The following is a 144179-nucleotide window of genomic DNA, read 5'->3' on the forward strand; positions in this document are numbered from 1 at the left end:
ACACACTGTGACGACCACGGTTTTTATTTGTTATTTTTTTGCTGATATTTCAAAATCTGTTTTTGTAGTCATTAGAAGAAATCGATATTAAAATTGAAATTGACTAGAGTATTTCAAAATTTCTTTGTTATTATATTCACAGAATAAACACGTCATGAAACGTGTCATTGCTGCTATTTGCATTATCATAATATTTGTTTATAAATACAACAAAATTAAATAGAACAAATATTTTTAATCTGTATTATACATTCACACGATCATGTCCCATTAAACATTAAAATGTACATTTACATTAAAATTAACATGTAATTTTTCATCGCGAACATTTTAAACAGTTTTGCGTCTTTAACCAAAACGTGTTTGTGATAACAGTTATTTTAAATCTGGCACAACACATACTAAATGTTGATGATTTGACTACATATTCCACGTACAGCACAATCAACTATCAAATTCTGGTAAATGCATCTAGAGTTCTCTATCTACTATCAACAACATTATATACCTCACTAGTTGGCTACTTTTTTTTTTCTTCATAAAGTCTACATTTTATATTCTGGTAACACATTATAATAAATGTCAACTGTCATTATTGCTATAGATAAAATTTGGAACGTTTTATAGTCGATTAAATTTTTTAACAACACTACAGAATTCTAGATAAAAACTTCATTTGCTACAATTCGTTAAAACCTCAAGTTTAAATATTATTAATGAATATTGAAGCGTTTAATACTCTTATTGACAAGGAGTTTTCGGAGCTTTATAAGCCAAACTGATGAATCGAAGTCATCAATGAAGTCAGAATGAATAACACTATAGCCGTATTTTTAATTAGACGAAGCCAACTGACAGCTAACGTCACTTTGTAAAATAATGATGCCATATTTAAATTAATAGTGATGCGTTCAGTTCTCGTTCAATCACATGAATGAACAATGAGTGTGAAGAGTTAATTATTTCAAACTATAAAAGAATATTATTTCTATTTTACAATAAAATTGTATTAAAGTGCTCTGATATAAGTTACTAGTAGTATGTAACTACAATCAGTTTTTTTTAATTTTCGTTACCTACCTATAATTGTCATATTTTATACATCTATAGTTCCAACTACATGATGTATTGAAAATAGGACAGTCTTACAAGTTTCCTCGCAATGTTTTTAATTAATGTTAATGTTTAAAATACTCGGTATTCAGTATAGGTACAGACACTATAAGAACATAATCGTCGAAAGCTCGTTGGTATGTACAAAGCACGACTGAAATTTTAACCCCGTACCTGATATCGGCAGTTCGGTACACTAACTATTCACTAGACAATCGAGGCAATTTCATTCATTCAGGAGTTTTTCAATCATTCACTTTGTCACAACACTATTTTTATTTCATCAAAAACTGACAACACAGGAAACGTCAGTTGACTTCATCTAATAAAAAATGCGACTATAGACAATATTTTTATAACGGACTTATAAAGCTATTTTATCTATTAAGTTACATTCATACATACAGAAAACACATTTTGGCTTTTACAAGACTCTACGTATTTATATTAATATCAAAATCAACTAGATGTGTCTGTCTGTTCCGAAACGATTCTTTTATGGGTTGGGCAGCCTAACTGACAGCTCTTCTGGTGTTAAGTGGTGTTGTCCGTACACAGAAGTGGATGGAGCCATCCACGCGTACCGCATCACTGTATGTTCAGCAGACACGTCATATGTGTGTATTCTGAGGACAATACGACATTGTGGTATTGAGCTGGTCTAGTGAGGAACCCACTGTAGGATACAGATACATTTCATTAGATATATAGACATCGACCTTAAGTATATTAGAATTGTTTAATGTTATTTTTATGTTAAGTCCCAACGGTGGTATGTGTCATTAACTATTTAAATTCATATCGAGGTGTGAAAGACTATTGGGTTTAAGCGACATTTCTCTTTTTTTTTCCCTCCTACCTATGCTGATAGCCTTGAGAGGCTATTTCAGCTTCGCCCTAACATGTAAGTGAGATCTCGGGGCTCAAACCGGAGTGTCGCTAACACTGGCCCTAGCAAGAGCAGTGCTTCGCAGAATCTACCACCGGATCGGAAACGCGACCCACTGAGAAGATCCGGCGAGAAACTCCGTGGATTAGTAATACGCGACACTTCTCTTTGTAATTAAAGGTGCATTTTATTTGGTATTAGTATCGAAACGCATCAACAGTGCGATATTTTTAATTGAACCTTAATTAAATTTACTCCATTCAAATAGCAAAAGACTTTATTTTGTTATGTTAATTTTTCTAAAATTTTAAACCACGAAATGACCCTAAATTTCAAAAATGTCGCTCAAACCAAATATCCTTTCACCCTTCGTTATAATATAAATTGCTTGCAGACATACGAATTGTACAGTTCAAGTTACGTTGGTTCCTTTTTATATATGAATAAATGATAGTCAATGACGTCATCTACAAGTAAGTATGTTTGAATTTAGTTGTTAAATGAGGCAACAGCGCCCCTAGCGGCATACGTACGCAAACGTTCCAACTCCATACACATTTGAGTTAACTTTTACGTTATCGAGAACGTTAAAAAATTCGCAGTGAGCACATTGAGGTATGCAGTGGGTATATCACGCTATCTCTGTCGTACTCTGGACATATACCATAGTTAGGTACCTAAGCTCATAGTTTTTTGAAATATATATATATACAATGTAATTAAATACATTTTTATTGCTGCGTTTTTGATAAATACGAGTCTGCCTGAGTAAATATATAGATATAGCAAAGTATACATATATTTACGGCTTAAAAGAAATCGAACTAAGTATGATAACGCACCTTTAGAATTTAAGTGGTTAAATCAAAAATTCTTTTTTTTTGGTATACGCCAAAAATGTAATTGAAGAATAGTATTTTTTCAGTTTCGGTTTTAATACTTTAAGCCTTAAAGCGTACATCGTAAAGTTTAAAGTGTGCGCTTGATTTAAAAAAGACGGATTGTCTTTTTGTAGGAAAAAATTTAAATTCAATTTTTTAAACAGATACTATACACGTTTGTCGTTTAAAATAAATAAAACTCATTAAAATTTTTAGTTAAGTCACTTCAATTCTAAAGGAGCTATATAATGATACAAAACAATATTTCAAAAAAAAAAAAGAAAACTTCAAACGATCGCATCCACATTCAGCATACATACATATAAAAATTACAATCACTCTGTCTCGCTCTCTCTCTCTCTGACTTCCTTACATCATTACATTATATTAATGAACATAAGTTTAATTTTTTACCAAAATAACCAGTTTTCCAAACACCTCGCATCGTATTCACACACATGAAAATAACTCGTAAGCAATACGAGATAATTGTATTGGCGCGAGGGTAGTTTAACAAAATTACTTAGAGCGCATTCATTATAAATCACTTCCGCGGTTTAGTCTTAGCGTCATTTACTGTCGTTAATTAGAACGAGATTGGACTTAAGACTTAAATGAAATCTGCGATTCACGTAAACCTATGGAGGGTAGAAGGAAAGAGAATCGTCTCAGTGTATTAAAAAGTGTCCGCTGACAGGTGGCGCCACAGTAACAAGTGGAAAGATTTTAAAAACAGCGCTGTAAATTATTACAGCAGGATAATAAATTAAGACGGAAATAAACACTTTCTACGTAAATTGTATTAAAGACCAGCTTTTGCCCGCGACTTCGTCCGCGTGGAATAGTTCACAAATAATGCTTTGTTTTAGAACAAATTTGGTTAGCATAAAAAACGTTATAGTGAGCCAACCTTAACATATAGACATAATAAAATGCTGTCGCGGACTTTTTTTTAGATCATTAAAGGGGAACAATTTTGTCAAACATTATTTTTACCGTTTCTGCAGCGCACGCAGCGGAAGCTCTCAAAAGGAAAAAAAAACCGATTTTGAAACATTTTTTATCGGTGTTCCGCTTGCATTGGTCTTAGCGTGATGTTATATAGCCTATAGCCTTCTTCGATAAATGGGCTATCTAACACTGAAATAATTATTCAAATTGGACCAGTAGTTCCTGAGATTAGCGCGTTCAAACAAACAAACTCTTTAGCTTTATAATATTAGTATAGAAGTATAGATAAATACTCGTAGTTCAGGTTTTAAGCACTGCATATTTTTTTAACAACTCAACTCATGAAGTATAGTAAGCTTTTCAAACCAGCACATTTCGCTCTGTTTAAAACTACTGTATTCATAATTCGTGGCGTGAAATGATATTCGGTTTAAACGACATTTCGCTTGATACGCGACATTTATCTTTGTAATTAAAAGAGCGTTTTATTTGGTACTAGTTGACCCGGCAGGCTTCGTAGTGCCTCAATCGAAAAATAAAATACCTAAGATTTGGTATAAAATAAACTTAAAACAAATAAAAGGAATCCGTCCGAAAAATTGTTTTTTTAAATTTAATTTCAATCATTTTCATATTTATCTATCTTTTAAACCTTCTCTGGACTTCCACAAATAATTCAAGACCAAAATTAGCCAGATCGGTCCAGCTGTTCTCGAGTTTTAGCGAGACTAACGAACAGCAATTCATTTTTATATATAAAGATTAGCAATAACAGTCCGATGTTTTTAATTCAACTTCGATAAAGTTTACACCATTCAAATAACTGAAGAAGTTTGTTTTGTTATGAATTTTTTTCTAAAGTTTAAACTTTAAATATATCTCCTGTAAAGTTGCAAACATTTCATTTAAGCCAAATAAACTTTCGCCACTCGATATAATTTCCACTTCCTACTCTAGCGCCATTTCGGTGTGAAACTTTTTCAACTTGTCCCATTCTAAGGAAAGAAGACCTTGGATGTGGGCGTGGCCTGCTGACGTAATACAGCAGCGACTTCGGACCGGTCGGAGTTGAAGAGGGGAGTTGGGGGGACCACTAACATATTGCCTCATTCACGGCTTCTTTCTGATCACCAGGGAGAGACGGACGTGGTACATTCGCGTGTCAACTTAGTTACCCTTTTTTTTTCTACCTAAGCTGATAGCCTTGAGAGGCTATATCAGCGGCGCCTTAACTAGTAGGTGAGCTCACGGGGCTCAAACCTGACGACGTTGCTAACACGAACCCTAGCAAGAGCCGTGCTTCGCAGAATCTACCACCGGATCGGAAACGCGACCCACTGAGAAGATCCGGCGAGAAACTCAGTCGGCTTTAGTTACCCACATTTTGTCATTGGTATTTAAAATTAATAATTGTTGAAAATTGTATTTTGTATTTTTTTTATTGCTTAGATGGGTGGACGAGCTCACAGCCCACCTGGTGTTGAGTGGTTACCGGAGCCCATAGACATCTATGACGTAAATGCGCCACCCACCAATCTACCGTTGTAATTATATTTTTTTAAATATTTTGAGTCGTGATTTCTAATTCCATATTATACAAGATGACCCGTCTTACATCTACCCTCCATACGAAAATCGAACCGAACCATACTTCAACAGCACATATTATTATGTTTTCGTCAAAATTAACACATTCTTTTCGCGTGGTACTGACAACAAAAACACGTAAAAAAAAAAACTTAAACTTACAAAGTTATAATTCAGGTATCGTAGTCTTCGTCGATCTGTAGATTCCCGGAATTCAAGTGATCTAAATCGACTGGATGCGCCTGCGTGGGGACCGATCGCGTTTCGAATCTCTTGACGTCTCTAGGTTTAGAATTCTGCCTGTGCAAGTATTTCCTTTCGTTCTTCGGCACCGCGATTATGTTCGCCGCGGCCGTATCTAGAACTTTAATTTCCGGATTCGCTATGTTTTTGGTAAAATCTATGTTTAGTATCGGCGTGACGGGCGTCCGCGGCGTCACCGGTGTCTTAGGCATAGACGGTAACACAGTAAACTTTTTTGGCACGACAACTTCGACCTTATGCGGGAGTTCTATTGGTTTTAATTTCGTGTAGCTCGTCGACGGCTGCGGACTGGAGTACGTCGGGTTCACGGTGATGACGCTCCGATGCTCCGTCTCGTCGGAGAGCGTCTCCTGGTAGAAGTTCGCCGTCCGCACTGGACGTTTCTCTTCCGCCGACTTCTTGGATAGATCTATCGCTACATCGTTGGAAGTTATCGTTGGGATCGCTGGCTTCGGCGGGATCTCGGTTTCCGAGGAGACGGCCCGCTTCAACGGATCTCGGATGAGATTTGTCGGGGTTATTGGAACTTTGACGTCGCAACTGCTCGAGCTGTTGGAGTCCTCCCTGCCTATCCTCCGCGGCGGTACAGAGACGTCTGAAAATCTATGAAAATAAAACCGCAATGAATTATAAAATGTCATATTCTTATATCTATACTAATATATAAATCTACAGTGGCTTTTACGGATGTTCCGTCATAACTACTGAACCTTGCATCCGATTGACTTGAAACTTGGTATCCGTGTAGAAAATACATGTATTTAATGGATAGGCTAATATTTATATGAGTGCTGGACTCCCTACACCACTTGAGGGGGCGTTAATGATGAGAATCTTTGTGGGGGTGAGAAATAATAATGTTAATTTTAAATGCCCAGGGAAGCGGACGGGTACAGCTAGTAATATTATAAACATAGCACGCATTGTAACACGACTACAAATCAATTGAAGCACGGGGTCAACAACCTTTTGTGACGTGGAACTACCCTCACTTTCCATTGTGGGCTCTCTGTATTTACACCATAACTGTTCCCTTACATCGATTTTTTATTGTAATGGATTATACGAGAATAGCAATTAATGAAGATTTACTACATATTTCAGCACGTGTGTGCATGTTTATATGCGTATATAAAAAAGGAAAGCTCCAAAACGAACAGACTTAGACCTACGCTAGTTTATTTTTGTCACCTTACAAAACAACTAACCTTGAAGAATTCGGCGAGCTTTCAGCACTCATCATCTCTTTCTCTTCCGCCGCTGATACATCTGGTATATTTTTAACCTATAAACATTAACAACAAACCATTTAATTGGTACTCCTGTAACATACTTTATTGACGTTTCAGCGGAAGGAAATTGCGGGGTTTATTTATAATCGATAAAGAGACTAAGGGTCCTTAATCACTAAGCATAGACTCAACGACTGTAAAGGTCTTCACCTGCCCTTGCAAGGGCTAATTTCACCTATAAAACGATGGTAAGCAGCGGCTTGGCTCTGCCCCTGCTCATTGCTGAAGTCCATGGGCGACGGTAACCACTCACCATCAGGTGGGCCGTATGCTCGTCTGCCTCCAAGGGCAATAAAAAAAAAGAATTCCCATTTACGGAGCCGAACTCATGAAAATCTTGCTTCAAATATCTTCTATAGAACGTCCACCGCCCTGCGTATTTTTGCCGTGAAGCAGTAATGCGTTTCGGTTTGAAGGGTGGGGCAGCCGCTTTAACTATACTGAGACCTTAGAACTTATATCTCAAGGTGGGTGGCGCATTTACGTTGTAGATGTCTATGGGCTCCGGTAACCACTTAACACCAGGTGGGCTGTGAGCTCGTCCACCCATCTAAGCAATAAAAAAAATATATAGAAGAAGAAGACCGAAGATTATCAGTTGTGTGGTCGCGCACGGGCAACTGAGCTTTTACCGACCTGGCTTCTTCGTTAACCAAAAATCATTCGCATCCCTTTACGTTTGCCGAAAAATTAAAACAACAATGAAACTCACCAGATCCTTCAGGAAGTCAAATCTGGATTCAGCCAGGATGCATTGCTTCACGTGCGATGGACTGAGGGTCTTAGCGTTTCTGTTCAAGGTCACGTGCATCGCTTTAGTCAGCAATGATTGCACGAACAACTCTAAGGTGCGCGGTGTTAGCCGACAAGAATACGGTTAAGGAATATTCTAGATTTTTTTTTTTTAGTTATTATTGTAACTATACTTTTTTTTTCCTACCTAAGCTGATAGCCTTGGGCGGCTATTACAGCGTAACCTTAGCTAGTAGGTGAGCTCACGGGGCTCAAACGTGATGATGTTGATAAGACGAACCCTAGGCAGAGCCGTGCTTCGCAGAATCTACCAACGGACCGGAACCGCGACCCACTGAGAAGATCCGGCGAGAAACTCAGTGGGCTGTGTCTACGGGTTAATTCGCTCGTCGAGCCTTTCGTCGCAAGCGACGGGTTCGACGAGGACGGTGACCGAATAACCATACTAGAGGAAAAGGTAGACCTAAGAAGGAATGGATGGATTGCGTAAAAGACGACATGTATTAGAGGGAAGTGAGCGAATGGTATAATAATATGATAGACGAGTATGGAAGGAGAAAACATATCGCACCGACCCCAAGTGACTGGGAGAAGGGCAGGAGAATGATTGTTGTAATTATACTGAGACCTTAGAATTCATATCTCAAGGTAGGTAGCGGAATTTACGTTGTAGATGTTTATGGGTTCCGGTAACCACTTAACACCAGGTGAGCGGTGAGCTCGTCCACCCACCTAAGCAATAAAAGCATGAAATAAATAAAAATGCCGATGTTTCCCAACCTTCTTCGTTCCCATACCCTATAATAAAACTTTTCTCTTACGAGTCACATTCCCCTGATAACTCTATACGAAATCTTAAAATGCGGCTAGTTATACTTAAGGTTTATAGATCGGTTTTTATTATTTAAGCTATAAGATTCATTTTAGTTGTTCGATACGGTTCAGTTTATTTTTGATTTAGCTTCTCATTCCGCCATTACCAATATTATATTCACGTACCCCCAATTGAATCCGTTGCTTTAGAACACAAAGACTTTAAAATGACAGGTCTCTTGCGAATAAGTGTTTTTTTTATGACATGCACAAGGTTTGAAATCGTGTCGTCTTAAGTACATTATTCCAACTAGTTTTTTATTTATTTATTGATAATCATAACGTATATCTGTATATACGTATTAATGGCTTTTTCCGAGAATAAACTCGCCTATTCTATTTTAAATTGTAGATGTATCGAAAGCGAAAACAGAAAAAAAAATTGTTTTAAATATTTATGTCTTATTAAAATTCTAAATGGTAACGCAATATACTGTTTTCTGTTACAGAATCACCTAGACATAAACAATACTCTTTCGTTTTCGTGAGAATAATATCTATGTTAAACTTGTTTTTATTCATATGTAAATTTCGCTGGTTCCGACTACAATGATAAGACGCTAGACTTGACAAATAAAAAAAAACAAAAAAAAAATGTTCTTGAGCATCCAAGATTAATGTTTCCTTAGTCAGGGTCAACGATTAAAAATAAAAAATAATATGATAAATTTAATTATTGTATTGTTAACACGCTTTTATTGGCTTAACTTATATCCACGTAAAGCAATGTTACAAAATAATTTTTGGCAGCTTCAATAGGGTTGATTTATTCGAACCGTTTTCACACGCGTGAGGGGGGGGGGGGTATTACGGTTCTGCCCATTTATGCCGCTAAGTCGTCCCGAGTTCCGCTGGAAGGGACGGCTGCTCCGCATGCTCCATAATTGAGCCTTCGACCTTGGATGTCTCAAGGTTGTTTTGGGGTTCCCTAAATTTATACACGAGGGGTTCTACCTATCTTCTATATACAAACTCAGCACGTTTGTCTTGCTTAGTCGTGCGCACATGTCTTATGTTGCAAGCCAGATTTTGTTCTTTTCTTACTTGTTGTTATTTTTGTGTATCTTTTTAGCTTGTATTGTGTATTGTGTGCCTGTTGTTGTTGTAGTCCTAGGGTACCCCGCTGGTACATAGGGACCTCACAAGTTGTCTCCACTTTAACCTGTCTTGCGCTTGCTCCTTGACATCACTCCAGGTCACGTTGGCAGTATCATCTCACTCTCTACGGTGCGTCGCCAAGTGTGTACAGGGCGACCAGGTCTTCTCCTGCCAAGCGGTTGCCACTCAAACGCGATTGATGCTGCGTTGACTCCGCTGCGCCGTAGTGTGTCCTATCCAACGCCATTTCCGATGAGCAATGTCTTGCGCGATGGGATTTTGGTCACATTTAGTCCAAAGGTCTTTATTAGAGATAGTGACTGGCAAGAATATGCGGAGTATCGACCTCAGGCACTTATTGTGTGCCTAATAAATAAATACTAGAGTTTTGACCCCCCGGGCGGAGATCGGGCGTCGGATTAGAGAGTGCAAGGTAGAGTCGTTTGGTGCGGTAGGACCCTAAAAGTATCCTCGGGGCTGCAGACGTCCCCCAACATCTGCAGACCGTCAATTCCCACATACCATGCGTTCCCCCTAAGCACTGATACCTCGTAGGGGGGCGGCCCCTGCCCGAAAAATACAAAAACTTCATCGGACCTGGCTCTCTATTTAACATTCTTTGTGCGTCATATTTTTTTAAAAATAGAAATGGTTCCCCAATAAAACGATGACGTCATAAATATATTACGCGATGGCCCGTCGCGTCGTGACGACTCTCAGTGCGTCATAATGCAGCCGTCGCGTCACTTGTTTATTTTCAGTTTATCAAAGTGATCGCAAGATCGCGTGTGATAATCAAAACTAAAGAAAGAGATATTTCGTAACAAACCGAAGTGGTTGTTGCTTGTTTTTTTTGTTTATTCAATGCTATTTCGGCTATTTCAGCTTCACCCTAGCGTGTAGGTGAGCTTTTTTTTTTTTTTTTTATTGCTTAGATGGGTGGACGAGCTCACAGCCCACCTGGTGTTAAGTGGTTACTGGAGCCCATAGACATCTACAACGTAAATGCGCCACCCACCTTGAGATATAAGTTCTAAGGTCTCAGTATAGTTACAACGGCTTCCCCACCCCTCGAACCGAAACGCATTACTGCTTCACGGCGAAAATAGGCGGGGTGGTGGTACCTACCCGTGCGGACTAAAACGTGCCGGAGCTCACGCGGCTCAAACCGGAAGTGTTGCTAACACTGACCTTATCAAGAGCAACGCTTCGCAAAATCTACCACCGGATCGGAAACGCGACCCACTGAGAAGATCCGACGAGAAATTCAGTGGGCTGGGTCTATGGGGCACGCGCTCTATATGAGATTACACGGTTCACCTGTTATTAAGCGGTTATCGGACCCCGTGGACAACAGAGAGTAGTGAATGTAGCTATTTCGACAAACCACTGGAAATAGCAATTTTGTAGAGCGTCGTTTTTTTCCCACCTAGCTGAGAGCCTTGAGAGGCTATTTCAGCGTAACCTTAACTAGTAGGTGAGCTCACGGGGCTCAAACCTGACGACGTTGCTAACACGAACCCTACGAAGAGCCGTGCTTCGCAGAATCTACCACCGGATCGGAAACGCGAGCCACTGAGAAGATCCGGCGAGAAATTCAGTGTGCTGTGTCTGAGGATTAATTTACTCGTCGAGCCCTTCGTCGCAAGCGACGGGTTCGACGAAAACAATGACCGGGAGCGTCTGTTCTCTCTCGTCGTCGTATGAAAACTACCCGCAAGTGTCACAGTAATTGCCACAATTTATAAATTTAATTAATAATAATAAATCTTTCCTTTTTCCATACAAAAATAATTAACACAAAATTACAAACAATTTTAACATACATTAATGGATTAAAAAGATAGTTTCTTATATTAATGTATTATTGACTATTATTTAAATTATTTCTGTACGAACCCTCTTTTATCCTTGGCGGTATTCAGCCAATCTTTACCAGCTACTGTTACAATTTCGTCTACCCACTTGAACTAACCTACCACCTACCCATAAATTTAATTACGAATTAATCAGTAATTAGTTCCTTACCAGTAATTAACGAACTAATAACTTACCAGTAATTAGTTTGTTAACGCCTGATATGTTTATAGACTTTTTTTTAGATCATATACCAGGAATCGTCCCACAACGTCGGTCCACGTGTACACCTATTGATCCAAAGACTTAAATAATAATTATAATTAAATATGTACAAACAAACTTGAATTCGGTAAATCTTAAAAGAAGCAAAAAAAGAGAGAGAGAGTGAGGGAGAGAGAGAGAGAGAAAGAGAGAGAGAGAAAGAGAGAGAGAAAGAGAGAGAGAGAGAAAGAGAGAGAGAGAAAGAGAGAGAGAGAGAAAGGGAGAGAGAGAGAGAGAGAGAGAGAGAGAGAAAGAGAGAGAAAGAGAGCATACTTTGCACACCAAAACACAATTAAAATTAGAAAACAGTCAACAAGCATATACGTTTGCACAATCGCGTTCTTATCACGATCAAAAGCGATCTCTTCCAGACATCTGTTTCATTTACAGTAATTCTGCTAGTGCAGAGCTTATTGTCTGAGTTTATTTTTATTAATTAACTGGTGGTAGGACCTCTTGTGAGTCCGCACGGGTAGGTACCACCACCCTGCCTATTTCTGCCGTGAAGCAGTAATGCGTTTCGGTTTGAAGGGCCGGGCAGCCGTTGTAACTGAGACCTTAGAACTTATATCTCAAGGTGTGTGGCGCATTTACGTTGTAGATGTTTATGGGCTCCGGTAACCGCTTAACACCAGGTGGGCTGTGAGCTCGTCCACACATCTAAGCAATAAAAAAAAACCCAGCTCAACAACAGATGCCCATGTCATCGACAGTGCCCAAAACAGGCTTGCCCACTCGACGACAAAGTCAAATTTCAACACACGAGGCGCAGACACATTTAGGTTAGCGAGAACGTGCTCAATCTCGAACTCGCTACCCCGTAATTACTAGACGCGCGATATCGCCATGCCGACAGTTAAATATTACGCGTGGTTTAAACGTAATGAAATAGTCCTAGTATAATATTGGGTATTCCGTACGCAGCCTTTGCCGAAAACGAAAACAATATATTTTAATAAATTTTATTTAAAAATATGTAGTGTAAGAAAAAATGATTTTATTGTAAAAAAAGCGTGGGGTGCTTGTCAGGATAATATTATCAAAATAACCCTTCTACTCATATCTGTTCATAAAATATTTATAACTACTGATACCATGCACCCCACGCTATTTTTTTACAATAAAATCATTTTTTATTACACTATTTTTAATTCAAATTTTCTATTTTTTAGTTGGATTTTCTATAAAAGCGTATGTTGTTAGTTTTTTAAACTATTATTTATTTTTCATTTTTTAGTTGAATTTAAAAATTTTCAATATTTTTTAAATATTGAATTGTCATCGGTCCTTAAGAAGTATACCAAATTTCGAGTTAATCCGATGTTTTGAAGAGGGTCAAAATCATGTTTAAAGACTCCGTTATAACTACTCCATACTACTACTCTGACTCCATACTAACATAATTAATTATATACGTCTGAAGCTAATAAAAGCGTATTAAAAACAGACGGTGTTGCAAGTAATTCATGACACACAAAAAAAAGCAATGGATATTTAACGACACGCAATGTAATACAATCAAGAATACGCTGACACGCGGGGTCTAAGATCTAGAGGGAACGGGTCGGTCATCAGAGAAAGGTTTTCAGTTTAAATGAAGTGTTCAGTTTCTGCAGGACAAATAAGTATCTACAGTCGGTATCGCTGCGCCATTTTGAGAAGGCGGCACGACATGAGAACCCTCGTGTCCGCTGGAAACTACATACCCGACCCAGTGGACCGAATGGTAAACCGTCGACGTCGCCCAAAGCACGTCATTCGGATCCTCCTGATCCATTAACGGTGCTTTTAGGCCACAAGCACCGGCCACCGTCCTCGTCGAACCCGTCGCTTGCGACGAAGGACTCGACGAGCGAATTAACCCACAGACACAGCCCACTGAGTTTCTCGCCGGATCTTCTCAGTGGGTTGCGTTTCCGATCCGGTGGTAGTTTCTGCGAAGCACTGCTCTTGCTAGGGTCAGTGATAGCAACTCTCCGGTTTGAGCCCCGTAAGCTCACCTACAAACGTTAGGGCGAAGCTGAAATAGACTCTCAAGGCTATCAGCATAGGTAGGGGAAAAAAAAGAGCAGGACAAATGTTTACGCACAGCTTAGTTAGGAATCGGTTCAAACTTTCGCGGCTGTCTACATCACAAACTATTATTTAACGGGTTCTTATTACATTTAAGGAGCTCCCTATATTTTTTCCTGTTAGTATATATTGTCAGGGAGAGTCGTAGAGTCGAGACTGGTAATACTAAAAAAAAGACGGTCGAGAAAGAGGGTAGAAAGATTTGTCTGCTTCTAACATCCTATCCCCAGTCTTCAGTCTACCCGTGATCATGGGCACTTGCAACACGTCGACATATCCAGAACTTATTAAATAAAAAAATCATGGTAAAAACCCGTTAAATAATAGTGTGTGATTAAATATCGTTTCAATAACTGGCTTCAGGAACACTCCGCTTACACCGTATATGTATATTTTATGATAAATTTATTTGAATGCGTTCAAGCGTTATCGACCTCTTAAACTAAATTCTGATTAAATTATCTGCTTAAGAATTAAAGATAATACACACATATTATGTTTTTTAAAAGAGTTCTTATTAGCCGTATCCGCGTAACGTAATCTTTCGACCTGAGTTTCATTAACATTAATAATTTGAAAATTTGCACACGTATAAAGGACCGTTGAATAAAATTATTATTTATGTCCGATCTCCTAACCAGCAGATAATACGTATAAAGAAGTCATTTAATATTTTAGTTACTGTTGTTATTAAAGCGATCTTTCATATTTTTTAAATGGAAAACAACGATTTCATTATCTTTTTAATTTAATAAACACCCTTTATGTTTAAAACGTTTGTTCGGTGTCCCGTTGCCTATTTAATCAGAAAACTCGAATTTATTCTTTGAATCTATGGAGGGTAGAGGTAAGCAATGGCGGATCCATGGGGAGGGTCACGGGGGTCATAACCACCCCCTGGGCTGGGTCCAGGACTTAGGTGGACCACTAATTGAATATAATGATTTTATTTATATATTTTGTCACCATACAGATTTTATGTAACTACATACCTTCAATATTTAATTAATTTAATATAATATAATAACTTTGTATAATGGCAAACGTTTGGGAACGAACGCATCTAAATTTGACTATGTGACCCCCTCCTGGCGCCAAAGCTGGATCCGCCCTTGGAGGTAAGGAGAACCGTCTCATATGGGAAAAGCTTGGAAAAGTGTCCCACTTTCAGTACTAAATAACAGTTCAAAAATCCTCCAGAATAGCGTTAGCATAGGCACAGGGTATGTTAGGAATTGAGCAGTTGTTAAGTGATTGAAGTATGCTGAGTTAGGAAAGGGGACGGCCCATTTCAGGCCCAAAGCGGACAATAGATTAGAGAAAAAATACTTAGTGCATTAATTTTGTCATAAATAAATATGCATTTACTTTCTTCCAAATAAGCGCCACTACAGTTTACAATAAGTAGTTTTAAAAAAGTAACTCAGTTGAAAAAAAACAAGAATTTTATTTTTGCGGGAAAAATATTGCCAGCTTCAAAACCTTTTACGTATTAAGTAAATATTTTGAGTATATAAATAAAACATATAAATAAATCATTTTAGGTATTATCATTAATCAATCGATTTTAATGAATTTTATGCACATAAAATAACATCGAAGACATACCCATTGGACTTTAACTTGTAACTATACTTGAGACCTTACAACTTATATCTCAAGGTGGGTGGCGCATTTACGTTGTAGATGTATGTAGGCTCGAGTAACCACTTAGCAACACCAGGGCGGCTGTGAGCTCGTCCACCCATCTAAGCAATAAAAAAAACTTTACTAGTATTGTTATATAAATATGTACAATTAAAACAAAAACATAAAAAATAATGTGTACTCGTAAAAAAAATTTAATATATAATTCAATTATCGGTTATTTAAAAAAATTATCGATATATGAATTTCATGTAATTATTTTTCTTTATACTGACAACACTGAATTTAATCTGACTGACTGACACTTCGCTTGCTGCTTGTGGTGTTGTGCTTGCGTACAAAATAGATGTGTTTTGATTTTTCTTCGATTTATTTTACTTTTATCAATAACGTTTCATACTACGACTAAAAACATTGTGTGAATTGTGGTTTTACCCTGACCGAGATTTAAAACCGTGTATATGCTCTCCTTTGCTATTTTTAGATGATACTAATTGTGTATGAAGATGAAGAAAATATAGATATTTAAAGAATTAAGTGTGTTTTTTATACCCTATTGGATAAAAATACATTAGGAACATCTTAAACATTAAGAAAAGAAAAGTTCTTGAAGTATCTCACAATCCGACACTTATTTATGTAGAAAATTAACCTCAAAACGAGTTTTTATTTTTATTATATTTTTTATAATAGTGGCGTCAATTTCAATATATTTTTTAGATATCCAATACATTTAAGAATTTGAATCAGTACATTTTTATAGTAATATTTGATGTCCACCTTGGGCCTAGCACACTATGGAGAGTGGGCATTCCCCTTTAATATATTTAATGACTAGAGTAATTAGTGAGTGTATTATACAAGACCTCACACGTTTACGTAGTCCAAACTAATATCGTCAATATAACCTAAAATTATTGCTGTGGTAAAACGTGGAGACATCGATTGCATTTTCTTATCAGCTTTAAATAAAATACTTTTTGTGATTTTGTAGTGCTTACAGTTCTTTCATCCTTTTTTTATTTCTCTATCTTATTCTAATAACTTTCAGCGCCTTTTTTTAAATTTAGCCAGTTGCTACTGTAGCGCCACCCTTATTTAGCAGATTTTAACGGACACTATTCACACACAGAGACGGTTCTCCTTACCTCTACCCTCCATGTTTGAATCGATCAAAATGCAATCATCAAACTGAGATAATTAAAATCCATTACATTTAGAATGACGCGTACAGAAACAAGTGTAGATTACGATTATCTATTTGTAAAGGACAACAGACTAATTGATAAGAGTGATTTTATTTTTTGATGAATTAAATAATCAATGTTGTTATAACAATGTATACATTAATATTATCGTACTTCGGAAATCTGAGTAGCGATTTTGATTACACTTGTGGACCAGCAAATAATATGTCACCGTCAGAATTAGATGCGAATTAGACGCGACATTCTCACGACGAGCTCACAGCCCACCTGGTGTTAAGTGGTTACTGGAGCCCATAGACATCTACAACGTAAATGCGCCACCCATCTTGAGATATAAGTTCTAAGGTCTCAAGTACACGGCTGCCCCACCCTTCAAACCGAAACGCATTACTGCTTCACGGCAGAAATAGGCAGGTGGTACCTACCCGTGCGGACTCTCAAGAGGTCCTACCACCATCGAGACAGATGATGTCTAAAGTCTCAGTGTTTATAGTACAAACGCTGCTCTACCCTACAAAACGCATTACTGCTTACGCCCGAAATAGGAAAACTTATAAAACGTTCTACCACCACCAGTAAAAATAACCATTCAGTCAATTTCTTTGAAGACCCGATATCTCAAATTGGCTGATGGCTATCACGTTATAATGTCTATTACATTCCACTAACCATGGGAAGGTGGACTCATTTACGCAACTAAACATAGAGTACCACACAGAGAGTATTCATTCTTAGTTAATGCCTGTTATGTCTAAGGTGAAGTGGAGGTGGAGACAACTTGCGAAGGCCCTATGTACCAGACGGATACCCATCAACAACAACTACAAAAACATGTCTAAGATTCAAGTCGTCCTAATGATCGCCAGATCGCTACATACGTTACATGATGGCTCTTGGAGATGAAGAAAACATACTGTTTTATGCCCGACAGCAGATCTTTCAATGTGATAAACTCAATCAAACTGACATAGTTATTCACAACCCCCCCTCGTTTAATGGATCCGATGGGACATAAGAATACCCTAAATACAACTTTTATATCTTTCTAACCAGAACATAAGATAATTTTGCAGAAGATATAGACAGCTGGGACCTACTTCAAGTTAGATACAAATGTAATCGGAAATCGAAATCGCAACGTCTGTACTCTTGTCAATAAATTTATAGCATACACATTCATATAACAGATATAAATTAGAATATGCGTAATTCAGACCAATAATAATGAATCTAGCACAAACTAATCAATCATAAACTATCACGTTATCTCGATTATTGGACTCAACCGGTACAAGAAGATTGTTTGTTATTTAGTATTTATCATGAAATAGTACTTGTTATGGCGAATATGCATTTAAATCCAAATTAGATTACTTTTTGACGAAGCATGATGCTGATAGCTCTCTTTCTATAATCTGACGAAGCGTGTTGCGGATAATAATATGTTTAAAAAAAGTGTTATTTCATTACTGCGAAAAATAAAAATTAGATTAGATGTTCATGAGTGACATTGACAAATCTCCAACAGTTGCTCATCCCTTTTCAAAGGGAATATAAATTGCATAATATAGCATTGACCTATATTAAATATGACTTTTGTTGCTGTGGACTGGACTGTATTATCACTTTTTTTTTTCCTACCCAAGCTGATAACCTTGAGAGGCTGTTTCAGCGTAACCTCCACTAGTAGGTAAGCTCACGGGGCTCAAACCTAACGACGTTGCTAACACGAATCCTAGCAAGAGCAGTGCTTCGCAGAATCTAGCACCGGATCGTAAACGCGACCCACTGAGAAGATCCGGCGAGAAACTCAGTGGGCTACGTGTTTTCACAGATCTAACATCAAACATCTGGTGGATTTTTCACTAATGACCTTTTCTTTAACTGATATATTTATTAATTCAATGTGTACGTAAAATAATAAATTAATAGGGAGACACCATCTGCAAATTTGATATTGAGAACCTGCCCGATGTAAGCTGCACTAATTATCTATTAGTTCAAAAACTAAATTGTAATGAAGAACTAATGGAATCTAATCGAAATGCTACATCACATTCGTTTCACAAACTTGAATACTATAGTGTATTCTTATAGAATTTTGTTGTTTTCAATATAAGAATGAATTAAACGGTGACAGTTTATGACGTTTGTTTTTAATAATTTTGAAAAAAAAAATAGGAGTAATGTTTCCTTAATATGGTAAAAATCGACAAGAACAGAAGTTTATAATCAGAATATCATTTAAACTGAAGATTGCTTTACATGGAGTGCTACGAGCCTGCATAAACATTCTTTAGAATTGTTCCTGCATTGCAATGAAGTCAGTAACTATATTTATATGTCTTGCTCAAAATAAATTTCCTTAGCTCCCTAAAGTGAGAAATCTTTGTAATGTAAGTAGTCACATTCTGAGGTAGATAACTTAGTGTCTTAAGAGTTCAGGGATCTTTTATTCACTTTCATAATAGAATAATTCAAGATGATTTATTAAGTAAATTTCACATCAAGCCCCTCAAAATCCAATGCAATTGCATTTAAGTGATTATCTTCCAACTGCAGGCTGCTTAATTTAAGCAGTAATACACACAATTTCCACATACATATACACAATAGTTATGTGTCATTAGAAAAAAAAAACTTTATCTTCCATGATATAATCTAAAGAGCACCCAGACTATAAAACATAATAAATAATCATTACATAAACATTTTCATGGCTTAGTCCCTATTTGTACTAATAGCACATTTGTTTGCTCATTAATTGGCCCAAAAGAATTGCATAGAACAAATACGTTTTGTTAAAATAGTAAAGAAAATGTTGTACAGTCTGTGTTGACTTAAAGACAGACTGCTATGAAATTATAGATATTTTATAAAATTATAATTGAAAAGGATATAAATTATGATGGGGACTGCCTGTGCTACTTTCCCCACCTCCTCATCCGTCTGCATTATCTTCTTGATACGTCCCTACAAACAAACAATGTCATGATTTCACTAATCTCAGACTTTTATACATGAAAACAACACATATTTTAAGGTTTTTGAACATTTTTTAAGAACTTTTGAACTTACTGGTGGAAATCTAGCATTGTATTTTCTCTTCTTCAACGGCATTTTGTATGTACGTTCACTATAACACCAATTAAACAGGAAAAATAGTTAAATTTGTCTATAGAACTATTACTTCTCGCGCATTTTTGAGGTTATAAAAGGGAGACGTTCGCAGCCTACTTCATTTATATACGAATTTGACAGTTCGTCTCCACCTCTTTTTGTGACCATTTTGAAACATTGAAATTTTGAACATTAAAATTCATTGCTATGGCGATAATGATAATATTTTTTTCATTTTAAACTCTAAAGACAGTCCGAAAACATATATTTCGAAAAGAATGATGACTTGTGATTGTGAATAATTTTGTTTCAGTCAAGTTAAAAAAATCGTTCAGAAATATCATTTTAAAAACAGCATCGAGAACTATGAATTTTTATTGCGAATTCCTTCAGGATTGATAACAAAAAAACCGTTCAATGATCAACAACAATGGTACTATTTAATGTATAGGCGAAATTAAATAACAAAAGTTGGTTCGGATGTCTACCTTGCTGACAGTGTACCTTGATTTACATAATACGTCTTGTGTTATTTGAAAAGACCCCCTCAGCATTAGTTTACAATCTCTGCGGAAGAAAAAATCAAACTCAAATTGTCTTTCATTCATTTTATCACAAAATTAGATTACATAAAAACAATTCCATTCCATTTTTCAGACATACGACTTTATAACAAAAGATCAGATTGAAGGATAGTTCTCTTTACTATCCATTGGACGAATCGTACAGAGAAATAAATCAAATGTCAAAATAAATGAACAATGTCAAATTAGTGAAATGTCTACGGTATTTCAGATTCAGACATAAAAATGGCGTCGTTGTCGAGGTGTGTTTTAAATGAAAACAATCAACTTAAATACTTGAAATTGAATATACAATAAACGCCGAAATTAAATAATAACTGATTAAAGCTACTAGTTAAATTAACTATTGTAAATAAATAATTTCATACGTTTACGTATTGACAAACTGACCGTGGTTCACGTTTCATTTTTAGCTTGTTGCCTGCCCCTAGTCAGCAAGTGTGGGATAGAGATGATGAGTTGAAGGCTAAACGTGTCGGGAGTGCTCTTGTAGTGTCCCAGACCAGTGTGCCACCTTACGGTGAGAGGAAAGGATGGGTACCTCGAAGAGACGAAGATTTTGCAGGTCTGTTAAATTTTGTAGATAAAAAAGTGAATAACCCCCGAAGTGAGAATCAAGTCAAAAAGTAGGTTTTTATTTGAAGTCGGAAAAAGAGTATCATCATCGATTCTATTCATACAATAGCATGTTTACTTCTGACGTGTGCTTATCCAGATATTAATCAGTAGTTGTGGCTTTCATATGAATTGAGAGACGGGAATAACCCCCGAAGTGAGAATCAAGTCAAAAACTAGGTTTTTTATTTGAAGTCAGAAAAAGAGTGTCATCATTGATTCTATGCATACAATAGCATGTTTACCTCTGACCTGTGCTTAACCAGATATTAATCAGTAGCTGTGGCTTTCATGTGAATTGAGAGACGGTATGCCGCAGGGTGTTGGAATCTGGATACCGAACTAGATCTTTCAGTAATTCTGAATGTCATTCTTACATAAAAAACCAGGTTATTATAATTAAAGTGGTTTTTGTGACATAAAACTACATAGCCTAATAATATAATCTTAATAATAAAATACATAGCTTAGTAACTATTGTGATGGCTTGGGATACAGGTGTATACAAGCTTGTGTAATGAAATAAATGTAAATTGTAATAATATATTTACAGTAAGAACTTGCTTAATGAGTGATAATATACATTCCATCAAAGTAGAGTTTAATATGAAACAGCATTAAACATAATCTCATAATGTAAATAATGGGGTTAGGTTAGATAGAAAATTGGTGAGGTATATAACATTAAATACCTCACCAATTTTCTGTCTATCTTTCTCCTATAAAACAATAATCTATTTCTTACAAATATAGAAACAATAAATGAATATAGTCTGTATGTTTATGTTGTATTTCAGTTCATACAGTTTCTTCTGTATTGCCAATTTTCTGCCTTTATTTTGCCAGGTGGTTGGATGTGCTAACAGCCCACGTGATGTTAAGTGGTTACTGGAGCCTATAGACATCTACATCGTAAATGCCACCACCCACCCTCAGATTTGTGTTCTAAGGTCTCATCTTTAACTACGGCTGCCCCACCTTTCAAACTGAAACTCATTAATGCTTTATAGTGTAAATAGGCAGGGTGGTGATACATCCCCGTGCAGACTCACAATACGTAATACCACCAGTAATTACGCATTATAATTTTGTGGATTTGATTATTATTATGTGATGTTATTCCTTCACAGTGGAAATCACTTGTGAACATTTGCTAAGTACGTTCATTGGAAAAATTGCCAGATTCCTTATTGTTGTCGTTGCCAAATTTAATGCAGCACCAATTTCAGATTGACATTCACCAGTATCTAATCTTCTATTAGCTTGCATCTAGTTTCTAGGGAAATAGTTTTTCTTGTTGCTTTATTTTTGTGTTTTTGTTAACACCCATGATAAAAACTTAAAATAAAAATATTTGTCACTTTATCAATCATTGTATCATATAAATTTGTACTTACAATAACACCAACAAATGTTTGAAATGATAAAAATATGTTGGATAACACTGCAGGATAGGAAAAACACAGAATAATTTATTCTGATATCGGGAAGCCTAGTGCCGTGTGCAATTTCAGGTCTTCTTCAGGCAAATCTTACAATTCAAATAAAAGAGAGTTAAACTGAAATCCCACTGAACGAGTCAGCATTATGTCAGGGTCTTACTGTACTTTCAAATTACACCTAAAATTAATTATATACGCAGTATTGCTTCAAAGCTTGTATGTTTTAGATGGCGGAGCATTCCCAGAGATCCATGTGGCACAGTACCCGCTTGGTATGGGAATGCGAGGCAAGGAGAGTACTTCAAACGCTCTTGCTGTCCAGCTGGATGAGTCTGGGAGAGTCAAATATTCTGCGATTGCCAGACAAGGACACAGCGCTGACAAGGTGATCAGTTAATTATTTGACATGGTGAATGAGAACACAATAGATATTATTGTTGAAGTCCTTGATTACTAAACACTTAGATATGTAAACACATAATAGGCTGATTAGAGAAATAATTTAAAACATCTAACAAGTTCTGTGAAGTCTGTTAAAAATCTCTGAATCTTTATTTATTTTAAAAGTTTTTGACTGTAAATAATATGTCTGTGTAGAATAATTTAAATGTGACCATTGATGTCATTGTTGGAAAAGGCGCCTGTTTAGTTGAATGAACAAATATTATGGTACCATAATTATTTCTGCACAGATTTCAATTTTGTATCATATAACCAGTCATCTAAATGGATCGATAACTTAACATTAAATAATATTAATTGAGAAATAAGCAGTAACATAGTTTGAGCATTTCCTGAAACCATCTCTAGGAAAGTATTATTGGAAATTTTTCCAACCAACAGGTGTTGTTATGCTTTTTAGATGGTTGGTTGCTTTATGGAATTTGTATGTATGCAAAAAGTTTGAAATCGCTGTTTGTTTAATGTTAGTTTTTCTTTTATTTGTTTCTCTTACTATTGTTTGTCGCCCAAAGCACGTCATTACGGATCCTCCCGATCCTTAACGGTGCTTTTAGGCACCACAAGCACCGGTCACCGCCCTCGTCGAACCCGTCGCTTGTGACTAAGGGCTCGAGGAGCGAATTAACCCACAGACACAGCCCACTGAGTTTCTTGCGGGATCTTCTCAGTGGGTCGCGTTTCCGATCCGGTGGTAGATTCTGCGAAGCACTGCTCTTGCTAGGGGTCAGTGTTAGCAACACTCCGGTTTGAGCCCCGTGAGCTCACCTACTAGTTAGGGTTACGCTGACATAGCCTCTCAAGGCTATCTATCAGCTTAGGTAGGAAAAAATAAAAACGTTTGTTTCTCTACATAATTTCATTCTATTAACTTCTTTTATACTACATTAATGAGTAAGATAGTTGTTATTTTGGACAGTTAAAATATTAAATATATTCTTGAAGCACAGTTATAAAAAAATAATTTATATTTCTTTCGCAGATAATATATTCAAAATTGACAGACTTATTACCGTCTGAAGTGCTAGCCGAAGATGACCCAACACTGCAGAAACCAGACGAGGACGACATTCAAGATATCACCGAGAAGACTAAACTCGCACTCGAGAAATTGACCAATGCCAAAATATCAGCGGCGATGCCAGTGAAAGCTGCACCCAAAGCTGTTAGTTAGTTTTTATACTATTTTTAAGGCTTCAAACTGTGAAGCAGCCTGCTTAGTGTTTTTGAGCTCTGATATGACCTTCTTAAACTAATAATGTGAATGCAAAAGCAGTCTTTTTTTTTTGACATTGGTAGGGTGAGAAGCACATAGTCAATCTTACTTATTGCTAGCTATGCCCCTGGTATTACTGATGTCCATGCACAATAGTGATGACTTCCAATCAGATAAGTGTGCATCTGCATATAGTAACAACAGCGAAAACCGGCTCACCACATCGCCAACCTCATAGTTGTAGATTCAATTGTGTTGTATAATAACTGACCTGTGTTTAAAATCATTGTGCTCCAAAATTTTTCATCAACTCCATCACATCCATTGTTTTTCTTTTCAATAGCCAAAATTTACACGTTTTATTAAAAATCTGATAGTCCACTATTGTTTTTTAGGCGCCTGCTCAATATATTCGGTACACTCCAGCGCAACAAGGTGGCTCTTATAACTCTGGAGCGAAACAGCGAGTTATCAGGTAAATTTTAGTTTATTTTAAATCATTTAAAGACCTTTGATAAATATAGTGGTAGTCTGAAAATGTCTCCAGTGCGATTCAGTTTATTTTAAGTAATACTTGTCGTATACTGTTATCTACCCAATATGGTAGAAATAGGTACCAGTAAATGTTGGTATGATTAGTGTTAAATACCCTGTGTTCTGATCCCCGGGTACATAAAACCCTTTGACCATAAAAATGGTTCTTAATAATTTCTTAACAAATTCAAAACAATGCTAAGAATACCGCGTTACATAAGCAACAAGATCATACAAATGGACCTAAATATTCCCTCAGTGGAAGAAGAAATAGTAGCTTACAGCAAAAAATACCAAGTAAGGTTATCACCACATGTAAATAAATTGATGTCAGACCTAGGGGCACAGGAGCAGTGCAGTTTACTAGATTAAGGAGGCACAGTATACCGACCTTACAGAATAGAAATTAAATCTCACAATAAAAGATGAAGATGTCACAGGACATCTGACTCTGTTAATATCACTATTAATATTAAAATCACCTAAAGGAATAGCTCATTGTTAACTAAAACAGATCGCTACGAGACAATAATACAAAAGAGAACGAAAAAAAAAAATTGTTCTTAATGTGTTTAAATAGTTTTTAACTGTTGTGCTTCAGGATGGTGGAAGCTCAGTCGGACCCCATGGAGCCGCCGCGCTTCCAGATCAACCGCAAGATCCCCCGCGCCGCGCCCTCGCCCCCCGCGCCCGTGCTGCACTCCCCCCCGCGCCGCGTGTCCGTGCGCCAGCAGAGGGACTGGAAGGTGCCGCCCTGCGTCTCGCACTGGAAGAACGCTAAAGGTACTTGTCATGGGGTGGATCCAGGAGTTCTTTTTAAAAAAGGAAACTGTGATTTCTTTTTTTTTTCTTCCTAAGCTGATAGTCTTCAGAGGCTATATCAGCGTCGCCTTAACTAGTAGGTGAGCTCACGGGGCTCAAACCTGATGAGGAAACTGTGACTGGTACTGAGTTTATTTTGTACTAGCTGCCCGCTCCGCCTCCGCTCGTGACGGCGACGTTGTTTTATTTCTTTAAATAAAAGAACACTTATTGCGGCATAACTATAATAGTTAGACATATGCTGTCGCGACACTTCTTGTAAATAATAATGTGTTATAAAAAGTCGTAGTACATTATTTTATTCTATCATCAATAGTTTTCGCAGGGCACGCGATGTAAAGAATATTTTAGGTAATTGTTATACACCTTGAGTTACATTATTGGAGTTTTAGTAAGGATCCCCAATTTTTTCAAAAAATATTATAAGCTATGTAATAGTGTAGCTTCCAAACAGTGAAAGATTTTTTCAAATCGGTTCAGTAGTTTCAGAGCCTATTCAATACAAACAAACAAACAAATCTTTCCTCTTTATAATATTAGTATAGATGCATGCTAAAGTTGACTATTTTTTATGAACATAATTTTTCAGTATTATCTCCCCTTCTCCTTCCACAGGATACACGATCCCGCTGGACAAGCGTCTCGCGGCCGACGGCCGTGGTCTGCAACAAGTCCACATCAACGAGAACTTCTCCAAGCTGGCTGAAGCACTGTACATAGCCGACAGGAAGGCAAGGGAGGCCGTGGAAGCCAGGGCTCAGCTTGAGAGGAGATTGGCGCAAAGGGAGAAAGAGAAGAAGGAAGAACATTTAAGGATGTTGGCGCAAAGAGCCAGGGACCACAGGGCTGGTGAGTAATTCCTCTTTTTTTTATTGCTTACTAGCGACCCACCCTTGCTTTACCTAGGGAACTGTAATTTATTATTGATTTCTCCACTATTTAATGGATGTTATTATACATATAAACCTTCCTCTTCAATCACTCTATCTATTAAAAAAAACCGCATCAAAATCCGTTGCGTAGTTTTAAAGATTCAAGCATACATATGGATATTGGGACAGAGAAAGCGACTTTGTTTTATACTATAGTGATGTGGATGGACGAGCTCACGGCCCACCTGGTGTGAAGTGGCTACCGGAGCCCATAGATATCTACAATGTAAATGCCGCCACCTACCTTGAGATATGAGTTGTAAGGTCTCTTCTACAGTACAACGGTTGTCCCACCCTTCAAACCGAAACGCATTACTGCTTCACAGCAGAAATAGGCAGCTTGGTGGTACCTACCCATGCGGACTCACAAGAGGTCCTACCACCAGTAATGAAGTGCCCGGACAAATGTGTTCTTAGATTATCTTTTTATATCACTTTTGTAAATATTAGTATTCTATAAGAGTAGACTAATTTTGACAGTGTTAATGCCATTTCATTAAATACTATTCAATCACATTTGACCCAGTACAATATATTCTTTTGATTAATTGCACTTTAAGTGACTTGTATGAGTGACTTAAATCATCACATAATATCTAGTGATGATGGTAAGACTATTTAAAAGTTGATAAGCAATTACAAGAATCCTTGGAACATAATATTACCTATATATTAATTAGGTATTCGGGCACCAGAAGAGGATGTGGAACAGCCCGAGATAGATGAGAGCGGTCTCAGTGTGGCGGAGAGGGACAAGCTGAGGGCTGAGAGGCACAAAGAGAGGCAACGCGAAAGAAACATGGCTCGAGCAGCACCGGACAAAAGGTGAGTGTGTTTTTCTTCATAGTTCTCGTATATGAGTAATTGAGATTGATTTAGTATTGTAGATCGGGACAGCTTGTCTCGTTATAGGAACTAGTGGTCCCGCAGTAGTCGAAATTCGACTATAATTAATTTAAGTTTGAATATTATTAAGGTTCTATTATCAAAGACTATTTATTATACTATAATCACAGATTTCGCCAAGACTACACTATAGACAAATATTAATAAATACAAACAATATTTAATCTGTTCTCAATTTGACCACAGATTATAAGCAATAAAAGTTTGACAATAAACAAATAGTATGCATGCCTGTGTGTGTCAAATACATGGTATGGTGGTGTCATATTTTTTTATTCATTTAATGTATATTTTATGCATAATTTAAAAAAATCTTAAGATTCTTTTTTTTTATAATAAAATATTTTTTTCTTACTCTATTTTTAATTGAAATTTATTAAAATTTATTTTCTATTTTTTTGGTTGGATTTTCTATAAACGCGTATTTTGTTAGTTTTTTTTTTAAACTATTATATATCGTTAATTCCAGGTCCAAATTCGCGAAAGAGCGGGAACGCGACATCTCGGAGCAGATCGCGCTGGGGCTGCCGGCCAAGACCAACCAGGGCGGCGAGGCCATGTTCGACCAGCGACTCTTCAACAACAGCAAGGGAATTGACAGCGGTAAGGCTAGAGGCCTCACAGTTTGTCTTCTTCTTTGTCTCCACCACATCCCCCCAGGTGGGGTCGGCGTAGCGAATGTTCGGTAGGCAGCGGCTTGGCTCTGCCCCTGGCATTGCTGACCTCCATGGGCGACGGTAACCACTCACCATCAGGTGGGCCGTATGCTCGTCTGCCTACAAGAGCAATAAAAAAATTTTTATTCTATTCCATTCTCCTCTATTAACCATCATCTCAACACAACCCTTTTTTTTTCTTCTTTTTATATTGCTTAGATGGGTGATCGTAACGTGGACGGTGGAATCAGTAAAGCAGTCATGCATGCCTGTTTAAAGGTTAGGACAGACGCAATGCTATTGAGACATCGACCTCATGTCTCAAGGTCGATGGTCGGCATCTAGTTGGACCACTCCTACTCATCTGGGACAAAAAAAGTCATATCAAATACGCATGTTTTTTTATTTATTACTTATGAACTAGTGAACGTTCTCACGGCTCACCTGGTGAACATGAAAAAAAAACATAGTAACGGGTATACTTTTTGCCACACGAAATTCAACCTTAAATTTATTTAAACAAGGTTACGGAGAGGACGACGCGTACAACGTGTACGACAAGCCGTGGCGGAACCAGGACAACGTCGGGGCGCACATCTACAGGCCCAGCCGGCACGCCGACCGGGACTCCTACGGGGACCTCGAGGCCGTCGCCAACACGCGCAGGTGACCCTGACCGCAGGGAAACTCTTAATTTAATATTCCCGAAAATTGTGTGCACTGAATATGTGTGGGTATATGTGCTTGGTTGGCATGCGCCACAAGCCTTTTTACGGATTTTGGGTCGGATTTAGAGTTCTGGAGGCCTCAGGGCTTAGGAGGAGCGGAGGCCTCCCTAGCCCCAAAATTTTAGTGTTAACGTCAAGTAAAACAACGAAAAAAGCAATGTCGAAGGAGAAGAAAAGATTTACTAGTGTTTACTTGTCGGAATTGGAAAGATTTTTTTTCCAAAGTCTATTGTGGGGGCCCCGGTTGCTCTCACCTAAATCCGGCCCTGAACGGATTCTAAAATGCGAAGTGTTATTTGTCTCAGTTGTGAGATTAAAATATAATAATAATCAAAAACGTAGGAAAAAAACTAATTTAAATGAAATATAAAATCAGACTGCGTTTAAAATATTTATTTAAAAAGCTAAAACAATCTTATCATTTCAGTTAGGATGGTTTTTTTATTACTCCTACTTTATTACTCTATATTTTTAGTACTCAGACAACCATGTATGTCTTGATAGCAGTGCCTTCTCCATTATTATTTTCAAATGATTCCTGCTCTCCCCGCGAATGGGACTGATTTTAGGATGCCTTGTCTATAGACAAGGCAGCTGCATACAATCTTACCCAGTTCTGCAGTGAAACATTGTGCATTCCAATGTCTATTGATATTTAACGGCCGTTTGGTGTAGTGGTAAGTGACATGGTCACTACACAAGGCGGTCGCGGGTTCGAATCCCGCCAAGGGAAGATATTTGTATGATAAATATAAATGTCTTTTCCAGGGTTATGGATGTATATTAAATATATGTACGTGTATAATAAAAATCTTACATTTATTTCCGTTATCTGGTACCTGTAGCACAAGCTCTTTACGAACTTAGCACGGGACCAGTTAACGTGGCGTGATTTTTATTAAATTTTTTTTATTGATATAACACCGGATAGACCGATAATCCAATAAAAAAATTAAAACTGGCAAATCTGTTGTATTACATAGATGTTTGAGATGGACATTGTGTAGTGTCAGTGGCATATGATATGAGATGTCATGTTTGTTGACAGATTCGTGGCGGACAAAGAGTTCGCCGGCACCAGCAGCTCCAACACCCGCTCTGGACCGGTGCAGTTTGAGAAGGATGCTCCAAGCAGAGACGAATCCGTGAGTTCCCATGGGCTTAATATGAACAGTTGTGATTGAATTAGGAAAAGGGTTTATAATGGTTACCGTGCCTGATGTTTTTATATGGGTGAAGAACAGTCTCAATATGTTGAAGTCGGGACATGTCTACTATTGTTTTTGATGATGAAGGCATTGGGACATTGGTTTGCTGTAATCTCCTATGAGTAGATAGCAATGTCCTGCCTATTTTTCCTGTGCAGTAGACCATGAGATCTCAGTAAGATAATCACTTAAATCCTAGATAAGCATTAGTGATCAACGATGATTTAATAAAAATATCAACAAACTTTATAATTACAGCAGTGGCTACCAAACTTTTTTTTGTCCACTGTCCTCTTTGAGAATAAATTATTTTATAGCGCCCCTATTTTTTCACCTACTTTAAAAACTACTAAAGCGAGAAAAACTACTACAGCGCCCACGAGGGGGCGTTATCGCACACTTTGGGAAACGATGAATTACAGTATTGCTTCAGTATAAATCCAATCCCTCTTACCAACGCTGACACACACAAACTACCAGAGTTGTTTTTAAATTAATTTTCTCAATGCTGTAGCTTATTTTTCATAGCTGTTTTTTTTAATTTTTTTTTTTATTGCTTAAATATGTGGACGAGCTCACAGCCCACCTGGCGTTAAGGTGACTGGAGCCCATAGACATCTACAACGTAAATGCGCGACCACCTTGAGATATAAGTTCTAAGGTCTCAAGTATAGTTACAACGGCTACCCCGCCCTTCAAACCGAAACGCATTACTGCTTCACTGCAGAAATGGGCAGGGTGATGGTACCTACCCGTGCGGACTCACAAGAGTTCCTACCACCATTATAAATGTATTTTGCAGTCTCGCAGCAACCAGTCGGAGGCTGACTTCGATCCGTTCGGTCTGGATCGGTTCTTGAGCGAGGCGAAGAGAGCCGACAAGTCGTCGAGGAAGCGCGACCACCACGACCGACACGACCACCACAACAAGAAGCGGCGCGACTGATCCGACGTGAGCTCTTTTTTTTTCCCTACCTAAACTGATAGATTGAGAGGATATTTCAGCGTAACCTTAACTAGTAGATGGGCTCACGGGGCTCAAATGGAGTGATGATAACACTGACCCTAGCAAGAGCAGTGCTTCGCAGAATCTACCATCGGATCGGAAACGCGACCCATTGAGAAGATCGGCCAGAAACTCAGTGGGCTGTGTCTGTGGGTTAATTTACTCGTCGAGTCCTTCGTCGCAAGCGACGGGTTCGACGAGGACGGTAACCAGTGCTTGTGGTACCTAAAAGCACGATTAATGGATCGGGAGAGCTGTTTTATTGACATTCTTTTATTGGTTAGCTGAGTGGACGAGCTCATGGTGCACTTAGTTTCCGAAGCCCATAGTCAACAATGGAAACCCTGCCACTTACGTTGAGACATTATACAGTACAGCGGCTGCCCCACCTTTCAAACCATAGTACCGCTTCACGTCAGAAATAATCATGATGGTGGTACCTACCCGGGCGGGCTCACCAAACGGTCTGGCATTAGTCAAAATATATTTTATCTTAGAGGGTGTAAGAAAGAACAGATATTGATTTATCAAATGTAATGATGTTTATATTTGTAAACCAGTGTAGTAAAGGTCGTTGACCCGCGTCAGCTGACTGGTTAAGTTTGACCCTACCTATTCACTAGTGGGCTAAGGAACCATTCCAGCTACACACTGGCTGATGATATATTACACTGAGTGCTGTTGGACACCTTAGTAACTTGTCATGTAATATCAATTTGTTAGCACCACATTACTGGGAGTGCTGATGGTAATGTGTAAGAAGTAAATGAATTTTCACGGGTAGGCACCACCGTTCTGACGGTAGATAGCGACTTGGCTGTGTTTCTGGGACGGTGATGAGCGACGGTAACCACTTACTGTCAAGTGGGCCGTATCCTCGTTTGCCTACAATGGCATTAAAAAAAATCCTGCCCAAGCATTACGGTTTGAACAATATATTGAGGTTTTTGAAGTTATACTTCTTTAGGCGCGTCAAAATAATTGTAGTAAAAGTAAAAATTTATGAGAGTGAAATATTACGATGCGCGCGCACCGTGACAAAAATTAACAGAATGAAGTTGCCCACTAAATCGCTCATTACAATACGACCGACGTAACTTGGCGATCTGAATATAGCCGCAGGTGAACTTTCGCGCATGTACACTCGTAAAAAAAAGTGTTATTAGCATTCATTTTTTAGTAATATAAATGACAAAATTATTATTTAATATAATTCATACTAAATATTATTAAATTATTAACGTTAAATATTTATTATTAATTATTTAATATTAAAAAAAAAAGAAATAAATTTAATAAAAATAAAGTATAACATCTTACGCGCGTACATAAGTACAAGCACCCTTTTTTATTTCATGTCTCAAGTTGTTCATTATTCTGGTAAAAAAGAACTTTAATTAAATCATCATGGTTGAGAATCAAATCAATCTTACATGCTCTTTGACTAAAATATTGTCTTTGTAAATATAATTATTGTTTTTTTCCACAGGTCCAGTGATGTTTAATAGTGAAGACTATTTTGTTAAGGATTATAATATAATATAATGTAAGATTATGTTTAGGTACTTGACATCATTGGCCTTTGACTGTAATCCTAAAGGTATATTCGAAGGATTTATCCGTGGAACTGTATGGAATGAATCCTCTAACGGTACAGAGGACAATGAGTGTGAATGTAATTAATAAATATATTCATTAAATTTTGTTTTTTTAATTTTTATTTATGTATGCTTTTTGTATTAACTAGTTTGATATTCATGATGCTAGATCGTTCACTCTGTTGTGAATATAGTTTGATGTAAATAAGATGCAGTCTGTAATGTCTGGATTGTGTTTTTATAGTTAAATCGTTTGAAAATATTTCCTAATCACAGTTATGTAGTAAAGGAGTGTGTGTAATATTTCTAAAGTTTACTCACTACTTATGGAAGTTTTGCTGACAATCTTGTGGAGAACCTCACAGGGTGCTGGGGTCTGATAGCATAGGTACTCTGAACTTGATATATTTGGATGTTGGCGACACAGGTGACAGTTGGAACTGCGACCTCATGTCTCAAGGTGGGTGAGGCATTCCCGTTATGATGTCTGGGCTCTAGTACCCACTTTACACCGTTTCGATCGTCAGCTCGTTCACCCATTTAAATAATTAAAAACTGTCCACTGCTGCGCCTTAGAAGATGCTCTAAGAGAATCTTCAATGAACACATTCGTTTTTTTATAAATATGTGTCCCAACGAAATTAAAACAGCTTAAGTCTCGGTCTGATCTGTCCATGAGGGTATTGCAGCATCTATCAAATTGTAATCGCATGTAACGAATGTACGATAATTTTTGGATCAGATTTAGCATAATAACGTATAATGTGATGTAATAATGATGACGTCATGATCAGCAAACTACGCGTGTGATCTTTAATGTATAGTTACTTAAGAGCAAAAACTGGTTTTTAACATTAAAGTAACTTTTTTTGGTTTATTGTCTCGGATAGTAGTTGAGCAAGCGGACCAGTCGTTGGGATGTGACCTATCTCGAACTCCTGAGCCTCGTTTGAAGACTTAGCTCGGTGGATACAGAGTCGGAATGCATATTCCACATTAGCCTCAACATAAATGTTGGGAACTGACCTAGCGATGCATAATGCCATTTAAAGGTCATATCTTGGTGTCACCCACAGAGTCCTCAGCAACAGGCAGGTAGACTTTGCTGATGTCCACGAGCGACGGTGCCCATCAAATGGCCGCATGCTCGTCTCTCTGCTAAGACATTAAACAAAAAGCAACCCGTGTCATCAGTGTTGTGGTAGCCCAAATTGTCTTCCTTGAGTAGTTGTAGAGGGCGTGCCGAGAGATCGGTCCTAATAGATAAATAAGGGATAAGCTTTGATTTCAGTACAAATAATATTTTAGTACAATGAGATTGAATACATTTATCTCCCGTGTCTGTTGGGAATGGTTGATGAACCGTGACCGCACTTGAAGTGATTTGTTGAATATCCATACGAAAAAGCTGTGTTCAGAGATGCGTTTGAATTTCATAATGAAACATAACACAATAACGTGAATTTTGTACAAAATTATTCACTTTCAATAAATTAAATGTTTATGTATTATTCAGTAGTTTTATTTTTTATTTTGTGCTTATCGTCGATAGGATATGTTCTAAATCAATATTTACAGCTAAAGAGAGTGGATCGATAAAAACGGCTTCTGTCGCGATACGCAGATGAAAGGCACAGAAATATCCTCTCTACCGATGAAAGGTTATTCACGATTGAAGAACACTAACAATAAGCAAAATAATAAAGTGTACGCTCAGAGCTCTAAAGAAGCTGCTTAAGTGGACAGAAAGGTACAACGTGGTCATCATCCTGTGTCAGTGGTGGTTTGGTGAAAAAGGAGTGAAAACTTCAGCCAAAGTGTATCTTGGATCATGTTGTGAAGCCGTTCAGCAATACACTTTTTAATAATATACCGTAACTTTCCAGCAGGACTATGCACTTGGTCACAAGGCACGAACTACCCAAGCCTGGCTTGAAACCAACGTTCCTTCTTTAAAAGAGCTGAAGACTGGCCCTCATCTAGCCCAGACCTCGACTCTTTAGACTTCAAATTATGGTCAGTTTTAGAGGACATGGCCTGCTCTAAGCGACACGCCGCCATTGAGTCTCTTAAAAAATCTTTGGAGAAAGCAGTGGCGAAATTTCCCTTGAAACAGAGCGAAAATCCCTGGATTCATGGCCAAACAGATAAAAGCCATAGTTGGCCATTTCGAATACAATTTTTTTTGCTGAGACTAATAAATATGTAGGTATAAAATTTAATAATATTATATTACTTCATTTAAAAAAATTCATTTTCATAATTTGTAATAGAACTTATGGCTGGAATAGGTACAGTACGTTATACAGTAATTAACATCAGTTTCCGACTTTGGAGCGTTGTTACTGAAGGGAAAACCGATTTTATTTTGGTGACTTTAAATTTGACGAAGCGAAAGAGCGATATAACAAACCACAAAACATCCACAGGATTTAGTTTGCGCGAGATAAAATATTTTAGGATTGACTTTGTGTGAGAATTGCATATCAGACGTTCTTTAGTTGTGTGTTAACTAAGTATGTATTGGGAGAGTGGTTAAATTTAATATTTTTGTATGTACGTATTGCAAAACTGTTGACTTATTAAAAATATTAAGTGTATTATCTATGATCACTATTCTGTACACAGATAATGTATTAAATTTACTAATATGTTTACGTCAATATTTAAGACATTTTACACATTTTGACATTGACATTGCAAACGGAATTTTGTTTATCTGTTCAGAAAATATATTTAAAAACGATATTGTCAAATAAAACACAAATAATTTTTTTCATAAATTTTATCAATGTAACAATACTCTGTAACATACATATTTTTATATATAATGCAAAATACACAGAAACCATATGGGTATGTACTAGTTGTACGCTGACCTTAAGCGCATAAGCACGGCGTTAAAAAAACATGCTTCTACTTGCATAACATAAAAAAAAAAAACATTGTGATACTTGTTACTTACAAAAGTTTTTAAAAGCACGATGGAAACTTATCTTACACATTGATTAGTATTGGTGAGATTATACATTTGAGTAAGCCGGACAAAAATAAAAATAAAAACATAACAATTCATACATTAAAGTTCCTTAGCAACCACTTGGTAAAAAAAACCAAAATAGAAATACAGTTTGGGTTGTAAATTATTAACTAATATCTAGTTTTATTTATTGAATTGTTTGATTACAACAGAACCAATATTTTTTGCATTCCAGAGGCTGCAAACACAAAAAATTAATATCTTCAAATTCATTACAGACGTTAAAAACATTTTTTATTCATTTATTAAAAACGTATACATGTTTTTTTTTTTTAATTCCATCTTAGTTTCCATCGGCGGCTGCGTACAACTTTAGTCTCTATTTACTTGTGTTTAAGGATAGTTGTTTTGAGTTTGTCGACGTTAGCGCCAGAGAATTCGTCCAGTTTCTTGCCATTCTTAACGAAGACGAACGTCGGCATCGAGTTAATGTTGTACTCGCTGGCGATGTCCTCGCACTCATCAACGTCCACCTGGAATAGATTAAATAGAAATACCGCGTTAAAAAAAAAGAAATCCTTTCAACCGAAGTCGTCGTGGCCTAAAGGATAAGACGTCCGGTGCATTCGTGTTGAGCGATGCACCGGTGTTCGAATCCCGCAGGCCGGGTACCAATTTTTCTAACGCAATACGTACTCGACAAATGTTCACGATTGACTTCCACGGTGAAGGAATAACATCGTGTAATAAAAATCGAACCCGCAAAAATTTGCGTAGTAACTGGTGGTAGGACCTCTTCTGAGTCCGCGCGGGTAGGTACCACCGCCCTGCCTATTTCTGCCGTGAAGCAGTAATGCGTTTCGGTTTGAAGAGTAGCTTTGAACTTATATCTCAGGGTGGGTGGCGCATTTACGTTGTAAATGTCTGTGGGCTCCAGTAACCACTTAACATTAGGTGGGCTGTGAGCTCGTCCAACCATCTAAGCAAAAAAAAAACCGACAGTTCTTGGATTTTCAAGTCACTAATATAAGAATCTTCGGCAGTATACTGACCACTCAGTATTAGAAGTCAGTCGACAGCGCCCTAAACACCATTACGGATCCTCCCGATCCAATAACGGTGCTTTTAAAGGTAACTCAAGCACAGGTCACCGTCCTCGTCGAACCCGTCGCTTGCGACGAAGGGCTCCACGAGTAAATTAGCCCACTGAGTTTTTCGCCCGATCTTCTCAGTTTCTAATTGTTTTTCAAATCAAAAACCAATAACCCGATAAATAGTCAGTATCCCCTTAGTTTCTGATACCCTGTGTGTTCTTTATAAAATTCGAGGTTTAGTTTCTTTCGCAAGCGGATATCTACTGCACGAAGCATCAGCGAAGATCGTAGCCAATTATAAAAATGACTACTAAAACAGGCGAAGGTACCTAAAAACTGGTTTAAACAAAAATCAGCAAAGAATACGCAGTCTCATTACGTTTACTTTGCGAGGCTTCGTCACTAAACGCTTTGTAATACAACAATGAATATATTGGCATTACGTATTCTGCATTGACAATTAGTTTTGAACTCTATCGTATTATTATGTAAATTATAATTTTAATATTCATTTAATCATGTCATGCAGCAAGTTATTCGTTCCGGTTTGAAGGTTGCTATATCACCGGTAAGGATGTCTCGATCTATTATGACATTAACGTTGTCATGCCAATAGACTCTTGCAACAAAACCAGACCGGCCGTGAACTTGTTCAATCTTTTGCTTAAATGTGTATAGTTCGCGCTGTATGTCACAAATAAGCAGACTTAGGTCTTCTGCGATATAAGCTTCACTTAGTGCATATTTATTTGTAACTATTTATTTGTAACAAATATGACTTATACGTTCTTCTAAAAATCTTATACCCATATAAAACTTTTTACTATAAAAATTTGAACTATTCTAAAATCAAACATACCTTTTTATATCTCAAATAACAAAATAGGAGAGTTTGAATTGAGAACTCTAATTTTTTTCATGAATTAAAAGATAAAAAACATACGCTGGTCTACTTATATAAGTCACGTCCAAAGCAAAAATAAACTTTAATATTTAATTCACTTATTTCATAAAATTTCATAATTCAGTTTTTCAATTATCAGCGCGAATGTCTGTTTGTTTATCATCGCTATAAATACTTGATGATTTCAATATAACACGTCTGTGTTTCATTGTCAAACTCAAGATAATATTTTTATTTTATCGAATAACAAATTGTTTAGTTTGAGGCTTTGCGGAATTGTCTCTTCGATGAGGTTTGGCCATGATTTGTCTTCGAGCAAGGATCAGGTAGGTGCAATAAGAAAGTTATACTTGCAAAGGCCTTGAAAAGAATCATTCAAATATGAATACCTTGGGCCGAAGAAGGTACTGTAACGAAGAGAGGTCAGGTAACTAACTACATCCTTGTACATATTTGACGGAATAGTTTCAAGTCCAAAATAATTACGGAGGCCTAGTTTCGTTTGAGCTATTCATCTAAATAAAGATCTCTGTATGAATCTAAGCTTAAAGCGGTTCATCAGATTGCAATTAAAACTTGGTACGCTTAATGTTGCCACTCTAGTTCAGATTTTTATACTTTTTCAATCCTACAGATAACAGGTTGCATGTTTATTATGCAAATTACGATATACACAGCGGAACGTCGCTACAGATAAATACAATCACATATTTAGTACATACCTATAAGATTCGAACTAAACAGAACAGAAAAAATGTTATCATTTATTACCTACATTGACCGTTTTTTGCAAACTTATTTTTTTCCTACCTATGCTGATAGCCTTGAGAGGTTATATCAGCATTACTTAGAGTGTAGGTGAGATCTCGGGACTCAAAACGGAGGTGTTGCTAAAACTGGCCCTAGCTAGAGCAATGCTTCGCAGAATCTACCGCCGGATCGGAAACGCGACCCACTGAGAAGATCCGGCGAGAAACTCAGCGGGCTGCGAACTTTATGTAACGCAAATGATTCAGAAACTATGAATACGTGTTCAACCTCGTATTTGTTGATATTAAGGTTTACGACGCGCTCTTAATATTAATGCTAGTCACACTAGCTCAAGAGCAGGTCTCGTACAAAGGTATGTTAGATTGCTTATCTTTGCTTAATTGATAACTCCTCAATGAGTTTTTAGATTACGATTATTCTATACGAATGTACACACGTATTTTAGGTAGCGTTAATACATTGATAAGTTTGTCATTTGGAGCTCATTTTCTTTGGTACATTCCGGTCACCGTCTTCGTCGAACCCGTCGCTTGCGACGAAGGGCTCGACGAGCGAATTCACCCATAGACACAGCCCACTTAGTTTCTCGCCTCGGATCTTTTCAGTCGGTCGCGTTTCCGATCCGGTGGTAGATTCTGCGAAGCACTGCTCTTGCTAGGCCCAGTGTTAGCATCATTCCGGTTTGAGCCCCGTGAGCCTAGTTAAGATTACGCTGAAATAGCCTCTCAAGGCTATCATCAGCTTAGGTAAAAAAAAGGTATATTCATGTTTTGATGCGGGGACTGTGGCAAAAGTTTAGCATTACAACCGTAGTCTGCTTCTTTGAGGCTTAGACAACGAATCAATCCAAAATCATCAAGTTTTGTATCGACAGTACAAAATGTACAAATAACCTACATACAAATAATACTTTGACATATTATCCTTATAAATACTTTTTTACTGGTGATAGGACCTCTTGTGAGTCCGCACGGGTAGGTACCACTACCCTGCCTATTTCTGCAGCAGTGAAGCAGTAATGCGTTTCGATTTGAAGGGTGGAGCTGCCGTTGTAACTATACTTGAGACCTTAGAACTTATATCTCAAGGTGGGTGGCGCATTTACGTTGTAGATGTCTATGGGCTCCAGTAACCGCTTAACACCAGGTGGGCTGTGAACTCGTCTACTCACCTAAGCAATAAAAAAAGAATGTTCTGACGCGAGAACTATGGCAAAAGTTCAGCATTACAACCGTAGGCTGCTTTTTTGAGGCTTAAGCAACGAATCAATTCAAAATCATCAAGTTTTGTATCGACAGTACAAAATGCGCAAATAACCTAATTAAAAATAATAATTTGGCATATTATCCTTATAAATAGAGGAAAAATAAGGCAAAAATACTTAGTATCAATCGTTAAAATAACATTTAATGTACGCAAGTGTACAAGCTTCAGTTAAAAGGTATTTTTTACAATCCACTTTCAACTGTACTCCTTTGTTTTTTTTTTAGACTTTTAGTGGAGACAAGAACTTAAGCAGTTCCATCAAGACATCTATCCCGTTCCACAAAAACAAATGCATGTTTAATTAGGCCTTTCTATCAAAAAATTCCATGCCATTGAAAACCAAAGCATGTTTTACAAACACGTTTATTCTTGCGCTAAGTTTCGCTTCGAACATTAGCGAGTTTTACCGGGAAAAGCGGTTACGACACGATCTCAAGTGTTGGTAGGCGCTATGAGTCACCACTTGGCAAGGGAATATAGTTAGTTATTGACCCGGAACGCAGCCAGGCTCGCCGGACTACTGGCGCCATTTGATTGATAGAGCGATAAAAGGCACAACTTTTGATGTCTCAAAAACCGATCCTACAATATCGCTGCCGATACAAATATCTATATATAAACTAGCTGACCCGGCAGACTTCGTACCTAGTGCCTCAATTGATAAATAAAAGACCTAAACTTTTGTATAAAATAAACTTAAAACAAACAAAAGGAATTCGGCCGACGGGGGACACATCAAAGGAAAAACAAAATTGTTATTTTTATTTAATTCCGAGCATTTTCATATTTATCTACCTTTTAAACCTTCTCTGGACTTCCACAAATAATTCAAGACCAAAATTAGCCAAATCGGTCCAGCCATTCTCGAGTTTTAGCGAGACTAACGAACAGCAATTCATTTTTATATATATAGATTAATGAGTGAAGCAAAAACTTTGTATACCTTTTTATGAAAATTGCGCGGACCTAGGAGTATGAAATTTCCCACACTTATAGAGAATATAGAGAAGAAATGCAGAATGCTAATATTCTTTCTTAAATTATGCATAGATAATATATTAAATCAATTTAAAAAAAAACATTACACAACACTACCATGTATTTGACACACACGCATGCATACTATTTGTTTATTGTCAAGCTTTTCTTATTGCTTATAGTCTGTGGTCAAATTGAGATTAGATTAAATATTTTTTGTCTTTATTAATATTTGTGTAAAGTGTAGTCTTGGCGAAATCTGTGATTATAGAAGTCTTTGACAATCATAATAGTGTACAAACTTATAATTTCAATTAATTATAGTCGAATTTCGACTACCGGGGGACCATTAGTTTTTTAAAGTGCTCATATTGTGTCACTAAGATATCATCCTACAAAATTATACTCCATACGAGCTTTTCTTTTATTGCCTAGAAGGGTGGACGAGCTCACAGCCCACCTGGTGTTAAGTGGTTACTGTAGCCCATAGACATCTACAACGTAAACGAGACTCACCTTGAGATATAAGTTCTAAGGTCTCAAGTAGTTACAGTGGCTGTCCTGCCCTTCAAACCGAAACGCGTTACCGCTTCACGGCAGAAATAAGCGGGGTTGTGGTCTACCCGTGCGGACTCACAAGAGGTCCTACCACCAGTAAAAAGTGAAATGAGAGCTTCCTTGGTCTGAAGTACGTTGAAAATGACCATTCTTTTTTTCAGACCATACCTAAGCGGCAGTGTGACGTAATCGATGCGAGGTGCAAACTTAGCTTGGTCGAGCTGTACACACGATTATGATTACATTTTTTTTATTTATTGGCGCAGACTGTCTGCTCTTTATTTTTAGATTAGATAATTAAGTTATTGTGTTCAGATTGTGCATAATCATCGACATGATATTCGTAACCATTCTCGTTCATATCTTCGGATTTGAGGAGCCCAAAAAACGAGTTACGCGGTTCCAATCTGACGGTAGATTCAGCGAAGCACTTGAATTCCCTGATCTCACCTTCCAAAGCGTGCGTAGGTGGAATAGCCCCCGCGGCTTCAGGCGATTAGGTAAGGGGAAAAAGGACACGATACGGCATCACTACATAGTATAAAACAAAGTCGCTTTCTCTGTCCCTATAGCCCTATGTATGCTTAAATCTTTAAAAGTACGCAACGGATTTTGATGCGGTTTTTTTTAATAGATAGAGTGATTAAAGAGGAAGGTTTATATGTATGATAACATCCATTAAATAGTGGAGAAATCAATAATAAATTACAGTTTCCGAAGTGAAGCGAGGGCGGGTCGCTAGTTAATTTTATATAACACATCGTAGCAACAGCCATATTTAGTTGATTTTCCGCAATTAGAAACTCATTACTTCCATGTTTATTGGGAGTGCGCGGTCCACGGTATTTCGTCAGAATTATGAGTCACCCTGTGACCTTAGGCAAGCAAACGGAATGGTTTTATTGATCGACCGAAGGAACGGTAAGCGGTCAAACGCACTTATGATGGCCAGACTAGTGTAGCAAGTTTATTATATCCGTATTCTTGATTTGTTTGGGCTGTGGACAAGCCATATTAAAACTAGTTAAGCCGAGATCTTTTTGAACTACATATACCTATTGAGGGGTGAAAAGCTTTTTTGGTATAAGCGCGTCCTTTTTGCAACTTTACAGAAGAGGCATTTAAAGTTTAAATTTTGGAAAAAAACTTCTACAGCAGGACAAAAAAATTTGTTAATCAAAACTGCCAGATAAAAAAAAATTAAGAGATTTTACGGGAAACTTTGGCATTATTATTATCATCATCATCAGCAAAACTTAAAACACAATTTTGATGTATAATTGAGCGAACAGTAAATACCTATTTTAAAAGTGTTTTTTTCTTTCCATCGTGTTTCTTATTATTGCGTAATATTTCATTACACCTTGATCTATCGTGATTGTCATTCAATTCGTCTTAATATTTTGCATATCACGGTGACGAGAGTTAAAACAGTGGCCTTAAGAGCGTTTTCTATGAAAATTAAAAATATCGTTCATTTGTAACAGGCAAACGGAACAACGGCTATAAATACATAACGAATCGAAATATAGGCTAAGACAATAAGTTTTTTTTTAAACATTTTGAACTGGCTACAAATCTTGACAGTTTAGAATTGATTTGTTGTCTAGGGCCACAAAAAAGTGGACTACAACTGTAAAGCTATACTTTTGCTGCAGGCAAATAGGCCCCTTACATTAGGAAGGAAATGTACCAAAAAAAAACCTCAAATCACCAAACTAACTAGTTTATTAGTAGTAGTAGTGTTAGTAGTTAGTTTGTTAATCATCATCATCATTCTTTCCTATTACCCTCTGCTGGGGTGTAGGGCTCGAATCAAATTTTTTCCATTTATATCGGTCTTGGGCAGTCTGTTCTAACTCCTCCCACACTTTGAGAAAGCCCGATACCCACCTATCAAAGAAAGCACTGACCTGGAAAGTGTCTGGCAAAAGGAAGAGAGGCCGCCCCAGAACAACTTGGCGTCGCTCGGTGGAGCAGGAGCTAGGGGTCTTGGGCATGACGTGGGAGGAGTTAGTTTGTTAATAGTTAATAAAAAACTAATTAGTTTAATAAACGCTATAGAACATACGTATGTCGCGTACATTCGCAAGACATATTTATTATGTAACCAGCTGTACCCGTCCGCTTCGCTGGGCATTTAATATTTATTTCTCTCCAACACAAAAATTCTCATCATTAACGCCCCCGCAACTGGTGCAGGGAGTCCAACACTAATATAAATATTAGCCTATCCATTAAGTACATGTATTTTCTACATGGATACCAAGTTTCAAGTCAATCGGATGCATGGTTCAGTAGTTATAACGGAACATCCGTAAAAACCACTGTAGAATTATATATATTAGTATACATTATGTATATAGGATCGAAGCCGTATGTTTTAGGGGAAAAGTCAAATGAAATTACTTGTTAGTTCAACGCTGAGAGAATTTGCTAGTATAGTCTTTTTAGAAGAACCCGAGAAACTTTTCTAAAGATTCTGATTAATTTCTACATACTTCTACATATTTTTTTTTATTGCTGAGATGGGTCGACGAGCTCACAGCCCACCTGGTGTTAGGTGGTTACTGGAGCCCATAGACATCTACAACGCAAATGCGCCACCCACCTTGAGATATAAGTTCTAAATCATTTCTATTGGATTCACAAAAACTAATTTAATTTATAGTATTTATAGGAACTAGTTTTATCCTTGCTTTTGAAAACCTCCTTTTATTAAAGTTATTTTTATTTATTTTTTATGTACAAGTGTAAATGTTGTGCTGCTTGTCAGTATTAGTAATAGTATTATCGTGCTTTATTTTATTTTATTTGTTGTTTCGTTGTGGGCTGCCTACGGGGTGTTGTTACTGTGTGCTTATTATGTTATATATGTATGTATTCGGGTTCAATATTTAATTTGATTTTTGTTTTGTTTTTTTCTTAAATTTTTATAATTTACTAGTTTTACTAATTTATACCATATTCTAAGTATGTACACACGTAATTAGCCTTCATTCCCGCAAAGAACCAAGGGGAAACGGGGGTGACTGAAAATCAGCGCTGTTCGATTTATCAACCTCGAACAGCAATAGCTGAGCCACCTCCTTTTGCCTTTTTCTCTTTTTTTTCTTTTCTTTTATTTGTATTTCATTTTATTTTCTGTGATGTGAAAGGCAATAAATGATTTTTATTATTTTTATTTTATTATTATTATTATAAGGTCTCAGTATAGTTACAACGGCTACCCCACCCTTCAAACCGAAGCGCATTACTGCTTCACGGCAGAAATAGGCGGGGCGGTGGTACCTACCCGTGCGGACTCACAAGAGGTCCTAACACCAGTGATTATGCAAATTATAATTTTGCGGGTTTGATTTTTATTACACGATGTTATTCCTTCACCGTGGAAGTCAATCGTGAACATTTGTTGAGTACGTATTTCATTAGAAAAATTGGTACCCGCCTGCGGGATTCGAACATCGGTGCATCGCTACATACGAATGCACCGGACGTCTTATCCTTTAGGCCACGACGACTTTCAAAGATACGAAACTGTTAATAATGTTAATTGAATGTACTTCGACAAATAAGTTTATTTCTTAAGTTACATATTGTAGTGATTCTCATGCGGTCGCGTGCAATCGACGTTTTCGTGATAACAACCAAACTATATTTACAATCTTACTAAATTATCGCGGCATTATTGATAACGTTTAAGTGAACATTACAATTCTGATAACATTTATTGCTGGGTTTTTTTTTAGAAACATTTTATTTTTATATATATATAAACTATGTAATATCAAAGCAAGCAGTTGCCGATTTAAAATATTTTGATTTAAATTATTGACAGCATCGCACACAAGTATTGTACGAAGATTTTTAAATTCGACAATCCAATTATTATTATTTTTATTGCTTAGTTGAGTGGACGAGCTCGCAGCCCATCTGATGTTAAGTGGTTACTGGAGCCCATAGACATCCACAACGTAAATGCGCCACCCACCTTGAGATATAAGTTCTAAGGTCTCAAGTATAGTTACAACGGCTGCCCCACCCTTCAAACCGAAACGCATTACTGCTTCACGGCAGAAATAGGCGGGGAGGTGGTACCTACCCGCGCGGACTCTCAAGAGGTCCTACCACCAGTGAGGTGAATTTGTAGGTAAATCCTTTTAGACTTGATTAAGTTAGAGGTCTTTCAAATTTCTCAGTTGTCGTCAGTTGTGTTCAAGATATTATTGAAATTATTGAAATAGAAATCATCTTAACTTTCGTATAATAATTGTTTTTGAGATTTGTTACCGAGTTAGATAGCGTGAATGCTATCACAATGACAACATATAAACTATTACGTAGGCTTTAGTATATTAAGAATGATATGTAGATATAAGACGCGTTGCTTTACATACAAGTGTTTTGAAGAAAAGGTTTATTTTTAATGAACACCCGTTTATTTCAATTTACGATTCGGGCATGGTTATAAAGATAACTAGAATATTTACAAGTCCTCGGTAAGAGCTCTAGAATGAAAAAGATACTATTATCTAGTCTAGCTTAGTCTGAGCCGCTGAGTTTCTCGCCGGATCTTCTCAATGGGTCGCGATTCCGATCCGGTGGTAGATTTAGCGAAGGACTGCTCTAATTAGGGCTTTTAGCAAAAAAAAATTTATTGCTTAGATTGGTGGACGAGCTCACAGCCCACCTGGTGTTCAGTGGTTACTGGAGCCCATAGACATCTACAACGTAAATGCGCCACCCACTTTGAGATATAAGTTCTAAGGTCTCAGTATAGTTACAACGGCTGCTCCACCCTTCAAACCGAAACGCATGACTGCTTCACGGCAGAAATAGACAGGGCGGTGGTACCTACCCGCGCGGACTCACAAGAGGTCCTACCACCAGTAATTACTCAAATTATAATTTTGCGGGTTTGATTTTTATTACACGATGTTATTCCTTCACCGTGGAAGTCAATCGTGAACATTTGTTGAGTACGTATTTCATTAGAACAATTGGTACGGACGTCTTATCCTTTAGGCCACGACTTCAAACGACGACTTATCAGTGGGTCGCGATTCCGATCCGGTGGTAGATTCAGCGAAGCACTGTTCTTATTAGGGCTGTTAGCAAATTCCTCAAGTTGTGCCCGTGAGGCTCACCTGCCCGTCCGCGCGTAGCTGAAATAAGATCCTTAGGCTACCAGCAAATAGATAGGTAGAAAAAAAAAGGACTCGCCTTCACAACGACGATGGAATCTGACATTTCGGCGGCGATCTCGTCCAGTTTAGGCCCGATCATCTTGCACGGTCCGCACCAGGTCGCCATGAAGTCGATCACGACGAGCTTGTCGCCTGCTTCCGCCAGCCTTGTCTTCAGGTCGTCGGAATCTTTGATGTGAATGGACATCTTGGGCTGTGGACAAGCGACGTTAAAACTATATAGTTAAGCCGAGATCTTTTTAAACTACATATAGAGATGTGAAGGGGTTATCTATACTAATATTATAAAGAGGAAAAATTTGTTTGTTTGTGTTGAATAGGCTCCGAAACTACTGAAGCGATTTGAAAAATTATTTCACTGTTTGGAAGCTACACTAATCCCGAGTTACATAAGCTATAATGTTTTTTGATTAGGGATCCTTACTAAAACTCCAATAATGTAACCCAAGGAGTAAAAAGATTACCTAAAATTTTCTTTACATCGCGTGCCCTGCGACAACTATTGATGATAGAAAAAAATAATATACTACGACTTTGTAGAACACATTATTATTTACAAAAAGTGTCGCGACAGCATATGTCTAACTATTATAGTTATGCCGTAATAAGTGTGCTTTTATTTAAAAAAATAAAACAACGTCAAATATCATCGAAATCTTTGTCAAAGACCCGAGCGGAGCCGGAACGGGCCGCTAGTTTGGTATAAGCGCGTCATTTTTGCAACTTTCGAGCCATTTAAAAATTTAACATTTCGAAAAAAAACTTCAGCAATTTGAATGGAGTAAGCTTAATTGAAGTTCAATTAAAAAACATCGAACTTTTTGATACTAATACCAAATAAAACGGATCTTTTGGTTACAACCACCCCCTCACCCGATACACCCCTCGATATTGTTTTTTAAGTTTCGAATACTTCAAACTTTTCATTTTCACTAACGTATATGGGAGCAATGACTGTAGTGGAAATGAGGCACGTTAGGACACGCGGAGAAAATATGTGAGTGGATAAAAGTACGTATTACAGGATAATCACTCAAAACTAGGTGGTCCGTGAACTCGTCCACTGAAGAAAACTAATAGGGATTCACTAAAGAGTACTAAGATATTAGGTTAATTGTAAAATTAACTATATGCTTTAAAAATTATACGTTTATTAATTTATTAAATCATTTTGTAGTCTGGTCGTTCGTTTGACTTGGCTTTTCGTCTTCACTATAAGAACTGCTCGCTCAGATGTTACGATAAAATAGCAGCCATATCTATATATTAATACGTGAAGCAAAAACTTTGTATTCCTTTTTATGAAAATTGCGCGGACGGAGGAGTATGAAATTCCCCACACTTATAGAGAATATAGAGAAGAAATGCACAATGCTAATATATTTTTAAAATAATGCATAAAAGATACATTTAATCAATAAAGAAAACATTACACACACTACATACCATGTATTTGACGCACACACGCATGCATACTATTTATTGTCAAACTTTTGTTCTTGGCGTCTGTTGTCAAATTGAGAATAGATTAAACATTGTCTTTGTTAATATTTTTTATAGTGTAGTCTTGGCGAAATTTGTGATTATAGAAGTATAAAATACAATCATAATAGTGTACAAACTTACAATTCCAATTAATTATAGTCGAATTTCGACTACTGCGGGACCTCTAGTATTTACTAATACACAATCACGACATTAACCAAAATTCCAATTCGACGTCTTAAACAATACGTTCTATTGCCAAAGTCATTATCCGTGTGAACGTAAACACAACAAAAAAACCGGTTATATTCTGAATAAATAATGTCCGTATCAAATAACCAGCTTTGTGTCGGTCCGATAGGTCTTAGTTACGTTTGACAAGGTCGTCGGCGATCGATAAGTACAAATGGAAAACCTTGCAGAGTGCAATACGCCATGTCAGATACGTGGGTATTAGTTAGCGGACGGGCCTCTTATAAACTATAGAAATATCTGGAACTTTTGGAACGATCAAAAGATTTGAAACCTTAAAGAGAGACAAATAAAGGCTTAGTTTACAGGCCTAGAGCCTGTGAGTTCACCCACTCCTTCCGATGAAGCTGGAAAGGCCTCCGAGCCACTAAAGTTGGGGGTTTATAAAAAAACCGGTCTTTTAGCGACCAGTTTACTTATATACACTTGCAACTTTAAAGCAACGCATTTAGACTAGAAAAATAAAAACATTTTTGGGCGGGGAAAACCTGAATCTTTTACAAAGTTCCTAAGGAGGCGCGTCATTTGTCTGGAGCTCTGTGGTCGAAGATGAAAAGGCCGGGAAGAAAAGAAAATAACTATAATGTTTTTATTTAATTATACTCGCAGGTCTTTGACGTTCGCTTTAGAGCCTAAAGTAGACCTAAGCGATAGCCCTAAAGTTTAGATTGCTAGAATTTGGATTCTTTGAATTATTTTATAGTTTTGCAAAAAAAACAAATCTCACGGTTCATCTAATCTGATGTACATTGTAGTTACCGAGACTACGTAATATATAACTAGCTTTGATATTAAATCAAGTTCTCAATTGCATAACAATAACACAGCTTTCACGTCACATAAATAGGTACCTAGTTTGGTGGTAACTCGAGCGAAACCATATCACGCCTCATAGGTCAAGACAGCAAATGAAAATCATCATGATTCTATTCTATATCATTAGCTGTTACCCACGGCTTCGTCTGCGTGGTCAAGGAAAAGGATCAGTGTAGTTTCCGGTGATATTGACATTTTTTTCGGTATAAAAGGTTACCCAATGTCATTCTCCTAAATACATGCGGTTATTTAAAAAAAAACTACAATCCATCAGTTTGTTTCGACGTCAAAAAAAAGGAGAAACACACATCCCATTTATAATATATAAGGAAGTATCGATAGTTCATAGTCTAAATTAGTTCATATCCTTGTAGTGTCCCCACTAAAAACCATCGTGATTTACATGCAATTAGCAATAGGCCGCGTCGAGATCAAATTTATAGTGAAAGACGCGAGAGAGAGAGAGAGAGCGTACTTATGTATTGTTTCTCGAGAATTTTCAATTTAAAACCTTTACGACCTTATAGTTTTGTAAACGGTTCAAAATCAAGGTACCTACATCCCAGATAAACTACACGTGGCGCGTATATTGCGGCTACGAATGGTAGGTACATTTTAATCAAAGGACAGAACCGGTCTAGTTCACATAAAATCTTCTGGAATCCCGTTTGCATACGGATCTAAGTTTTTTCCTACTCCTATACAATTTCTCAAACAGATTTCATGCTCCAAAGACATATTACATTACGAATTCGACATTGAAAATCAATTTTAAGCCGGAAAAATTCTATGTAGCTAGAAACACAATAAATTAGAGGTTGCTATGTACATACTCCAAAATGTGTGTGAATAATTGTTCGAATTTGGAAGCGAAGGTATAAAATAATTTTAAGACCAAAAGACGTAGACCTTATTTTTATTGACACCCGAGCTCCGATACAAACTTAATATAATATTGAACACTCACCAGATAAATTGAAACTAAAAATAATATCACAGTTTAAAATGCAAATAAGAAACACGCAAGTGACAACGTACAGTCGATTTGGCGCCAAACTTATTACTGAATCAGAATAGCTCGGCTCGAAGCGTTCTGAATTTGAATTTTCCTCAACAGAACGAGACAATGTTAATATCGCCGTCTCTTTTCAACTTTAATGCATTTGACAGGAGCGAAACAAAATATGTTAAATTCTTGTTTTAAATGACGCCATGCTCTTTTTTATTAATGAATCATACCCTTGGCTCGGTTGTCTTGTCACCGTGATAGATCTGAGAAAATAATAATTGTGTTTCTCAGTAAATGAAGATTAGCATATTGTTTTCGAAATGTTGGAATCGTATTTAAAAACATCTTCATAAATAAGCAGTCCGTCACCTAACATTTATGCTTGATGACAAATAATTCGGTCACAAGAAAACCTCACTGAGTATCTCGCCGGATCTTCCAGTGAGCCGCGGTTCCGATCCGGTGGAAGATTCAGCGAAGTTCTGCTTTTGCTAGGACAGATGTTAGCAAAGTCTTCCAGGCTGAGCCAAAGTATGCTCTCCTACGCGTTCGGTGAAGTTAGCATGACCCCTCAAAGTTACTGACAATAGGTAGGCAAACAAGTCACAAGGAACTTCGTGTCTGCCTCTCAAAGCTGGTAGCCACAATCATCGGATCCATATTACAATAAAATGGCATCATTCACTACCACAGCTTTCACAAATCATAAAGTAACATACCTGTTTTCAATAAAGACATTGAAAAAGGTTCAATATAGGTACTTTGATTTCAGTATCACAATTTACCATGAACATGTAGGTCTGATGTTTTTGCAGGGACTAAAGCAATTTCTCTAAAGGAAGAGCTCTTATCCGTTATAAACATGTACAGAGTTTTCTTCATACCAATACTTTGTCGAGCCTCCAGAAAACACTTTCGGTCCTTTTCAAGCTTTCAAGTAGAGGCCATGAAACTATGTTCCACAGGATGGGTTGTAAGGTAAGACACACCCAAACAATATCACAATGATATTATCTGGATATTATAGTCTTAGTATTATTTCAAAACTATGATGATTAAAAACGTGTAGATTTTTTCAAACTTTAATTTTATTTTATAATGAGCTGGATAGATACACTCTTTTCCCAACACAAAGATTTTTGTAACATAATAATATGTGTATTTTCATTACTTGTGTTTCATTAAATATTAAACCATAAAAATGTATTTATTGATGATGTTTGACATTCTTTGATTTAACATTATTCATTATTGTCCGAACCACCTACGAGGTCCCCGCGCCTAGGGGGCGTGCGGGGTATGTGGGACTTGACTATCTGCAAGGTGTTGGGAGCAGACCGCGGGCTCAAGGAATTTTAGGGCCCTACCGCACTAAGCGACTCCCCTGCACTCTTACACCCGACGTCCGATCTTCGTCCGGGGTCAGAACTCGGTCAGAGTAGGGAGGTTCCCGCGGTCAACACTACAACCAGATTCGCGGCGCCACCCAGAGGACGTCCGACCGACGGGTCGTCGAGGGGATAGTCGACGACCATGACGTTGGTCTCCGCGGTACGGCGGCCCTATCAGGCCGCCCGGGCGATGCCGCTGGTGTTCCAGGATACCCCGCTGGGCTAGAACCAGCCTGCTGGGTCGGAACGCGATATACCGCCGACCGGGTTGCTCTTCCACAGTCAGTTTGGCGACGACAGCGACGACGACAACGCAGGCCGTTTCGCAGGCCGCAGCCGCCAACGCGTCGTCCCGTCCTCCTGGTGCCAGCGCGCTAGAGTGAAGGTAGCGTGCGGCGCAGCCTCAACTCCCTCAGGTCGCCCTGTGACAATCACCGGGAGAAGACTGCCTCCTCACAGACGGGGAGTGCTCTAACGTATTTTTTGAGATTAGTCAATCTCTCTAATTTATCTAATCACATCGCGCAGAGTTTATCCATATCACCTGGAAACACTGTGTTCTGGAATGAAATCCCCACAGAGTCCTGTCTTTTTTAAACAAATTTTGAAACTGTAAGCAGTTGCTTAGTTGTGCAAAATTGAAGTTTCAGTTTTAGTGGGCATTATGTGAACCAACATCCCCATTAAGACAATAATATTAAAAAAAGGAGTCTATGGGTTTGTAACAATAAATTTAATTTTGTTTTCCAGCACACAAGAGGTACACAAAGTCATCTGTAATTATTTTTTTCCATCCTTCATGAAACAGAAAATATTTATAGCTTAATTTTAATAACATTTATAGTGTAGTCACCTTAGATTTGTACTGTTATTAATATATAATGACAAATACATTCCGAAATACATGTAACTAGCCGTTCTCCCCCCCTTCGCTGGGCATTTATAATTAACATTATTATTTCTCACCCCCACAAAGATTCTTATCATTAACGCCTCTGCAACTGGTGTAGGCAGTCCAACACTCATATAAATATTAGCCTATCCATTAAGTACATGTATTTTCTACACGGACACCAACTTTCAAGTCAATCGGATGCACGGTTCAGTAGTTATAACGGAACATCCATAAAAACCACTGTAGATTTATATATTAGTATAGATGATAATTATCACATTAAACGTTTGTAACATGTTTATGACGTATATTATTAAATGTAGTACAAACTGAAGAATCGCATGTTTTGCAATGCAGTTTGGTTGACTTTTTCCAACATTATTCTGTATAGTAGGTATTTTTTTTTATTAAAAATGTATTTTCCAATTAATTTACACAATAACCACAGAAAAATCAATCTCCAATTTCATATTCTTGAGAGAAAAGAAACCTACACTTCAAATACGGTTCTGTTGGCTTCATAGTACTTTTTATGAGTTACAGCATTAAGCCTTAATTACTGGTGGTAGGACCTCTTGAGAGTCCACACGGGTAGGTACCACCACCCTGCTTATTTCTGCCGTGAAGCAGTAATGCGTTTCGGTTTGAAGGGTGGGGCAGCCATTGTAACTATACTTGAGACCTTCGAACTTATATCTCAAGGTGGGTGGCGCATTTACGTTGTAGATGTCTATGGGCTCCAGTAAGCACTTAACACCAGGTGGGCTGTGAGCTCGTCCACCCATCTAAGCAATAAAAAAAAAGCCTCTTTCGGACTACACTATAATATAATAGCATATATTATATAGCTCATAGCACAACAATATCGCACACCATACATTGTTATGGACATGTTCACACTGTACTGTACTATTTATTATTGGCTAAGTATAGGCTGCTATACTATATGGCACTATAGTATAGCGTAGTCTGAAAACAGCTTTATAGATTGTCTGGCTCTATGACACACGCAAGAAAAACGAAAAATGTTCATGGACATTCATATCAAAGCATTCTTCAAACGCTGTAATAATTTCCGTATCTAAGTTGTTTTTTAGAAACCAACCTGTGACCTCGTAAATATTTATTGGTGTTAACATAGCCTAAAATGTAATCGACGATCTTCGTATTTCATATTATATTGAATATAGAACAGACCTGTTTTTAAAGCGTCATCGCGCACCGTCAGGTTTTGTAAATCTTATAAGAAGAAAACAACGCTAAGTACTTATTGTAGGTAATTAAAATTTAGAAGATGTTAAGACTTTGAACGCTCAAATCGCCTAGTTCGTTGTATCCTTAAACTTAGATATTTTGTTGATAAACATTAAAATAGTTTAATGGAAAATACGATTTACTCACTTTTTATACAAATGCACGAATTTCCAAACCGGCGGAACACGCGATGACAATGACAATGTACGTTAACCATAGATTATACACTTAATATATTTGAACGTTAACGTTAGACTAGACACGCTGTGCGCTCTTAACTATAAGGTTTATTGTCTATGGCTAACGACGTGTAGGACTTGCAAAATAAAGTTTAAGAACTACGTATATTATATAATAGGTTGGGAAAAAGGCTTTTCGTTCCTCCCGATCCACTAACGGTGCTCAAGCACCGATTACCGTCCTCTTCGAACCCGTCACCTGCGACGAAAGGCTCGACAAATAAATTAAACCTCAGACACAGCCCACTGAGTTTCTCGCCGGATCTTCTCAGCGGGTCGCGTTTCCGATCCGGTGGTAGATTCTGCGAAGCACGGCTCTTGCTTTAGCAACGTCGTCAGGTTTGAGCCCCGTGAGCTCACCTACTAGTTAAGGTTACGCTGATACAGCCTCTGAAGGCTATCAGCTTAGGTAGAAAAAAAAAGTATTTTCGCATTAAAGTACGTGTGAACTTGGCTCAGTAAATTTGGCCCCCTTTTTTTTTATTTGCGATTTTTTTTATTTTTGATTATTTGTTCGTCGTTTGTTCGTTAATGTCCGAATGTAAAAATTGTTTGTTAGTCATTTATTTATTTATAATTAATTAAACAAATGATCACCCTTAAGTGGGCCCCCCTCACAATATATCTTTATTTTTATCGCTGAGATTCATTCATTTTGATCAATTATCGTTTATTCGACGACTATTAGTGATTGCTGGATCATAAAAACAATTCCCAATTATTAGTTATTTTCTAATAAGCAAACCATCAGCTCACGCCATTGCGCATGCGCCGGTTTTGTCAGTCAGCTGGCAATGGCCGTATTTACTAGGGCTTTGTTAACAAAACTGTATGAACAAGACTGTCTAATTATTTCTTATGTAGATCAAAAAATATTGAATACTTCAACAAACTTGAACAATACTTCAACAAAAAAACGTCAGTGAAGACGGCCATTAGCCGTTAAAGTACGATTAGCACGGTTTTAATAAATTCAGTTATTTTTAATGATATTGAATATTAAGAAGCATATAGAAATTTCAGTGATTTCAGACAACGGAAAAAGGCGCTCACAAGTATCACATTCAATTATTATTATTCATAAAATAAGTAGATAAATAGTCATAGTTGCGCCGACACGGCTATACTGACAGGCGAGGCGCGGCGGTGCGCACTCTGCACCAACCGCCCATGTATGGTGTACTGCCAGAGAGTTCTTGGAGTCTATCTGAAACAATGGAATGTCTGTTTCTGAGATTGGTATCTGTGTACTTTTTTGTGTTACTTTGAAAGTAACTTATTTTGTGTAGTGTTATATTGTGGCGTACACTGTGGTACTTATGTAGTGGGTGTACACTGAGGTACTTATTTAGTGGGCGTACACGGAGGTACTTATGTAGTGGCGCGGCGTACACTGTGGTACTTATGTAGTAATCAAAAATAAAAACTTATCCTTTTAATCAGTTGATTGTTGATTTTGTTGCTCGACCATGCTGGTTTGCGAAGTAGATGGTATAGGTTCATCGGCTGATGCTGGAGGGTCGTCTTCTTCCGCCGATACGGTTATCTGGTCTCCAGGTTGTTGCTGAGCGGAGGCGGCATGTGATCATGGATGACCTTGCGGGGTCGTCCTCTACCGATAGCTTTCTTCACCAAATAATGGTTATTTTCCAGTATGCTACAGACTTCATATGGCATGTCCAGCGAGGTGTGGTTGCGGGGGTCATTCTTAACCAATACGTAATCTCCTCTTTGGAAATGATGGATTTTGGCTTTGTGTAGGTTGAAGCGTTATCTGTCTTGTTCACTAGAACGGGTAATTTTCTGTTGTACTTGTTGAGTAAGTGCTTCTATATCAACAGTTTCTTTGTCAATATCCACAAAGTTAAGAAGCTCAGGAGATACGCAGTGCTTCCGTTGCGTAATAAGTGTCAGTGGTACAACACCGGTGACTTGATGAGTTGTACAATTATTGCCAGTTGAAGTTCTTCCAGTACAGTATGCCACTGCGCTGATTCATAGTTTTTAATCATTACTAATGCATGTTTGAGGGTTGCAATGAACCTTTCAACTTGCTCATTCGCTCGGCTGACTCCTGGAGCGATAGCATGGATATTGATTCCAATAGTGTCATAGTACTCCTTGAATTCGCCAAGGAACTCTCTTCCTCCAGCGACTATTATTTGAACCGGTGCGCCAAATAGATGCACAGCACGTTTTAGAGCTGCCAATGTACTGTGTGGATTTTTGTTAGTACTGAAATACAGTAAAACATAATTCAAGAAAGCATCAATGGTAACTATGACGTACTGCTGATCAAAACTTCACGAGAATTTGGTGAACTGCGTATATTTCACGGGAAACGTAACACCGTTCCAGAGAGATCCTTACTGTGCAACGGCTCGGACATGAATGACCTAGCGGCTAGCGCCTTTTTTTTCCTACCTAAGCTGATAGCCTTGAGGCTATATCAGCGTAACCTTAACTAGTAGGTGAGCTCACGGGGCTCAAACCCTAGTAAGAGCCGTGCTTCGCAGAATCTACTACCGGATCGGAAACGCGACGCACTGAGAAGTTCCGGCGAGAACCTCAGTGGGCTGTGTCTGAGGTTTAATTTACTCGTCGAGCCCTTCGTCGTAAGCGACGGGTTCGACGAGAACGGTGACCGGTGCTTGAAGTACCTAAAGGCACCGTTAGTGGATCGGGAGGAAGCCTAGCGCTAGACAGTACGGCCGTATTTATAGGGCTTGGTACACGTGAGCGTGTTTACACATTTTTAAAGTATTGAAATTACAACAAAAGGGACTGTTTAACATCAATTTCTCATCGTAATAAACACAGAGTAATTAGTTGATGATGATGAGATGATCCGATTATCACATTCAATTATTATAATTTTTATAATAAGTAGGTAAATAGTCATATTTGCGCCGACATATATAATATAATAATAAGTATTAAAATAGATGAAATCAAAATAAATGCAAAGTTAACTGAGTATCGAATTATCGTAAAAATATGGTCCCTGATTCTGTACTGGTTGAAAAATTAAAGCGCGCGGTGCGCGTAATTTAAATTCCTAATAGGAAATAATTTTATGGTTTTTACCAAAACTGAAAAAATCGAATGTCGATTTTCAAGGGTGAAATATCAATTCACTGAATCGATTCAGAACTACATATCGATTCTTTGGCTCGAGAAATCGATTCTTAGATTAGCCGATCTCAAATCACCATCCCTATTGCAAACATAACATTTCTTTCGCCGTCGGCCGGTTGCTATTGTCGGTATTTGAACTAAAAACTTTTTGATAAATCACAAAAGCGAACTAAAACTTAAAATGTCTCCGGATATTAATCAGATCGGTACGCAAAAAGTGAGAAACGTTTCCAGTGGCGAAGTAAGTAATTATATTAAACTCTTTAGTTATAATATCGATGTTCAATTAAAGTTTTTAGAACTTTCCAGTTTGATATTTGTATGGAATTTTCCACTGATCAAATTCTAGACTGCAGAACGAAAGTATTTAATGTCAAAAGGCTATCGCCCAGTCCTTATAAATTCTTTCAAATAGAATACAAATATGTCTTGATATTTATTCTACAATATTTTTTAATTTCTAAAACTCGAGTTGCGTTGCTTTCGTTCTATTAATGAGTTTAAAAATAAATAGCCTGTCACATTATTGTGCAATATTCAAATTGCTTAACATTTGCTTGTAGCTATAGGAAAATATGGCAAAAATACAATATTTTTAGTTAGTGTAGTAAATCTGATTTATGTCTACCAAGTCTTCACGAAAGGGTCATCTTTTCCATTTTCTAGACAGGTATTCGTCACTTAGCTCTTATTTGTATATATATGTGTGTAAGGCAGTGGAGGCAAACCTTGCTACATTGTATATGCATATTGTTTTAACACCAACAGAATCCTCAATGCCCTTTCACTACCTTGTATATTTCCTTTTTCTTTAAGGACATACACTTATACATTTTAATGAATTATTTACAGGTTTTAGAATTGAAGAGCTTCTGGGAGCAACAGAATGTGGCTATTGTATTCTTTCGTCGCTGGGGTTGCATGTTTTGTAGGCTCTGGGCTAAAGAGGTATGTTATTTTATTTATTATTGTTGCAACTTTAATTTTTAATTTATATTAGCTAGAATTTATGCATTTAAGGATGACTAATTTAACAATGTGTTGTTACTCTAGTTAGTTTGTCAGTTCAGGCATTTGATAAAATGGGATTTGGTCCTATCACCAAATCCTTTGTCTCATAGATGGAAAGTAAATTAGTTCACTTTTTGAAAGCAGATTTAGAATGGGCCAATACGATTTGAAGGGTGCGGCTGCCATTGTAACTATACGGAGACCTTAGAACTTATATCTGAAGGTGGGTGGCGCATTTACATTGTAAATGTCTATGGGCTCCAGTAACCACTTAAAAAAAACAGGTGGGCTGTGAGCTCATCCACCCATCTAAGCAATAAAAAACAAATTAAAAAAAATGTCTTGTGGTCTTGTTTATCATAATGAACATCATTCATTTTAGCAAACAAAATTGATCGACGAGCATACAGCCTACCTGATGGTGAGTGGTTACCGTCGCCCATGGACTTCAGCAATGCCAGGGGCAGAGCCAAGCCGCTGCCTACCGCTTAAAATATGAATGAAAATAGTTTTAATACATTTTGGCTATCAAAGTTTGTTGACACGAGGATAAATATTCCGTGTGATGTTAACATCTATATATTTATCTAATCTCTATGTATGATAAGGTGTTATCCTAGTTTATAAAAAATGTTCGATTTCTATTACCAAGTTGATATTAAAAATAAAACTTTCTAGGAATTTTGATAATCTAGTACAATATGTGGCTCCATTTGTTGCTATGTATACGGATGCTACTGAATTAGTAGTTTATTAGTAGTAGATTAGTATAATAGTGCTTTGTCTGTAGACAATATGGCAATGTTTTTTTTGCTCTGTCTGTGGACACATCTTTTGTTGTCATTATAATCTGCTTAAAGTCACTTAAAGCATTAGTCTAGGAGAAATTAAGAGTCAGGGACATGATGAAAAAGCATCTACTAATGATACTATAAAACCATGTTTGGACACTTTACACAAATTGAAATAATATTGTTGTACACATACTGAAGGAAGTCTGAAAGTGGCACCTGTGACAGAGAAGCTGAGGAGTGCGCGTTTGGGATGGTATGGACATGTGATGAGACGAAATGAAAATGAGGTTGTTAAGAGAGTGTTAACTATGAATGTGGAAGGATATAGAGGAAGAGGTAGACCTAAGAAGAAATGGATGGATTGTATGAAAGACGATATGGGTGAGAGGGGAGTGAGTGAAGAAATGGTATATGATAGAAGAGTATGGAAGGAGAAAACATGTTGTGCCGACCCCAAGTGACTGGGAGAAGGGCAGGATTTTTTTTTTTTTTTTTTCCTACCTAAGCTGAGAGCCTTGGGAGGCTAACCCTAACTTTTGTAGGTGAGCTCACGGGGCTCAAACCTGATGACGTTGCTAACACGAACCCTAGCAAGAGCCGTGCTTCGCAGAATCTACCACCGGATCGGAAACGCGACCCACTGAGAAGATCCGGCGAGAAACTCAGTGGGCTGTGTCTGAGAGTTAATTTACTCGTCGAGCCCTTCGTCGTAAGCGACGGCTTCGACGAGAACGGTGACCGGAGGGCAGGATAATGATGATTGTTGTACACATACTAAAGTGTGAAAATGTGGTGTCAAAATTGTTTTACGATTACAAGTAGGCTACCAGAACAGTTTAAAATATCCGAAATGGGTTTAGTTTAAAGTATATATTAAATACAAGTATTTTTGTTTTCGTTTTGTTGTTTTCCCGGTGCAGTCATTGTGTTGTTAAGGAAAATGCTCTTAAACCAAAATTTCCTCAATATGTATTTTTATGTAATTAGTCAGAATAAATTTTGTACAAATGACTTTTAGATGATAAATAAGGAAGACTTGCGCCGCTGGTTCGCCTGCGTTAAATTTTATTGATCGCAGAGAATGTAGCATGTATGCATTTTCTCATTGAGTTGTTCGGGTTGATTTGATGAACTAATAGACCTATAGCAATAGTTACCATGGCGACTGTTGCTATGCATTTTTTCTGTTTTATGTACATTTAAGTGAAAAAAAACGAATATACAAACAAACAAACACTGTCACATAATATTAAATATGGGTACCTATTAGTATGGATTATACCATAATATAAACCAAATATCTATCTATATTCTAACTATCTATCTATCTATCTATCTATCTTCTTCTTTCATATATATAAAAATGAATTGCTATTCGTTAGTCGTTAGTAGTAGAATAAAATAAAAATAACAATTTTGTTTTTCCTATGATGTGTCCCTCGTCGGACGGATTCCTTTTGTTTGTTTTAAGTTTATTTTATACAAAAGTTTAGGTCTTTTATTTATCGATTGCGGCACTACGAAGTCTGCGGGTCAGCTAGTATTATATATTATACTCCACTATAGTCAGCCGGTTCAGCTAGTACTTTTACAAAAATAATTAGATTCAGTAAAAAATTATTGAGCCTACTACTTAAATAAATTGAAAGATTACATTTTTTTTGCACTGTTTATTTATTTTGGTTTTTCAGTTGAGCGAAATAGCGCCTATTCTCAAGCAGCACAACATCAAACTTGTCGGGGTTGGCGTCGAAGAGGCCGGATCCAAGGAGTTCAGCGAAGGAAAGTTTTTCGATGGAGGTAATTTCAAACCGGCAGTTTTTTTGTTTGTTTTTATTGCTTAGATTTGTGGACGAGCTCACAGCCCACCTGGTGTTAAGTGGTTACTGGAGCCCATGGACATCTACAACGTAAATGCCGACACCCACCTTGAGATATGAGTTCTAAGGTCTCAGTATAGTTACAACGGCTGCCCCGCCCTTCAAACCGAAACGCATTACTGCTTCACGGCAGAAATAAGCCGTGTGGTGGTACCTACCTGTGGGGACTCACAAGAGGTTCTACCTTTTATTTGAAAAAATAAAACAATGTCAAATATCATTGAAATGTTTGTCAAAGACCCGAGCTGAGCCGGAAATAGTGTTATATATATATATATATATATATTTAAATCGATGAAGACTTCTTGCGTCTTTTCATAGTCGAACCCTGTTGCATCCACCGTTTCCAATGGGTTTTAAACTATTATTCGTGCGAATATAGTTACATTGGTGTCATGTGAATTCTATTACCAACAATAAATTTTATTTAAATTCAAAAATAAGATATTCAATTTGAAATAATTTTCGCTGGTTCCTTGCATCCGTTCATGATGGAAATAATGTGTCACATTGTATATTTCTGTATTTGTTCCATACATTTAATCAGTTTTTCGACATCCATCCAAATGTATGGATATATCGGTTCCGTATACTGTCCTGTATTTATTCTATGCATTCCACTAATTACATGACTACTTGCTATATTTGAGATTATATAGGTACCGAATATTTTTTCTGTATGTACTCCATAAATTGTTTTGAGGTTGCTGCTTCCTCCTAAAGTTATAGTAATATTGATACCGTATACTTTTTGGAGTGCTGCCGTCTTCGATTAATGTAATAAATAATAGATCCCAATGAAGCAATCCCAAGAACCATCTCCTTTTATGAAGTCAATAAAAATAAAATTTATGTAGCTTTGGGTTTGGATGCCGGCTTTTTTTCCTATTCGCCGGTAGCCTAGGAGACTATTTCAGTTATGACCTTACGGGTAGGTGAGCTCATGGCTTCAAACCTGAGAAAATTTGCGAACACCAGCCCTAACAAGAGTTGTGCTTCGCTGAATCTATCACCGGAACGGAATTGCGACCCACCGAGATGACAATGGTTTATCGATAGCGAACACACTCTTCAAACAACGTCCACGCAGGCTTGCTGCTGCACTTGAACTTTACCAGCTGCTCAATACCGAAATCAAATTGACTATATACTTATAAAATCAAGGTGGAGTGGTGGAGCCGACTACGGATCTGATCCTTGTCTCTAAATTCCAACTTAAACTTCAGGTTGCAAGAAAAATTAATGAATGCGAAATAATTGCTCCTCATGACACCCACATCTTTTTTGTATCTTTCGAAAAGAGTTGGAAAGAAATGAAAATTGAACGGCATGATCAACTGACGGCTGAAGAATTTTGGAATAGAACAAAAGCAATGATTTGAGAAGCAGTGAAAACATTTAAACCTACCAAATCTGAAACCAAAAACATCAGCACTGGATGAGTGATGAAGCTTTACCATTGGTGGAAGAGAGATGACACAAAAAAGCACAGGAAGTTGAAGTGCAAATACTGAACAAACTGGTGCTAACATTCAAACAGCCTGTAGGACGGATAAAAATAACTTTCTGAGAGAGATCTGCTCGAAAGCTGAAGCGCATGTTGAAAAACACGAAACAAGAGATGTACCGGAAAATTAGTGTAATCCCCAAAACTTGTGTCAGACCTGGGCTGTTGAGAAATCGGATGGATGTGTAGTAACAGAGTTAGAAGACTTTCAGACCGATGGAAAGAATATTGCCAAGCTCTCTTCTTTGACCCCGACTGCAAAATTTTACCCCCAACGACATCAGATATCCAAGAATGCGAATCAGAAATACTGAAATAAGAAGTTCGTCATGCCATCAAACATCTTAAAACTGGAAAAGCAGTAGGAAGTGATAACATCCCAATCTAGACAGTTAAAGATTTTAGCCAGAGTGGTGTCGAAATCTTCCACGAAATTTGTACAAGATATAGAAATCTGGCACCTGGCTTACAGAATGGACGCACTCCCTTTTTATTCCTTTGCATAAGAAAGGTTCGACAAGGAAGTGTAGCAATTATCGTCTTATTGCCCTGATATCAATCACACTGCAGCAAAATTCTACATATTCTTAATGAACGTTTAAAAAGCTGTTTAGCAACACAAATAGTACCAGAACAAGCTGGCTTTGTAAAGGGGAAGGGAACCAGAGAACCGATCTTGATTGTGCGACAAATAATAGAGAAGCCGAGAGAGTTCAACATGCAAACGTTCATTTGCTTAGTTGACTTTCAAAAAGCATTTGACTCTGTTAAATGGCCGCATTTATGGAAAACCCTCGAAAATATGGGAGTGTCAAAACATCTTCAGTAAAGCTAGACAACGTTGCCTCACAACCTCTGCGTCCTAGCGCTGGATTCCGGCAAGGGTGTATCTTGTCACCTCTCTTGTTTAACATTTACACTAAGGCAATTATGAGAATCGCTCTAGATGACTGGACTGATGGTGTGTCCATTGGTGGCAAAAACATATGCAATCTTCGTGATGCTGACGATAATACTCTGCTGGCTTGTAACCACTTGGCAATCAGATCTTTGCTACAAGCAAAAGAATTGCTAAATCGCGTCGAAACAGTTGCCTTGGTCTCCGAATCAACAGGCACAAAACCAAAATGATTATAGTGGACAAGCAATAAAAATACCTCGGAGATTACAGAGATTGCAAGTTGTGAGGTCGTTTCATCTTATACCTACCTAGGTTCACTAGTGACTAACAGTGGTGGTTCGGAGGAAGAAATTAAGCGGCGCATAATCATAACGCGATCGGCCATAGATAAACTCGGCTTATAAGGACCGGAATATCACCAAGACCACCAAAGTCCGACTGGTAAGGGCACTGGTGTTCCCCATCTTTTTATATGAGGTTGAGACCTGGACTGTGAAAGAAAGAAGAAGGATCGATGCATTCGCTAGCGACCGGGTTTTATCGTTAATTGACACGCTAAAAAGTAGCGGGGAGAGAGCGGAGCCTTGCGGAACTCCGGCCGAGATATCGAGTTCCCTCGACTCGATACCGAAACGAAAGGCTTTTTTTTTTATTGCCCTTATATGCAGACGAGCATACGGCCCACCTGATGGTGAGTGGTTACCGTTGCCTATGGACTTCAGCAATGCCAGGGGCAGAGCCAAGCTGCTGCCTACCGCTTAATACTCTCCACAAGCCTCGTTTGAAGAAGGACATGTCATAGCGCTCGGGAAACACCGTGGAGGGGAGCTCATTCCATAGCCGGATGGTACGTGGCAAAAAAGATCTCTGGAAACGCACTGTGGATGACTGCAGTGGCTCCAGATAGTATGGATGAAATCTACTCCGGTGGCGGGCGGTGCGATGGTAAAAACGAGATGCCAGTATCATCTCGTACAATGTCTCAGAGCACTCCCCATGGAACATACGGTACAAAATACAGAGGGAACCGAAGTCCCTCCGCAGACCCAGAGGTTCCAAACGATCCGTGAGAATGGGATTATCGACAATCCGAACGGCCTTCCTCTGTATAGAGTCAAATGGAAGAAGCTAGTATTTGGGCTCCACAAGAAATCTCGTATGATGAGCACGAGACTGTCGGGCACGCCTATTTTATACAGTTTGTAAATTAAGCCGTTGCGCCAGACTTTTTCGAATCCTTCGCGATTTCGAAGAAGAGGGCCCTCGTGGAGAGGGGTCTACGCTATTTATCCCTACTAAGATGAGGTCTGTGAGGCAGTACGTTTGCTGAATACACGAGCACTTTGCGTGGAATCCGAACTGTTCGTCGATCAGGATGCCTTTCGAGGAGATGAAGTCCCAGAGGCGTTTGCGTAATATTCACTCTCATAATGTGCCTAACACTGGGAGGATGCTGATCGGGCTGTACCTCGCGGGTTCGTTTTTAGGTTTTCCAGGTTTGTGTATGCCGATAACGTTCTTCCTACACCGCGGGAAAGATGCAGTTCATTATAGCGGCATTTAAAATAGAAACTAACATGATTATTAGTTTAGGGGGTTACATTTTTAAAATGCGGCATTTGTTTCTGGCGGAGCCGGGGGCTTTCCTTTGTTTTAAGTTCGCGATTTTTTCTTTTACTCCGTTAATGGTAATGTGGGGTAACGCGTCTGAGGGTTTTTGGGAAGCTCTGGGCTCGACCTCTCTAGCAATTAACTCGGTGTGTTCGGGTCCACGGCTTGAGCACTGACGGTGCACTGCTCCTGCAGAGCATCGGCTAATAACACTACCTTTTCATCGTTATCAAAAGCCGAGGGTTGGCCTGGGAGGCTTACGAAGGAATGTATATTGGCGATAGTTTCCGATTTGAGGGTCCTAGCTAGTTGCCAGTACGCTTGGTGAAAGGGCGCGAATCCTTCTAAATAACTTATCCACCTTTGGGTTTCCTCTAGACGAGATTAAACATCTTTCTCTCATCTTTCTCAGCTTTCTTCCAATTAGGTTTATGTGTGAGTACATTATTTATATGAGTGTCATTTTTATAAATTTAGCTATGAACACGAAATAAAACAATTTTTTCGACAATACTATCAAGTTTTATTACACGCTTTATATTAGCTTCACTTGTATGTATGTTTGTAACTGACTACTATAGACGCGATTTTGACCCACTTTAAACGGCCAGATTTCATTCAAACTATAGATTTATCGAGGAACGATGACAATTCAAAATTGGAAAAAAAAATTGAAAAAATTGAAATTCAACTAAAAAATGAATGAATGAATGAAAAAAATATATTTTATTGTAAAAAAAGCGTGAGGTGCTTTTTAAGATATTATTGAAATAATAATTCTTCTACTCATATCTATCAGAAATATGTTTATAACTAATAACACCATGCACACCACGCTTTTTTTACAATAAAATATGTATTTTTTTACACTATTTTGAATTTAAATTTATTAAAATTTATTTTCTATTTTTTAGTTGAATTTTATATAAAGCGTGTTTTTTAGTTTTTTTTAACTATTATTTATTTTTATAAATTAAGTACAATTAAAACCATAATTATATAATTCAAAAAACAATACTCATAATTAAATAATAAGTGTCTACAAAACAAAAACAAAAAAATTGCGAAAATTGAACATGAAAGGAGACTGGCATATCAATTACGATTAAGAATAAGAATTATTTAAAAACGACTAATTAAAGTCTAGTTTATTTTATCATTGGCTATAACTGAATAAACTTCTGTAATGCGTATGTAAGTAACACTAGTTTTCATCCGCGGCTCCGCTCACGTGTTTCGTTGATAAAAAGTATTATTATACATTCTCTAATATGCTGATATTCACACTATAGTCGTCGTTGCGCCCGCGCCGGCCGGAACAGAATTGCAAACAAAATCACGGCGCTTGCATGACGCATGCTAACTCCGCCCCCTCACCCCTGTTGTTCCCGCGTTTCTCTTGGAACGGGGTCATTTTGTGTGACGTAATTAAACCACAAATTGGAATTGATAAAAACTTGAATTGAAATTTTTTTATATACAGAAGGCACATTATCGGTGAAATATACGTAAAAAAAATATCCAATATACGCTACCGATATACGCCGCGGAGAAGCGACCTCCAAAATTCGCGTGCCAAACAGCGGAACTAAGAAATACGCTGAGAATCAATCCGGTGACAAAATAACGTCCATGCCAATATTTTACCCACGCATTGTACGGATCTTTCGGCTACCTCTGGCTGAATTTGAGAAATGGACAATCTTGCGTCCATATACAGGACGCAATAAGTCGGTCGGATGCAATATCATCGGTAAAAACCGCCATATAGGACGTAACATGAACTCCCGGATGGAAATATATATATATATATATATATATATATAATCTTGTACATATGTTTTCCAGATCTGTATTACGTCGAGAACATTTCAACTTACCAACAGTTGGGTTTTAAAAGGTTCAATGTTTTAACTATTTTAACTTCGCTGCTATGGAAGCAATCACGTGACGCCATTTCGAAAGGAAAAGCCATGGGTGAGTTTTGTTTAATTATACAGGGTGTATCGGAATCGCCAGAATGCGCTGTCTGTATATAGGAGCAATGTATAACATACATATTTTTTGTTACTCGCTAGAGTTCAGGATAAATTAAACTTTCACCGAAGTACATATTAAAACTATTTAACAATTACATACTCTTCTACTTAATTGAAGTCGTCGTGGCCTAAAGGATAAGACGTCCGGTGCATTCGTATGTAGCGATGCACCGGTGTTCGAATCCCGCAGGCGGGTACCAATTTTTCTAATGTAATACGTACTCAACAAATGTTCACGATTGACTTCCACGGTGAAAGAATAACATAGTGTAATAAAAATGAAACCCGCAAAATTATGATTTGAGTAATTACTGGTGGTAGGACCTCTTGTGAGTCTGCACGGGTAGGTACTTTGGGAGGTATATACGACGAAAAGAAGATCTTCCACCGAGCGGGTGATATTTGCTCGGTAGACCGACGGTCCGAATGTTGTTGTTCGGAACTTGTATATATGCGATTTATCTTGAAAATGTCGTAAGCGAGATTCAGGCATCTGTCAATTACCTTGCGTTGTATGATGGTACCCGCCACAGGTACCATCACCTTGCCTATTTCTGCTGTAAAGCAGTAAGGGAACGTACCCATACTACGTAACCTATTTTTTTAGTTTTTTCGACCTCTCCCTCCCCTCTGTGATCACTCGTAGTATATGCAAAGACCCCCCTCTCCCCTTTAGTTTTCACGTAGTAATTCATAATTATGATTTTTAATCATTTCACAGGCTAAAATTGAAAAAAAAAAAATTGGTTCATACTCGTCTTTATTGCATAAGACTGCATGCACACTTAAATTACTAGTGAATTATGTAGTGTGTGTGAGTTTACAAAGCGCTAAACACTGCACGCTATATTCGAATATAGGTCGAAAAAATACGAGATTTCTCTCACTAAAATCGACTACGTGATAAAAACCTGAGCCACCCCCCCGCTCCTGTGACTGACCGTAGTATTTTAAAGACTCCGTTCCCCCCTAAACTGGTCACGTAGTATGGGTACGTTCCCTAATGCGTTTCGGATTGAAGAGTGGGGCAGCCGTTGTAACTATACTGAGATCTTAGAACTAATAATATATCTGAAGGTGGGTGGCGCATTAAGTGGTTACTGGAGCCCATAGACATCCACAACGTAAATGCGCCACCCACTTCGAGATATTAGTTCTAAGATCTCAGTTCTAAGACTCCCCTAGCATTTACTGTGTAGATGTCTATGGGCCCCAGTAACCATTTTTCATATAAAAAAGTTTTCATTAAAATTAAAATAAGACTTGACCATAAAAAAAATAACTTGCAAAAATCAATAACAGGTCTAAAGTCTGATTTAATCGGCGACGGCTTACAAAATGGCGGCTGCTTATTAATAAGAGAAGGCGGGAAAATGTTGTATCGCTTCGTTCAAGTAGGACCTGCGGACAGATGTGAGAATGTGGAAATTTCGGAGGTTACATTTTCGTGTTTTATTGATTTTAATTAGGCTTAAGTGGCGACATGAAGGGAGATTGGGTTCAAGTGGGTGGCGCCGCTCTGGTAGAAAAGGGCGGGAACTTGCTCCGCCATTTTGTGCAAACCGGACCGGCGGATCATCTGTCTAATTTGGAGATTTTGAAGGTATTTTGAAACTTTTGTTAACTTTTTTTTTTAATTTAGTAAGTGTACATACAAAAGTCATGACTTACGGTTCAGAGACGTGGTGCTTCACAAAAGATCTTTTTAGGATGCTTAGTGTCGTGCAGCGAGTTATGGAGAGGGCTATGCTTGGTATATCTCTAGGAGACCGTTTTACTGGTGGTAGGACCACTTGCGAGTCCGCGTGGGTAGGTACCACCACCCCGCCTATTTCTGCCGTGAAGCAGTAATGCGTTTGGGTTTGAAGGTTGGGGCGTTGTAACTATACTTGAGACCTTAGAGCTTATATCTCAAGGTGGGTGGCGCATTTACGTTGTAGATGTCTATGGGCTCCTAACACCAGGTGGGCTGTGAGCTCGTCCACTCATCTAAGCAATAAAAAAAAGACCGAATCAGAAATGAGGAGATCTGTTGAAGAACCAAAGTTGCTGATATAGCCCGTAGGGTCAGCAAGCTAAAGTGGGTAGGCATAGTGCGAAGTTCGGACGGCCAATCGGGCAGAACGATCCTCGGGACGCCTTCAGCTCTAACACTACGAGCAGCTTAATAAAAATATAAATTAAAATAAGACTTGACCTAAAGGTCTTAGTTATCAGGTCATAAAATCACTTTAAATAAAAGTTTAGTTTGTTGTCGTATTATTCTAATAAGTATTTTGTTTTTACAGCAATTCGGTTTGGAAAATGAGTACAAAAAAGATGCGGAGAACGAAAAGAATTCGAAGAAAAACGAAGACACCGTACGTATCTATAACATTATTAGTCCTCCGTAATTCATGTGAAATACTTTATTAGCCGTGTCTAACTGTAATAAGATCTGTATTTATCGTAATTTAGATGTATTTAGAGACTTTAGAGACTTTTTGGCGGGAACGCGAGCTATACTTGAGACCTTAGAACTTGTATCTCAAGGTGGGTGGCGCATTTACGTTGTGGATGTCTATGGGCTCCAGTAACCAATTAACACCAGGTGGGCTGTGAGCTCGTCCACCCATCTAAGCAATAAAAAAAAAGAGGAGCTGTGTGATTTGTTTTGTTTTGTCTATTTAGTGTTTCTTTAGGGTTAAATGTGTAATAACTATGGTGGTTTATTAACTGTTTAATATCTGTGAAAGTGCACAAATGTGGGAAAATGAAACAAAGCTTTTGGACGTAGCTTCTCGGGATCCTCGAAAAAGTCCACTGAAAAAATCTCTGTAAATGACTACCATTTTACTGAGATTAGATTTCATCCCATATCATCCCATCTCATTTCATTTGATTTCATCCCAGTTGATCTCAAATTATTCATCTTCATGTCATTTCATTTCACTCCATATTATCATTATTCAAAAATAAGAATACAAATTAAAATAAGATATGACTTAAAGGTCTTAGTTACCAGGTCATAAAATCACCTAAAAAAAAAAGATGTAGTTAAAACTAGTTAGAAGTAGTAACTAGATGTAGTTAGAAACAATAATGTATATAGGTACAAATTTCTCGATTTTCAGACAGAGACAGAAAAAGAGTAATGTATGGTATGGTGCGAATAACTCGTGCCTAGCGCCGATACACACTATATGGACAGAGCGAAGATGCAGAACTTGGGTATAATAATAGAGTCGCCACTATTTTTTAATTACGAAAAATGAAAAAAAAATTGTCCGACACTGACAATATCCATGACAAAAAAAAAGAAAAATATATTTTATAAAAACCTTTAGGCCGGATTCGAGAACAATTTTTTTTTTAAATCTGGAATTTGTTAAAAATGTGTTATGTCGCAAAGAGCCAATTTCGTTATTACTGATTTATTCTTTCATAATATTGAATTAAACTTGTGCTCTCTCATTTTTTGTTATCTACGGTAATAAACTTATCACGCTGAACGCCATATTATAAAAAAAATTGTATTTTTATTTAGGTCACGGTGCGCACCGATGAACCTTACTGAACCGTTCAGACCGTGAGGGCGCCACCCGTGAACTTTTTAAAATATCTAAACTAGATGGTGGAAGTCGCTAATTTTTATTTTCAGTGCAAATTACCACAATTTATGAATATTAGAATGAAATTTTCAAGTTGAGAAAAATTACTGATTCCCTGATTATGGCTTGACCCGAAAATGCCACCGGTGGGTCGCAAAGCATGCAACGTGTTAAAAGACGAAAAGCTAAAAACGAATAACAGAAATGGACGTAATAACTTCAGTGCGCCGCGTAGGGCACCGGTGACCTACAACGCATTTAAAAGCTTAAAAAACCCAAAGCTCTTTACTTCTCATAGATTCTGTTGATTTATTTTAAATAATTAATATTTAGTGGTGTCACATTTCGTATATAATCATCACCTGTATTTCTTCCATAATCACGATTTGATAAAACGGTATGCTTGGATATAAATATTATATTTTTATAATAATTCCTTTCAATGCGTGTCCAGTTTTCTTGTGTCGATCTTTTAATCCACGATAAGTTTTTAATAGACAAAACGACGCGTGGTCTTAAACAATATTGCTTATAAACGCTTAACAACAAAAGCGTTTTTCGTTCTAAATAAAGAAAAGAATATTACAAACTTTTTTGAAATGATAAATTTTACATTTTTGTTGATTCCAGTATATGGATGACATAATTAAAAAAAAAAAATCTGCTTTCATCAACGGTCCATAGATGGCGCTGTAATAAAATGTAATCTTTTTTTTAAATACATGATCATTTCAATTCTTCGTTCTTCCAAACCTGCAAGACTGTCCAAAAATTGAATGTAACATTTTCAGGGTTCGTGTTCGTATTAGAGTAGACTTTATGTAATTGAACTTTAAGCTTAAAATCCTTTAACAGATCAGGATTTCTTACATCGTTAGAATCCTTCCATTATCTCGAATAACACTGGCTGTAATTTCGTTTGACAGAGCTGCCGTGTTTTTTTTTAATTGTTATTTCTATTATATTAAGTTGGCTGTTTCAAAAGAGGCTTTCGCTTAAATAAATTTATAAGAATTTGCATTTATTTTGAGAAATACAATTAAGTGATAAACTTTAGACTGATTAAAAAAAGACTAATCGTTTTTATTGATTTCATGTAATGGGCATTGATAAAAAAAAATTGCGAATTTAATAAAATAAAATTGAAAATTATAGATCAATGTAAGAAATATTTAAATATATAAAAAAAAAACATCAATGTCCATTAAACATACAACTGAAGTTTTGTTTGAATGTAAAATGTTGGAGGATGGTGGAATATTGATTAGTTGTTACAAGTTTACAGCGGTAAGATTGGTACATTCATTTGCCATATATTAATTTGATACTATTTTATGATTTTATGTATTTAACCAAGCTCTGATATATGATAATTTGCAAAGCAAAATTATGGTTTGAATTGGATCAAAAATACATCATTTTTCACAATTAATAAATACCACTGAATGTTTAAAAAATTACGAGGGACCAAACGAATATGTCCACCTTTAAAATTAGTGATCACTAAAAAAAATACTTCCTATTTAAGTGAAGATTTAACTTTCTTGCGTTAGTTAAAACAGAAATTATTAATTTGAAACTCCAGTTGCATCTCAAAATATCACAAATAGGGTCTTCCATGAAAATTCAATTAATTTTGTTAAATGTCTAAAAAAATATAGTAATAATTTCAAAGATTAAGCTACCTATTGATATGTACAAGAAAAATTAACATAATATAATAATGAGTTGTTGATTTATTAAAATTTGCTCTTATGTGCTAAGAACAGTGAATGTTTGAGACGCAACATTATTAAATAAAATGCATGTAATCATTAGATAATGTATGTACCTTCCAACAAAAGTTTTCCTTGATATATGAAGTGTTTTGCATGTTTTGTTTTATATTATGTATATGCTGTATTGTAATAAAGGTATGTTTGTTGGAAATGTCTTGGTTTTATTTCTACAAATATTAATTGTGTATGTCATATCTGAATTAACCATAATATGTTAACACATTGCGCTAGATACATGTACCTCAACTCCAGAGATGATTCTCCCTTGCCACTTTGTTTGGTGTGTAAATTGGATGCGCTGTTTAAACTATTTAAGTTACTTTATTTGATAACAAGCAGCCCGCTCCGTCTCCGCTCAGGTCTTTAACAAAAAATTCAACAATATTTGACGTTTTATTTTTTTGAAATAAAATAACTATAATAGTTAGACATTTGCTGTGGCGACACTTTTGTGTAAATAATAATGTGTTCTACAAAGTCGTAGTATTTTATTCTATCATCAATAGTTTTCACAGGGCACGCGATGTAAAGAATATTTTAGGTAATTTTTTTACACCTTGGGCTACATTATCGAAGTTTTAGTAAGGATCCCTATTTTTTTTTCAAAAAAGAATATTCCCCTATTTCCTATTTCACTCGGGAATAGTGTAGCTTCCAAACAGTGAAAGAATTTTTTTAATTCGGTTCAGTAGTTTCGGAGCCTATTCAATACAAACAAACCAAGCTCTCCTCTTTATAATATTATAAGTATAAGTATAGAGTATAGACTGACGTCTTGTTTGTGTTTCTAATAACTGTTCTTATTGTCCTTTTTATCGTTTGCAATTAAATCATGTGGTGAGTGATACTCACCTGTCGAGTGCAAAGGGTTAAAATACAGCAGATCGTTTCAAATCGTTTTCAAAAATGATCATTTATTTATTTATTACTTAGATGGGTGGACGAGCTCACGGCCCACCTGGTGTTAAGTGGTTACCGGAGCCTTAGACATCTACAACGTAAATGCCGCCACCCACCTTGAGATATGAGTTCTAAGGTCTCAGTATAGTTACAACGGCTGCCCCACCCTTCGAACCGAAACGAATTACTGCTTCACGGCAGGAATAGGCAGAGTGGTGGTACCTACCCGTGCGGACTTACAAGAGGTCCTACTACCAGTAAAAACACTAAAAAATCTGATGGCAGTTCTCATGATTAATGGGTAATAAAAAAATCGCAGTACCTACCCAATCAGCAGTCCAACTGTAACGACTATTTTTTTGTAATTAAACAAAATCGTAGTTACGTAGTTAATTAAAACGCGGCTTGTTATTTATTGTTATCGTATGTTATTATTTTTGCTATGTGACCCTGATAATGAGATTTACCAATCAAAGCGGTCATATTGATAACGCGAGAAAATTCTATGTTAAATTATTACAGTTACATTTTACATATTAGAACGCGGTCATAGACGTGTTTTGTGTTTACATTTTTTAATGAATTTACATTAATTTATTTGGGAGTAAAATAAGGAAGACATTATTTTTAATTATTTATAGAGTTTGTTTTTCTTTTGTATGTGTTAGTGGCAGTGATTTTGATTACAACCGTGTTAATGTTAAAAGTTTTTGTTAGCTTTTTAATAAGGAACTGGAAATTTAAGGTAATTTGGAATTCAGTGTCAATTTAGATAGCTTGTTAGTCGTAGTTTTCTTTGTTGCTTAGAAGGCTGTACGAGCTCACGGCTTGGTTGATGTTAAGCGGTTATCGAAGTCCGTGGACATGACAATGTAAGTGACATAATCCAACTTGAGACACAAACTGAAAGTTTCAATTATTTACGCAATTTTTTATTTATTGCTTAGATGGGTGGACGAGCTCACAGCCCACCTGGTGTTAAGTAGTTACTGGAGCCAATAGACATCTACAACATAAATGCGCCACCCACCTTGAGATATAAGTTCTAAGATCTTAAGTATAGTTACAACGGCTGCCCCACCCTTCAAACCGAAACGTATTACTGCTTCACGGCAGAAACAGGCGGGGTGGTGGTACCTACCCGTGCGGACTCCCATAGGTCCTACCACCAGTTTAGGTCTCACTAATCTAACTCTAAACTAACTCTGACTAATGTCCTAATGGTCGAAATCTGAATTATATCATTTATATCTGCGCGACAGGCAGAAGGGAAGAAACTGGAGAAGGCCTTTACCTGTGAATGGGGTCCGTATACCAAAAAAAACTAACAAATAACCAACATTGTTTATCAACGATATACCCCGGTCTCCGGAGACCCATCTAGCGCTCTTCGCCGATGACACAGCTATCTACTACTCGTGTAGGAAGAAGTCGTTGTTGCATCGGCGACTCCAGACCGCAACCATCACGATGGGACAGTGGTTTCGGAAGTCCTAAATTTTTTAACCGATTTTTAACGAAGGAAGTTCTACTATATGTATTTTTTTATTATACGTTCCCCGTTTTCTTTGGTTTGGTTTCTTGGTTTTAAGTGGGTCAATTTTGAAAATTTTTTTTTTTATTCCAAGTAGGTCTGTTTTTGCCCCTACCTAACCGCTGGCGTGGGGCTATTATAGCTATGCTCGGGCTGGAAAGCGTCTCCACTGCAATTCATCTCAAATTTTAATTTTAATTGGCGTATTTTGTTCTTGAATAAGGTTTTTCATCAACGAATTTATAATATCAAAAATTGTGTTAAGGAATTGAAAATAGACGAGAACTGATCTCAAACGAATGAAGTTTTATTTATTTATTTATTTCAACTTTAATTTCAGTTTTTTTTTAAAACCATAACATTTTGTTAGTAAGAATTACTTATAATCTATGTTAGTAACTTAAAAAATCTAACACATAACTATCATTACGTACATTTTATATCATTACATTTGTTTTTTTTCCCTCCAAGTGCCTGCTGCAAAGGCTATTAATCAGCAGTCCCCTTTGAGCGTCGAAATTGAAGGTTGGTTTGGTAATCTAGCTAAAATATGTTTGCAGGTATAATGAGAATAGTTCCATTGGTACTCGCTCTCTTATCGCTGGTGTGCGGAAGGAAGGTTTGCGACACGTGTCTCGAAGGTTTCTGCTACGGAAGGGAAGTGATCTTGGAGAATCATCGATTATCCGGCCAATTAGCAATCGACACTGTGGATAACATACTCTATTTTCATTACAAAGATCTGTATTCTATCGATCACACAGTTGCCTACGACTTGGACGATGTCCGATTAAAATCGATACCCGGAATCGATTTTTCTTTCGCACGTGCAGTCGATTTAAATAGAAATGTTTACATCGGTGGCACACAAGGCATATTTAAATACGATCCACGTAAGAATTTGACTACCGAATATGGGTTATTTGATAAAACCATATGGCATATGCAGTTTAGAAACATGATTTATTACACCGTTTTCATGATGAACGGTTTGTATACATATCAAGACAAGAAGTCTGTGAGCATCACTAACCTAACAAAGTACAAACTCGATGATTTCATAATCGATAACCGTAACGATATATTTTTTGTTAGCGATACGAAACTTTATCGATATGAAGGTAAATCGAAACAGATTAATGTCGTATCGAATAACATGTACTCGTTGTTAGTAGATAAATATAATAATGGATATTTCATAGATATTTTGAATCGTGGTTTATACAGATTTAGCCATAGAATCAATAGGCTTTTTGAGGTTGGCGCTTTTGACAGCGGCGCGCCATTCAAAGCTGTTTTTGATTCGAACAACAATATAATATATTATGACAAAGGTAATGAGATACTGTATTATTTAAGACCCAACTACGGGCGATGCAAAATAAGTAGAGGTAAGAGGAGACAATATAAATCTATGGTTTCTATTCCTCGTAACAGTACTGGCTTCCTACAAATTAAAACGATTGACTGAACCAAAATAACCTCCGAAAACTAATGCGATTATTTAATTTTAGTTTTGATTAGTCAATTTTAGTTTGGTATTATAAATAATTTACACTATATTTCAAAGCTTGTATCTATTTTCTTTGGTTTCTACAAGGTGTAGATATAGCTAAAATTACTTTTATGTTTTCGCTCGTGATGACGAAAATGATATTATTATATACCTACCGCTAAAGTATATTAGTTTTAATTCGGTTTTGTTAAATTTTTTTATTGGACTAAGTAATTCGCGTCTATAGTGTGTGTAGTACATTGTATGTACTTAGGTATGGTGCGTCTGAGGTGGCATTATGTCATAGAATCTATATATTAATACGTGAAGCAAAAACTTTGTATCCCTTTTTACGAAAATTGTGCGGACGGAGGAGTATGAAATTTTCCACACTTATAGAGAATATAGAGAGGAAGTGCACAATGCTTTTTTTTTTTAAATAATGCATAAAATATACATTAAAGCAATAAAGAAAACATTACACACACTACATACCATGTATTTGACGCATACACGTATGCATACTATTTATTGTCAAACTTTTGTTCTTAACGTCTGTTGTCAAATTGAGAATAGATTAAATATTGTTTGTCTTTGTTAATATTTTTTATAGTGTAGTCTTGGCGAAATTTGTGATTATAGAAGTATAAAATACAATCATAATAGTGTACAAACTTACAATTCCAATTAATTATAGTCGAATTTCGACTACTGCGGGTCCTCTAGTTCATAGAAATTTACGAATCAATTCCAGCCTAACCTTCCACTATTAGTCTGTTTAATTTTTACGGAATTTGTCGTGGCATGTTTGACTTTGAGGTCGCCTTTTTTAAATTCTGTATGTAAGTATTATACGATTTTGATTCTAGAACAAGGTGCTTATAATTTCACCTATTTTTAATTATGTAAAAATATATATGTTTAAGTATATTGTTACGCACTGGGGCTCTGGATACATAAAAAAATATTCACCGGAGTATTATCCCGAGCCCTAATGCGTGAACAATATTTATTTTCGATTAGATGTCACGTGACTTATTAAATGTCAAAGTACCACAGATTCTAAAAAAAAAGCGTCAGTCTGTGAAAAATGACGAACCAAACTCAGCGGACTTGTTTGTGTTACGAAATTGGGTGTTTCAACAAATATGTTTTTCATTTAGCGCCACTCCTGGCGGTGCCGGTTTTCACAAGTTCATAATAAATATATTGGATTAGTACATATTTTTGTCTTTTATTTCGATTGTGTATTGTAGGAATTTCAGAATGCGTCCTAATTATTTAATTAGGTTTTAAATGTTAGCCGGGCCTGCTGCTAATAACGAAAACGCAATAATAATTACGGTTCTCCCATCCTTCAAATGGCAACACAGATCTGTTTTTTTAGGGGATTTTATGACCTGGTAACTAAGACCTTTAAGTGATGTCTTATTTTAATTTATATTCTTACTTTTATGAAAAATGATAAAATGGGGTGAAATGAAATGAAGATGATTAATTTGAGACATTAATCAACTAGGGTGAAATGAAATGAAATGAAATGAGATGAGATGATATGGGATGAAATATAACCTCAGTCAAATGGTGGTTATTTACTGTAATTTTTTCAGTTGACTTTTTGGAGGATCCCGAGAAGTTATTTTCAGCGGCTTTGTTTCATTTTCCTACATTTGTGCACTTTCACAGATACTAAACAGTTAATTAATAAACCACCGCTATTACACATTTAAACCTGAAGAAACACTAAATCGCCAAAATTAAACAAATCACACAACTTCACTTTTTGCGTTCCCGCCAAAAAGTCCCACAGATCTGTTCAGAAGTAAATACGAATCTACCCGCGCCGACTCGCAATACGTTTTACCATTAATTCTGATTATTATTATACGATTTTATTCCTTCATCGTCACTCATTCGTGATAGCTACACAGCTACACACGTATTCTCCAAGGTCATTGGCCTTATTATCGTTTTATCTATAACTTCCTACACAGATACACAGACCGACAATATAAGCTGTTGTCGCCAACGCGTTATTATTTACTGAATGCATTTTAAATTCATCTTGATTATGAGTCTGATGCGTCCCACATGATTCGTTTGATGTTGTACCGGTAATCCCAGTCACTATAAGATCGATTTCCGTGTCTCCCACTCTGAAACCATCAGCTTCTACCGAGAATTAGTAACTCCGCTTTGAATAGTGGGATTAGCATGAGCGGAAATAGTTCTAGAGGTATTTATGGGCTGTGGTTTTTTGTTAGAAGGATTACCAGGGGCGCGATGGTTTCTGCAGTTTGGTTAAGATAGGGGGGGCAGCTTATTCGCGAATCCTCTGCTAACTTAACGCAAAATGGGTTGCGAGCTCACCCACTCACATAGATCGATACTAATGTAGAATAGGGATTGTAGTGCATAAAATATAACTTCCACTGTTCCAAAATCTTCTGTTATAATAATAATAAAAAAATAATTAACACTTTTATTATGTACCCTTTGCTCATTTTTTAACCGTCTCCGCTGTCTGCCTTTTTGTCTGTCATTCTCTTTTTCCTTTCTTTCCGTTTTCTGCATAGACCTATATAGTAGGGACACGACATATTGTTCTATACGTACAATTGCTTATATAAATAGCACCCATTTTGAAGGCACATACATAAACATATTCTATCTCGTTCTTACTCAGCACTTTAACTCGCAGGAAAACAATATAACAGTATTTCAGTGCGTACATAAAATGAAACATGAATATACGTAAATGTCTCCGTCTCCGTCTAATGAGGCCGAAAATCCGCCATGTTTAGCGCGCCAAATGTCATTGTCACGTCAGTTCGGCCGTCTGTTTTGGGTTGTACATTATTTATTGACTTTGATATCGATTTAATATGATTGCTTATATAAAATTTCTTATTTTATCATGCTTAAAACATACAAAAATAATAATTAAAACATATTTTATAGGATCTCAAGAAAGTCGTCGGAACTATTTAAATAAAATAGTTTTATAACACTATTGTCAACTCGTTAAATATTTAATAATTAAGTGATTTTAGAGAGGAAGTCACAAGGAATGACGTTTGTAATTTTATTAACGAATAAATGTTCTGTAGGTGTTTTTTTTTTATCACGCGGTCCCTTGATAAGTTTAAAATTTGAATCACTCTCAAGTGAAAGTGATTCAAATGGTGCGGCGCACCTTCCTTGGGGTGGGCTGCGGTAGTGTGTTACGGACTTTAGAGTCAGCAAAACAATTAAAATAGATTGTAATAGTCTAAGAAAAACACGTACTCAAAATACGATAACATTCAGCATGCTAGAAATGGGCAGATGGCACTGTACTACGCCATATCTATAAGTTTTGCGACAAACAACAACTTTATAAAATCAGTGTAGCAACTTTTAAAAATCATCATATCATTTACTTGGGAAATTCGAAGGACGAACTTGTCTTAAATTTCACCCATCTAAATCATATCATATTTGCACATAACAATATACCTACTTACTTCCCATTAAAGTATAAATTCTACAAATAAAGAATACTCAACCATATTTAAAATAAAATGAGCCAAGAACGTTTATCGATAAAACCTGATAACATTGAAATCTTTTGTACAGCACTAAAACCGCCATGTTTTGTGGCCAGATGACGTCACAGTGGCACGAATTTTTGGTTGACGTTTCATTTCCATAAGTTTCCTACTTCAGTGGTTTTCTGTCACTCACATCTTAGCGCTTCGTTCCACACCCTTTTCATACGTTCCGTTCTTACCAATCCTACACTAATTAAAACACTTTTGCACTGTATACTTATAAAAGAAAAAGCACTGTAGTCAGCCGAGTGCTTTGTATTCCAAAAGAAAAATGGCGCGCGACGCAGCGCGGCGGTGTGACCTTGACTTGTTGATGTTGGCAGACACAGTGCGAATATTATTCAGTTATACAACAAATATAACGGAGCGTAACGGTCAGGATTTATTTCAGATAACGATTCAATTTTAAAAACATTCTTCTAACTGAATTGTATTTTCGTTGTACTTTCGTCACTCATGTACTATTATTAAAGCAATGTCAGGGTGTTATATCGGAACTTAGGAGCAATGAAACGACCGTACGTAATACGCTGATTTATTACTGTCGTGAGCGTAGAGGCGGCGCTGGGCCGCAGTATACGTAAGTACATAACAAACACTGAACTCCTCCCTCAGTATTTCGAAATACTAACAAACAAAACAACTAATTAGTTTACAGTTTAACTTAAAAATACCTCCTATAGTCAACCACCTTTCTTGGCCTCTTTGACACGTCGTCTCGGATCCTCCCGATCCACTAACGGTGCTTCTAGGTACTTCAAGCACCGGTCACCTCGTGGAACCCGCCGTCAGGTTTGAGCCCCGTGAGCTCACCTAATAGTTAAGGTTCCGCTGGAATAGCATCTCTAGGCTACCAGCTTAGGTAGGGAAAAAAAAAGGCCTCTGTTTGGTCGACCACGCTATCATCATCGTCTGCCCTGCTGCCGCCCGCGAAATGCATTGTACCTACGGAAACATTTATGTACTACGTTAACGAAATTGCGCGTATCGGAATTTATTAACGCGCGTTCATTACCAAATGTTTAGTAAACATTACGAATTGTACGTGAAGGCACTATGTTAAGAGGTCACCGTGGGACCGGTCATGGTTTTTTTTGTTACAGACGTTAGGACATTTTGTTATCCCTTCACTTTCTTTCCTATTTTTGGTTTGCTAGTGTTTGTTGCACTAATTTAAAACAATGAATTAGTCTTTTCATTTAATGACAACATTAAGTCAAGATTAGGCGTTGTAGTATTTCGATCATTAGGTTAATTAATATTTGTTTAGTTTCATTCATTAAATAATGGTTGGTTTAATTGGTTATTTATTACTATTATTGTTATATTATTTTTACATTTTTTTATTTTATTCTTCTTTTTTTAAGAATGGCAATTGGGACGCCTTTCTCACCAGTCTCGAGTTTACAAACATCTTCACAAAAACATAAATATATAATTTGTCATATGAAAAATGACATAAAAGTAAATGGAAGGAAGATGAATTCGATTAATTTGAAATTAATCAAATGAAATTAGATGGGACGAAATAAGGTTTCAGTAAAATTGTGGTTATTTACATGGACTTTTTTAGTGAAGTGTTTCGAAAAACCTATCTATATCCAGCGCCTTTATTTCAATTTTCTACATTTATACACTTTCGCAGATGCGTATCGGTCAATGAACCACTTTTAGTACATGTTTAAACCTAAAGAAACACTAAATTAACATAAAACAATTAACATAACTTCGGTCTTCGTGTTCCCGCCAAAATGTCCATTATTTGTTTTGTTAATGCTGTTTAACAAGCACTATGTTGTTTTTATTGTCTATGATGATGGAATATGCAGATCATAGAACCACGTTGAAGATCCGACTTTACACACATTTCGTAAAACAAACCAATGTAAAGCTCAGAGGTTCTTACCAATGCGGCGACAAATAATAACAAGTCTGCCCTTTTCTGTAATATGTCAATTCATAATTATCTATAAATATATACGTGAAGCAAAAAAATTGTACCCATTTTTACGAAAATTGCGCAGACGGAGGAGTATGGAATTTCCCACACTTATAGAAAATATGGAGAAGGAGGGCCGAATGTTAATATTTTTTTAATTATACATACCACCATGTATTTAACCCAACACACACATATATTTAAATAAATTCGCTTTATTTATTGTCAAACTTTTGTTATTGTTTAAAGTCTGTGGTCAAATTGAGAATAGATTAAATGATTTGTTTATAGTGTAGTCTTGGCGAAATCTGTGATTATAAAAGTATAACAATAGTCTGAGGGAGTTCATATAGAGTCCCTTCTTTATTTCGCCTGGTCGTGTTTTATGTAATTAACACCACAGTTGGAACAATATAAATTTTATTGTTGTAGCGGCATAAACAATTCTAAGTAATTACATTAAATTAGTTATTTAAAACATTATAAATTATTTTTACGTTTTATATATTTGGCGGTAAAAAGGTCACGTGTCACAGACTTTATTCCTTTTTCCCACCTTTCGTGCGTTCCGGCTTACGCATCATATAAAGGTGCGTTCTTAAACGCCACAAGTCTTTGACAATAGAACCATAATAATGTTCAAACTTATGATTTCACATAATTATCAGTGGTATTGGACTACTGAGGGACCACAATTCAATTTCAATTAGTATTTATTTGGCACCACAAAAAGTCATTTCGTAACGTTCATCTAAACTTAATATCAGTCATTGTGAATGAAGTCATCACACGTATCTTCTTGACCCTAACGGGTTTTGAATAATAATTCGGTGACCCCAAAATACGGCGATGTAACCTCATCGTTAACGTATCAAGGCATCAAGGAATTTTCCAGAAATTTAATCAATTAATTAATTTTAGTGGTCCAGCAGTAGTCGAAATTCGACTATAATTAATTGAAATTGTAAGTTTGTTCACTATTATCATTCTATTGTTAAGGACTATTATACTTCTTTAATCACAGATTTCGTCAAGACTATACTTTAGACAAATATTAATAAAGAGAAAATAGTATTTAATCTATTCTCAATTTGACAGACTATAACTGACAGACTGTAAAGAAAAGTTTGAGAATAAATAGTATGCATGCGTGTGTGTGTCAAATACATAATAGTGTGTGTAATGTTTTCTTTATTGATTTAATGTATATTTTATGCATTATTTTAAAAAATTTTTAGCATTGTGCACTTCTTCTCTATATATTTTATAAGTGTGGAAAATTTGATACTCCTCCGTCCGCGCAATTTTCGTAAAAAGGGATACAAAGTTTTTCCTTCACGTATTAATATATAGATAACTAGCTTTTACCCGCGACTTCGTCCGCATAAGTTTTTTTGTTTTCTCCCGGCTATAAGTCCCCCTGCAACAATGTCCCACTATCGTGTTCCAGTCCTCAACTTCACATCAAAATTTGTTCAAAAGCAACCTAAGCTACATAATGGATAGCTCCGAATGTTTCCTTAGTAAATATAAAAAGTAAATAATGTAAATCGGTTTAAAATACTACTAACTACCTACCTGCCAACCCCCGATGTTAGACAGTGTGACATCCGTAACATCGTCTGCGTAGGAAGTACTAACTTAATGTAAGTAGTATAATAATGTAGGAAGCTAAAAATAAGAGGCCTTATTACTGTAGTACATTTTTGTAAACTATATTCTTTGTTTTTCCCTCTCTGGCCAACACATGGAGATTCTGTGGACTTGAAACACGTGAGCAAGCCACGTATAATTGTCCGTGAGAAAAACAACTCTTTTCTAAATTAATGCCGGCTACTTTTAATGTTTGCCCCTGAGCTTTATTTATCGTCATAGCGAATGCGATTTTCAGCGGAAACTGTAATCTCTTAAACTGGAATGGCAAATCTGTCGGAATTATGGGTATACGGGGGATTAAAACGTTCTCTCCTTTTGCCATTCCAGTCATAATGATTGCTTTTCCAATATTGCGACCGAGGTGTGTCACTTGCAACCGTGTGCCATTACACAGTCTTGGTGCATCTAAATTCCGCATTAAAAGGACAGGAACGCCTACTTTCAGCCTCAGTTTGTGTGAAGGTACTCCCGACAGTTCTAAAGAATTAAGAAATTCTACAGGGTATGATGTTACTTGTTCAGTATCCATTACAGTGTCTACAGAGAGAAACTCAACAATATCACCTTCCACGCGTGACATAATTTGCTCGTTTATCTGTCCCACCATTTCATTCGTCAGCGCTAAAATTGCTCTTTCACATAACCAGTCTCTATTCCTCATATTAGTTAGCAGTTCGCTATAGACGAAGTTATTTAGATCATCTGGATTATGCACAACATTGCAGAATTCACGATCCAATGTAATCATGCCATTACCATCCTTTGCCATACGATCTTCTCCAATTTTAAGAAGAGCAGCAGCATATTGTCCAGATTGTACATCATTGTGTAGTTGCACTCTCATATTTGTAGACAGACTAAACGTTTTTACGTGCACCCATAACGTTGACGCTTTTAAACACGCATTTATTTCATCTGCAGGGGTGCCTTTAGTGATAACCGGCAAAGTCTGTCTAAAATCGCCCGCTAAAAGTACCACCATCCCCCCCATGATATTTGGATTCTTTATATTAACCAAGTCTTATAAAAATCCGTTCAGACGTTAAGGCGTGAATGAGGTAAACTTTTAAACCAAACTATTAAAAATCACTAACTTAATTAGTTTTCTGCCTACTGCCTACGCCTTAAGTACGATAGCATGAATATTAATAGCCCATATCCTTTTCTAGGTTACTATCTATCACCTAACTAAATTTCATCAAAATCCGTTCAGCCGTTTAGGCATGATAGAGCAAAACTTCCTCCAAAAACCATAAAAAAATCACTAACTCAATTCAGTTTTCTGCCTACTTCCTACCCCCTAAGTACTATGACGTGATCATTTTGATCTTATATCCGTTTTTAGGTAACCATCTATTACCTTACTAAATTTCATCAAGTCGGCCCAAAGACTTCGGCGCCTTCAGTGCCGAAACCCGCCTTCGTGCCGGCTGCAGTTCCCACGGTGTCGGCGTGGAAAAAACCGCTGCCGTATACGAAGGCGGGAACGGAAACCGCACCCCCGCCCCCGCTCGTGACACGCCCCGCGCCCCAGCCCCTGCTCGCACCTCGCCCCGCGCCCGCGTTCCGTCCCCCGCAACCCTCTGCCGTCAACGACTTCGCGCTCGTGCGCGACTTCGTTACCGCGGTCAACTTCGACCGTCTGCGATCGTTCGCAGACGCGATACGTAGGTCGGTAACCCCCGAACAGCGGCTCGCGGCCGCTTTCGATCATATGGACGTCTACGAGTCCGTGTCCCGCACGTTATAAAAATCTTTACCGGTAACCAATGGCGCAAAAAGGTAGAGAAAAACCGTATTCCCTTACGTTAGCATTCTATAATGCTAACGGACTCGCGCGGCAACGCGATCAAATTTTTGAATTCCTCCGCGACAATCTTGTAGATATTCTATTAGTGCAGGAAACCTGTCTGAAGCCCTCGCGTCGTGACCCGAAAGTCGCGAATTACGTCATGGTTAGGAATGACAGACTCACCGCCTCCAAAGGCGGGACTGCCATTTACTATAGGCGGGCCCTGCACGTTGTCCCTCTCGATACTCCCTCGCTCTCACATATCGAGGCGTCAGTGTGCCGTATCTCGCTGACGGGACACCAGCCGATCGTCATCGCATCCGTTTATCTCCCCCCGGACAAGCCCCTCCTGAGCAGTGACATCGAGTCACTGTTCGGCATGGGAGACTCTGTCATCCTGGCAGGCGATCTAAATTGCCACCACACTAGGTGGAACTGCCATCGTACAAACGTCAACGGTAGGCGTCTCGACGCGTTTATAGACGACCTCACCTTTGAAATAGTCGGTCCCCCAACTCCAACATGTTATCCGTATAACATCGCGCTCCGTCCGAGCACTATAGACCTGGCATTGCTTAGGAACGTAACTCTGCGCTTACGTTCCATCGAAGCAATGTCAGAGCTCGACTCAGACCACCGACCTGTCGTTATGCAGCTCGGTCGCCCTCACAACCCAGTCACTGTTACGAGGACCATGGTGGATTGGAATAAGCTGGGCACGTGCCTAGCCGACGCCGCTCCGCCAATCCTCCCTTACGGCCCGGATTCGAATCCATCCCCCGAGGACACCGTCGAATCCATAAACATCATTACCGATCACATCTCTTCCGCGATCATTAGATCTTCTAAAGAAGTCGATGTGGAGGACAGCTTCCACCGCATCAGACTGTCCCCCGATCTTAGGAATCTCTTAAGAGTTAGGAACGCGGCAATCCGGGCCTACGATCGTCTTCCCACGCATTCAAACCGGATTCAGATGCGTCGTCTACAACGCGAAGTCCACTCCCGCTTAAGCGACGCGCGTAACGATAATTGGCATAGTTATTTAGAACAACTCGCGCCCTCCCACCAAGCATACTGGCGACTAGCTAGGACTCTCAAATCCGAAACTACCGCTACTATGCCTCCCCTCTTACGCCCTTCAGGCCAACCACCGGCATTCGATGACGATGACAAGGCAGAGCTGCTGGCCGATGCACTGCAAGAGCAGTGCACCACCAGCACTCAACACGCGGACCCCGAACACACCGAGTTAGTCGACAGGGAGGTCGAGCGCAGAGCTTCCCTGCCGCCCTCGGACGCGTTACCCGCCATTACCGCTGACGAAGTTAGAGACGCGATCCACAACCTCCAACCTAGGAAGGCACCAGGCTCCGACGGCATCCACAACCGCGCGCTAAAATTTTTGCCAGTCCAACTGATAGCAATGTTGGCTACAATTTTAAATACCGCTATGACGCACTGCATCTTTCCCGCGGTGTGGAAAGAAGCGGACGTTATCGGTATACATAAGCCGGGCAAACCGAGAAACGAAACTTCTAGTTACCGTCCGATTAGTCTCCTCTCGACGATAGGAAAAATTTACGAACGTCTCCTTAGAAAACGCCTCTGGGATTTTGTTACCGCGAACAAAATTCTCATAGACGAACAGTTCGGATTCCGCTCAAAACACTCGTGCGTTCAACAAGTGCACCGCCTCACGGAGCACATTCTGATAGGACTAAATAGGCGTAAACAAATCCCGACCGGCGCCCTCTTCTTCGACATCGCGAAGGCGTTCGACAAAGTCTGGCACAACGGTTTAATTTATAAACTGTACAACATGGGAGTGCCAGACAGACTCGTGCTCATCATACGAGACTTCTTGTCGAACCGTTCGTTTCGATATCGAGTAGAGGGAACTCGTTCTCGTCCCCGTCAACTGACCGCCGGAGTCCCGCAAGGCTCCGCGCTCTCCCCGTTATTATTTAGTTTGTATATCAATGATATACCCCGGTCTCCGGAGACCCATCTAGCGCTCTTCGCCGATGACACGGCTATCTACTACTCGTGTAGGAAGATGTCGCTGCTTCATCGGCGACTCCAGCTCGCAGTAGCCACCATGGGACAGTGGTTCCGGAAGTGGCGAATAGACATTAACCCCACGAAAAGCGCAGCGGTGCTCTTCAAAAGGGGTCGCCCTCCGAACATCACTTCGAGCATCCCACTCCGTAGTAGGCGCGCAAACACCTCCGCCGTTAGTCCCATCACTTTCTTTGGCCAGCCCATTCCGTGGGTCTCGAAGGTCAAATATCTAGGCGTCACCCTCGACAGAGGGATGACATTCCGTCCCCATATAAAAACGGTACGCGACCGCGCCGCGTTTATTCTAGGACGACTCTATCCAATGCTTTGTAGTCGAAGCAAACTGTCCCTCCGTAATAAGGTAACTCTCTACAAAACTTGTATACGCCCCGTCATGACGTATGCAAGCGTAGTGTTCGCTCACGCAGCCCGCACCCACTTGAAATCCCTTCAGGTTATTCAATCACGATTCTGCAGGATAGCCGTCGGAGCGCCTTGGTTCCTTAGGAATGTGGATCTCCACGACGACCTGGAGCTCGACTCTTTTAGTAAGTATCTACAGTCGGCATCGCTGCGCCATTTTGAGAAGGCGGCACGACATGAGAACCCTCTCATCGTAGCCGCTGGAAATTACATACCCGACCCAGTAGACCGAATGGTAAACCGTCGACGTCGCCCAAAGCACGTCATTACGGATCCTCCTGATCCATTAACGGTGCTTTTAGGCACCACAAGCACCGGTCACCGTCCTCGTCGAACCCGTCGCTTGCGACGAAGGGCTCGACGAGCGAACTAACCCATAGACACAGCCCACTGAGTTTCTCGCCGGATCTTCTCAGTGGGTCGCGTTTCCGATCCGGTGGTAGATTCTGCGAAGCACTGCTCTTGCTAGGGTCAGTGTTAGCAACTCTCCGGTTGAGCCCCGCGAGCTCACCTACTAACGTTAGGGTGAAGCTGAAATAGCCTCTCAAGGCTATCAGCATAGGTAGGGATAAAAAAAAAAAAAAACCGGCAAACGTTGTTTTGCCACATAAATTATTTCTAGAAAAGATAAATAACCTAGATACCGACTGCAGCGCCATCTGCCGGGCTGATTTGTGAATCTAAACCATCCAGGGTGCCAATCAAACGCAAAAAAAAACATTCAAATCGGTCCAGCCGTTTAGGAGGAGTACAGTGACAAACACACGCACAGAAGAAATATATATATAAAGATTGGTATCGTGGCGCATAAAATAAAACTACCCGGCTTTTGCACTTTTATTGTTCTCTTCCAAAATCCTCTAGTTAACATAATTAAAAAGTAACTCATATCTTTTTTACACTTTTCTCATTCAATTCTCTTCGCCATCTTGTTTTTCTCTATTAATCTCTTTTCTCTTCCAAGCATCGTTCAACACTCTGTGGCGTTTAAGAACGCACCTTGTTATGATGCGTAAGCCGGAACGCACGAGAGATGGTAAAAAGAATATAGTCTGTGACACGGGACCTTTTTACCGCCGAAAATTAAAAACGAAAAATAAAATATAATGTGTTTAATAACTAATTTAATATAATAACTTAAAATTGTTTATGCCGCTTCAACAATAAAAAAAGTGTGTGTGTCCGCTCCGACGCACGACTGGAGTTTACTGGATATAAAAAATTAAACGAAACAATACGAGAAATAGTTCTATATTACGACAACACGATACACTACAGATTATTAACAAATTAACGAGACACAAAACAAACGACTAACAAATATATGAAAATACAATAATGAGAGAAACGCGCGATCAGTACGAGGCTTTGTGGCGGACTGCCGGCGCAGCAGCCCGGCGTCACCTGCGATAACGCGGCCGCGCGTTGGCTCCTGATTGGCGCGCGCACGCATCACGCAATCAGGAGCCAATCAGGCGCATAACGCATTTCGTGTGACATGCTAGTACGATTTTGATTGGCGCGCGCACGCATCACGCAATCAGGAGCCAATCAGGCGCATAACGCATTTCGTGTGACATGCTAGTACGATTTTGGTCCCCATAATTTTCATACCCCGGGCCTATATATGTAAATCGATTCTAAAGGAGTAAACTCCAAAAATTTCTATTGTTTCAACTGTGGTGTCAATTACATAAAGCACTTTACGGCGAAATAAAGAAGGGACTCTATACGGACTCCCTCAACTCTTTTAATTTGTTCCGTTCTTACTAATACTACATATATTCTTTGTTGGTTGTGTTGTGTTTTTCAAATGTCCCCAATAAAAGAGCGTATAGGGAGCCACTGGCACCGCAAGTAACACGTTTTGACCTATAAAACTGAAGTCTCAAATGCACTGGCTTTATCACTAGCATACACGCTTCAAGGCACAAAAAGGTCGCATACGCAACCCCGGCTCAAGCTTAGCAGCCGTTTAAATCTTGAAATACCTTACAAATAGTTGTGTATCAGATTTATACGAAACACGAAACGGTCTGCCCCGTACGATAACAAATCAGCGAGCGTGAAGATAGAACATTCTGGAATATAAAACAGTGTGGCTTTTCGTTACGAATGCAAACCTCTTGCCAAAAAGCGCACTACAATGGAGACGATTGGAACGAAGCCAGAATGTTTTTAATATTTTGTATTATATGCACTTCGTTTGATTCATTGAAGAATGTAAATCAGTTTGTTGATCGCGTTTTTGCGGCTGATTAAATTTGTGCAGAGCTTTTCGCAGCTGTCGAGGTTCTTGAACTTGAGGTCTTGAGTAGGGGATATTTGAAGAATCTCATATGGGTCTCAAAGTCTCAATATTAAACCTCTTTTATTATTCATTCTCTCTGCGACTTTTCCAGGGTCGTCGGCCGATTTTGAGCTGTACTGCTGAACTCCAAATCTGAAAATGATTTTAAAATCAGCAACAACATTTAATGTAAAAATTTGTTGGCTGATTAGTCAGTAAAAATGCGCTAAAAATCAGCGTGGAAAATCAGGTGGAATCAATCAGACAAGGTGGAGCAATGACATCGACTATAGGCCTAAAATTTTTAACGCCGAAATCTAATATCAGAGGCACCTTTATCTATGGTTTTGGGTTTGCGTTGCTCTCAAACACGGCGTTGGTAGGAGGCCCTTTCAAAGAACCTATTAAATTTGTAATTATTAAATTTTGATGAGCGCACTTACTAGAGGACCCTAAGGTAATAATTGCACACGGGTGCTACAATGGCTAAAAAGAACTATCCTATAGACACAGAGACACACCGTGTGCGGTGCAAGCTTTGCATGCTCGCTTACGGTGGCCCTGCAGACGGCCCAGCTGATGGTGAGTGGTTGCTGTTACTCGTGGACTTCAGTAATACCAGGGACACAGCTAAGCTTCTACCCACTGCTGAGTCCTCTGGAAGCCTCGTTTGAAGAAGTACATGTCTTAGCGCTCGGTAAAAGTCGTTGTATGTCTACCATTTTGTATTAGGGAACGAACCCAATAATGATCTCTAGACATTACTAAGACATTTTAAGGGGAATTATTTCGAGTCTCGATCGCCAAGGAGTCAAAAAAGTTTGTATATTGCTACGCGTTGGGTTCGGGATAAATAAAAATTCTATCTAAGCACAAATAAACACTGTATTAACACTTAAAACACTTAACTGGTGGTAGGACCTCTTGTGAGTTCGCACGGGTAGGTAGGCCCTGCCTATTTCTGCCGTGAAGCAGTAATGCGTTTCGGTTTGAAGGGTGGGGCAGCCGTTGTAACTATACTGAGACCTTAGAACTTATATCTCAAGGTGGGTGGCGGTATTTACGTTGTAGATGTCTATGTGCTCTGTCGGTAACCACTTAACACTAGGTGGGCCGTGAGCTCGTCCACCCACCTAAGCAATAAATAAATAAAAAAAGCTTCGTCAGTCATCTACGCAACGATATCGGTAATAATTAAAATATGTACACATGCATATTCTTACTACCGAAACATATCATTTTGCTTCCGCGCGAGTGACTCCAAAGCACTGAATCCACAAAACTAGCTTTTAAAGTTCGTGAACGCTTTTGGAATCCACATTAATGCGTTACCGCAATATCCATTACTTCCGGTTGTTATCGAAGCCGCGATCCGACAAACATGTCCGTCCGTTTCCGACTGAAATTATCTTTCAAGTTTCGCTTTTGAGTGACACAGTGTAAATATCTTTTAGATATGATACACGAAATTAGGTATGTATATACAAGGTTTAATGCGATTTGATATCAAAGCCGAAAAGAACATAATGTATATGTCGTAATGTATATATGTGAGCGCTATGACATGTCCTTCTTCAAACGAGGCTTGTGGAGAGTATTAAGCGGTAGGCAGCGGCTTGGCTCTGCCCCTGGCATTGCTGACGTCCATGAGCGACGGTAACCACTCACCATCAGGTGGGCCGTATGCTCGTCTGCCTGTACGGCAATAAAAAAAAATGTCGCAGAATATGTCCATATCTTCATTATTTCTTTGACACAGTGGGTGTTTGGTGGGTGATCGTTCAAAGAGATTGTGTAGCACGAAACCATAACAGTTCTAAGACGTCTTCATTCTTCCTAATTCAGGCAACGAATGTGCCTTAGATAAGACATACATATACAGGGATATATGAGTCGTCTATTATCAAAGGTGGCAATCTGTGCATTTGGACAAAAAAATGTTATTGATATGTCAATACAGATTGATTTGAATATAATCGTCTCCTTCAAAGAATACGGTTCAAAACCTAAGAAACCTAAGAAGAAAAATCTAAGATGTCGTTCAGAAGAGTTTTGTGACTGCCAATGGAATACAAAGTCAATAATTCGTTTTTCTGATTTACCAATAATTGTCCAAAAGTCACATTGCCGCCTTTAATAATAGTCGACTCATATATCGATATATTTAAAAAGGTTTTAACTTACTGAATATAAATAAACTGTGTCGTCGGTCGTGTAGATTCAATTCCGATAAAATTAGTGTTGTTGTTATACAGACTTCGGAGCTTTTTTCTCACTTCTAGTTAATGACGTCTCGCAAAATTTAATAAGAAAATTGTTTGTGTGTAGACAGACACTTTTAGATTACACATTACAATTTTTTTTTTGTGGGATTTTATGACCTGGTAACTAAGACCTTTAGGTCATGTCTTATTTTAATTTATATTGTTACTTTTTTGAAAAATGATAATATGGAGTGAAATGAAATGGAGATGATTAATTTGAGACATTAATAAATTGGGATGAAATGAGATGAGATGATATGGGATGAAATATAATCTCAGTAAAATGGTGGTCATTTACTGAGATTTTTTCAGTGGACTTTTTGGAGGATCCCGAGAAGTTATAACGTTCAATGGCTTTGTTTCATTTTCCCACATTTGTGCACTTTCACAGATATACTAAACAGTTAATAAACCACCGTTATTACACATTTAAACCTGAAGAAATACTGTATAGACAAAACAAATCACAAAACTTCACTCCTCGCGTTCCCGCCAAGAAGTCAAACAATTTTTTTTATCGAATTTCAATATGTTGTCAGATAAAAAAAATATGTTATGCATGTATACGTAATATAACAATACAATGTTTTATTCAAGACGTGCTTGTTTGTAATTTTCTCTCCCTAAGCTGAGATATGTCTAATATAGATAGGGTTAGCACTTTACTATATTTTTATTTATTTGATTATTTTCCAAATTAGGGCCTTTAAAGACCGAAACATTGGCTGGCTGTGTTGTCGGTCCACAACATTGCCCATATGTATATGTCCCACCAGAGATTGGACAGCAGCGTAACAGTGCCCACAATTTGAATTTGTCGTTAGTAGGGTCATTGTGTCCACTGTGGTCCGACATCCTTCGGGGTTTTCCCGGGGATGAAGTCCTATTGTAACATCAGGACGGGTACCACCGAAGGCGGACTTTTGGCGCGCACTATGCGGTATGGTAGGTTTCATCTAGCCGGCGTGGTGGAGCTCGATGGGGCTTAGTCGGTTCTGCGGGGCGCTCTTTTATTATTATTTATTATTTATATTTTATTGCTTAGATCGGTGGACGAGCCCACAGCCTACCTGGTGTTAAGCGGTTACTGGAGCCCATAGACATCTACAACGTAAATGCGCCACCCACCTTGAGATATGAGTTCTAAGGTCTCAGTATAGTTACAACGGCTGCCCCGCCCTTCAAACCGAAACGCATTACTGCTTCACGGCAGAAATAGGCCGGGTGGTGGTACCTACCTGTGGGGACTCACAAGAGGTTCTACCACCAGTAAAGACGTAGTCTCCTGTGAGGAATTGGGGGAGGTGGACAACCTCGGTCCTCCTCTTCCCCTCTTCCTCTCTGGAGGCGCTGGAGTCCGACGTAACCCCGTCCGCTTACCCCGCTCGATTGGGTATGAGTAAATGCATTCGCCAGCGTTAAAAAAAGGGTCATTGTGCCGTTGTCATATTTCTACTGTAAATATAAATGACTGTGAACAAATCAAGCACGGTCATCTGGTCCTAAATTAGGATTCTCTGTGCTATGGGTACCAGAGACTCACATACATACTATATACGTTTAAATATATACATGTAAAGAAAAAGCTTTTTTATGTAATCTATCTTCTATCTATCTATATATTAATACGTGAAGCAAAAACTTTGTATCCCTTTTTACGAAATTTGCGCGGACGGAGGAGTATGAAATTTTCCACACTTATAGAGAATATAGAGAAGTGCACAATACTAATATTTTTTTTAAATAATGCATAAAAGATACATTAAATTAATAAAGAAAACATTACACACACTACATACCATGTATTTGACGCACACACGCATGCATACTATTTATTGTCAAACTTTTGTTCTTGGCGTCTGTTGTCAAATTGAGAATAGATTAAATATTGTTTGTCTTTGTTAATATTTTTTATAAAGTAGTCTTGGCGAAATTTGTGATTATAGAAGTATAAAATACAATCATAATAGTGTCCAAATTCCAATTAATTATAGTCCAATTTCGACTACTGCGGGACCTCTAGTTTAAATAAAAATGAATTGCTGTTCGTTAGTCTCGCTAAAAGTCGAGAACGGCTGGACCGGTTTGGCTAATGTTGGTCATGAATTATTTGTAGAAGTCCAGAGAAGGTTTAAAAGGTAGATAAATATGAAAATACTCGGAATTACATAAAAATAACAATTTTGTTTTTCCTTTGATGTGTGCCCCGTCGGATGGATTCCTTTTGTTTGTTTTAAGTTTATTTTATACAAAATTTTAGGTCTTTTATTTATCGACTAGCGACCCGCCCTCGCTTCGCTTCGGAAACATTAAAACACACATGAAACAAAAAAAAAAAAATTAAAAAAAGTAGCCTATGTTCATCAGAGACAATATCGGCTTCTAATGGAAAAAGAATTTTTCAAATCGGTCCAGTAGTTTCGGAGCCTATTCGAAACAAACAAACAAACAAATCTTTCCTCTTTATAATATTAGTATAGATTGAGGCACTACGAAGTCTGCCGGGTCAGCTGGCTTTTACACAGAACCTTTGATACTTTTTAGTTTAAAAAAAATATGATTTTCCTTAATTAGATTGACTGAGCTCTCTGTCATTGAGAAAAAAGAGGAGTTCAGTTTTACTTAATACAATAATACTGTGGAAAATAAAGCCTTTAAATAAATGTTGTTTCCTTAATATTGTACAGAAAAAAAAACACAATGAGGTCTTTTATTATTGTTCAACCGTTTTAGAGAATATTCCATATCATTGTATAGATAATGAACACCCAGAAAACAAAATGTTCATCACACGAATGTTAGTTTGATGTGGGAATCGAACCCACGACCCTTGGCGCAACAGTCGGAGCCTCTAACTACTGTACCGCCGAGTCAGTCATGCATATATTCAGGACAGACGTGATGCTATTGAGACATCGACCTCATGTCTCAAGGTCGATGGGAAGCAGCCAGTTAGACCGCTTCTACCCATCTAGGACAAATAAGCCATATAAAATACGCATGTTTTTTTATTTATTGCTTATGAAATGGTGAACGTGCTCACGGCACACCTACTGTTAAGTGATTATCGGAGAACATGGATAATAGATTGCGAATGTCACACCCAATTTGGTACATGAGAATTGAGATTCAATTGCTGTTCCATCCTTGAAAACGTACAGCATGATTGCTCCGTATCAGAAATAGGCCTATGGTACCCGTGCTGGGTCACAAGCCCTCTGAGTTTTTCGCCGTATAAACATGTGAAGAATAAAAATACAATATAAGATAGATTTACATACGATTAAATACAAATAAATACTAAAAATATGCAAGTAAATACAAAATAAGTAGCAACTTGTACAATTATATCTTAGTATTATTCCTGGTTATTAAGCAGAAGCGTTTGTGCATGTATCGCTTAACAGCGGACCATGGGCCGCATGTATTGCTTCGAAATAATAATTATAATGCTTACGGATTTTCTTTAATAATAATTAAGTGATAAGACCTTATAAAGATTTTAACGTAATACTTACATACGTGTTGTCTAAATAAAAAGAAAGGGAAATATCAAAGTAATGCTGAATGTAGTTTAAAAACTAAAGTAAAATACGCTTGTATAGTAAATTGAGTCAACTGGAACTAACAAGACAACTGGTCAGGATATAAGACCGAAGTTAGAACTATTGTATTGTGATAGGTCTTTGATGTGTGTACAGATTTTCGAGTTAATTGGATGTCTTCAGTGTGCGTAGTGCGAGTTTTTTAACGTTCTCGATAGCGTAAAAGTTAACCCAGTTTTGTATGCAGTTGGAACAGCGCCCCTACCGGCAAACGCAGGCAAACTATCCCCTTCCATACAAATATGAGCTAACTTTTACGCTATCGACAACGTTAAAAAACTCGCACTAAGCACACAGGTCCTCAAATCAGTGACTTCAAAAGGCCGTTCAAAAATTCCGTTACATACAAGCAAACATACATATCAAACTAATAAAAGCGTGTTAAAACAAGCAACTTATTCAGTGTCATTGATTGGTTTTTTTAGCGCAGAAGTTATTACCCCTTATACCTCGCTTGAGTTTCGTGGATTCGATTCCCACATCGCGAATACATTCCCGTTTCTTATTTGAACAGATACGTATAGATGGGAGCCCAGGAAATCTTAGTTCCGGATGAGATGACCGTGTGTGATATGTCTTTTAAGGAAAAGTGCTCTAAAATCTCACTTCATTTAAATCAGATCTCAATAGTTATAACCAAGAAAAAAACGACAGTCGATAAAATTAGCATGCACCTCGCACATCCCTAATAGTAAGGTCGATAAGCACGCATCCCGAATAACAATGTCACATCACTATTGTCTATAAAAAGATGGTGTGAATCGCAACTTGAAGTAATACATCGGCATAATGAAGGTGATTGCACGTGTGTTTTTATGTATACTCGCTTTATTGACTAGTGTTTGATTACATTATCGATAGACACTTTTTCGTTTTTAACAAATAATCGATGTGTTCTGTTTTAAATCTGATTAATGATTATAAATTATTTTGTTCATTTTAAAATTTTGCACAATGTAAAATTGACGATATCGTATATGTGGTGACTAGACATCGCTCCTAAGCGATTAATGTATTTATTTTTATATTTAAAATTTTTTAAAGCTTTAATTTTTAAAGCTGTAATATGTTTTTACCTAGCATTTAAAAATACAAATCCTGAAATGAAGCATGATTGGTTTTTATTTGCGATTAATGTTAGACATCTTAGTTTGGTCTTAACTGATGTCAACTCCTCAGGAATTATTGGCTGTGATATTGGCGTTGGCCAGTGTGGTAGCAGAGGCTCCGGCGCCCTACGCTCCAAGCGGCTGGAAACCTGAAGGCCCAGCCTTCGTGTTGCCGCAACGAGGACAGTTGCAGGTAAGACAGTTTTTTACTGGTGGTAGGACCTCTTGTGAGTCCGCGCGGGTGGGTACCAACACCCTGCCTATTTCTGCAGTGAAGCAGTAATGCGTTTCGGTTTGAATGGTGGGGCAGCCGTTGTAACTAAATGAGACTTTAAAACTTTTATCTCAAGGTGGGTGGCGCATTTATGTTGTGGATGTCTATGGGCTCCAGTAACCACTTAACACCAGGTGGGCTCTGAGCTCGTCCACCCATCTAAGCAATAAAAAAAAGACGAATTTTGATAACTTAAAAAATTCTACCTTTATTATCCTTGAGTATTGTTTTTTTATTACCCTAGTTGGTTGAACGAGATCACGGCATACCTGGTATTGAGTTGTATTGGAGTCCATAGACATCAAACGTGACCGCCCTCCATCACATCACCACTCACTCCGAATGCATTTTAAGCGTCATATCAATAAGGCCATTTTTGTACACCATTATTTGCATAACTACCCACAAATTGGCATAATGTATCAAGACACACGAGATAGTCTTTTTAATACTCACCACGTAATTCTTGTTGCAGCCACAGCAAACCCAAAACTATCTGCCACCTTTTGACCCAAGGAATCCAGCCATTCCGGTAATACCTAGCAACGAGTATGGAATACCCAATGACGTGTCAGTCCAAGGTCTACCTACTCAGGAGCAGCAGCCAATATTCCAGACTTCTCCAATAAATGGCCAAGAGAATCAAGGACCATATTTTACTTCTGACATTAAGAACTTGGACGAAAACCTCAAGCAGAATCAGGTACCTCATAATGGCTCATAAATTTAGATCAATAGTGGTAATGATGGTAATGATATATGTGTCTTAGGATAAATTTCGGGACATTGAAAGTATTTTTTTTTTGTTATTCATAGATAGAAATTTATAAGTTACTAGCTTTTGCCCGCGACTCCGTCCGCGTGGAATAGTTACATAACGCTAAATTTTACCCCCCCCCCACTTCATTTACGTAGAAAATGAAAATATTTTGAAACATTCTTTATTGGTGCTCCACTTGTATGGGTCTCATGATGTTATATAGCCTATTAGCCTTCCTCAATAATACTGAAATCTTCCTAATACTGCAAGAATTTTTAAAATCGGACCAGTAGTTCCTGAGATTAGCGCGTTCAAACAAACAAACAAACTTTTCAGCTTTATAATATTAGTATCGTCATATCATATAATATTAGTATCGTCACTTGTTGGCTCTAGTAATGCCAGGAGAGCAACTAATTTGCTGCTGGTTGTAAATTATTTCTCTAATTTCATCTTACACATTCTTTTCAGTACCAGATCCAACAAGAGAACTACCGCACTTTCCAAAGGCAAAAGCAACTAGAGGCAGCTCAGGCTAAGAATCAAGCTAATAACCTTCCTGCACCACAAGCCCCAAGGCAATTCGCTTCAAGAACCACTGCGCGACCGACTTCGACCACGCCTGCTGAGAGGACCACAGAAGCTCCCGCCACTCAAGTCACCGAAGCCAATCTGAATGAACGAGAGATCTTAGAAGACGACAGCTCTCCAGCCAAGCTACAACAGAAGACATCTGTGGAAATCACGAGACAGAACATTCAGCAATACCCTGGGGAGTTGTACCTCGCTTCGTTGGCTCAGCTACGGCTGCAACCACAATTTGTTCCTTTACAACAAATTAGGGATAGCTACGTCCAGCCGCTGCAAGTTGAGCAGAAGCCAGCTGGGTTCGATGGACCTGCGCACTTCGCTGCCTTCCCTTCTGTACTCGCTCAGCAACAGGTTGAAGGTCAGCAAAATATAAACAGAAATCCGCCGCTTTTGATCGGAGAACAAGCCCCACCAAACTATCTGGTTCAACAGCCTGCAGCTCAGTTCCAACCTGCCTACCAACCTGATTACCAACAACCAATCGCTTTGCAGCCACAAGCACTCCAGCCAAACTATCTGGCTCCTAACAGCGAAGCTGTCGGTATTCAACAGCAAGTGCAGTATCAACCTGCCGCTACCTACCAACCTCAGCAGTTCCCTCAACTGCAGGCTCAACCGGTCCTTCTTCAACCGACGCAAATAAACCAGCCCACTCAATTCGCCGCGCAACCAGCCCAAGAATCAGAGAACAATAATCGGGAAGAGGTTGAAAATATCCAACCTCAAGTTTATCAACCTCAAACTCAACCGAACTACCAGCAACCTCAAGTATATCAGCCGCCTGTCTTCGTTCAGCAACCCGTCAACCAGTATCAGGCACCACTTTTCCCTGCCCAGCTGATCAGTCAAGATCAGCTCTATCAAGGGCAATTCCAGCCTCAATTTGTAGCTCAGCCTGCCCAACAAAACCAAGGAACCTTGCAAAGTGGGCTAGACGTAGATCAAGAAGGAAACGACCTTGAGCAGTCCGAGGAGGCCGAAGATGATGACGAGGGGTCGAAAGCGACTGCAGTGGCCACCGTATTTGGAGCAAGGTCGGTGTACATACAGAATTTTAATAATTAAATGTATTACTGAAAACATATTAGCCGTACGCGACACTAAGTAAAGTTTATGGCCAATATATTTAAATCGGGAGTTTTTTTTTGTTATTGCTTTCTTGGTTGGATGTACTCACGGCCCACCTGGTGCTAAGCAGTTACTGGAGCCCATAGACATCTATAACGTAATTGCCGCCGCCTACCTTGAGATATAAGTTCGAAGGTCCCAGTATAGTTACAACGGCTGTCCCACCCTTTAAATTACTGCTTCACGGCAGAATTAGGCGGGGTGGTGGTACCTACCCGTGCGGAATCACAAGAGGTCCTACCTATTTTGTTTACGATAAAAAAAAAAATCGAACCACTGTTCGTTTTTCTTTACTATTTATTTAATACTCAGCCCATTTGAGCGATCTCAAATACAGGACACATATTTAATTTTGATAATTGATTTAATGGGGTTTTAAGATTTTCTAAATTGTACTATGATGGATAGTGCAACTACAGAAGGCATGAATATACACAAAAGAAGAAAGAGAAGCGTCAGGAATTTTTTAAAGACATTTCTTTTTCCTCGAAGGCTATTATTATTATTTATTTTTTTGGAGTTTACTCCTTTAGAATCGATTTACATATATAGGCCCGGGGTATGAAAATTATGGGGACCAAAATCGTACTAGCATGTCACACGAAATGCGTTATGCGCCTGATTGCGCATGTCACACGAAATGCGTTATCGCAGGTGACGCCGGGCTGCTGCGCCGGCAGTCCGCCACAAAGCCTCGTACTGATCGCGCGTTTCTCTCATTATTGTATTTTCATATATTTGTTAGTCGTTTGTTTTGTGTCTCGTTAATTTGTTAATAATCTGTAGTGTATCGTGTTGTCGTAATATAGAACTATTTCTCGTATTGTTTCGTTTAATTTTTTATATCCAGTAAACTCCAGTCGTGCGTCGGAGCGGACACACACACTTTTTATAGCCTTTGTTGGCAGACGAGCGTACGGCCCACCTGATGGTAAGTGGTTACCGTCGCCCATGGACTTCAGCAATGCCAGGAGCGGAGCCAAGCCGCTGCCTACCGAAAAATCATTTTATATTCATACTAAGGACACTAGTTTCACTGAACGTGATAAGATTGTAACATAGTTGTCGTATATCGCCTATACAATATAAAGATTCGCTTCGTGTATCCACAGTATATTTCGATTTATGTAAATGAGACTCGTAACAATGGTGAACATTGCCCTAACTCGGCGTCGCATATTGATAACCTTTAATTGAACAAAACAGTAAATTATAAATGTGAGTTCGGATATTATTGCGTTACTTGTGTAACTTTGAACTTTCACTATTGAAACACTTTATAATTGGGCAACGAAATGGAAAACGGTGGAAGAATTGTGGATTTGATCATGTTAGAGATGATACTAGCTTAAAGTGTTTACGTGTTCGTGAATTGAAATACTTTATAATTGGGCAATGAAATGGGAAACGGTGGCAGAATTTTCGATTTGACCATCTTGGAGATGATACTAATTTGGAGTTTTTATGTGTACCGGAAGACGTAGTGTGGGTAGGCTTGCCACAAGATGGACTGACAACCTATTGAGGTTCGCGGGATCCGCTGGATGCAGGCAGTGCAGGACCGATCTTTGTGGTGAGGCTTGTGGGAGGCCTATGTCTAGCAGTGGACATCTGTGGGCTGATAGAATAGAATGTGTTCGTGAAAGGACTCGATAATCCTCCCATTAGTCTCCCGGGAATTAGGGCGGGAGAAGATTGAGCAGAAGATACTGCTGAAAGTTAATAGAATTATGTAGCTCAGGGTTCACCAGGGTCTCGTAACGGTATTGTCAGATAAATAACTGGACTGTTTTCGGTGTATGGTTCTCTAACCTTTATCACACAATGTTTTTGGAAAACAATATTTCGTTTTAAACAATTAGGCAATTAGTGTTTCTTATTATGAACGCCCATGGACAGCATCAAGCACACAGCGGCAATATAAAAAAGTATCACTTTCACTTCGCTTCGCGGTAAAATATTTAAGAAAGCGCCGCAAACCTTAGTTTGGAAAAATCTTAGTCTCAGCATTACTCTTATTCCAGGACCCAGCCAAGAGTTATCACCCAATACGGAGCTCCATATCCAGTGCCGAGGCAGCAGGCGAGCCCTGGATACCAGACCACTACTGAATCAGCGGTCGAAGTAAGTTAAATTGGAATCTGACTGAAATTCGTCGCAGTATTCATCCAATGTTTTATTTTTGAGTTAAGTTTGAATGGTACAGTAGTTATCGAGCCCGCCAACAAAAACAGGTCGTTAACACAAAAATTCGGAATTCCATGGACAAATAAATCTATTCTGGATCAGCTTCGCATCCGAGGTTCTCAACAATCTGCTATCAGAGGATCCTCAGCTACTTCGGTCACATTGCCCGCCAACAGTCAGATAACTTGGACAAAGTGATTGTGATAGGCAAAGTAGAAGGAAAGAGACCCCGCAGTCGATCACCTAGTCGCTGGTGTGACCAAATAACCACCCTAACTGGGCTGCCAGTCGCAACCGCCCTTCGAGAAGCTGAGGACCGGACGAGATGGAAACAGCTCACGAGACAGGCCACGGTCAAGTTACAGGGACACGACCTTCAGTAATGAAGAAAGCGACGAAGAAGAAGAATACAAATTACAATTGCCCTCCTAATGCCAAAATCATTTGGGATTCCCTAAAAGCTGAAATTCATTTAGTGTATTTGTGTCGCAAGTCAACTCACGGAATGCGTGAAAAGCGCGGGACACCTATCAATTCCTTTATTTACTTAACAAAATTACAAGTACTAGCTATTGTGAAATGAACTATAAGGTAGATTGGAATGGTAAACATTCTGTATAATGTGTGCAAGGAATTCGGCCTAAGATCCTGATCACGTAACCAACTAATGAAAAACAATTGAGTTATGATGTTTTCAACTTTTATTATATCGCATTTTTAGAAATGAAATGGCTTAATTAAAAATTTTAAGATAAATAATTTTATACTTTAAATAACTTATAAACATATTCATCTATCAGTTTACAAAATTAAAGCCTCTTTTAGTCTAGAAAAGAAAAAAGAACCCTTTCAGTCTCTTAAAAATAAAGCGCATACATTAAAGTATTAAAATCTAAAATATTAATATTAAAATTCTTCAATAATATTTTTGGAGTTTGCAAAAAAATAAGAATTTTTGATTAGGCCACTTAAATTCTAAAGGTGCGATATTATCTTCTGCCTTGACTGTACATTAAAATACCTTAAAACTGAATCGAAGGACACGACTTTCACTCGTGGCAAGCTAAATTAATTATTTGGTTGATTATTAGGAAGTAACGGAGGAAGGTCCTGCCATCGCCCAGGCCGTGGCGGTCTCCAACGGGGGTAGGAGGAAAAATGCTAAACTCAGGTAAATATCCCGAGATATATCTAAAAATCTCTCGAAATTATTGAAGTAATTCACAAGGACACCCCGTTTATTTGTGTCTGAGCATTTCTAGACTATAATCTTCTCAAAATACAAAATTAAACGTAAATGTTATCTCCCTCTTATCGTAAATAATAATGGAGATGCTAAATTTACTAATAGCGATGAAATTTTGGTCATCTACTGCAGATGTGATTGGAATTTGGTGGAAAGCGCCAAATAAAGTATTGAGTGATTCTCTTGTGCCGTACCTTTGACTATTGGACGCGAATTCCGGATTTGATTCCCACAACGGACAAACGATTCTTTGCCTAGGTGCTTATATATACATATTTGCATAAATTTAAACGTATACCTAGTATGTATATCAGCTCAGGCAATCGTAAGCCCAGATGACCGTTTGTCATTTATCTCTGATTACTTATATCTTATAAACGTTTTACAAGTTCTTGATATTGTATTTTGTTATCTGCATGTGGACACGTGAGTATCTTGACCCGCCATTTCTAATGCTATTGCTTTTTTAACAGGACTCGTCGTCTTCGTCCCGTGTTTACATTGGACAGATCCGGACATTTGGTTTTAGCTCAAGAACAGTAAACCAATGAAACATTACCAGTGAAAATAGCTTTCGCAGCCAGAATCCTTATCCAAAAATGCCACTAATTCCTTTCGCGATCTAATGGACGTTAACGTTTGGGGTAGAAGATAATTCTAATGTTATTTGTTAGCATGCAGATTTCGGAAGGAATTTTTTCGTCCCGTTGTATTAACCCAGAAAAGCAAAGACTAAATATTTATGAACATTTCGGTTCCAAAATCATTAAGTACTTAAAAACATTTTTCGGTGATGACATTCGGTTAAAGATATTGTCGGACTTTTCTGTTATAACTCGATGAAACAATTACTATCATTAGAATAAATTGGCTAGAGAATTTGGTGACTTGCTAACTTTGTTATGTGAAGAGGCAGCCTACATAAAGTCCAAAATTTAAATTGGTTGTTCCCAACTTCACTTTTCTATAATTATTAATTTGCTCGCTTGTGGTACAATATAGAATTTTCGAAAATAGGTTCTATTGTTTTTTAGCATGTTGTTATTGTTCATGATTTTATTCATGGAGAAAATATAAGACTTGGCTTAAAAGTCTCTATATCAGGCCATAAAATCTATAAAAAAAAAGATTTTGTTCATGATAAAATCTTCATTTTCCTATATCCTCTTTTGTAATTATAAGTCTTCAGTCTATGGTCTAGTCTTTTATTAAGTGCATAGTAATTTTCCTTCTATTTATTTTTCTTTAATTGTTCTATATTTATTTATGTGATTATGAAATTAATAAACATGTTAGGATCCTTGGAAATTGTTTTTCTTTTTAATTTTTAAATTTCAGCCTACATTTGTGGTTAATTAGTAATTGTATAATAATTGGCAATCGTAGTCGCCAGCGCAGACTGTTTATACGTGCCCAAATAATATTAACATCTGATTCAGCATTATTAGAAATACTTTTAGATAAAACCAGTGGCGGTGACCAATAGATCTGAGTGGCTTGAAGAATATACTTGAATTCTGTGAATATATCCCGTGATGTGGCCACGAATGTATTGTACATCTTCCTGTGTATTTCTGGCTGTCTTTATAAAATCAGAGCGCACGACTGCGCATCGGCAGAAAGAATATATTGGAAATTTCATTCACCTCTTGCGGGTAATGTTACCAGTCATATTTCGACAATGAAGGTTAATCCAAAGTAATTTAAAAATAGTACGAAAAAAAGTGTTGCAAATACGAAATCGAATTTTCATTTTTTTATGTTACACAATGATTAGAATTAAGACCTTCCAACAAACCAAGTGATGAGTGATATCGTGATTATTGTGATATCTATGTTCCGGTAATCACTTAACACACAATAAGGCAAAATCAATGCATTAAAAAAAAGCTTAAAGAATCTCGTACGAAAACCGAAATATAATAAGTCAAGGGTTCAAAACCAAAACAATAAGACCATAGAGACATAGCATGCTAAGGAAAAACATAGGAACACTGGCCAACACAAATGCGTTCTCTTTGAGATACTGTAACGGAACTTCGAAAACGGCTTTGATGCGATTCCACTGTTTCACGTTTTCGAACATGTAGTCTTGTCTAGATAAAGTTTCATTGTCATCGTTGATGTGTAGATCGTTTGGAGGTTTTATGACTTCAAAATAGTCTCTGAAAAATTTCGTTCTCAACCTTTTGAAGGAATCCTTGGACTTAATACTTTGTGAAGCGCCAAGTTTCAATGCTAGTTTATCTATTATACTATTTTCTATCAAATTGCATTGGATCGATTCGTTTACGTCTACTTTATTTTGATAAACATCTAAATTTTCATCGATACTTGAAACGACTTCGATTCCAGGCTCAATAATTTTGGATACTTCCTGCTCAGCTCCATGGCTCTTATGAATTTCAAATGAGTTTAAATATTCCTTCCATTCTTCAATTTTTTTGGAAATTGTATCCTCTATGCGTTTTATAGCTATATCAATCATTATAACAATTCTATCCCATAGATCAGTCAAACTTTCAGGTGTGTATCTCTTTAACTCGTCCGAAAAAGGCTTCGCATTTTCTCCTATTTGTGCATGAATAAAATTATTATCTGGTAAGTTAATCATTTTTCTTGGAGCAAAATCTTCGAGTACGTCCAGATTCTTTTTCAAAACGTTTTTTGTTTCATCTCTAGCATTGAAATTAATTGTAATTTCACTTTTATTTTGATCAATAGTATATTTCTTTAGTTCTTTAGTGACAGCAACATTGTTATTCGTTTCTACTATGGTAACATTATCATCAGGAACTAATCCCATATTGATTACCGTGTTGTTACGTGTTATTTTGTTTGTATTTAAATCAACATCAGTTTTGTTTCCCACTCGTTCTGTTACAGAGCTATCACAATCTTGAATACTTGTTGACAAATTTGAGCTGTTGAAATCTGAACTAGTCCTTGCAATGACATACGCATCACTGCTATCGCACGAAACGCCAAAACTGGAGTTATCCGTCGTATCTTTAGTTCCAATTAATGAATCGATCTCCTTTTTAGGGTTGTTCACATCATTATTAAAACAAACATTTTCACTGTCCACTATAACTTGAGATGTTAGAGGTATATTTGGGAGGACAATAGTTTCGTTGCTTTTAAAATAATATCTATCTTGTTCACTGACGTTAAAAGGAGGTATTATTGTTTTAGTTTTATTACACCCAACAGCTACAGCTACATTGATAACATCTGTTTTGTATGGATTTACATTTTTCGGTGATTTAAGTGTTGCTAAGTTGACAGAATGTATACTAGGAAACATAGAATCATTAAGTGTTAGGGTTTTGTTACTTGAAGCGCTCAAAAAGCTCGATTCTGCAGATAAGGCCGATTTGATTGATCTATTTTCATTTGCATTCATTATGAATTCATTTGAGCAAAACGAAGTCTTCAATAAAAGGTTTTCTTGGGCAAGCACTTTCTTTAGTTTTCTTGGTTTTGAAACTAATTGAGATAAATTTGTATCAAAATTTATCACATAATTAGCATCCAGTTTGGATTTTCTGTATCGATTTTTATAATGAGTACTAAAACGTTTCTCCATGGTATATTTCGGTGTTTTGTATTTAAAATGTATATTCTTAAACGTGATTATTCTTTTGTGTTTTGTACTTTTCTTTGTCAATTTATCTCCAATGGCCTTCCGAGTTATATTTGCATCGAAGATTACTTGGGGTTGCACGTGTACGTCTATAGGTCTAACAATGTAATCAAATGTACTGTTCTTTGAATTATCGCTGTCAATAAACGGAATAAAAGCATTTGATTCAATGAATTTTATGAATCTAGACTCTTCATGTAATACTTTGCTTTCAGATTTTGAGCAATCAAAGTCTTCAATTTCGTTAATTGTCAAATTTGATTCAGGTGTTAGATTTGGCACTTCCGCAAATTTCCAATGCGTATTGGCTTGATCATTCAGCATTTTTGTTTTGGCCCTGTCCTATAAGGTCACTGAAAAAGATAGAAAAACAGTTAAACATTTTTCGACTCGTAAAAGTTTTAAAGAATTGTCAATAATTAAATATCAGATCAACTGGTCCGTCGATAAACAACCAAAAAAATGAAAAATAAAAACATCAATAGTACCGAATTTTATTTACAGAAAACGACTATTTTTACAAAAAAAAAAAAACAAGACAACGACTAGAAACCCAAATCAGTCAGATTCAAATTAAAACCTTTCGCATTTAACTTATGTGAACGAGGCCTTTGAAATAATATATCTTTTAAAACGTAATCGTAAAAGAGAAACGCTATAATTATGGCAGGTATCCAAAGTATCAAACAGTAGATTAGACCTTCACCAAAACCCATTCCATTTCTGCGTAACACCACAACTTTATTCATTTCTAGATCTTCGTCATCGTTTATGGATATTGTGGAACAATCAGGAAAGCTTTGAACATTTGAATCCCTCATAGTCGGAGCATCACAAGCTTCGGCTGATTCATCATTACATTCACACGAAGAATTTGTCACGGGACATTTTTTCTTTTTGCGTTCAGTTTTAACTTGACTAAGGCTGCTACTACAATTTGAACATTTTTCACAATAGTACGCTACATATTGATTGTTCATCTCAAAAAGAGATTTAGATTTTGGTAGAGAACAATATAACGCTTCGTCTACATATTTTTGTTCAGCGTAACTATCATAAGGCAATGTCATGTCAGTAACTCTGATTACAGACTCACTGTCTATGACGTTGTATGAAGAACTACGTTTCATCATTCTAGTGTAGAAATCCATTTCTTTCTTTGGTTCTTTTGATATTTTTAATCCAGACGAGGGTATACCTTTTTTTAAATCATTAGATATTTGGATGCCTTTAGAGTACTTCTCCAAATACTGTTTAGAATTGACCGATTGATGTTCAGGTTTTATCATTTCTCTTTTTATTTGTTCGTTTACAATTTTATCAGTCCTTGAACATAATATCTTTATTTCAGATCGGAGTTCTTGTATTTCTCTAACCATTTGTGCATTAGAAGTTTTATTGGTATGTTTGGATATGTTAGAATTAATTGTTGTGTCTTCTTCGTTATATAAATATTTCGTTTGACTGACTGCCCCGTCTAGTATCGGTATTATCTCTTGACTCATTCTAGTTTCTGTATTACCGTTGACTGATGTAATTGAGGGCTTAACATTGTATGCCTCTGTTTTATCAATGCTGCGAGTATTAAATATGAAATCGTGTCCTGAAACACACGCAAATACACTTTTTGTCTCCTTGCCTGTGTTAGGATGTACATTAACATTGATCTCTAATTTAATTTTTTTATTATCAGTGAGATATTGAAAAATGCTTTTAAGATATTGCAAATAATCTGCTCTGGTTTCTTTCGGCTGAATATTTTTATAATAGTACGTAAAATTATTGTTTCTATTACGTTTTATTTTATTCACTTTTGAGATCTTTTTTTGCTTTATTTTCAGATTAGGTGCCATTTTGTTATTGCAAATATTAGCTTTTTCACAAAAGCTATGTATTGGTTCCTCATTATGTACAATTTTTGTACTGGACTCAAATGATTCGTTTGTAATTTTGTCACTCTTTAATAAATCATTGTGTTCATTTAATTCTATCCTATTTACTTCATTTAGAAACTGATTTTCGTTCCTTTTTATTTCCTCTATATCATTTCTTATAGTAGTCTTATTTTCTGGGCTAGGGTTAGACTCGCCGTGGGCATTTTCATGTTGCACACGATCATTTGGGACTAGTTGATTTTTAACGTCGTTCTCTGCATAAATTGTTTTAAGTAAACTAGTTGCTTCATCTATATCAAGAACTTCTATTGTGCCTTTAATTTCTATATTTCCATGAGAACTGTCTTCATGTGTGCTCCGTTTAGTACGTGTAGAGTTTGAAGCAGTTTTACAAAATGATTTTGTAGTCATAATTCCTTTGTCTTTTCTCTTTTGTCTTTCTTGGACGTGATAAGTTCCAAAACGTTTTGTCAACGACTTTGTTGACACAGCTAATAAATCGAAACTGGAACATTCGAGTAGCCTATTGGACTCTTTGAACGACAAAATTATGTGCTTTCGTCGAATTTGTTTAACTTTATAGAAACTTTCATTACTTTTGTTTTTAGTTCTTGGCATGCTTAATGTCGAGATTCCTCCTAGTTTCTTAAAAGAGCCCGGGCAAGAATGAATAGTGATGACTTTGTCGAACTTTGTCGATTTCTTATAAACCGATGTTTTTCGGTTACAATATTTGCATATCATCACAGATGTGTCTAAACTTTTGTTTTTATTCGCGGGGTCAGTGTTTGATTTATTTAAAATATAGGTTGAGCACGACGCTATTTCATTAACATGTACTTCTTTTTGATGAAAAATTGAGTCTAGAACTGTTGCTTTTCTTTGATTGTTCGCTCCATTTTCCAATAAATAATTTTGAATCAAGCAGTTAATTAATCCTTTTAGGTTGTCAAGTAGAATACGAGTTACGTCTTTGCGTGATTTAGTACTTTCTTTGTTTTCATTATCTCCGCATGCACTCCCATCGTTTTTGACTTCCTCATTATTAATGTCTTTACCTCCTATTGAATATTTGGATTTAGTTTTATCCGATATCTTATTGCGTTTGTTACCGTAATGTCTTCTTAAAATACAAATTTCCGTTTCTATGCTAAAATCTCTTTTGCCTTGTTTAGTTTCAGTTCGATTAGTATGTGAATTGTGCTCAATTATTTCATATTTATTTTGGTACTGCGAAAAGCCAGAGCAAGTTCTGGACTGCGTCGTCATTGTGTTATGAGATTTCTTGTATATGACCTTTGCGTCTTCACATACTTCTTTTAATTTGCCCATAGTTATTGTATATTCTGCTAGCAGTTCGTCTGTAACAAAAAATGTTAGTGAATTGTTCATAATTGTTCATTTGTAAATTGACATATGAAGTTGGTAGAATATAAACATGTATTACCTGGCTGGCCAATCTGTGATAAATCGTACAAGTTTTTTTTTCTTCTACCTAAGCTGATAGCCTTGAGAAGCTATTTCAGTGTAACCTTAATTAGTAGGTGAGCTCACGGGGCTCGAACCGGAGTGATGCTAACACTGACCCTAGCAAGAGCAGAGCAGCCCTAGCAAGAACAGTGCTTCGCTGAATTTACCACCGGATCGGAAACGTGACCCACTGAGAAGATCCGGCGAGAAACTCACTGAGCAGTTTTGTCTTCATGATTTGTGAAATGTATTAAAAGAAAAATACTAATATCGGAACATACGAACACAAAAAAGCGACCAGCATTTTTCTGATAGGAATTAACAAAATCGGGAAACTTATTTGAAATAATTCGCCAATACCGCTTATTCAAAAACGTCGAACTAAAAATTATTTTCTGGCTAATAAATTTTCTCAAAAACTACATTTATGAAACAATCGGTGCTAATATTACAAAAACAGTTGCACGTTAAATAAAAAACGACTAATTTTGTCAAGGCTGTATTAATTATCATTACTGAATTTCATCTTCCGTACTCTAGAGACTTATTATAGAAGAATGCTTTATTGCTAACTATAGGATCACTTTGATTTATCTTTAACTATCTATCGATTCTGTGGTATTTAAAAGTAAGCAGAATTTACCTATTATTTTATTTCACATTGCATTTCTTACACAGGACGTTTTGTGAATAATGTGTTTTAAAAAAAATAAACTCTAAAAATTTTATGTACGTTTGACTTTCAACTTGGCAACTTCAAGATTTAGACCATAGATAATAATATACTTAGTTTCGGAACTGCTTTATTGAGATTAAATTGCGGAAAGAGCATTCGAGAAGAAAGTTTTTGCTCTAGGCAGCTGTGGTTATTGTTACGCCAAATCACTTATAGATGTTACTACGTATACCCAAATGCCAAATACTGTTTTTTTTATTGCTTAGATGGGCGGACGAGCTCACAGCCCACCTGATGTTATGTAGTTACTGGAGTCCATAGACATGTACGACGTAAATTCCGCCACCCACCTTGAGATAAGAGTTCTAAGGTCTCAGTATAGTTATCGTGAGGGATTAGGCCAGGAACTTCGAATTAAAACGCAAGATAAAAATACACTACTTTGTAAGAAATATTGGCAATACTTAACAGCAAAGGTACTAAAGTTGATAGACTAATAGTCAGCGACTAAGTGAGTGATAAAAACATAGGTATAAATATTACACTCTAGTACTGAATAGATTTCTGGTCAACCTGTAGTAATGTAGATCCAATCTAGTTTTTGTAATGCTTATTTCATACAATTCGATATTGGAAAAGAGCTGTTTTTCTTGCCATTTCTACTGAGTGATGAGATCCAATTGTGTCAGTCCAGTAAAAGCTTACTTAAAAAAAACCAATTTGTTTTGACTTTTGCATTGCAATTGAGTTCATTGTACGACATTGATTTATTAAACTTTGGCGTTCTGTGTTTCGTTTGATTTTTTTCATGATCTTTTACGATATAACTAGAATTCACTATATACTCAGCCGCCATATTGTTATTTGCTGTCATTGGTATACCAAATATAGATTTATAAGTTAACCGTATTAATCACTAAAAATCAGACTTCGTACATTATTTATACATTCTTATTTCGGATATAACTGCATTGGCTATAGGTAACTGCATTGGCTACGAGAAAAATCATTTTTAAACGACTGAGAAGAGATCGAACAAGAAAACTGAAGTATCAATAGAAATGTTGGCAAATATCGGGACTTGTATTGTCTTATTCGTTTTAGTATTGAGAAATTGAATTTTCACTGCGATCCCATTGCTTGCAGTCTTGGCAACTGCCGACAGTAGAAACAGTATAGAGTAATGAAAACGTTTGGATATGACATCTCCCAAATTATATTTATATTTTTCCAGTAAATTTTACTTTACAAGCAGCGATTTAGTTTTTTTTTTATTGCTTAGATGGGTGGAAGAGCTCACAGCCCACCTGGTGTTAAGTGGTTACTGGAGCCCATGGACATCTACAACGTAAATGCGCCACTCACCTTGAGATATAAGTTCTAAGATCTCAGTATAGTTACAACGGCTGCCCCACCCTTCAAACCGAAACGCGTTACTGCTTCACGGCAGAAATAGGCACGGCGGTGGTACCTACCCGCGCGGACTCACAAGAGGTCCTACCACCAGTTACTGTGGCCCTCGCGCAGTATTTGAACAATTACAGGTTCTTACGGATCCATTAGATTTAATAACTCTTGCATTAGACGCCTTCAGCTCTAATACTAGGAGCAGGGAATCTGGTAACGGTACTCATCGAATTTGGCAAAAGGTTCGACGTACAACCTAATCCATACATCAGCCCGCTGAGTTTCTCGCCGAATTTTCTCCGCGGGTCACCGGGCCGGTCGATACCGATCCGGTAGTTTCATTCGCGAAACAGCTGGTCATGAGTTTTTAAGTATCCTTAGGAGGCGCTCGGACGGCTTTTAGCAAATCCTACCCTTCTTGGCTGAACCCGTGTTCGCCCATCTGTCCTGATGAACCTGGAAAGGCATCCGGGTCACCAGTGACCCTTCATTGCCAAAAAAAAAGGAATAAGTGTGTTTCTGGAAGTTATGTTGTATATTTTCAATCCAACGATAATATTTTGATATCAATTTGAAAACTATAAAAAAGGCGCCAAAGTCGTGAGTGAGTGAAAAATGCACAGATAACATGTATAAAAGATAGCATAAGCATTTCGTTTCACGCAGTGTTGATCTTGAACACGGGGTTATTGTTCTGAAAATCGTTCGTGAACTAGTGTCAGGTACGTATTTACTTACAAAAATTAGTACTTACCCGCGGGAATTTGAACACTGACATCGGTCGACATGAGTACACTGGGCGTCTTATATTTATTAATGAAGGATTACTGGTAGCCCGGAGGCCTTCCCAATTTCACCAGGACAGGGCGTCCTATCCATTTGGTCAGTGGCTTTCAAACTTTTACCGGTGAAATAATATATTGCAGCACAATTAGCTTTAAAGCGATTTGAAGAAGAAAAAAAAAACAGAGCAAATTTAATATTCAGACGTCTTTTAAGCGACGAGTGAAACTGTGTGGATGAATATTTCATGATTTCCTTCAAGAGAAGTTTATTTAATTTGACATTTAAACGACTAAAGAAATATCTTCATGTCTTCACTACATAGTATAAAACAAAGTCGCTTTCTCTGTCCCTATATCTGTCTGTCCATAAATGGGGATCTTTAAAACTACGCAACGGATTTTGATGCGATTTTTTTTAATAGATAGAGTGATTCAAGAGAAAGGTTTTTATGTATAATAACATCCATTAAATAGTGGAGAAATCAATAATAAATTACAGTTTTCGAAGCGAAGCGAGGGCGGGTCGCTGGTCTATATGTATAAAAATGAATTGCTGTTCGTTAGTCTCGCTAAAACTCGAGAACGGTTGGACCGATTTGGCTAATTTTGGTCTTCAATTATTTCTGGAAGTCCAGAGAAAGTTTAAAAGGTAGATAAATATGAAAATGATCGGAATTCAATAAAAATAAGAATTTTGTTTTTCCTTTGATGTGTCTCCCGTCGGACGGATTTCTTTTGTTCCTTTTATATTTATTTTATAGAAAAGTTTAGGTCTTTTATTTATCGAATGTGGCACTAAAAAGTCTGCCGCGTCAGCTAGTTTTTAATAAATTCGAAAAATTTTTGCTCACTTTTCCCGACACGTTCATTTCGGGAACTTATGCGTTACCTACGTAACGACAACTTAAAAGCATTAAACCTATCCAAACGCAAAAATATCTTTATAGCCTCCAACGAAACCAATAAATATGAAAATCGTTGAAGAATATATATGTGGGTACGTTTGACACTTGCCCCATGATTTACAGCCCGACACAGAAATGTGTTATACGGAAAAATGTTCCATACGAAACATATATACTGTATTTATAGTTATGGATCTTTCGTTATTGAAAAATACACTTTCGTATATAAGTAATAAGGGTGGTTAATTTACGATTCAGAGATGGATCTCTTAGTTAGAATAGAATAGTCGTCGTGGCCTAAAGGATAAGACGGTCCGGTGCATTCGTATGTAGCGATGCAACGGTGTTCGAATCCCGCAGGCGGGTACCAATTTTTTTTAATGAAATACGTACTTAACAAATGTTCACGATTGACTTCTACGGTGAAGGAATAACATCGTGTAGTAAAAATCAAACCCATAATTTTGCGGGTTTGATTTTTGCGTAATTACTGGTGGTAGGACTTCTTGTGAGTCCGCACGGGTAGGTACCACCACCCTGCCTTTTTCTGCCGTGAAGCAGTAATGCGTTTCGGTTTGAAGGGTGAGGCAATTTTACGTTGTAGATGTGATATGCTCCGGTAATCACTTAACACCAGGCGGGCTGTGAGTCCGTTCGCCCACCAAAGCAATAAAAAAAAGAGTAGCTCTGATTACTTCACTACACGACTAGCTTTCGTGGCATCTCTGCAACACTTTTATAGTCAATACGACATCCCTAGATCTATCGAGTACATTCTGGGCAAGTCGAGTAGATGTGTGTTTCTGCTATCTGACAAGAGATGGCGGTGTACTTCTCGATTTTACTAGTACATTCGATATTCGTTTCTGCTATTCGGCGATAGATTGCGTTACTCTTACCGGCGTCTCCACTTCGACAAAGCGGCACGACATGAGAACCCTCTCATCGTGGTCGCCGGTAACTACATTCCCGATCCTGCGGACAGAATGGAAAGCAGTCGACGTCGCCCAAAACACGTCATTTCGTATCCTCCCGATCCACTAACGGTGCTTTTAGGTACCTCAAGCACCGGTCACCGTTCTCGTCGAACCCGTCGCTTGCGACGAAGAGCTCGACGAGTAAATTAACCCTCAGACACAGCCCGCTGAGTTTCTCGCCGGATCTTCTCAGTGGGTCGCGTTTCCGATCCGGTGGTAGATTCTGCGAAGCACGGCTCTCGCTAGGGTTCGTGTTAGCAACGTCGTCAGGTTTGAGCCCCGTGAGCTCACCTACTAGTTAAGGTTACGCTGAAATAGCCTCTCAAGGCTCTCAGCTTAGACAGGAAAAAAAAAACCGGTGTACCATTAACAATAATTTCAGAATACAATTAAAATGTCAAAACAACCTTAACCTATAGGCTGGTTTGGATCCAGAGTGTTCAATATGCACGCTTGTCCAGTGTTGCATTACTGGGCAGTCCAGATCTATTATGATATATTAATATTTATTTACGAACTATCGGAACATAGATAGCTAAACTCCACTGTATAGAAATTTAACTGAACGAATTGAACCAAGATATTCGGACGGAAATTTGAGCCAACTGTAGGTATAGAGGTATGGCTTCAATCGAAACTTCTGGATGCGTCAAACATGTTGATTGTTAGTTGAGCGCGGGATTCGGGAAGCTATTAGAAATCCTTTGAATCGATGACGGCCGTTCTATAGGGTCCGGACTGTTGTGGCGAAAAACGTTGTATGATGCAATGAATTTGGATAAATTCGACAAGGTCTCATTTGAGTTCTTTTTTAATACGCTTTTATTAGCTTCAGACGTATGTATGTATGTATGTAACGGAATCTTTGAACATGATTTTGACCCCCTTCAAAACGTCGGATTAGCTCGTATTAAGGACCGATGACAATTCAATATTTAAAAAAAATATAGAAAAATTTTAAATTCAACTAAAAAATGAAAAATAAATAATAGTTTAAAAAACCAATTTGAATTAGGCTAAAGTATTCTGTGATATATATATATATATATATATATATATATATATATATATATATATAGATAGAATCAGTCAAGTCAATAAAAGGGAATCCGAAATCGCGAAATTAGTTCAAAAATAACCGAGCATTGAAACGTTGACAATTGAGATATCCCTTAATCTGTTTATTACGTGTAAATTGAAGAAATGACACAATGAGATATTCTATTCGTAAATAAAACAAAACGCCACTTACAGCGTTTCAAATTACGTCCATTAACAAACGAAGGCCCGTTCTCATATTTCGGGGAGGAACCTTCAAAGAGATCCCAAACTTCTGGTTACAAGTTAAATCGAATCAAGATAAACTTGTTAATATTCACAGCTCTCCAACAAAACCGGAGATCCATCACAGAGATCCGGCGTGGTTCGTTTTCGAAATTAAATATCTTTTTTGTTACTTCGTCTAGAATATTTTGTAATGTTATTATGTTATTGAGTCTATGCTTATTGTTAGAGCTGGTGTGTTATGCGAGGCGGGGATGTGTGTATTAGGCAGGGATAATGACAAAGACACGACGAGATTGCGACCTGTTTACTGTACGACGACTTAAATATTAAGTGTATTATCTATGGACTAATCTAAATCCCTCGCCCCTTCAAAACATGACATAAAATGACAACTACATGACATGACAGCTACAATGTTACCATGTAATGTTAATTCCTAACAAGGACTCGTTTCATGCTCATTATAAATAAAAAGGTTAAACAAGGAATAATAATATGTTTAATATGGTACATGTAATTAATAAATTTATAATATCTGATATCTCTCGTGTAGTTTATTGTAAGATTTTTCTTATTACTCATATGAGTGGACGAGCTCATAGTCTACCTGATTTAAAGTTGTTACCGAAGTCTATAGACGTCAACCACTTAAGTGCCGACACCTACCTTGAGACATGAGTCATAGCTCTCGGGAAACACCGTAGAGGAGTTAATTCCAGAGACGGATGGTACGTGGTAAATAAAATCTCTGGACACGAACTGTGGATGAACGCAGCGGTTCCAAATATCATGGATGAGCTCAACTGCAATGGCGAGACGTGCGATGGTACACTTACGACGTTTGATTAAAAAAAAACGGACCATTTTCTAATACCTTTATTTCAGTAAAAAATGCGTTATTCCAATAAAAATAAAGTATAGTTTGCTATGAGCATCACAAGCAAACGTACACGTCCTTACGGATCCATCAGATCCAATAACTCTTGCTTTAGATACCTTCAGCTCTAACACTAGGAGCGGAAAAAAAAAAAAAAAAAAAAAAAAGGCTTAGGGATTCCGGTAACCGTACTCGTCGAACTCGGCAAAGAGTTCGACGTGCGTGAGACGACGTCATTCGTAAAGCAGCTACTCTTGAGTTGTTAGGTCTTCTTCGGAGGCGCTCGGGTAGCTGTTAGCAAATCCCACCCCTCCTGGCTGAGCCTTGCTCGCCCACCTGTCCTGGTGAAACTGGAAAGGCCTCCGATCCACCAGTAATACTTCAATCATAAAAAAAATTAATCAAACGTTAAACCATTGGCGTTGTTAAAAATGTATTGTCTCTATTTCTAGCAATATATAGCATAAATTTAAAAAAATGGCTTGTCATAATAATATCACGTTTCTAAGTCACATCGATAATTCAGTTTTAATATCATAAGTGTGACGGCACCTTTATTTTCACGTTTTATATTCGACTGCGCTAGAGAAAGCAACATAAGTCATTAATAGCACATTTAGAGGTCCGTTAAAAAAAACAATTTCATGAACCTAATAAACTTAAATAGATCTGTGCTATACACGAACTGCGCTACATGTGTTGTGGTTCAAAGATATTTGCGCCTCTAACCTCACTGGGTTTCTCGCCGGTTCTTCTCAGTGGGTCGTGATTCCGATCCGGTGGTAGATTCAACTTTTTTTTCCTCTACCTATGCTGATAGCCTTGAGAGTCTATTTCAGCTTCACCCTAACGTGTAGGTGAGCTCACGGGGTTCAAACCGGAAGTGTTGCTAACACTTTCCCCTAGCAAGAGCAGTGCTTCGCAGAATCTAGCACCGGAACGGAAAGGCGACCCACTAAGAAGATCCGGCGAGAAACTCAGTGGGCTGTGTCTATGCCACGACAGGTTCGGCGAGGACGGTGACCGATGCTTGAGGTACCTAAAAGCACCGTTAATGGATCGGGAAGATCTGTAATGACGTGTTTAGGGCGACGTCAACTGTTTACCATTCGATCCACAGGATCGGGTATGTAATTTCCGGTGGCCACGACAAGAGGGTTTTTATTTCGTACCACCTTCTCAAAGTGGCGCAATGATGCCGACTGTATACAATTACTGACTAAGTCAAGCTCCTGGTCATCATGGAGATTAAATTCAACGAAGCACCACTCTTGCTAGGTCCCGTGAGCTCACCTACCGGTCCGCGGTTATTTGGAACAGCCCTTATACTGCTAACAATTAGGTACGGAATAGCTTAACTCATGTGAATCAAAAACTTTGTACCCCTTTTTACGAAAATTGCGCGGACAGAGGATTATGAAAATATTTCCTGTAGAGAATATATATAAGAATGTAGATAATATACCCTTATAGAGAATAGTGTGGAACGCTATTTTTAAATGATGCATAAAAACACATAAAAAACATTACACACACCACCATATATTTGACACAACACATACATATAAATTTACTCTTTATTTATTGTCAGTTGTCAATTTTTTGTTACTGTTTTTATAGTCTGTGGTCAAATTTAGAATAGATTATAAATGTTTGTCTATAATATTATTTATCTTGGCGAAATCTGTAATTATATTATACCTAGATGTATGCTAGTGTTTGACAATAGAACAATAATAATGTTTAAACTTATAATTTCGATTAATTATTGTCGAATTTCGATTACTGCGGGACCACTAGTATTACGAATAACGTACCTACAATGACGTAACTACAACATGTTATCGCGCATAAATATCGCTTCGTCTATGGTAATGCCGGCCATTGACATGCGCGCAAATATTCGTACATTTTACGAATGTTTGCGCGCATGTGAAGGGCCGTCAAACATTCATTCGCAAACCTAGCGGCTGTGCAAATGGGTTCGCATACTCAATTTGCGAACCCGTTTGCGCTTCCTCCTACACTTCTATACAAATGTCTCACGATTTCCCCTCTTTTTTAATTCGTCAATAGAACATTGAAGAGAAAAAGAGTTTTTAATTCTTTCCCAGACATCATTAACAGCCATGCTGTTTTTATGGGATTTCTTTTGATGAAGATACGCTACACAGTAGACGTCACGAACTATGAAAATGGCGTATAGTATACGTCCGTTACCTTCGCAATCGTCGGCGCAACTGGGCAAGCGAATGTGTGGGAGACTACGCGAAGGTTCGAGGTTCGCGCGCTTTGATGTCTGTTAAAAAACCGACACAGCTTGGAAAACCACGAATGCAGCGAAAACTTTGCATAATCATTCGCAAATGTCGTCCTACACTTGCGGGTTTGCGTATTCGTGCGCATGTGAGTGACCGGTGTAAAACTCCGTAGGCTCGGAGCGAAATTTAATAGTTTTCGTTGTACACTTTTTCCCGAACGAGTCCTTTCGCTCGTATTTTACGATCAGTCGTCATCGTATCGACAGCTGACGTCGCGTCGTATATAACAAGCCCGGAATACGGCCGACATTTTACTCGACTTTTGCACTTACGATTATAATATTATGTTCTAGTACTTTTTATCGCTTGTTGGACGTTGTAACTATACTTGAGACCTTAGAACTTATATCTGAAGGTGGATGGCGCATTTGCGTTGTAGATCTCTATGGGCTCCGGTAACTACTAAACACTAGGTGGGCCGTGAGCTCGTCCTCCCATCTAGGCAATAAAAAAAAAACGTAATGTAAAATTTGGAATTACGTTAAAAGAAAAGGCTAATTAGCGTATGGTTTAAGGCGATTTCGCTCACTTTAATTTCGGAAAAGGTCCTTTCCCTTTTGAATTATCTTATAAAATATATTAAATTCTCGTGTCACAATGTTAGTTATCATACTCCTCTGAAACGGTTTGACCGATTTTTATGAAATTATATATTCATGTTCAGTAGGTCTGAGAATCGGCTACTACGAGGGCGGCACTGAAAATTTCGGGAATTAACGAAGTGACACAACATTACTATTTAAAAATGTATTTATTGCTTTTCGAAGTATTCTCCGCGAAATTTGACACATTTTTCCATACGATGGAACCAATCATTGAAGCAACCATTCCATTCGGAAGTTGGGGTCTCCAAAATGGCCGTTTTGTAGGCGTCCACAGCTTCTTCAGGTGATGAAAATCTCTGTCCACGCAATTTATTCTTTATTTTAGGGAAAGTATAGAAATCATTAGGGCTTAGGTCGGGGCTGTACGGCGGATGGTCTAATAATTCTATGTTTTCTTGCTCTAAAAACTCTTTTGTTTTGTGCGCGGTGTGAGAACTCTCATTGTCGTGATGGAGGATGAACACTCCGTGAACGAACAGTTTTTGTTGGCTTTTTTTTTTTTTTTTTTTTTCCACAGGAGAAAATCGCCGGATCCCCACCCGCGCGGCAGGTGGGGTATGTGGGAGTTGAACCTCACTAAAAACTCCTGCCGCTCACAACCGGCGCCCTACCTCGGACCGGGCCGGAGCCCAGTCGGGGCTATTGAAACGGCGGGACAGGGTTGACGCAGAGCACATTACATCCATCCCACCGTCCCACGGACGCCGGACCGGTGGCCGCCAGCGAAACGACCACCGGTTCCCTCGTTCAGCGGGCCGAGAGCCCGCTTTGATGGCGCCGCGTTACACCTTCCCCCAGAGCGGTCGGGGGAACGCGGTCTACCATCACCCGGCTTCCTATTGCGGGTGAGCGTGCAGAGCACGCCACCCCTCGTCTGGGTCCCTCCCCGCACAAAACGGGTGGGACCCCTAGCTCTTAGGGGGCCAGGTCACGGATACGACCCCGGTCCCGACCCCCTGCTCGGCGGCGGCGGGTTTCTGCGTAGTGAGGAGAGCTTTCCCTCACTCGCCCCGCCGCCTCCTTCTGCGAGATGGTGCACTCGCAGAAGTCGAGCATAGCCTTCCATGACTCATCGCTGCCAAGCATCGACGCCACGACGCCAGGCAGCGACAAGTCAGGTCCTATCTTTGCGACCAGGACACGGCGCTGCACCTCCCAAGCGGGGCAGACAGCGATCGTATGCTCCGCCGTGTCCAGGTCGTGTCCACAATGGTGACACCTCGTCGTCGGCTCAGCCCCTATCCGGCGCAGGTACTTCCCGAAGCATCCGTGCCCGGTCAGCACCTGCACCAGACGAAAGGTGAGACGTCCCTCGCCACGATTCACCCAGTCATCAAAGACCGGGTAAACCGCCTCGACGGTCCGTAGCCCCCACGTGGGGTTGGCCAATCGCCTCGACCACGACTCGAGCACGGACCGCCGAGAATGGGCCTTCCGCGCCCGCAGCTCACTCTCGGGGACACGCGCCACGCCCCGAGCACGAAGCTCGCTGCGCCACCGATAGTCGGCAGCGAGCGACTCCGCCTCCAGCTCCCATGGCGGCGTCCCCGCCAAAACACACGCCGCCTCGAAGGAGACGGTGCGATATCCGCGGATGACCCTGATGGCAACGGTGCGCTGCGGCCGGCGCAGGAACCGAGCCATAGTGGCCCGGTTGCGCGGCTCAGCCCACACAGGTGCACCGTACAGGGCCATCGATCGCACCACCCCCGCGTAGAGACGGCGCACAACCTGATCCGGTCCCCCAATATTCGGGAGCAGCCGGCTCAAAGAACCGGCCGTCCCCATCAATCGGGGGACCAGCTCCGCAAAGTGAGCACGAAAGGCCCACCGGCTGTCCAACACGAGGCCGAGGTACTTCAACTGCACCCCGACCCCTATCCGGACGCCTCCAACCACGATGTGGGTGTCAACGGGTGGCGCCCTCCGCGGCCCGTGAAACCACAGAGCCTCGGATTTATTGAGCGCCACGTCGAGACCCAGCCTCCTTATCCTTCCGACGACGAGGGCCACTCCCGCTGTGGCGAGACGGGCAGACTCCCTAAAATCATCCCCCCGGGCCACGACCAACGTGTCGTCCGCGTAACAAATAACGCGGAGGCCCGGGAGGAGGGCGCCCCTCAGCACCCAGTCGTACCCGATATTCCACAAGAGGGGGCCGAGAACCGACCCCTGCGGAACACCACGCACGACCGGAAAACGATGAAGGGTCCCACCGTACCCGGTACATACGACCGACCTGGCCGCCAAATAGGACCCAACCAGCCGGCGGAGGTAGAGGGGCACTCCATGCCTCTCCAGTGCCCCCCCTATCACGGTCCAGGGCAGAGTGTTAAATGCGTTGGCGATGTCAAGAGACACCGCCAGCGCCACCCCACCCCGAGAAACGGCCTCGTCCGAGAGGGACCGCACGCGAAGAATTGCATCCACGGTCGAACGGCCCTCCCGGAAGCCGTACTGCTCCGCCGACAGGTCAGGCCCCACCCCGACCAGGTGCCGAACGATGCGGGCAGCCAGAATACGTTCCAGCAATTTTCCCGCCTCGTCCAGCAGCACGATAGGACGATACCCAGCGGCTGTATCCACCGGGCGCCCCTCCTTACTCAACAACACAAGTCTACCCGTCCGCCAGAGCGACGGAAACCGTCCCGACTCCAAGCAGCCATTGTATAGCTCAAGGAGCCGGTCCCCCAGGGCACCGAGGGCCAAGGCCAATACCCGGCCGTGGACTCCGTCCGGGCCGGGGGCCGTGTCTTTCGCAGTCATCTTGACAACGGCCACCCGGAGCTCTGCCTCGGTAATACGGGGCACCTCAGCAGGAGCTTGGCCGTCGACGGTGTCAGACGGCCCGCCCATAGCGGGAGGGACAAAACCCTCCCGCTCCTGCGGGAACAACGCCGAAACGATGTCCCGCAGCTGCTGGGGCTGGAGACGCTCAGTCATAGAGGGGGCCCACGGGCGCAACTTGCCGCGTACCAATTTGTATGGGCTCCCCCACGGATCCGCCTCGAGCGCCTCCAAGAGTCTCTCCATGTTCTGCTCCTTGGCCCGCCTGATGGCCAGCCGCAGGGCGTCCTTCGCAGCGCGATATTCGCGGTGCAGCCGAGCTTCCTCCTCCGCGAACGCGACGGGCTCGTCGCGCCGCAGGCGGCGGCGACGGCGGTGTCTAGTGCACCGGCGGCTCGCCCGAATGGAGACCGCACGCAGTCTTGCAATTTCGGGCGACCACCAGGGCGACTGTCGCCGTCCAGAGTGCCGAGAGCCGACCCGGGGCATCGAAGCATCACATATGCGGTGCATCGCGCCCCGGAACCATTCGGCCTCGGTTTCCACATCAACAGGTTGTGGGCGCTTGGGCGCCCACGCCGCCACCATAGAGGCCTCCACCAGGAGCTCCCTGTTCAGGAGCTTCAGTGCCCACCTAGGGAATGACCGGGATGCACTCTGCGGGGGGTCAACCCCGCGGGCACCTGCAGCCGGCGTCGGCGCAGGGGCAGAAAGATCGTACCGGATATACCGGTGATCGGACAACGATTCCGCCCCCACCACCACTCTCCAGCCGAGGATGCGCCGCGCGACGGGCGAGCTCGCGAACGTCAGGTCCACGATAGACTCGCCCGTCCACCGCACGCAAGTCGCGATCGAGCCCCTATTAACGATACAGAGACCGACCGCGACCGCCCACTCCTCCAGCAGCCTACCACGAGCGTCCGTGAATGGGGAACCCCAAGCGACAGACTTCGCATTGAAGTCCCCCGCCAGTATCACTGAACGGGGAGCGAGGTGACGAGCGATCACCTCTAGCCCGTCCAGGAACCGCTCGAACTCGACGGTAGGCCGATTCGGAGAAAAGTACACCCCGATCACGACGATATTTTCTAACTGTACCGCGACGATCCCGGGGCCCCTGGTCACCATCGCCAGGGGGGGGACCATCGCGGTTCTTCTGATATGTATGGCCGCCAAGCCATCAACGTCCCCAAACCAACAGTCATCCGCTGGGGGAACGAAGTATGGCTCGGCGACCACAGCCACGTCAATTGACCACTCCGCCATGGTCTGGAGCAACATGTCCTGAGCCCCAGCGGAGTGGTTCAAGTTTCCCTGCAGGAAGCGATAGGTGTGATCCATTAAGGCTGAACCACATCCATCGCTCCCTCCCCTACTCCATTGCCCCCGCTATCGGGCGCGAACGCCTCAGCGGGGGACAAAGTGCCGGCCGGTGCTCCCCCGGCCAACCGCTTCTTTTGACGCCGCTTAGCTTGGCGGCGCCGATTTCGTTCAGCATTCTTGCTGGCCGGAGGGCAGGCCTTGCCCCCGGCCCGGTGGTCAGCCTTGCGCCCGGCCGCCGCACATAATAAGCAATGCGGCGCAGCCGAGCACACGGCCGCCTTGTGTCCCGGCTGACCACAGCGAAAGCACAATCCGCTGCGGTCAACCGCACTCGCGCATTTTGCGAGGCAGTGCCCAGTGCTGAAGCATCTGAGGCACCGCCAGGCGCGTGGTTCGAGAAGGCGCACGCGGGCCGCTATCCAGCCCACGCGCAACCTGCCCGGTTCCCCCGACGGTCTCCCGGGCGGAGGAGCAGCCAAGGAGGTGGCCGCCTCTACCGGGCAACGCACCCAAACAGAGCCAGCCCCGGTATAACCGAGGCGCAGCTCGCCTACAGTTATATTCTCCAGGGCGCAGTTGCCCCGGGCGGCAATAGCCGCCGCCACCTCATCCTTAGTGGTGCAGTCGTCCAGGCCGGTCACTCTCAATTCAGCCATTTTGACCGGCCTGTGCACTCGAACCTCCTCCTCAGGCAGAACCGTACGGAGCTTCGCCGCCAGACGCTCCGCGATGCCGGAACTATCGGCACCGGGACACTCCAGCAGCTTGGCCCCATTCGCCGTCAGCCTACAGCGGAGGCCCTCCCCCGCCCCGATCTCGTCCAGATCAATAGCCGCGCGCGCCCGGGAGACTACATCTCCGTATGACACGCCCTTGGCCTCGGCGGCCGGCAGCAGCGTTAAGACCACTGCCGCCGACCGCGGCGCGCGCGACGACTTCTTCTTCGTCTTCTTTTTCTTGTTGGCGGCCACAGGCGCTCGACCCTGTTGGGGAGCAGCCTGAGACGCCGCAGTGGCCGGTGCTCCACCCACTTGGGGAGCTGTCGGTACGGCCCTCTTGGCACCCCGCCGGGCCACCACATTCCACCCCTCGTCCATGTTAGACGGGGGCGGGGGCAGCGGACGGGGTTGAGGCGCTTGCGATGTGCACTTCGCGTTAGCGCCGCCCCCCCGCTTGGCTCTGTCTCGTCCCGGGCCCGCCCTAGTGGCTGGAGCCTGTACGGGGGTGGAGCGGGTCACTGCAGCACCCGACACCGCGGCATGTGTAGACGCAGGCCGTTCAGCGTCACTAGCGACAATACGTTTCGCTTCGAGAGCCGCCAGCCCGCCACCCAGCCTTTCCATTACAGCCTGGACGGTGCGATCGATAATCTCGTCCAGGCTGTAGCAATTCGGTTCCGGCAGGCCCACGATCCGTGGCCCCGCGGATCCCTGCTGCCGCTCGACGGCCGTCGCCTCCCTAGACCGCGGCGACGGGAGACGCGAATGCCGCTGTACCGCGCGCGATGGTGGCAGCACGGGCCACGGGTCGCCAGCCGCCGCCGAGGGACAGGGACCCCGAGGGACCCCGGAGACCAGCGGCGACACCGCCGGCACAGATGCCGGAGGAGTCCGCGACCCAGCGGCACGTGGCAACGCGGGCGACGACCTCGTCGCGGCTACCCGCTTGGTAGCAGCAACCTTGCCATCGGGCCGCTGCTGCGCCTGTAACTGTGCTCGGAGCCTCAAATTCTCCGCCATCAGCTGCACCACCTGGTCATTGGCGGAAGCAACCGAAGGCAGAACCTTCGAGACTCGCGAGACGACTTCCCGCAGCCTGCGGCCAGCAGCTTTGGTTTTGGCACTGGTCGCCGCATACGACTTGACGGTCTTCATGGCCCTGCCTATGACCAAGGCAGGGTCCCGAAGACCGCCCTCCTCCTCTTCTGTCGTCCGCCCGTCCAGCGAGGCGACAGACATCGACGCCGATGACGGCGCCGGTGACGGTGCGCCCTTCCCCCGAGCGGGTCTCCCTTTAGGGGGCGGCATCTCCTCCGCGGCAGAGGCCGAATCGGAGACTACCACCACTTTCTCCGGTGGGGCATCCGTGTCAGAGGACGACGTTAGCCCCCCCTTCCCTTCGCGGGAAGAAACTCCCCTCGATTTCCTCTTCCGCCTGACTTTCCCTTTCGGGCCAGCCGCCTCGCAGTCGCTGACGAGCGCAGAGCGCGTCGAGCCAGCGCTGGCACACCTCAGTTCGACGGGTTTTCCGCTGCCCGTCGCACAGCCCCCTTCATCGTGGCATGCTTTGCCCCCCCCAGAATACGTGGGGCAGCATGCTCCCACCGAGGTGGAAGCACGGAGGGATTCTCCACCTAGAGTGGTACCCTCCTGGGGTAATGTTTTTTGTAAGTTTGCCATCATTCATTTCGTTCCTTTGTTATTTAACCAGGGGTCGGTCCCCTGGGACGGCCCTCACGACTGGACACCCTCCAGCCACTCATCCCATCACCGGGCACGTCACAGGCTTAGGATTAGGGCATTTTTTATAGAGGTTTGCATCCTCGCGGCCCCTACTAGGCAGCGGCCCCCGCCCCCCACCAAGTGGGGATTACGGTATGGGACAACCCTTGGGACTAGACTCCCTCCAGCCATTCATCCCATCGTCAGGTGTCAAAAACTTGGGATTGGGGCATTTTTTATAGAGGTTCGCATCCTCACGGCTCCTGCTGACGGTTCTGACGCACCAAGTAACGCGAGCCGCTTTTTGCTCTTCACAGAGCGAATGCGGTATCCATCGGGAAAACAACTTTTTTACACCTAATTGTTCATGCAAGATTATTTGTATTTGACTCATGCCAATGTCTAAAGTTGCCTGAATTTCGCGGTATGTCACATGTCGATCTTCCTCAATCAGCTTACGCACAGCATCAACGTTTTCTTGGGTGACTGCAGTTTTTGGACGACCTTGACGGGGATCATCACTGAGCTTGACACGTCCACGTTGAAACTCAGCTTGAAACTCAGCAAACCAGCGATAAATTGTGGTTTTGGATGGGGCTTCATCACCAAATGCAGAAATCATCCGGTCACCACACTGTTTTTGAGTTAAACCACTTCGAAAGTCATAATAAATCATCGCTCTTGAATTTTCTCGAGTCAATTCCATTTTGTCAACGACTAAACAAGTTTGACAAAACCTCGTGACAAGACCGAGAATCTTTTTTTAAATAAATAAATGGTATTCGATTTTTAAAACCAAGGAGTTTTCAATTATAAAGATTTTAATATGATAGGAACAGTGGAAATATTCCATTCCCGATACTTTTAGTGCAGCCTAGTATCTATTTTTCATACCCCTAAGTGATAAAAGTTGTCCACCCCTAAAATATATATCTTATTTTATTGTCAATTTTTTTTTGTTATAATTAGGCATTATGTGGTTGAATGAGGTTTTTTATTATTTTTAAATTATATATTGCCTCATCGTTCACAGCGCTCCTTGCCTCTATCACTCATTTACCACATCCTTACACACTTAAATAAGTTAGTTTTTTTTTCTATACTATAAATTCCCTAGAAATCTTATATATGGCAAAGCAATGTTTGCCGGGTCAGCTAGTTTTTATATATGTATAATGTAATATTTTATTTATATCAAAATACAGTTTAGCTTCGTAAAACTATAGCACAAATTGAGTTGCTCTTAAAAAGAGAAACAACATTTAAAGCTATTGCTTCACCACTATTTTTATATCTTTTTATATTTTAATATTACAAAAATGCTTTTTATATTTCTACTGTTCCTTCTAATGTTCTAATGTTTCAATATTCGAAATTCTATTTATGTCATCTAAAGATGAATGTTATAAATAACATATTATCCTCTTTTAAGATTAATCGTATCATATGTATATAGATATATTTGTATATGTATGTATGTATATACATAGGAGGTATATATAGAGGAAGAGGTAGATCTAAGAAGAAATGGATGGATTGTGTGAAAGACGATATGGGTAGGAGGGGAGTGAACGAAGAAATGGTATATGATAGAAGAGTATGGAAGGAGAAAATATGTTGCGCCGACCCCAGGTGACTGGGAGAAGGGCAGGATAATGATGATGATGATGATGTATATACATATATTTCTGTATTAAAGGTACCCTATTTATTTTTCTGTATATCAGACAATATTTGCGCAATTTTCGTGATGACGGGTTGAATAGTTACGAAATGCAAGCTTAACAAACCAAACTATGATGGGATTGAGTTTTTTTAGGTCAGTCCTAAATATTAACAAACGATCTGGAGGTTGTAGGAATCATTTATGCACTTTGTAACGTCTTGTGGATTCCGGTGACTATTTTACTCGAGGTACGTAGACGGTTCTGACCTCAGAGGGGATCGGACGTCGGGTGTAAGAGTGCAGGGGAGTCGTTTAGTGGATGGGCCCGCGGTCTGCTCACAACACCATACAGATCGTAGAGTCTCACATACCCCGAGCCTCCCTTTTGCGCGGGGACCCCGTAAGAGGTTCGGCCCTCCAACAGAAAAAAAAAAGGTAGACGGTGTAAACTTTTCGTTTAGTTATTTATAAAACTGATCAGATATCCAGAGGCGATAGAGCAGAAAAAAAACACGTAAAAAAATTCGCTTTCTTTTTGAAGTTGTTTAAAATACAACATTGACCTTTAACTAGCCCGAAAATTTTCACTAACTATTTTTTAAGTTAACAAAAACGAAATTTTAGAGAATAGCTGAAGGAATAAGGTGCGGTCATTAAGCCATTGTGTTCTCTTACAATAGACGAAACTGCTTGTTCATTTCATTTTTATATTCACAGAATCTTTGTAATAGAGCCTTCGGTGGACAATGCGATTGTACTTAGAACTTTCGTTATAAACGTAAACCTGAAAGTTAGCGCAATTGCATTTTACAGGGTCAGATTCAGAGATGTGCTGGTCTAAATTTGCCGCCAAAAATATGGGGTCAGTTGCGCGAGTGGCGACATTGAAGTCGTCACTATAGAAGATCCCAATAAAAATAATAGTTTAAAAAACCTAACAAAATAGGCTTTTATAGAAAATCCAACTAGAAGATATAAAATTAATTTTAATAAATTTGGATTAAAAATAGTGTAAGAAAAAATGATTGTATGATTTGTATGATGTAACTAGTCAGGTCATAAGTCATTGTCACACAGTAAAAACTTTTCTTTTAGAATGCTGGCCACAAAAAAGCTTATTGAATTTGAATTTCGAATTGTTCATGAAAATAAAAATGTATACTTTTAGAATTTTACTCATTTTTAAATATGGAGTGGACGCTTAAAGAAGACCGTGTTGCAGTTATTGCGTTGCATCGTTGCGGTTACGCGCCAATTCAAATTTTTAACATACTGAAAAATTTGAATATAATCAAAAGATTCGTTTATCGTACCATCAAACGATACAATGAAGACTCTAGTGTAGATGACAGGTCAAGAAGTGGTCGCCTTCGGTCTGTTAGGACTCCAGCAATGATAAAAGCTGTGAAGGCGCGAATTCAAAGAAATCCAGGACATCGTTTGAATGCTCGTCTAATGGACCTGAGACTGAAGAGATGCCGCGCTTTGTTGAAGCGGTACGCGGGAAAAAAATATCGGGAAATTCTTTTTTCGGATGAAAAAATTTTTACCGTAGAAGAGAGCTACAACAAACAAAATGATAAGGTGTACGCACACAGTAGTGAAGAAGCGAGCAACCGTATTCCGCGTGTCCAACGAGGTCATTTTTCATCCTCGCTCATGGTATGGTTGGGAGTTTCTTATTGGGGCTTAACAGAGGTACATTTTTGTGAGAAAGGTGTAAAAACGAATGCAGTTGTGTATCAAAATACAGTGCTGACGAACCTTGTGGAACCTGTTTCTCATACCATGTTCAATAACAGGTACTGGGTATTCCAACAAGATTCGGCGCCAGCTCATAGAGCGAAGAGCACACAAGACTGGCTGGCGGCGCGTGAAATCGACTTCATCCGGCACGAAGACTGGCCCTCCTCCAGTCCAGATTTGAATCCGTTAGATTACAAGATATAGCAACACTTGGAGGAAAAGGCGTGCTCAAAGCCTCATCCCAATTTGGAGTCACTCAAGACATCCTTGATTAAGGCAGCCGCCGATATTGACATGGACCTCGTTCGTGCTGCGATAGACGACTGGCCGCGCAGATTGAAGGCCTGTATTCAAAATCACGGAGGTCATTTTGAATAAACTTTAGTGTCATAAGAATCTATGTTTTGTTAAGTTCATTTTGGTATATGAATGGTTACATAATGAATAAACTTGTTTCAATTATTTTACATTAAACATGTGACAGAATTTATGACCTGACTAGGTATTGTAAAAAAAAGCGCGGGGTGCATGGTATCAGTCGTTATAAGTATTTTGTGAACCCGTCGCTTGCAACGAAGGGCTCGACGAGCGAATTAACCCATAGACACAGCCCACTGAGTTTCTCGGCGGATCTTCTCATTGGGTCGCATTTCCGATCCGATGGTAGATTCTGCGAAGCACTGCTCTTGCTAGGGTCAGTGTTAGCATCACTCCGGTTTGAGCCCCGTGAGCTCACCTACTAGTTAAGGTTACGCTGAAATAGCCTCTCGAGGCAATCAGCTTATTAGGTAGAGAAAAAAAAAAGTAACAAGGAAATTTCGTCAAAGGACCCCCCGTGTCTATTCATTAAAACGCCCCCGTAATCTTAATCTCATTCCGCTCCTGCCCCCCGAACTATTCAGAGCGTTGCCGAGCAAGCATTATTGAAAAGTTTCAACACCGAGCGGTTTAAATTTAACACGAGAACGATGCACGTTGCAACTTTGATCTATTTACTTTGCTGCGCTGGTCGGAACGTGTTCTAGCCGGCTGCTAAAATGGGCGTACAAATTACCTCTACATTTTTCATGTTCGAATCTCCTGTGGGCTTAGTGCGAGTTTTTTAGCGTTCTCAATAGCGTAAAGTTTAACTTAAAGGACAATGCCACGAGTTTGGGTGTTCGAAAATGAGTTAAAGCCAACAAAAATTGTTCGTTCACGGAGTGTTGCAAAAAAAATGGTGGCCACGTTTGTCTCCAAAACCGGCCATGTTACGACTATTCCTCTTGAGGGACAAAGAACGGTTAATACAGAATGGTATGCTAGCATTTGTTTGCCACAGGTCGTTTCTGAACTCCGTAAAGAGAACTGCAACCACCGCATCATCCTCCATCACGACAATGCGAGTTCTCACACCGTGCACAGAACAAAAGAGTTTTTAGAGCAAGAAAACATAGAATTATTAGACCATCCGCCGTACAGCCCCGACCTAAGCCCTAATGATTTCTATACTTTCCCTAAAATAAAGAATAAATTGCGTGGACAGAGATTTTCATCACCTGAAGAAGCTGTGGACGCCTACAAAACGGCCATTTTGGAGACCCCAACTTCCGAATGGAACGGTTGCTTCAATGATTGGTTCCATCGTATGGAAAAATGTGTCAAATTTTGCGGAGAATACTTCGAAAAGCAATAAATACATTTTTAAATAGTAATGTTGTGTCACTTCGTTAATTCCCGAAATTTTCAGTGCCGCCTATGTATGTCCCCCGTCGGACGGATTCCTTTTTTTTGTTTTAAGTTTATTTTATACAAAAGTTTAGGTCTTTTATTTATCGATTGAGGCACTACGAAGTCTGCCGGGCCAGCTAGTACTACTAATAAATTACTATACAGTCGACCGGATTACAAACGACATCTGGAAACATTTGCTTGCAAAGTTGCAAGCAAAGCCATTTCGAGATTGGATTTTTAAACTAATATAAAACCGTAAGTCGAGGTGGGAATAAATACATTCTAAGATGCATTTTCCGAGGAGCGGCGAAACCGGAAATCAGGTGTGACACTGACGTCATCCGCACCGGAAGCTTGGCCGTCGGAACGTGAAACGCGATACAAAATGAAATACGGAAAATGATTTTTCATTTTTGCACGAAAAATGTTTTCCATCGCGTTAATAGGCTAGTGCCACTCGCGTACTGAGATGATTGCGTCAAATGCACTAACTTAACAAGTCAATTCAAATGCTTCAGTCTTAATTGTGGGGTTTGTTAAAACTTTTTTGTTTCTCTAAAATAGATAGTTGATTAAGAGCAGGTTTTTTTTTTATTGCTTAGATGGGTGGATGAGCTCGCAGCCCACCTTGTGTTAAGTGGTTACTGGAGCCCATAGACATCCACAAAGTAAATGCGCCACCCACCTTGAGATATAAGTTCTAAGGTCTCAAGTATAGTTACAACGGCTGCCCCACCCTTCAAACGGAAACGCATTACTGCTTCACGGTAGAAGTAGGCAGGACGGTGGTACCTACTCGTGGCGCATTTACGTTGTAGATGCCTATGGGCTCCAGTAACCACTTAACACCAGGTGGGCTGTGAGCTCGTCCACCCATCTAAGCAATAAAAAAAAAGAATATGTTTTTGTATTACAAATATGAACCGCGCAGCATAAAGCTCTTGTTTGCTATAAATTCATTATTTTGAAAGCTTTCAAAATTTTCCTTTGCTAGTAAAATACCGTTTTGATAGGGAGCTGGGAGGTTAGAGAAGATACTTTTTTTTTCTATTCACGTACTCCAAATTGTGAAGTAAAGTTACATAAGATACGAAATTCATTCGGGTGTTTGTCTGTGTGACTGTACAACAAAATCCCACAAGACGTTCAGAACCTACATATACATAGGTTTAAGAAAACTATTAAAGAACATCTGTGCAATAAAGCTTACTATAAAGTCAATGATTATCTAGAAGATTGCACAAAGTGGGAATGAGTTGCTCGCTCCGGGTATTTCAATATTGCAATAATTGTTACGTTATAATACATCTTGTAAAAATAAAAATTTTAAAAATACTAGAGGTCCCGCAGTTGTCGAAATTCGACTATAATTAATTGGAATTGTAAGTTTGTACACTATTATGATTGTATTTTATACTTTTATAATCACAAATAAAATATTAACAAAGACAAACAATATTTAATCTCAATTTGACAACAGACGTCAAGAACAAAAGTTTGACAATAAATAGTATGCATGCGTGTGTGCGTCAAATACATGGTATGTAGTGTGTGTAATGTTTTCTTTATTGATTTAAAGTATCTTTTATGCATTATTTTAAAAAAATATTAGCATTGTCTACTTCTTCTCTATATTCTCTATAAGTGTGGAAAATTTCATACTCCTCCGTCCGCGCAATTTTCGTAAAAAGGGATACAAAGTTTTTGCTTCACGTATTAATTAGATTTAATCTCTATATATAAAAATGGTCAACATCGGCTCTGTGTTTTCTTACGAACTTAAATATAAAAAAACGTGAAGTTACAGTGAAACTAATATCAAAAAGAACTTGAGTGTGCATTATTTAAGGACAAAATTAAAATAGCAACAATAGTGTACTAAGCAGTGCAAAAAAAAAACAAAAAACAAATTGTGCTCGTAAAGTTTATGTACATACCCAGTGACTTTTAAAGACAGTATAAAATAAAGAAGTTTATACAACTTTATACATCGCAAAACTGCTAGTGGCTGTGAAATAATTAATTATTGACTAGAATAACTATGTACAGTGATATAGTGAAAATTCTACAAAAAAAAAAAAAAAAATTACATAAAAAACAAATATAATAAAAATTCCGAAGTCATCGTACACTAACGCCATCTACTAGACGACGACGAGGAGCGGTTTATGTCAAACTCAACTAAATCGACCCACGAAAAAAGTTCCGTCAATTGGCAAAAGAGGTCACTATTAAAAGATTATTAATGAATTTTGTCTTGCTACCAAGTTCCCAAGATCATCAATAGGGTTACCTGCAAGGTAAACAAAGTAACAACACTTTAAATTGACAATGGAGCAGGTGATGACCGCACTTCTTTCTATTCAAAAAGAACTCGACGAACAGAAAAAACTTATACACAAAAAAGGGGAAGAAGTGACAGAGAAGATAACATTAAATATAAATAAGATACTAGAAGAGAAATTAAAAAAATTGGAAGAAAAACATGAAAACCTTAAGTCGAGGGTGGAAAATCAAGAGCAAAGATTATACTATATGGACAGAGACAATCAAGACAACGTAATCTAGTCTTCTTTGGATTGGAGGAACACGAAAAATCCTACTCAAATTTAGAAAACACTATAGTAGACTTTGTACATAAATACTTCCCAATACAAATAGACCATAAAGACTTACAAGCGATCAGAAGAATAGGGAAGAGGACTAAAAAGCCACGACCGATAGTTATTACTTTCACAACACTTGGCAAGAAGATAGATATCTTAAAGGGCAAAGGAGTTTTAAAAGAAACACCGTATTATATCAAAGAAGACTACCCTCAATCAGTCTTGCAAAAAAGAAAAGAGCTACAGAAGCAAGTTATAGCAGAAAGAGAGAAGGGTAATAAAGCCATTATTAAATACGACAAGCTTGTTCTACTAAATAACTCATCCAAAGACCCGAAAAACAATAAAAGAAATCTATCAGAATCTCCAGAGAATAACACAATCAACCATGCCGGGCAGATATCTCAAGCAAACAAAAAGAACAAAACCTTGGCTGCCCACATAATCCAAAGGTCTTCAAGCTTTTCCGAAGGCGGAGTAAAACCGAGCATACTAAACTATCTAACAAACAAAAATAACAATAACAAGAAAACAAACACACAAGCCAACACCACAAATATATAGCAACGAACCGACCAGCCTCAGCCAGAAAACAACAAACAAACTGAAAAATGTATATTAATACAAAACACACATCTTCCAAGCCGGCTGGTCCCCGTGGAAGAGTTCGACCACAACCCTCCAGGAAGAGAAAACCACTAAACTGAACAAAGACTAAGAATTGTATAAAAATTGGAACTTATAATGTCAGGTCTCTGTCATCAATACAGCGATACTTAGAACTCAATAATGCATTGAAAGATATAAAATGCGACATACTAGGACTCTCAGAAACAAGAAAAATGGGCTGCCACATAGAAGAGTATTCAGACTATGTTTTCTGCTATATAGGAGAAACAAAGGGATTGTATGGAGTCGGATTTTTAATAAAAAAGGCATGGAAAAACAATATAACTAACTTCACTGGCATTTCAGAGAGAGTAGCGCTACTTCAAATGAATTTTGGCGGACTAGACATTTCTATAATTCAGGCATACGCACCCACGGAAAAATCAGACGATACAGAAATACAAAAATTCTACAATGATCTGGAAAAAGCTCATACACTATCCAATGAGAAAATCATAATATTAGGAGACTTCAATGCAAAAATAGGGCAACCCAAAAAAGAAGAAAAACTCGTCATGGGACAGTACGGGCTAGGCCAAAGAAACGAAAGAGGCGAAAGACTGCTAGAATATGCATTGGAATATAGACTAGCAATAATCAACACTTATTTCAAAAAAAGACCCAGCAGAAGATGGACTTGGAAGTCACCAGACAAAAAAGTTAAAAACGAAATCGACTACATCATGACAAATGTCCCAAAAATAGTCCAAAATTATGAAGTTCTCAACAACGTAAAGTTCCAAACAGACCATAGACTACTTAGAGCAACAGTTCTATTGAGTCAAGCGAAAAAAAATAGAAAAGGCTTTAAACCACCACCAAAAATCCCAAAAAATGAAGAAGAAATAAGATACCACATAGACAGCCTCAAATCGAACACCGAAACCAAACTAGCAGATATCAGAAACGTTCAATCTTACTATGATGCGCTAGAAATAGCTATAACAAAAAGTTTAACTAGCAAAAACAATACAAAAAAAGAAAAACGACACAAAATATTTAGCGAAGAAACCCTAGCCTTAATTAACAAACGCAGTGAATTAACTCTAAGAAAGAATAAAGATGCTGATACAAAGAAAGAACTAAGCAAATTATATAAGGAAACTAGCAAAGCGATTAAAAGAGACTATAGTAAGCACAGGCAAAGGATAATAACAGAAAATTTAAATAAATTCCGAAGCACAAAGAGAGCATTTAAAGAATTAAACTTAAGAAAAACTTGGATACAAAAACTAGAAGGCCAACATAAAGAAATTACAACAAGACAAGAAATCGTACAGAAGGCAACTTCTTTCTACCAAGAATTATACAAAAACAAAAATAAAACCATCAAGGAAGCTAACGATTCACACAACTGTTATAACACGGAAACAATTAGACCGATAGAAGAAAAAGATACATACGCGCAGCTGAAGCATCTGAAATCAGATAAAAGTCCTGGTCCCGACGCAATAACCAATGAAGCTCTGAAAATAGGCGCACCAGTTTTACTTAAGCCTCTCACAGAATTATTCAATCTCATACTAGAAGCTGAAATCGTACCAATCCAATGGTGCACGTCGGACATCATATTACTATATAAAAAAGGAAACCCCCTCGATATCAACAACTATAGACCAATTAGCTTACTGGCAAATATATACAAAATCTTCTCATCTATAATTCTTAAACGCATAACACAAGAGATTGAAAAGGCACAACCAATAGAACAAGCTGGCTTTCGTTCTGGGTTTAGCACACTAGACCATATACAGGCACTAGAACAAGTTATAGAAAAATACGAAGAGTTTATTAAGCCACTCTATCTAGGTTTTATCGACTACAGCAAAGCCTTTGACAGCATAAGCCACAACTCTATATGGAAATCACTAAAGAAATTAAACATAAATTAGAAATATATAAATATTATAAAATATATATACAACAACAGCATAAGTTATGTGAAGCTAGAATCTAGAGGTGATGCAATTAATATTGAAAGAGGAGTCAGACAGGGGGACCCCCTGTCACCTAAGCTGTTTATCGCGGTTCTAGAAGATGTATTTCGAAACACAGACTGGAAAAATAGAGGTATAAAAATAAACAACAGGTATCTAAGCCATCTCAGATTTGCGGACGACATAGTTATGCTGTCTGAAACAGCAAATGAATTACAAGATATGCTCCGCTCTCTTGTTCAAGCGAGCTCACAAGTAGGATTAGAGATGAATGCTACAAAAACCAAAATCATGACAAACAGCATAGAACGACCCATCAATGTAAAAGGAAAAACTATAGAATATGTCTACAGTTACATCTACCTAGGCAAACAAATATCATTTTTAAAAACGCACAATGAAGACGAAATTGAAAGAAGAACAAACATAGCCTGGAAGAAATTTTGGTCACTCAGAGAAATTTTAAAAGGAGACTACTCAATAAACCTTAAGAAAACTGTATTAGACACCTGTATACTGCCTTGTCTACTGTATGGCTGCCAAACTTGGGTATACACGACAAGAGCAAAACAAAGAATTACAACAACACAAAGAGCTATGGAGAGAAGTATCCTAAACATAAGAAAAATCCAAAAAGTCAGGAGCAAAGTAATAAGACAGAAAACAAAGATAACAGATGCCCTCACACAAGCTCTAAAATTGAAATGGCAGTGGGCAGGTCACGTATTGAGATACACACACACCAGGTGGACAGTCAACACTACAATCTGGAAAGGGCCAATTGGCAAAAGAAGGGTAGGGAGACCGAAAAGACGATGGGCTGACGACATAACCGAAATAATAGGAAAGGACTGGCAAACGATCGGCAAGGACAGAGATCAGTGGAAAGGACTGGAGGAGGCCTTCACCCGAGATGAGGGGTCCATATCCAATAACAAAAATTAACTCGTACTAACATTTAGACAATAAGCATTAATAACTAACTAAACACTAACAAATAAATACCACATTTCAAATGAAAGAAGTGCAGGATAAGGAAATACAGGCTTTTTATTTTTATTTATTTTATTTTATATAAAAATGAATTGCTGTTCGTTAGTCTCGCTAAAACTCGAGAACGGCTGAACCGATTTGACTAATTTCGGTCTTGAAGTATTTATGGAAGTCCAGAGAAGGTTTAAAAGGTAGATAAATATGAAAATGCTCGGAATTAAATAAAAATAACAATTTTGTTTTTCCTTTGATGTGTCCCCTGTTCGGTCTTTTACTTATCGATTGAGGCACTACGAAGTCTGCCGGGTCAGCTAGTATTTAATAAAAAAAAGACATGCCCACTGAGTTTCTTGTCAGTTCTTCTCAGGACGGAGGCTAGTTTTTGTGAATTGGCGGTAGTTCTTTTTGACGTTCAACAAAGTATGTACTTTCATTTATGCTGAATAAAATTTTTTTTATTTGATTTGATTTTAGTGTATGACTGAGGGCTTACTGGTGGGCTGAAGGCCTTTCCAGTTTCACAAGGACAGGTGGGCGAGAAAGAGCTCAGCCAGAAACAATGTATGATTTTCTTGTTTAATGCATTTGGGATCAACGGATTGATGTCAGAGTTAGTGTATTTTCTCGATCGGGGATCGGGCTTGCAAATTCTGTATGATTTTTATAGTTTTAAATTGATAACGACCCTAAGGTCCACTTGATGTTAAGTTGGTACAACAGCTGATATGATAATCTGAGGCACTTCGAGTATTGTAAGGCGTATCGTAGGTCTACATGAGTGCGTTTTTTTTTATTGCTTGGGTGGTTGGACGTGCTCACAGCCCACCTCGTGTTAAGTGGTTACCGGAGCCCATAGACATCTACAACGTAAATGCGCCACTCACCTTGAGATATAAGTTCTAAGGTCTCAGTATAGTTACAACGGCTGCCCCGCCCTTCAAACCGAATCGCATTACTGCTTCACGGCAGAAATAGCGGTCTATTTGGTGGGGGTGCGGACTCACAAGACGTCCTAACCACCAGTACGTACTGTACACCAGTTCCAAATTTCAACTCAAAATATTGACTATAATGAATGATTTTTCAAATCGTTAATAGATTTTTCCATTCATATATAAAAAACACGGATCTTTCATTGTGTGCTTGTGTGCGTGCGCCCAAATCATTTGTTTGTGATAAAACTTGGTACAGTTATTGCTGCTTCAGGGTAAGTTTTTGTCGTGGAGCCATCAACGCAGGATAGGCGCGCGTGTATTTCCAACAAATGCGTTACACTTGTTCTTAAAAATTAACTAGCTGTACCCGTCCGCTTCGCTGGGCATTTAAAATTAACATTATTTTTTCTCACCCCCACAAAGATTCTCATCATTAACGCCCCCGCAACTGGTGTAGGGAGTCCAACACTCATATAAATATTAGTCTATCCATTAAGTACATGTATTTTCTACATGGATACCAAGTTTCAAGTCAATCGGATGCATGGTTCAGTAGTTATGACGGAACATCCGTAAAAACCACTGTAGATTTATATATTAGTATAGATTTCTTTGAATATCATTCAAGGTGTTTCTTTACATTAATAATGAGTTTTAACTTAATAATATGCTTCGCTGGATTCGTGTAGATATTGAATTATCCATGTTAAAAATTGTTCACATGTAAAATAGCCGTATTTCCGCTTTCTGACAATATATGGCGTTGTACTCCTCAAGCGTTCTAGATGTCACTAGATCCTTCAATATTTTTTTGGCTATTCGGCGATAGATGGCGTTACTCTTACCGGCGTAACAATAGCAGTAACTAATCGAATTCTACGTTTACGATTTTGATTACGAAGTCGATCGGCAAATTATTCGACTACCCACATCTTTCAACTTCGACTCCAGGCTTTGGAACGTGACTTACAGACAAAGAAATATTTAAATGGCGTCGCAGGATCCTTAAAAAAGTACGTGACACTAAGTTTCCACTAAAATTTACTCGTTTTATAGAAATAAATGTGAAGACGTTGCTACTACATATACGTTGTTCCAAGCGAAACGTGCGCGAATATGTCGATGGGAAATCTTAATATATATAAAATACATGTCACGTTGTTTGTCCGCGATGGATACCTAAGCTACTGAACCGATTTTAACTTTTTTCTTTTTTAAATATGGGTTTTGTTCCAGATTAGGCCATTGGATGGTTTTTATTTCGATTGATGGTCGCAATATTTATTAATTAACAATAAAATGATTTCTGATGTTGATTATTGTTATTAATTGTAAGTTTCATAAGTCTAAAACAGATGGCGCGTTAAATAATACTGTCTGACATTAATATCTCATAGATGGCGCTGTGTTAAAAATACCAACGTTTCACATAAGCTACAATTTAATGGCATAAACCCCACGTGTTGCTGAGGCTAAAGTATAAGTGAAATTTATTTCGTAGTAAACGCAATACAGTGAAATCCATTAGTTCTTACTTTGTTAATTTTTGGTATTAGCATAGCCGGCCACGTGTTATTTAGAAACAAAAACCTTCGCTACAGCAACGTGTGGCCGGGTCGGCTTGTACTATAATAAAATGCGATAAGCTGTGTCTCGAGACTGGTATTAGCTTGATTTCTTACGGGCTTCAGTTCTGATGACATGATTTTGCGAGCAAAATTATAATTTGCGTAATCACTGGTGGTAGGACCTCTTGGGAGTCCGCACGGGTAGGTACCACCACCCCACCTATTTCCGCCCTGAAGCAGTAATGCGTTTCGGTTCGAAGGGTGGGGTAGCCGTTGTAACTATACTGAGAGCTTAGAACTTATAGCTCGAGGTGGGTGGCGCGTTTACGTTGTAGATGTTTATGGGCTCCAGTAACCACTTAACACCAGGTGGGCTGTGAGCTCGTCCACCCATATAAGCAAAAAAATAATAATAATAATAAATAATTAATAAATACATAATACATTAAATATATAATAAATGAAATGGTTCTAAATAATGTATCAGTGATAAAGGCCTAATTTTGTTCATCCGACAAACGCTATGAATAAAACTACAATAATAATCTTTATGATTTTCTAGGAACGTCTGTTTTTTCATTCGCTTCATTTCGGATTCGCCGATGTGTGTGTGCAGGTTTTTTTTTTTCTTTTTTGTAAACCATTTTCTTAAATTATTTGGCTAGACATATTGCGAAGTAAAAGCCAAGTTTCGAGGCAACGTTTTGTGACGGCTTAGAGAATTTAATACTTGTGAGATAAAATTGATCAAACGGTCTGAAATTAAGCCTTTAAGCGCGAGCCGTCGACAGATCGACTCTCTATTAATGCGTATAAAGTGCGGAGCGTCGGAATATAGAATATTGGGCAGTTTTACCTGCAGTTTTATTAAATGTATTAGGTGTCGACCTGTAGGGACGTGCCTTAGCGCACACACATAAAACATTTTTAATAAGTGAATAATAACATTTATAAATAACGATTTAAAATTATTTTCCTGTTTGTTTTTAGCATTGATATATTTTTTTAAATATAAAAAAAAATATGAGGTACTTTTTTTCAAAAATCCTTTAGCAATTTCTGCAAAATATTTGAAAACAAGCTCAGCACTAAAAGGGTTAAGGTAAAATTGGCAGCATTCATTTATTATAATAGTTGTTTATTTACGCACTGTCTGGTTATCTACGTGAATTTCAAACAGCATATGAATGAATACGATACATACACCTCTTTTTTTTTTTTTCGGGTACGTTTCCGCGCAAAATGGGCGCGCGGAGACGTGGTAGGAAAGCAGACCGCGAGCCCAAGGATTTTAGGGCCCACCCACTAAACGACTCCCCTGCACTCTTACACCCGACGTCCGATCCCCTCTGAGGTCAGAACCTGGATGAGGTAGGGGGGTTACCGCGGTCAACACTACAACCAGACGGCGCGGCTCACCCTAAGGACGCCCAGCCGACGGAGTCTTCGAGGCGAATCGAAGGCTCTGAAATGTCGGCAGTCTCGGTACGGCAGCCCGTCAGGCCGCCCAGACGGTGCCGCTGGTGTCCCGGAATACCCCGCTGGACCAGAACCAGCCTGCCGGGTCGGGACGCGATACACCGTCGACCGGTCGCTCTATTACTCCACGGCAGCGCGCTAGAGTGCTGGTATTTTTTTTTTTTTTTTTTTTTAATTTTTTTTATGATTGAAGGATTACTGGTGGCCCGGAGGCCTTTCCAGTTTCACCAGGACAGGTGGGCGAGCAAAGGCTCAGCCAGGAGGGGTGGGATTTGCTAACAGCTACCCGAGCGCCTCCGAAGGAGACCTAATAGCTCAAGAGCAGCTGCTTCGCGAATGAATCTACTACCGGATCGGAATCGCGACCCGCTGAGAAGATCCGGAGAAAAAATCGGCGGGCTGATGCACGGGTTAGGTTGCACGTCGAACTCTTTGCCGAGTTCGACGAGTACGGTTACCGGGGTCCCTAAGCCTGCTCCTAGTGTTAGAGCTGAAGGCGTCTAATGCAAAGGTTATAGGATCTGATGGATCCGTAAGGACGTGTCTAGGGCGTCGACGGTGACTGGCTCCTGCGTGATCAGGATTCGGGGAGTAGTCAGCGGCGGCTACGATAAGGCGATTATCATGACGCATAGCCTTATCGAAGTACCGTTCCGACGCTGACTTCATGTATTTCTGGATAGATTCTAGGCCCAGGTCGTCGTGTAGGTCAACGTTCCTCACGAACCACGTAGCTCCGACGGTTAACCTGCAAAAGCGGGATTGTAGAGATTGGAGGGTGTCTATGTGTGTGCGGGCCGCGTCAGCGAACACCACACTCGCGTAAGTCATGACGGGCCTTATGCAAGTTTTGTAAAGTGTCACCTTGTTCCGAAGGGACATTTTACTCCGCTTACAGATCATGGGGTAGAGTCTACCGAGAATAAACGCGGCACGGTCACGGACTGATTTTATATGCGGGCGGAATGTCATCGATGCATCCAGGGTAACGCCCAGGTACTTGACCTTCCTGGCCCAGGGTATGGGTTGTCTAAAGAGAGTATTCGGGGGTGTGAGATTCCTCCTCCTAATCCGGGAGGAAATCCGTGTGGAGCTTCCCCTCTGAAATAGCACCGCAGTACTTTTCGCTGGGTTGATGTCTATGCGCCATTTTCGGAACCACTGTCCTAGGGCTAGGGCTGCGCTCTGAAGCTTCTTCGCGATTAGGGACTGTTTCTACTGGAATAGTAAACAGTCGTGTCGTCGGCGAATAAAGCTAAATGGGTCGGCGGCGACCGGGGAATATCGTTAACGAATAAGCTAAATAGGAGGGGTGAGAGGACAGAGCCTTGCGGGACTCCAGCTGTGAGAGGTCGTGGGGAGGAGCGAGCTCCCGCGACTCGATATCGAAAAGAGCGGTTCGACAAGAAGTCCCGTATGATGAGCACGAGACTATCCGGCACGCCCATGTTGAATAGTTTGAAAATCAAACCGTTGTGCCAGACTTTGTCGAACGCTTTTGCGACGTCGAAGAAGAGAGCTCCCGTGTATAACGGTTTTGGTCGATTAAGCCCCACAAGAATGTGCTCCGTGAGGCGGTGCACCTGTTGAACGCATGAGTGATTTGTACGGAATCCGAATTGTTCATCGATGAGAATGCCCTTGGATGAGACAAAGTCTCTGAGGCGTTTGTAGAGCAGACGCTCATACAGTTTGCCTAGAGACATTAGGAGGCTAATCGGGCGGTAGCTCGTCGGATGATTTTTTGGTTTACCGGATTTATGTATGCCGATAACGTCCGCTTCTTTCCACACCGCGGGAAAGATACAGTTCGCCATAGCGGCATTGAAAATAGATGCCAACATCACGATGAGTTGGACGGGTAGAAGTTTAATAACGCGGTTGGATATACCGTCGGAACCGGGAGCCTTGCGAGGACGTAGGTCTTTGATCAAGTCTTTAACTTCCATCGGGGTGACGGGTGGTAACGCATCCGAGGGTGGCAAGGAGACTCTGCGTTCTACCTCACTGTCTACTAATTCTACATGAACAGGGTCCACGGATTGAGTGCTGGGCGTGCACTGGGTTTGCAATGTATCGGCCAGCAGCTTTGCTTTTTCGTCATCATCAAACGCCGCGAGTCGGCCTGAGGGGCCTACGAGGGGGGGCATAGTTACTACCGTATCCGATTTGAGAGTACGAGCTAAGCGGTAGTAAGACCTTTGGGAGGGCGCGAGTCCTTCTAAGAAATCAGACCATCTGGCATCTCGGACTTCGGCGATGCGAGACTTTACGTCGCGTTGTAGGGCACGCATTCGAATACGATTTTCCGCGGTAGGATACCTGTCGTAGGCGCGTATCGAGGCGTTCTTAGCTGTAAGGAGTTCCCTAATATCGTCGGACAATTTGAAGCGGTGAAGGAAGTCCTCCGCTATAACTTGTTTCGATGATCTATCTAATGTCGAGGTGATGTGTGACGTTAAGATGTCTATAGCTTCAGCGGAGAGTGCTGGTAGCGCGCCGCGCGGCCTCTACCCCCTCAGGTCGCCCCTTGACCTTCACCGGGGGGAGGACGATACATACACCTACCAAATAAAACTTTTTTACAATTTTGGTCTGTCTATTTGTTCCGGCTAAGCTTAGGAGCGGCTGGACCGATTTTGACGGGACTTTCACTGGCATATAGTTGATGTAATAAGAAGTAACTTA

General features: G+C 39.1%; 8 protein-coding genes and 1 long non-coding RNA gene across 23 annotated transcripts; 5 read left to right on the plus strand and 4 right to left on the minus strand.

Annotated features, from left to right (window-relative positions):
- Positions 1–215: 215 nt before the first annotated feature.
- Positions 216–20180, minus strand: LOC101746654 (uncharacterized). Of its 3 annotated transcripts, none has more exons than XM_012688350.4 (6): positions 19829–20180; positions 19651–19723; positions 7690–7832; positions 6894–6970; positions 5584–6288; positions 216–1739 (listed from the first exon to the last, which is right to left on the minus strand). In XM_012688350.4, the coding sequence occupies exons 1-5, from the start codon at positions 19868–19870 to the stop codon at positions 5595–5597; spliced, it is 1029 nt and encodes a 342-aa protein (XP_012543804.2). In that variant the 5' UTR covers positions 19871–20180; the 3' UTR covers positions 216–1739; positions 5584–5594. The 3 variants fall into 3 exon arrangements, with proteins under 3 accessions (XP_012543804.2, XP_021202037.2, XP_062531634.1); XM_021346362.3 differs by having other exon boundaries at positions 216–1789; XM_062675650.1 differs by having other exon boundaries at positions 216–6288.
- Positions 20181–20554: 374 nt separating this feature from the next.
- Positions 20555–34087, plus strand: LOC101741945 (puff-specific protein Bx42). 2 transcript variants are annotated; one of them, XM_004923701.5, is made up of 13 exons: positions 20555–20696; positions 20868–21019; positions 22739–22896; positions 23953–24135; positions 24582–24661; positions 25322–25503; positions 26158–26391; positions 27155–27299; positions 27850–27983; positions 28561–28702; positions 29813–29909; positions 30775–30924; positions 32468–34087. In XM_004923701.5, exons 1-12 carry the CDS (start codon positions 20680–20682, stop codon positions 30916–30918), a joined length of 1668 nt encoding a protein of 555 aa, XP_004923758.2. In that variant the 5' UTR covers positions 20555–20679; the 3' UTR covers positions 30919–30924; positions 32468–34087. The 2 variants fall into 2 exon arrangements, with proteins under 2 accessions (XP_004923758.2, XP_062531633.1); XM_062675649.1 differs by having other exon boundaries at positions 20647–20696; positions 30775–34087.
- A 1076-nt stretch (positions 34088–35163) lies between these two features.
- Positions 35164–53991, minus strand: LOC778509 (thioredoxin-like protein). 7 transcript variants are annotated; one of them, XM_012688307.4, is made up of 3 exons: positions 53584–53991; positions 46351–46527; positions 35164–36089 (listed from the first exon to the last, which is right to left on the minus strand). In XM_012688307.4, the coding sequence occupies exons 2-3, from the start codon at positions 46519–46521 to the stop codon at positions 35940–35942; spliced, it is 321 nt and encodes a 106-aa protein (XP_012543761.1). In that variant the 5' UTR covers positions 46522–46527; positions 53584–53991; the 3' UTR covers positions 35164–35939.
- Positions 50115–51117, plus strand: LOC134201233 (uncharacterized). The gene is made up of 2 exons (XR_009976423.1): positions 50115–50486; positions 50712–51117. It is a non-coding gene; the product is annotated as an uncharacterized LOC134201233 (long non-coding RNA).
- Positions 53992–56783: 2792 nt separating the features above from the next.
- LOC101742192 (prostamide/prostaglandin F synthase) lies at positions 56784–72075 on the plus strand. Of its 4 annotated transcripts, none has more exons than XM_021346363.3 (7): positions 56784–57054; positions 57666–57761; positions 60310–60418; positions 66366–66494; positions 68026–68159; positions 68845–68916; positions 69670–72075. In XM_021346363.3, the coding sequence occupies exons 1-7, from the start codon at positions 56995–56997 to the stop codon at positions 69688–69690; spliced, it is 621 nt and encodes a 206-aa protein (XP_021202038.1). In that variant the 5' UTR covers positions 56784–56994; the 3' UTR covers positions 69691–72075. The 4 variants fall into 4 exon arrangements, with proteins under 4 accessions (XP_021202038.1, XP_062531638.1, XP_062531639.1 ...); XM_062675654.1 differs by lacking the exon at positions 68026–68159 and adding an exon at positions 67859–67992 and having other exon boundaries at positions 56894–57054; positions 69674–72075; XM_062675655.1 differs by lacking the exon at positions 68026–68159 and adding an exon at positions 67859–67992 and having other exon boundaries at positions 56896–57054.
- Positions 72076–73304: 1229 nt separating this feature from the next.
- LOC110384794 (ommochrome-binding protein) lies at positions 73305–77077 on the plus strand. The gene is made up of 2 exons (XM_021346365.3): positions 73305–73569; positions 74919–77077. The coding sequence occupies exon 2, from the start codon at positions 74924–74926 to the stop codon at positions 75827–75829; it is 906 nt and encodes a 301-aa protein (XP_021202040.1). The 5' UTR covers positions 73305–73569; positions 74919–74923; the 3' UTR covers positions 75830–77077.
- A 5674-nt stretch (positions 77078–82751) lies between these two features.
- On the minus strand, positions 82752–84008 carry LOC119630447 (ATP-dependent DNA helicase pif1-like). Its single transcript, XM_038019942.2, has one exon. It carries the CDS (start codon positions 83883–83885, stop codon positions 83076–83078), a length of 810 nt encoding a protein of 269 aa, XP_037875870.1. The 5' UTR covers positions 83886–84008; the 3' UTR covers positions 82752–83075.
- Positions 84009–95991: 11983 nt separating this feature from the next.
- On the plus strand, positions 95992–104082 carry LOC101742330 (probable basic-leucine zipper transcription factor I). 2 transcript variants are annotated; one of them, XM_004923704.4, is made up of 7 exons: positions 95992–96274; positions 96659–96781; positions 97338–97565; positions 98094–99247; positions 101366–101465; positions 102620–102699; positions 103248–104082. In XM_004923704.4, the coding sequence occupies exons 1-7, from the start codon at positions 96269–96271 to the stop codon at positions 103315–103317; spliced, it is 1761 nt and encodes a 586-aa protein (XP_004923761.1). In that variant the 5' UTR covers positions 95992–96268; the 3' UTR covers positions 103318–104082. The 2 variants fall into 2 exon arrangements, with proteins under 2 accessions (XP_004923761.1, XP_021202042.2); XM_021346367.3 differs by having other exon boundaries at positions 96263–96615.
- A 591-nt stretch (positions 104083–104673) lies between these two features.
- LOC101742629 (uncharacterized) lies at positions 104674–110561 on the minus strand. 2 transcript variants are annotated; one of them, XM_021346366.3, is made up of 2 exons: positions 110429–110561; positions 104674–106773 (listed from the first exon to the last, which is right to left on the minus strand). In XM_021346366.3, exon 2 carries the CDS (start codon positions 106742–106744, stop codon positions 104702–104704), a length of 2043 nt encoding a protein of 680 aa, XP_021202041.1. In that variant the 5' UTR covers positions 106745–106773; positions 110429–110561; the 3' UTR covers positions 104674–104701. The 2 variants fall into 2 exon arrangements, with proteins under 2 accessions (XP_021202041.1, XP_037875905.1); XM_038019977.2 differs by lacking the exon at positions 104674–106773 and adding an exon at positions 106899–109676.
- Positions 110562–144179: the final 33618 nt, after the last annotated feature.

Source organism: Bombyx mori, chromosome 24 (genome assembly GCF_030269925.1).
Source record: "Bombyx mori chromosome 24, ASM3026992v2".
In the NCBI taxonomy this organism is placed as follows: Eukaryota; Metazoa; Arthropoda; class Insecta; order Lepidoptera; family Bombycidae; genus Bombyx; species Bombyx mori.

What these genes read in the sequence shown, in the direction of transcription:
- LOC119630447 (XM_038019942.2), bottom strand. Translation starts at nt 83,885, where the DNA reads ATGAGAGTGCAACTACACAATGATGTACAATCTGGACAATATGCTGCT.
- LOC101746654 (XM_012688350.4), bottom strand. Translation starts at nt 19,870, where the DNA reads ATGCCGTTGAAGAAGAGAAAATACAATGCTAGATTTCCACCA. An exon ending in GGCAGTCCCCATCATAATTT is followed by an intron (nt 7,833 to 19,650) that starts ATATCCTTTTCA and finishes GTCGGCTAACAC; the next exon opens with CGCGCACCTTAGAGTTGTTC. An exon ending in TTGACTTCCTGAAGGATCTG is followed by an intron (nt 6,971 to 7,689) that starts GTGAGTTTCATT and finishes TAATGTTTATAG; the next exon opens with GTTAAAAATATACCAGATGT.
- LOC110384794 (XM_021346365.3), top strand. Translation starts at nt 74,924, where the DNA reads ATGAGAATAGTTCCATTGGTACTCGCTCTCTTATCGCTGGTGTGCGGA.
- LOC101741945 (XM_004923701.5), top strand. An exon ending in AAGGACACAGCGCTGACAAG is followed by an intron (nt 22,897 to 23,952) that starts GTGATCAGTTAA and finishes TTTCTTTCGCAG; the next exon opens with ATAATATATTCAAAATTGAC. An exon ending in GCGAAACAGCGAGTTATCAG is followed by an intron (nt 24,662 to 25,321) that starts GTAAATTTTAGT and finishes GTTGTGCTTCAG; the next exon opens with GATGGTGGAAGCTCAGTCGG.
- LOC101742629 (XM_038019977.2), bottom strand. Translation starts at nt 109,647, where the DNA reads ATGGGCAAATTAAAAGAAGTATGTGAAGACGCAAAGGTCATATACAAG.
- LOC778509 (XM_012688307.4), bottom strand. Translation starts at nt 46,521, where the DNA reads ATGTCCATTCACATCAAAGATTCCGACGACCTGAAGACAAGGCTGGCG. An exon ending in ATTCCATCGTCGTTGTGAAG is followed by an intron (nt 36,090 to 46,350) that starts GCGAGTCCTTTT and finishes AATCTATTCCAG; the next exon opens with GTGGACGTTGATGAGTGCGA.
- LOC101742330 (XM_021346367.3), top strand. Translation starts at nt 96,490, where the DNA reads ATGTATTTATTTTTATATTTAAAATTTTTTAAAGCTTTAATTTTTAAA. An exon ending in GGTTTTTATTTGCGATTAAT is followed by an intron (nt 96,616 to 96,658) that starts GTTAGACATCTT and finishes TCAACTCCTCAG; the next exon opens with GAATTATTGGCTGTGATATT. An exon ending in GCCACCGTATTTGGAGCAAG is followed by an intron (nt 99,248 to 101,365) that starts GTCGGTGTACAT and finishes CTCTTATTCCAG; the next exon opens with GACCCAGCCAAGAGTTATCA.
- LOC101742192 (XM_062675654.1), top strand. Translation starts at nt 56,995, where the DNA reads ATGTCTCCGGATATTAATCAGATCGGTACGCAAAAAGTGAGAAACGTT. An exon ending in TTCGAAAGGAAAAGCCATGG is followed by an intron (nt 66,495 to 67,858) that starts GTGAGTTTTGTT and finishes AATCAATAACAG; the next exon opens with GTCTAAAGTCTGATTTAATC. An exon ending in AGAATGTGGAAATTTCGGAG is followed by an intron (nt 67,993 to 68,844) that starts GTTACATTTTCG and finishes TTGTTTTTACAG; the next exon opens with CAATTCGGTTTGGAAAATGA.